At 48.8% G+C, this 144179-nt stretch overlaps 2 protein-coding genes across 4 annotated transcripts; one reads left to right on the forward strand and one right to left on the reverse strand.

Annotated features, from left to right (window-relative positions):
* Nucleotides 1–17787: 17787 nt before the first annotated feature.
* On the forward strand, nt 17788–61559 carry Daam2 (dishevelled associated activator of morphogenesis 2). 2 transcript variants are annotated; one of them, XM_051204210.1, is made up of 24 exons: nt 17788–18013; nt 19787–19876; nt 21690–21764; nt 22218–22312; nt 26233–26566; nt 27424–27534; nt 31029–31132; nt 32719–32785; nt 33840–33957; nt 36532–36670; nt 39493–39551; nt 39658–39842; nt 40502–40801; nt 43829–43936; nt 47249–47355; nt 48440–48524; nt 50582–50688; nt 50989–51077; nt 55439–55607; nt 55964–56071; nt 57654–57714; nt 59445–59576; nt 60850–61020; nt 61300–61559. In XM_051204210.1, the coding sequence occupies exons 1-24, from the start codon at nt 17846–17848 to the stop codon at nt 61519–61521; spliced, it is 3204 nt and encodes a 1067-aa protein (XP_051060167.1). In that variant the 5' UTR covers nt 17788–17845; the 3' UTR covers nt 61522–61559. The 2 variants fall into 2 exon arrangements, with proteins under 2 accessions (XP_051060167.1, XP_051060168.1); XM_051204211.1 differs by having other exon boundaries at nt 39658–39818.
* A 3071-nt stretch (nt 61560–64630) lies between these two features.
* On the reverse strand, nt 64631–88547 carry Mocs1 (molybdenum cofactor synthesis 1). Of its 2 annotated transcripts, none has more exons than XM_051204212.1 (11): nt 88383–88547; nt 83432–83558; nt 81347–81514; nt 74144–74308; nt 72152–72213; nt 71766–71877; nt 71450–71562; nt 70997–71107; nt 68041–68161; nt 67555–67602; nt 64631–65781 (listed from the first exon to the last, which is right to left on the reverse strand). In XM_051204212.1, the coding sequence occupies exons 1-11, from the start codon at nt 88503–88505 to the stop codon at nt 65021–65023; spliced, it is 1911 nt and encodes a 636-aa protein (XP_051060169.1). In that variant the 5' UTR covers nt 88506–88547; the 3' UTR covers nt 64631–65020. The 2 variants fall into 2 exon arrangements, with proteins under 2 accessions (XP_051060169.1, XP_051060170.1); XM_051204213.1 differs by having other exon boundaries at nt 65660–65781; nt 67540–67602.
* Between the last annotated feature and the right edge of the window lie 55632 nt (nt 88548–144179).

Here is a 144179-nt window from a genome sequence, read left to right on the forward strand (position 1 = left end):
TTGTGACCAGGTGAGCACAGGAACACTGAGTCGGGCTGGCCATCTGTTGAGGGGAGGGGAGCCTTGGGAGCAGCGGTGGGAAACCCTACCAAGAAGGGTCTAGAGGGTTAGGGTCTCCTTCCTTCTATTTCACTTCCTTCCCTCTAGCACTTAGAACTGGAGTCAGTTCTCAGATTCCTCGAGTCCCCAGGGCAGGGCTAGGAGTGGGGGCGCAGTTTAAACAAACGAGTCTGGACACAGGCATGGGGAGTGCAGCCCAGGAAGCAGGGGAGGAGGGGAAGAAAATTGCAGGGCTGGGGAGAAGGAAGCTCTGTTCTGAGTGACCGAATCTCCACTACTGTGCCAGACAGATGGCACAGACCCCTGCCATTCTTTCACAGCAGTCTTTCCTCCTCTGTGCTCCCCGCATTCAGCGTCTGTCCTGGCTCATGCCATCCCACGGCCGTAGGGCTTGATGCTCACTCACTGGGCTATTCTGTCTTTTGCTTACATTCAACCCATTCTCCAGTCTTCTCTCTTTAAAAAAACGCATCAGTGTATGCATGTTCATATTTGTTCATGTGTGTGAGGACACACATGTGGAGGCTGGAGGACAGCCTTGAATGTTGTCCCTTGGGCATTAAATGCTATTATTTTTGAGTCTCCAACAGGCCTGGAATTTACCAAGTAGGACAGAGTGGCTGGTCTGCCCCTCGCAGGGGTCCACCTATGTCCACCTTCCCAGCACTGGGGTCCCAATATGTGTCATCATGCTTCAAGGGGTCAAACTCAGATCCTGTAAGGCAAATGCTTTACCAACTTAACCATCCCCTTAGCTTTCCTCCAGTCTTCTCAAAGAAGACCTCTCCAAACAGCAATGACGCAAAGACTTACAGTGTATCTAGAGTCCTGCTATGGGCCAGGCACCAGCCTCCATGCTCCAGCTACCTTCATGCAAGTCACAGGAGCAGATGCCGTCATTGTCATGAGGATCTCTAGCTGACGCTGGATGAAACACAGTCCCAGACAGAATGAGTAAACCAAGAAAACAAGAATCTTCCAAAGCCTCTCTCTCTGCTAGAGTTTTGAAACTAAGGTCGGCTGCACCTGCCCTCAAGGAGCTTCTGCAGTGCAGTAGATCTCCCATCTACCTTGGATCTGAAGGAGTCTTACTTGTTGACTCATCCTCCCTGTCCTCCTGATTATGAGCTGCAGGTAAAGGGCAAGGTGTGCCAGTTTCCTGAGCAATCTCCTCCCTGGTGGAACACACGAGCACCCCCAACTCCTGGTAGAGGAACCTCCCTGGCTTCTTGCTTCCAAAAGAGGTTCTTCCCTGCTGCTCAGTACTGTGGTGCCTTGGGCACACCTAGGGAAACCTTCGGCTTTCTTCCCACAAGCCATGTGGGCATCTCTGAGGATGTGCCCTGACTCATGTGGAGTTGGTAAAGAAAGCCTGGCTACTCATTCTCTCCCCTCCCATCCCATCCTCGGAGAAGAGGCGAAGCATCTGACCCATGACTCTGGGAGGAGCTGTGAGCTGGTCCTGTCAACTCCCTTTCCCCCTTCTCTTGGATCTGCCACCCGGAGCGCTGGTGCATCTGGTTAGGTCTTGGTGAAGAGCTCAAGAACCTACTCCATCGGTGACTGGCCTTGCTCTTTAGGAAATTCAGAAATCGAAAGCCGTGGACTCGTGACTGCTTTCTCGGAATCGTGGCAGCTATTCCAACATCCATGCGTCTGCTTCTTGGATGCATTTCCCCACTGGCCCTGAACTGCAGCAAGAGGAAGACATTTTCTTGTATGGGCTTCAACCTTCCCACTCCCCACACACCATGCGCATTACAGAGAGCTAGTGTTGGACTTAATTAGCTGCCTTATTCAAGCTGGCTGCTTAGTGGTCAGTAAACACTGCTGCCTGGGATTGATAACCAAGCCCTTTCTGAGCTGCATTACCCCCTCCCAGGGGAAATGAACGCCCAGCCTCAGACCTTTCCCACCAGCTCAAGCTTGGCAGTTAGTTAACTTGTTCATTGCCACTGAGATTGTCACTAAACTTGAGGCCCTTCTGGTAGGGATTCAGGAGAGGTGTGTGAGAAGAACACAGGTCCCTGGTGGGGTGCACATGGTGCTGGATACGATATGGTGCTGCCCCTGATGAGCAGTGGGTCCTGGTTGATTCTCTTTCTGTATCCAACTTCATCAGGTGTCACTGAGAGATCACAGTGACAGTGGCCTTGCCTATATTGATTTGAATTGTGACTCCTGAAGCACCTAAGATGGCCCATGACTTATAGGAGGAACATGAGGAAATCAAAGATGCTTATTATTATTTCAGCTAGCTAGCTTTGCTTTTTCTGAGCACGCTCCTGGCTGGCACTACTGTAGGTCTGGGGACTCACTTTGAAATAATCAGATCTAAGTGACAACAAAAGGCTGTGACTTTAAAGGAAGTGGCTGAATGACTAGGATGTTTCTAGTGCTGGCCAATGTACCTCTGGATTAGACTGGCCCAGACAGATTTTTCTGTGCCCCAGCTTGGTGAGGTGGCCAGCTAGCTCAGCTCGCCTGGGTTGAGAAGATTCTTCATGAGTGAGACTTTCCAGTGTTTAAGTTTGGACAACCCTGACCACATTGGGATGAGCCCCTTGCCCTATTGGCTTCTACCCAGGCCCCAGGCCCATCTACAGCTCCTGATTTATTTAGTTTGGGGTGGGAGGATTCAGGCGTGGCTATTGACTACATGGTGTAGCTAGGGAGGGAGGGTTTCACTCAGTCACAGCCCTGAAAAGAAGAGGTGGATTGTGGGAAAGGCTGGTATAAATACTGCCACAGAGGATGGCATGGACAGCTGAACTCTTGTGCCCAGGCCACGCTGGGGACCTCGTAGAAATGCAGGTGCCTGGCTCCTGACCCCATGCCTGCCCATCTGGAACTCTGAGGGTATCTAGGTGACTTGGAATGCACTGCTGTTTGAGATCCAGCAGAAAAATGTAATGTGGGAGATGATGAGAGCTTGGGAACCTGGGCTCCTGTCCCAGCAGGTAGTTTGTGTGTGGTTTTGGCCTGAAGCCAAGAAGAGATGTATGAGGGCAAGCTCAGACATGCAAAGCTTCGCACAGTCCCCTGGGTGCTCTGGGACAACAGAGTCGTGCCCGGTACCTGACTGGAAGGGAAGGGTCCACATAGGTGAATGAAGAATTGACAAAGAACTCTTGTAGAGAGAACTGACTGGGTGTCAGCACTAGGTTATGTACTGTGAAACTGACCTAGTGGTTTGATTTCTCTCTGCCCTGTCCATCACATGTAAAACAGGGGTACCGGGACCTATGCTGAAGGATTTCTTGGGCTCTGGGCTCCCTATGGAGATGAGGTCTGAGATAGTCAACCTGTAGAGTAGTAACTCACCCAGCCTGCATGAGACCCTGTGTCAATCCACAGCATGCCGTAAAACTGGGTAGAAGAGCACACACCACTAATCTCAGAACCTGAGATGCATAGGCAGAAGGATCAGAAGTTCAAGGTCATCCTGGGCTACAAAGCAAGTTTGAGGACAGCCTGGGCTATGAGACCCCTGTCTGAGGAAAATCAAAGTTTCTTTACATGAGCAAGAAATAACACATAGGTCATGCCTGGTGTAGAGTGGTACTGGGAGCGAGGAACAATTAAAGCTCTTCTGTGGTCTTGAACCTTGAGCCTGTCAGGCCCTTTCCAGAGAGAAGCAGGGTGGTCCAAAGAGAGAGGAGAGGAGAGTCAGCTTGGGAAGAGGCCCACAGGAGTTCCCGGACTGTGTCTGACTGGAAATCTATAAAGGGGGAGGTCAGGGAAAGGAGGGTTCTTGAGGGACCATTGGATTTGTCTGAGATACGAAGCTGGAAGGGGTCTTCTACAGAGGCGGAGGAAAGCAGACATCCTGGCTCCAAAGCTTGGCTGTGTCCCAGCATGCCGACTAAGTGCCAGGCCCTGCACTGGGCACTATAGTTCCTGCTAAACTGTGGGGATGCTGCCCCTGAATGGGGACTGTCCTGGCACAGCGAGAGCAGCCATAATTCAGGAAGCAATAGATCTGCGTGGAGTTGGGTGATGCCAGGATGTGGGAGGGCCGCAGGGAAAGTTCTGGTAAAAGGCAAGACTTACCAGGTGATCGTCAACAGGACGGGAAGGGCAGCAGAGAGGGTCCTCCCTGTGGAGATGGACTGTGGGGGAAGGTTGACCTGTGGGAAGGCCCTCTATGTGGAAGTAAGACTTATCTTCTTGGGGTGTGGGGGTCCGCCTTGGGAGAGCAGTGTTTGGGCAGGGGTGAGTGAGTGCAGGGGTGAGTGCAGGGGAGGCACTGGGTCTGGGGAACAGAAACAGCTTCAGGAAGTAGGGAGCAGTGCAGGGACAGGGGGCAGACCTGAGAGGAAGGTCTCAGATGGGGTGACAGATGGGGTGACTGGGTGTAAGGAGGTGGTGTGTCTCTGTGAGGTTTCCAGGATGGGCGGAAACCATCACCCAGCACTGGGAAAGGGAGACCCTGTCTGTGGAGAGGCTGAGTGTGCAGAGCTTGCAGGAATGTCAGGGATGAAAGGAGAGATGGGTGGAAACGAGGTGTTCATCCAGACTTGGAGACCTTGGGTGGGGGCTGGGTTCTACAGGAAATCTTAGCCTCAGTGGCCTGTTCCTTGAGACTCTCAGAGAAAAATCTTACAATATCTGTGTGCAGGATGCTATGGGTTGAGGGGTAACAGGATTATGAAAAACAACAATAAGATGCATCTGTCATGCATTCACTCCGGAGGCTGAGGCAGGAAGATGTAGGACCAATTTTAAGCTACAGAGTGAGGTCTTGTCTCAAAACTAAAAAGGGTTAGATTGATGGCTCGGTGGTTAAGAGCATTGGTTGCTTTTACAGAGGACCCAGGAATTCAATTCTCAGCACCCACGAGGAGGCTTACAGCCCTAGATTAACTCCAACTCGAGGGGATCCGATGCCCTCTTCTGGCCGCTATGGGCACTGCATGCATATGGTGAGCATCATTCATGCAGGCAAAACATTCATCCACATAAAATAAAAATAAAGGAGGGCTGGAGGGCTTGGTGGTTAAGAGCACTGACTGCTCTTCCAGAGGACCTGGGTTCAGTTCTCAACATCCACATGACAGCTCACAACTGTAACTCCAAGATCTGACACCCTCACACAGACATACATGCAGGCAAAACACCAATGCACATAAAGTAAAAATAAATTAATTATAATAAATAAATAAATAAATAAGTATAAAGCTTTGAAATCGACAAATTAAGTAAAAAAGAAAAAAAGGCAGAAATAAAAAGTTCAGAAATCAAAATACCCTGAGTTTACCTGGGAATTCTAGGTATGATTTAACTGTGCAAAGGCCGTTCCTTTTTGAGTGACAGGCGACATCTCGTGACAATGCTTGGCTGAAGACTACATGCCTCTTAGGGGATGCTGGAGAGGAAAAGGCCCGGGATCCTTGGGTCTGCTCAATGATGAATTGCTGAGGCCTGAATCCCTCTCTCTTGTGTGCACACCTGGCTGTTTGAATTCATTCCCGGGGAGGGTGCTTTCCCAAGGAATGGCAGGGAGCCAGAGGTCATTCCCTTGCCATTGGAATCTAGATGGAGCAAAGCCCATTGTTATAAAATATAAACAAAGACAGAAGAATTAAAATAGGAGGAGAGTGTGTGTGTGGATTGGAGTGGCCAGAAAGGCCACTATTTGGCAAAAGTAGGGATAGACAGGGAAAAGAAGATGCAGAGGGGGTGAATGGGAGGTGGGGACAGATGGAGAGGGGGAAGGGAATATGGAGAGAGAAAGATGGAGAGGGGAAGATGGACGGGGTAGGTGGGCAGGGGAAGGTGGGCAGGGGATAGGTGGGCAGGGGTAGGTGGGCAGGGGAAGGTGGGCAGGGGATAGGTGGGCAGGGGAAGGTGGGCAGGGGAAGGTGGGCAGGGGAAGGTGGGCAGGGGTAGGTGGGAGGGGGTAGGTGGGCAGGGGAAGGTGGGCAGGGGGTAGGTGGGGAGGGGAAGGTGGGCAGGGGAAGGTGGGCAGGGGGAAGGTGGGCAGGGGAAGGTGGGCAGGGGTAGGTGGGCAGGGGAAGGTGGGCAGGGGAAGGTGGGCAGGGGAAGGTGGGCAGGGGGTAGGTGGGCAGGGGAAGGTGGGCAGGGGAAGGTGGGCAGGGGAAGGTGGGCAGGGGTAGGTGGGGAGGGGAAGGTGGGGAGGGGAGGTGGGAGGGGAAGGTGGGCAGGGGAAGGTGGGCAGGGGGTAGGTGGGGAGGGGGTAGGTGGGGAGGGGAAGGTGGGCAGGGGAGGTGGGCAGGGGAAGGTGGGGAGGGGAAGGTGGGGAGGGGAAGGTGGGGAGGGGAAGGTGGGCAGGGGAAGGTGGGCAGGGGGAAGGTGGGCAGGGGAAGGTGGGCAGGGGAAGGTGGGGAGGGGAAGGTGGGCAGGGGAAGGTGGGGAGGGGGAAGGTGGGCCGGGGGTAGGTGGGCAGGGGGAAGGTGGGGAGGGGAAGGTGGGCAGGGGAAGGTGGGCAGGGGGAAGGTGGGGAGGGGTAGGTGGGGAGGGGAAGGTGGGGAGGGGAAGTTGGGGAGGGGAAGGTGGGCAGGGGAAGGTGGGGAGGGGAAGGTGGGCAGGGGAAGGTGGGGAGGGGAAGGTGGGGAGGGGAGGTGGGGAGGGGAAGGTGGGGAGGGGGAAGGTGGGCAGGGGAAGGTGGGGAGGGGGGTGGGTGGGGGGAGGTGGGGAGGGGGAAGGTGGACGGAGGGAGGTGGGCAGGGGGAAGGTGGGGGAGGGGAAGGTGGGCAGGGGAAGGTGGGCAGGGGGTAGGTGGGGGAGGGGAAGGTGGGGAGGGGAAGGTGGGGAGGGGAAGGTGGGGAGGGGAAGGTGGGCAGGGGAAGGTGGGCAGGGGTAGGTGGGCAGGGGTAGGTGGGGAGGAGGTGGGAGGGGTGGGGGGGAGGGGAAGGTGGGCAGGGGAAGGTGGGGAGGGGAAGGTGGGCAGGGAAGGGGAAGGTGGGGAGGGGAAGGTGGGCAGGGGAAGGTGGGGAGGGGAAGGTGGGCAGGGGTAGGTGGGCAGGGGTAGGTGGGGAGGAGGTGGGCAGGGGAGATGGACAGGGGAAGGTGGGCAGGGGTAGGTGGGGAGGAGGTGGGCAGGGGAAGGTGGGCAGGGGAAGGTGGGGAGGAGGTGGGCAGGGGAGATGGATGGCAGAGAGTGAGGGGAAAGAGGTAGACGTGGGTATGTGAGAAGGGCACCAGGGAGACCCACAGGAGGAGGAGCAGAACAGTTCTCAACTGTTTCTAAGATAAGCTAGTCTCAAGCTTTTATTACTTATCTAATTATGTACTGATGAAGGACACATAATCTTTGTGCAGGCTTAATGTATCTCTACTTTAATACCACATCTTATCATGGTCAGAGTCAGGATTCTACTGAACACAGCAATTCATTAGCTCTTATGGAGTTCTTGCCTCAGGGGAGAGGGGAGTCTCAAAGCAGCCCTCTCATTCCTGGAGGAGTAAATGGGCCACTATGACAGGAACCCTGGTAGCTTGCAAGGGAGGAGTGAGGCCAGAGGGGGAGGAGAGATCAGGACGATGGGGCCAGTTGCTGAGCTGCAGATCAAGGCCCTTGGGGCAGGAAGCCACCCAGATTAAAGTGATGTATCTGCCTCCAGTGCCTCCAGTCCTGCCCATCCAGGGACTGTGGGTAACATTTTTGGAAACATACAGGGAGTGGCTGGCCTGAGCTGCACTTCCTGGGTAATCGTGTCCAAGCTGGCCACTGTAGAGACGGGAAGGACCAGCGTCGTGGTTTGCAGGACCCAGGGTAAGACAAAAATGTAGGGTTTCTTACTTAAAACTTATTAAAAATTTGAAGACAGTGTCAGGAAGGTGCAGATCTAGAGTGTGCCCATCTGGCACGCCCTGAGGACCAGATCACTTGGACCTCTCTGGGACCCTGTGTGGTGAGATGATGCGGCCGGATGGCTGCCTACGGCTGGGGCTCTGAGCCAGGCTGCTCTCTGGAAAAGCCAGGTTCTATTCTGAGAGCTGGGATGGGGAGACTGGTGAAGACACTACACTGACATGCGTACCTTAGCTAGTGCCATGGCCCTGGGCGCTTGTCTTTATGCTAATGTTGCCTTTATGCCTTCGCCCTCAGATCTCTGTTTACTCTAATGTTGCTACCTATGCCCTCCGGTCTCTGCACAGTGCAAAGGTTGCTTCTGACTTTTGGTATTAGTCAAATGGATGTTTGTGTGCTTTATGAACTTTCTTCTTTGAGACTTCATTTCCTTGTATATAAAAAGAAATGTTGCCCGGCCTGGTAGCACAGGCCTGTCATTCCAGCTACTATGGAGCTGAGGCAGATGGATCATTCATTTGAGTTATGCCCGAGCTACATAGTGAGTTCAAGGACAGTCTGGGACACTCACTTATCAAGGCCCTGTTTCAAAACTTACACTTTTTCAGCAGTGGCAAGGGGGTGTTGCAAGGCCCTGGGCTTAGTCCCCAATACCTAAAGTTAAAAATGGACATAAAATCATGTTTGCAAGATGTTGGGATAATTGAGTGCCACTATAATTATAAAAGCGAATTCCTAGGCTTGGTGGTGGAGGCCTCTAATGTCAGCTGCTTGAGAGGCCTAGGCAGGAGGGTATCGAGTTCAAGGCCTGACTGAGCTGCAGAGTGAGCTCACAACCAAGCTGGACAATGGAGGCCTGTTCCAAAATAAATGGTGGAAATAAGACAGAAAAGGATGCAGGGTCAGCGGTGGGGTGCTGGCTTAGTGTGCTCAAGGCTTCGGGTTCAATGTTCCAATCTCCAACATGACCAAACAGAGGAGGGAGAGGGGAAGGGGCCAGGGCCAGGAAAGGGGAAAGAGACAAGGGGCATGGCCCAGCCCAGCTCTCAGTGCATGCTAGTATCCTTCCTAGGGATGTGCTGGGCTTTTTGCTTTGTTTGAGGTATAGAGCTTTGGAATTGTTTGGGATGCGTGGTTGTCATCAATCTGTTTCTTCCATCTCAGGTTCTCAGAAGCAGCTAGAAGTTACCAGCTGATTTCCCATAGTAGAGGGAGGGTATGCCCAGTGTAATGCATACCCGGGAAGAGTCCAGGTACTTGTGCTGGACACACACATGCACATACACACATCACATACACACCAAACACATACCACACATACACATATACCACATGCACACACATACCACACATGCACACATGCATCACATACATGCCATACACACACACCCACACATACCACATACACACCGTACACACATGCCCCACATGTGTGTACATACCACACATGCTCACTACATACACATACATACCACACACAGCACATACACAGCACATGCACACCGTACACACATGCTCCCCACACATCACATACACACACTCCACAACCGTGTAGAAGTATAGCATCAGATGTCACATGACAGGAACAAGCCCTCACAAGCCCTCATCTGGGCATTGCTGCTGGTTTCAGCAGGCGTCCTGATGTCCCTTGGTTGCTGGGAGAGGAGATGGTGACTGTGAATTCAGGCTCTCGCCCCTGCCAGCACCCATTCACTGGTCTCTAATCCCAGACTCTTGTGTGTCTCATGGGAAGCTGAAGTAAAGAGGCCCTGTTCCTCACAGCACAGCTCCTAAACACCATGCCAGGCTGCTCTCCATGGATGCAAATGGCTCCTTGGCTCATGTGCTGGGTGCTAACTGGTCTTTTTTACACTTAGACTTAAATCTCAAAGCAGTCTCGGCGTGCTTCTTGAGGAGTGACACACCCAGCCATACATGGTAAGTGCATGCATGCACTTACCACCAACACACCACACATACCTCTAGAGCATATACACCATAACTCAGCGCTCACCATGCACGAATATGTACAACTCATACTAGCACCTAATACAAAGCTCAGTGATAATACAGTTATATACAAATGTAAATCACACATATATACTACTTATGCAAACATACTTGCACAGATAATAATGCACATATGCCATCTACATATACACACCACACACGTTGTATTACCTAAACAGGTATGCCACAATGCACATACCCTGTATACACATACTCCACCCATATACCACCTATACCCCACGAACACACATACCATCTTCACACATACAACACATATGTATATGCCATTCACACACCAAATATACAAGTCACCCCAACATAGACACCACACATGCACATATGCTACCTACATGCACATTCATACACACCTGTGTCTATACACATATCCCATACACCCATATAAACTATCTCTAACATATACCACAAACACACATGTCATTTACACATATATACAACTAAACACATATACCACACATGCACATATATCTGCACATCTACTCCAGGTGTGCACATATACCCTTCATACACCCCACATATCATAAACCATCTAAACACACAACCACACACATACCATCTTCAAGTATATACCATAAAAATGTATGCCATCTACACATTTGCACACCACACATATGCTATCAACACATACCACACATGTACATGTTATCTACACACACCACACATGCATATATACCATCTATACAATGAAACATATATACCACACACACACATACAATTTACACACATTACACATATACCATCTATACACATATACACACACCACAAAGCACACATACACCATCTACACATACACACACAGATGTACACCATAATGCACACATACTATATACATAAACTCTACATGCAAATATACAAACCACACTATGTACATGTGTCATTTACCCAGAGGACATAGACACATATAGAATTTAATGTACCACGTGCATACTATCTACATATATTATCTATATGCACTTAATACATGTACACAGACAATTTATATATACCTTAAACACACATTTACCATTCACACAGACCACACCCATATGCTATCTACATACACATTTGCTCTTTGCATATACCATACAAATCTTTGTTATAAAGAATAAATGAATTGACTGACACATGAAATTGTATGAACACGCTAAGGAGGAAGGGAAGGGTCCCATGCCCTCTCCCTAGCTCTGCCCAGGCTCACACTGCCAGTCAAAAGTCTGACGGTTCAGAGCTTGCCTGCATTCTTGAGAGCAGAGCACGTGAGGCCAAAAAAGACTGAGCCAAGCCGGTGGCAAATGTTTGTTCGTTTGTATCACGTAGGGAAGTGCGGGAAAAGACAGGAGAGAGCCATGTGAGCACAACAAGCTGAATCATTGGCCTCAAGAGCTAAAGGGAGCTCATGGCTCAGTTTGGGTTGGGGACAAGAACACCAACTTATGAGTCCTGGCTGGATCTCCAAGTAGCTAAGCATTGTTGACCAAACTACTGAACAGCTCTCGAAGCTTGGATACTTAATACCATAACCGAGTATCAAATTGTGGTGTAACTGAGGCATATAATGCTCCCGTGATATTTGTGTCGCTATTGCGCCAATGGGCACATCTTGCCAGGCCAGTTGTTATGTAGCAAGAGGGTTCTGTGCATCTGGGAAAGACCGACAGTTGCTTTTTCTCCTCTAGTAGCGTGGCTAGCCTTTCAGCCCTGTGAAAGCTAGCCAGGAAGGGTGCGTCTTCCAGGTCAGTACCAGCTGGATTTCTATGGCTCAAGGGTATAGCACCTTCAGCAATAGGGTCTTATGTCAAGTTCTAGAGAGTAACGAAGAGCACAGGCAACATCTGGCTATGTTTGGGGGGTCTGTGGGGACCTCGCCAGTCAACAACTCCAAAAGAGGTAACCTGTAACACTGGGCTATTTATTTGGCAGCCTGTGGTGTCTACTGGAATTATGATCCTTCTACAGGGTATCCCCACTTAATATCTCTGTCTATGTATGTGTGCCTGTGTACATATGTATGCACACATGTACACACATGCACACAGCTGCTACAATAGCTGCTTCCCACACCACTTTCCCAAAGGGCCGTCAGTGTCAGTCACCCCTCCCATGTTACTCCCTACCCACCCATCCTCCAGCCCACTCGACTTATTCCAAGGTCACCGTGAAGCTGGCCCAAGACATCAGAGTCCCCGGGACAAGCACAGGGAATAGAGAAGCCTGAGCTAAAACATTCTCAATCAGTAGAACATCTGAGAAAATCCTGAACTGATGGTGACTTAGGATGTTGGGCAGGGTCTCGGAGGCTTGGTGTTTCCAAGCAATTCTGGGTCAGAATCCTCCCTGCTATAAGGATTCAGGCATTGTGCTGGTCTGCCCCTGTCACCTGGCAGAATGCACTCAGCTAGTATCCTGGTCAGCCCAGGCTTCGCAGGTGCAAAGGACCCCTTTAAAAGAAAGACCCCGCCCACTTATGATCTCTTTCCCTCTCTCTTTCCTGCTGTTCCCCTGGGACAGACAGGACTGTTCCTGTCTCCCTCTTCTCTTCTGTCTCTCTGTCTCTTTACCTCTTTTCTCTTTCCTTTCCCTTCTAATAAAGCTTTTCACTTAAGCTCTGCCTGCCTGGCATGTTTGTCCCCTACCTTGATCACCCTTGCCTACCAAGGTTCCCCTGGCGCCTTCACCCTAACACCGGCACAGTCAACTAGCCCTAGGACCTTCTGCCATGCCCTGACTCTCTTGGGACCACGGTGTTGCTATTTGTTCCGTAATCACTTCTTTGGTGTGTGTGTTGGGGGGAGGGTATGGGTATGTGTGAAGATGTCCATGCACGTGTGTGTGTGTGTGTGTGTGTGTGTGTGTGTGTGTGTGTGTATAGAAGTCAGAGGTCAGCCTGGAACGGTGTTCCTTAAGCGCTCTCTGCTTTGTGGCTTCCTCACACTGGAGCTCACAAATCTGACTAGGCTGGAGCCAGTGAGCGCCAGGGGCCTACCTGTCTCCCTCCCCAGTATTGGGTTTATAAGTGCAGGTAACCACACAGGGCTTCTCACTTTGGTTCTGGGAACTGGAACTCAGGTCCTGATGCACGAACAGCAAGTGTTTTCCCAACTCAGCCCTCCCTAACCCCTCAATCTGCCACCGCCGATCTTAGGTCTTCCTGGGTATATAAAGTAGATCCATCCCAGTATCCTTCATGCTGTCAGATCGGAAACTATTCTATCTTCAATTAAGACCAAGAAATAAATACTGCAGATGGGGGCCTTTGAAGTTCTAGGATGCAAGCTGTGCAGTGTGGTGTGTTGAAGGGTCATGGCTGTGGGGTAAGGGTTAGAGAACACCAAATGGGAACAGATTCAAGAGATAGGAAGTCCTTCCTGCCTGGCTTAGGGTGGAATGCGGGGAGCTGGGAGGCTCAGCATAGTGGAGCCCTTGGGAAACCTTTGAGAAGAGATTGAGCCAGATGGGGAGAAAGGTTGGGGTGGTAGAATCCTTGGAGATCTGCAGTCGAAGGCATCTGTTACAGTCCAATAGGCTAGGTCTCAGAGAACACTGGAACATCATGGCCACTAACCCACAAGCCTAGTGACAGAGCTGGGACCAGCCGCAGTGGGGGTGAGGTCCGGAAGAGATTTTTCAAATGGGGGGGGGGGCTTGCAGTTCATGGAAGGTGTTGGCCCCGGCTTTGTCACGCTGGAGGCAGCTTCCCTCCCTCTGGCCTGAGCTCAGGTCCCTTAGCTGGCTGGGCTCCCCTCTGTTCTTGCTCCAGGCTGTCCCCTGTGGCTTCTCAGTTCCGCGCCTCTTCTTAAAGGGACCTTACCTTTAATGACACATTGCTCAGGCCACCTCACTTTCCCAACTCTGTCCACAGCCGGCCACTGGCTTCTGCATTGCTTTCTTTTTCTTTTTAAACTTTGATTGATTGATTTGGGTTGCAATGTTGGGAATTGAACCTAGAGTCCCATGCATGCTAGGGCAAGAAATCTACCCCTGAGCTTTATTCCTAGCTCTGTTTGTGTGAGGTGTGTGTGTGTGTGTGTGTGTGTGTGTGTGTGTGTGTGTGTTTATGTGCACATGTCACGTGCATACACACAGAAGACAACCTCAGGTATTGCTCATCTGCCTTCCTATCTCTTTTGGACATACAGTCTTTTACTGGCGTGGGACTTACTAAGTAGGATACGCTGACTAGCCAGCAAACTGGGAAGCCCTGTTAGTCCTCCCGCCTCCTTGTCCCCAGCTTTGGTATCACACAAACACCTATGTCTGGCATTTTTTTCACATGGATTCTGGAGACTGAAAACAGGTACTGATGCTGGCAAGGCCAAGACTTTACCAACTAAGACATTCCTGGTTTTGATCAATGCACAATCATTATGCATCCCTGTGGAGTACAAGGCAATGTGTCAATAGATGCCCATTCTATATAATGACCAAATCAGGATCACTAGCCTAGCTGTCACCTCAAACCCCATCATCCCTCCACTTACTGTTCTAACAAGGGTGAGTTTGGAAGGCAGGAGAAGACCCGTTCATCTGCCTGGGTGGCTTCTGAATTCCAGCAAGCAATTCTCGTAAGGCTGGGCCTCGGCATCCCATTCAAGGAAGTGTGCTTCTGGGCAGGGTCAGTCTCATCTGTGGTAGCCCTGAAACCAAGCCCAGCAGCCGTGTTGGTCTCCATCTCCTGAACGCCCAGGTGTTCCTGTCATTTTATGTCCATTGCCTTGTTCTCTCCTCATGGAACGAACACCCTGGGGAAGGCATGGCGAATATGTCAATATCTCAGATGCAGCACCTGAGCTCCTAGCTAGGGGATAGCCTTAAGGTCTCCACCAGTCACATAGAGAAAGCCAGGGGGTCAAAGTCCAGGCTGCCTGGCTTCCAGGCCTCTGCTCCTGGTTCTGCCAACAAGCGGCTGGAGCTAAGACAGCAGATGGGCAGAGGTGTAAGTAGCCACTGTGCCTAGCCCCTCCCACTGAGGAAACGTCACATGTGATAATGGGTATCACGAGGACACTGACCAACCAGAGCGACCATGGCTGTGAACAGCTGCTATTAACCTGTGCCAGCTTGGGTCATCCTGGCTCTTATCCCTGGTTTGGCAAGGTCTGGTAGGAGGGGAGGAGCAGAGAAGGCTGAAGAGGGCTCAGGGCACAGGAAGATGAGGGGACAAAGGCAAGGAGTGGGGGCAGGGCACGTATCTGACCCTAGGCATCAGTCGGACCTTCCTAGAGTTCCACCATGCTGCTAGCCTTGCCTCTTCACCTCAGCCTCTGGAAGCTTCTCCATGTACTCTGCACTCAACCCAGAGATATCCTGCTCACCAGTTCCTTGGGATCCACAAGGCTGATGAAATAAAGGGACTAGCTTCATTTCCTTCCTGACTCTACCCATCGGCCTTCAGTTTGGGGCCCGGCAAAGCCTGACCCTCAGACACTAGGGCCTTGTCTCACCCACTCTGTGGCTAACATCGAGAGAGGGCCACTCTCTCTGCTTGTCTGTGAGGGAGTCTCTAGGTTAGGCCGGTAGAGGTGGGGTCGCTGTAGCCCCGACTGCATAAAGAGAGGAAACCAGGCTGGCTCCCTTCTCCATCACTACTACAGATGTGGTGTAACCTCTGTCCTCCTCTGTCCACACCTTCCTACCAGGAGGGACTATGCGGGCAAACATCCCGAAGAGGCCCTGTCAGGGATTTGGTCCCAGCAATGGGAGTGAAAGACACCACCAGTCTCAGTTACCAGCTGCCATATCCCATGGAAAACCCCAGGTAGTCCTCCTGGAGCATCTGAGGTCTGCCACTGTGGCCCGGGATAGTGAGGCCGCATCCTGGTCCTAGAACGCTCCTCTTACTCCTTGGAAAGATTCCCGATTGCTTGTTAACTGCTAGCTTGGTGTTTCCTGGCTGCTTAATAAAGAGTCCTCCTTCCTCGATTCCTGAGAACAGGGGTGGTTCCTAAGTTGACAGACTTGTTTGAGCACCACGGAGTACAGGTCTTTTATTACCTTAGAAATGAAGGTCATCAGGAGGCAGGAGATGCAGCTGCTACCTTCAAGGTGCCTCGAATAAATTTGAGGGCCAGTGTTCAATCAAGAATAGAGCCAGCATCATACGGCTCTTTTAGACTATTTTATTGAAGGCTGGCCCGAACCTATTAAAAAGTATACCACAAGATTTATAAAGAAAGATAAAAATGGGACCACTAGAAAAGCTTTAGAATGGACATTAAAGTGGGTTGTAATTTAAATGAGGGTTGACATAAAGTTTCACAACTGTTAACTAAATTGTTAGGAGTTCAAGGGTAAGGTGCTCTTCTCTAGGAAGTTCCGGGGTTCACCAGTGCCACGTTTACTTTTTTAATTTCTCTGTAAGATTCTAGAGCTTTGTTCAAAGGGATGCTTCAGAGTCGGTACGGCAAGTTCACAGGGTTCAAGGGAAATCATCACTGTGTAGGAAGAGTCGCTTGGATGGACAGTGATGGGGATGAACTGCCACCTGGGCATAGAGCTCTCTGATAGACCATGCCCCCAGGTGTGGGTGATGAGTGCACAGGCATCGGAAGATGTGGCTGTTGGCTCCTTGGGATTTAAAAGTTTATATATTTCAGCATTTTCAGCAATGATTTCGTGACAGCTGTGGGTAGCCTTCACGTGCTAATAATCCAGAACAAGGAGAGACAGCAAAGTACCAAGACTCAAAAGTAACTCAGCAACCCACACCAAATTAAATAAAGATTGACAAGCTGGCTCACCAGGTAAAGATGATTGCCACCACACCTGGCCATCTGGGTTCCACCCTAGGAATTCACATGGTGGAAGGAGAGAAATGGCTCCCACAGGGTTTGCACTGACTTCTACATGAACATCACAGTACTCTCATGTGTGCAAGCACTCACGTGTCCCCCCCCCCACTGTGCAAACAAACAAACAAACAAATCCTCTGTTTGTATTCAGAAGATGGCGCTCTGTGGGATCTGGGCAAGCCTGAGTTTGTGAATCTTTTTAGTCTCCTTGTTAGATCCACTCGGGTCATCTGAAGTATGTTAGGGACCAGAGGTGGAAGATGGCTATGCCCTCAAGTGTTCTGTGTGCAGATGGCTTAACTTAAGCAATCCAGGGGCAGCCATGGCAACTGTGGTGAGGGCTCCTCCTCCAGCTGGTACCACTGAGTGTGGTTTCCCCAGTGGCAAGTCAATGAATTAACCCCTCCTTTCCCAACCCATCAATCAGCCCCCTTTCTGGTCAGAGAACTCTCCTCTGACCTTGGTGGCTGTGAAAAGCACATGGGACCAGATTTCCCTGAATATATTCAGTACCATCCCAAGGGCAGCCTCATCTGACTTGGGGTTTAGTCTCCAGCTCTCCTCATGTGGAGGGCACTGGTCTCCTTTACAGTGGAGGAGTGAGCCATTGCCTTATGGATATTTTGTGCTACTTGAAGCACGCCTGAGTACAAGAGAGTGAGCAAGAGCTGAGGAGGGGGGGTCTTTCCATCGTCTACTTCTCTGGATGGAGCTGTGGCCTATAATTAGCTCAGAGTTCTTCTAATAGCTGACTTCTGCTCTCCCTGACCCTGAAATGATCAGAGCGTTGTACTTTGGTATATGTTGACCTACCAGGGGCCAGTGAACTCCTAGGATATCCTCAACATCAGCTAAGCACCAGCTCTGACAGCCAGGAGGTCACATGTAACTATCATCCCCTTCACTTCTCTAGAGACAAAGAAAGGGACGGGGGAAATGTCCAGGTCACCAAACACCTGCGAGTCTGCTGAGGCCAGCTGAGTAACTTCAGGTGAAGGTTCTGGAAGAAGCAGAGAGTCTGTGGGAGAAGGGACAGGCCTTCGATACTGAGCTGATGGCCCCCAATAGGCTCTGTGACAAGAGTTCTGACGGCCTTTGTCCCGACCTGTCTGGCTCTTTCCCATGACCACCCGTTCTCTCTGTCCTGCTTCCTAGGTTGTGCCAATGAGGACCTAACACAGCTGCCTGCTGACCATCCCAGCCTGCAGTGACCATGGCTCTCAGCAAGAGAAGTCACCATGGCCTAGGTTTCCTTTGCTGCTTTGGAGGCAGTGACCTCCCCGAGATCGACCTGCGGGACAGCAACCCATTGCAGTATCTGGACTTCTCCGGTCCCATCCCGAATCCAGAGGAGCTCAACGTCCGCTTTGCAGAGCTGGTGGTCAGTGTGGGAAGGATTGAGAGGACTCTGATGATGGGGAAAGGGTGGACAGAGAGCAGAGAAGGGCAGAGGCCAGAAGCCTGTGTGCTGAGTTCTCCGCTCCAGGAAGCTCTTCTCAGGGGGGTTAGGTAGCACCTTCCAAAGCACCTTCCTTGCAGAGGAAACAGACCCTCACTGAGGCAGACTCATGACATGGACCATCCAATGGTCCCCAGGACAAAAGATCTACCTCCAGTTCCCTGTAGTTCTGGACCATCTGGTGCTACACCAGCCTGACTGCCATTAGAAGGGGTCAGATTGTGGAAAGAGACATTGAGAACTCCTGATATCTCTCTCAGTTGCTTTCTGGAATTTCTGTAGGAGCCTTTGATTTCAGAAGTAAGCAGAAAGTGGGGTTCTCCAGGGGACCCCGAGAGCCCTGGTACAGGGAGATGACTACCAGGAACACAGAGGCAGAGGTGGGTGGGTCTTGCCTCTACCTGGCTGGGCTGTGCAGAGAACAGGTTGATGAAAGAGTGTCTCCTTGTCACTAAATCTGCAGACTTGTTTAATTTCGAAAGCAGGCAAGCTGATAAGCATTATCTTAAAGTGTATGGTATATACTGCCCTGTCCTACAGCAGGAGCAGGAGTTCAAGGTCATCCATCCTAGCTGCATAGTGAATTCCAGACTAGCCTGAGATACAAGAGAACCTATCTCAAAAGGAAAAAAAAATAGAAATAGTGTGACATATATCACTGATATTTTTTTACATTTATTACACATTGAAATGGTCATATTTTAGGTATATTAGTTGAAATAAAATGTAACATTAAAATTAACTTCATCTATTTTTCCTCTTTAATTTTTTTTTTAGTGTGACTAGAACATTTTAAAATATGCTACTCCCACTATATTTCTACTTAACAGTTCTGACCTAGGGAAGGAGAAATCTTATATGTTCTCCCTAAAGTCCTAGGGCTGGAGAGATGGCTCAGTGGTTAAGAGCGTTTGCTGCTCTTACCGAGGCCCCCAGCTTGGTTCCCAGCACCACACTGAGTGATTTACAACTGCCTGTTAGTTCAGCTCCAGAGGATGTATAAAAATATCCAAGACAATGACCCCGAAATATGGCAACCTCAGAGGCTTGCCTCTCAGGCAGTACAACCCAGCCCGGTGGAGCCCTGAGCCTTTCACAGCCTCACCTAGAGCCCTAAGGTAGAAGGTATGCAAATCGATGTCAGCGCCTCCTTCAGGATGGTGTCCAGTTCCCCCTGCTCAGGCTCTGGTCCTCATCTCTCTGGCTCAGCTTTTCCGGCCAAGGTTAGCTTGAAGGAGCCAGGAAAATTCACAGGAGAGACTCAATAGGCAGGTAGAGGGATGGGAGGAGCTGAGAAAGAGGCAAGCCTATCTAATGGCATGGGACCTCTTCTGTCAGGCCTTAAGCTAGGGTGTTAGCAGACTATAAAGACAAGCATACACGGGATGCATCAGGTGAGGGAACAGCAAAGCAAAGACAAGAAAGGTGGGAACAGGGTGGCCTGGAGCAGAAAGGGGATTTACAAAGACAAGGAGTGTGGGCAGGAAGCAAAGGAGCACTGGGTAGAAGCTGGACTCGCTGAGGCGAGGGCTTGGGCCAGTGCTTCTCACAGAACAAGAAATGCCTTGGTGTGTGTGAGCTCTCAGGAAGGAGGAGCATAGGCTACGGAGTAGTTTGGGGGTGTTCGGAGGGGTTCGGGGGTGGGGGGGCCCTGTAGAGCCTCATACTCAGGCACGATTCTTCTCGTCTTCATAGGATGAGTTGGACCTCACAGACAAAAACCGAGAGGCTGTGTTTGCGCTACCACCAGAGAAGAAATGGCAGATCTACTGCAGCAAGAAGAAGGTGCCGCCCCCCCCCCTCCACCTTAGGGACCCCAGGGGGCAGGGGCAGTTCTTCATTCATTCGCTCTTTCTTTAATTCATGCAAAAGATAGTCTTAGGTGCACACTAAATGTGAGAGCAAACCGTCGAGAAAAACCAAGTGTGGTCTAGGAAGAGAGTTCAGTCAGGAAAGCACTTGCTATGCAAACTCGAGAACCTGAGTTCAAATTCCAACAACCACTTAAAAAAGCTAGATAATGGATGCATGCTTGTAATCCCACTGGAGGGAGAGATCCTGGGGCCTTGTGGGATAACGAGCTTGGCTGAGTTGTGGGGTTCCCAGGTCACATTGAGACCTTATCTCAAAAAATAGGGTGAATGGCTCCTGAGGAACAGTATGTGAGGTGTCCTCTGCCTTCCATATGTGCATGCATGCATACATACGCACACTCATATATTAGCACGCTACTCACATACACCTGCATACAAACCCACACCAATAAAACTCATTTTTTAAAAAAGGCAAGAAAAGCATCCCTATTCTCTTGGGCTTCCTCTCTGAGAACTAGGATTCTCTACTGCAGAAAGCCATGGGGCAGGCACCTGCCAGACTCCTGGGCTGCGTCAGGGTCAGTGAGACGCTAAGATGAGAAGGTCACTTTCCTTCTTAAGCCTGCTCCTGGCACACTGGCAAAGCTCCATGTCCTAAAAGTTCCATAACCTCCCTAACTGGGATCCAAGTGTCTGAATGCACACGCCTGGGGGGGGGCATTTTTTATTCAAACCACTATCTCCAATAATGAAACTTTTATTTAAAGCAAGCAGGATGGAGAGAGCTCACTGATAAAGCGCACACGCATGAGGAGCTGAGTGTGGTCCACAGTCTCCGTTTAATGAAATCCACGTGTGGTGGTCAGCACGTTTATTATCCCAGTGGTAGGGAGGCAGGTTGAGGTGGGTTCCCTTGGGGCTTGCTGTCTAGCCATCCTAAACTCCTTAAGGAACTCTGGACCAGCGAGAGTTCTGTCTCAAAATACAAGGTGGGGGGCTGGAGAGATGGCTCAGAGGTTAGGGGCATTGACTGCTCTTCCAGAGGTCTTGAGTTCAATTCCCAGCAACCACATGGTGGGTGGTTCACAACCATCTGTAATGAGATCTGGTGCCCTCTTCTGGCCTGCAGGCATACATGCAGACCAAATACTGTATACATAGTAAATAAATAAAATCATAAAAAAATAAAATAAAATACATGACGGACAGGGCCTGAGGGACAACACCAGGGTTACACCCAGGCCTTCACCTACATGTGTGCACACATGCATGTGCACCCATATGCACCTGTACCTGCACAAACACGAACATTCATACATACATACACACACAAATGGAAGACATAAAAATATTCATTTCTGTGAGGCTCAGTAATCATAAAATGGTATTTATTAACTGTAAGCAAAACAGAGGTAGCAGGAAAACATGCTTGTTTTGCACATGTGGTCCATTGAAAATGACCCCGCCCAGGTTCTGCCTTCCCTTGTCAGTCATACAAATCTGTATTCATTGTCAATATGTCACCAAGGAAGAAATAGCAACCTAGGAAGGATTTGCAGCTCCCACAGCCTGTCCCTGTGGGTAGGGCTGGGACTTGATCCCTCTACAGACTGCCAATGATGCTTCAGTCTTAGCCTATGGATCTGTCCCTCCAGAAGTACCCAACGCTTTGACATTGTGGCACAACACTGTCACTACTAATGTGTTGGGCCACATCTATAGCTACATGTGTCCCATGGGTCATGCATGGATGGACACACCTGAGTCTGACCTTCATGTTTTAGGAGCAGGAGGACCCCAACAAGCTGGCAACCAGCTGGCCCGACTACTACATTGAACGTATCAACTCCATGGCTGCGGTAAGTGTCTGTTCTATTCTTGCCTTGCCCCCACATAGGTGTAGGAAGGCAGTGATGCCCCCAACTCCAAACCACCTTTCCTGCCCTCCAGAGCCATGCTCCCTAAGGCTCAGCAGCTTTCCAGTAATTCTGAGATCTTCCACAATCCACCTCCTTGGTCATCAATGAGTTAACACATAGTAGCCCAGTTAGACATCACACATCTTGGGAAACAGCCTGGATCAGTAATTCCCTCTATTTCCTAGATATGGGAAATTAAGTCACAGGCCATAACCTGGTCCTCTCAGAGTCTGTTTATCGTAGTGGTGAAGCATCCTCTGAGCCCTTGCCCTTCCCAAAGCAAGGGTGCGCTCCCCAGGCAAGGCACCCTGGGAGTGCAGAAGCCTCCCGGGGGTGGGGGGGGGAGGCAAACAGCTCAGTTTGACTTCTACTCACTTTACCTGTGGGCCTCAGATGCAGAACCTATATGAATTTGATGAGGAGGAGACAGACACAAGGAACCAAGTTGTAGAAGACCTGAAGACAGCCCTTCGGACACAGCCCATGAGGTGACTTGGATTGTGCCCTCTCGATCACTTGCTTCTTTCTCTGCCCTTCCCAGTGGCTTTGTCATCTGAAGCCTTGCATGCTGCTCTGCTCCATGCTGGCCCTATGGGCCTGGGTTACACGCAGAGGTCCATAAGGTCCAATTCATCTTCTTTGCTTCCAGTTCCCATTTCTCTTGTGGGTTGCAGGGAGGGTGTGGCTAGGAGGGGAAATGCCGTGGGAAGCCTTGGGTCCCGAGACATTCTGAAAAGAAGAGGAATTGAGTGCAGGCGGTGTATGATAAAGGGCCTTCTGAGAAAGAGAGGGCACAATGACAGCTCAGAGAGGTAGGAGGAAGGCGTGGGTTGAGAAATCCTCCACACACTAGGGGGCAATGTGGAGTCTAAGGGTGTGCTCTAGCCATCTAGAGTAGGAGCCAAGCAGGAAAGAAAGTGCTTGGCCACGGAATACTTCTCCCCCCTCCTAGACCACAGTGGAGCTCCAGCAGCAGCCAAGAGCCACAAGAGTTTCTTGCTTTTGGCTTCTTCTCAGTAGTGTGCTTGAAGTGGCTTCTAACATCGGAGAAACCAACTATTAAATACTCAGCAATCTTGCGAATGAGTTATCAGACCTATTTGTGATTATATTTTAAATTATATCAACCACTGATTAAATAAGTGGTATTAAACATTATATTGGTATATACCACTAATTACCCAATTATTTTTCTACATTTTGCTGTAACATTTGGCCTTTCTATTAGGTATGTTCTTGAGCTTACTTTATGCCCATGATGCATAATGAAGATAGTATATAATCAAAAGTTCATTTTAATTCCCCTTAGTAAAATTCTGATTTTAAATATCACATGACATCATTGTAGAAATCATGTGCAATACGGAAAAGTATACAATCAGGGAAAAAAAATACATATTGCTAACTTCAATTGAGATCATACTCTGTTGATATTTACACAACATAAAATCCATAAGGACACATTTACATATTAATTATAAATAGTGGTTCTGAACTCAATTCATGGCCATTTTCTCAGATCCTTAATTATGCTACTAAATTAAAGTCTCTGCAATTTATTATTTTAATGCATTGCCATAGATGTGCCACAGACGCACAGATAAAAGCTAAAATCTTGCTTCCTGCAGTGATGGCTGTAAATAATGGCATAAAACACACAGAGTTGAAGAATAAACCAATTCAATTAAAGCAGCCTCACAAATATTAAAAAATGCGGGCGATAGCAATAAATGTGCCTTTGAATGCCAGAGTAGTGAGAGTTGGCAGTGGGAGTGTGGTTAGCATTGTAGCACTGAAGGACCAGCAGGTGAAAATGATATTCTTCAGGTGTCTGCAACAGCTCTAATTTGATGTGAAAGTAGCGCTGATTTATCTGTGGTGACAAAGTCTCGGATCCCGCTAGCAGTCCTGTGGTTGGTAGCCTAGTCGCCGTGAAGGGATGCTAGTTCTCTGTTAGAGGTTATCCAAGACGAAAGAAAGCGTGATTCTCTTTCCCCTGAGAGGTCTTGGGACTCTGAGGGAGTGCTTCCGGGAGGCTCTTTAGGGGAATACAGACTCCAGATTAAAGAGTGGCTGGGCCAAATGGCTGTGATGCTAAGCATGGAGGGAAGTGTTTTCTCAGGACCTCATGGAAAGAACTTTCCAGCCTTGGTCCCCTGACTCTGAGTCTAACGGCCTCCCCACGCTGAAGTGCGTTCTTGTCACCTGTCTATAAATGTCCCAAAGCCAGTCTGATTAGAGACCAGTCTTCAGGTTGACCCACTATAATGACTACCATCAAGGCTTCATCCATCCCTCCATCTTAGCTACGCAGATGACAGTCAGTGACAGGCAAATTTAGGGTGAGGCCAAGAACCAAGAAAAGCAACTGAAGGGAGGAAGGACTTTCAGAAGGTTCAGTCTATGGTCACTCGGCTTTGGCTCTGGCCTGTGCTAATGGAAACTCCATGGTTACAGGAGTGCATGCCCGAGGCTGGTCCCCTCACAGTGAGCAAGGAGGGAGAGAAAGAGTATGGGAGCAGGGCACTACATACCCTTGGAGTGACACGCTTCTTCCAGCTACCCCTGTAGGGTGTAAGGTTTTTCCTCCCGCTGCCTAGTCTTGTCCCGCCGCCGCGCCAGCCACAAATAACACACTGAGACTCTGTATTAGATATAATTCTGTTGGCCTGGTTACTTGTTTCTTATTGGCTAGCTCTGCCTTAATTATTAACCTATTTCTGATGATCTATATATTTCTCTTACTGGGGAGCCGGCCGGCACATTGCTTTCTCCTGACTCTCCATCTTGGCTCCTCCTTACTACTTCCTATTTCCTCCTTGTCTCCTAGTCCCTCCTATCTTCCTTTCCTATTGGCCAACAGTGCTTTATTATTAACCAGTATGAGAAACATATATACATAATGGCATCTCCCATCATACCCCCATCCCCTAAAGTTTCTAGAACCCCCAAAACTAGCTTGGCAGCTGGGGGGCTGAATTTCCAATACTTGGACCTTTCGGTGGGAATATTACCACAGTACACAGTATTTCAAATGAAAGTACAAGGGGAAACGACTCAGTGGGTGAAGTGCTTGCTGTACCAGCTCAAGGACCTGAGTTCAGATCACAGCACCCATTTCGAAGTCACACATCGGTAACCCCAGTGCTGAGAAGCAGAGGTAATTGATGCCTTGGAGCTTGCTGGCCAGCCAGTCTGAGAGGCCCTGTCTCAGAAAACAGGGCAGAGAACAACAGAGGAGGACACCTGTCATTAACATCTCACTCCACATGCAGAGCGTGCGTGCGCACGCGAGTGCACACACACACACACACCATAAAAATAAAATAAAACTAAAGTGCAGGTCCTTTGGGGGAGGCGGTCCCTGGAGGTCTAGACATACAGGGAGAGGGAAAAAAATCAACCTGGAGGAGGTGAGAAGGAAAAACTCAGTTCAGATGGACTTCGGTCAACCTAGATTAAAACTTCAAGAGACTCTGATGCCAAGAAGTTTATTCCCTACACATTTAAACAGAGTATAATTTGGGGGAGAAAAGTTTCCTAGTGTAAAACATCCTGATGCGTGAAGAATTGTAATTACATTGAAACTTAACTCAGGGCACATGTCATTTCCTCCAAGAAGATGGGTTCTGGAGATAGGCTACCTGTGCTTGTTTAGGGGCCTAGGGAACGGTCTGGCCTGGTCTCAGTTACACGGATCTTGTTGAGGTCATTTGGGCCACCAGTCACCTCTGGTGCTGGCTGTGGGAGCTTGGGGAGCTCCTGGCTGTGACGGTCATTTAGATGACTAGACACCTCTGGGCCTGGCTGTGAGAGTTTGATATGGAGTGACCCAACAGTTGAGAAGATCATCAGGCTGTCAGTCACCTCCAATCCCCCCCACACACACACAGCTTTCCAGAGGAAGGACATGTTTTACTTCCTTCCTTTAAGAGGGCAATCCTGTGTGCTTAACACTCCTGGTTTTCCTGGAGATCTGTGGGTACAAGGACCTTTGTGTTGTGTGCTCAACACTCTGGGACTGGAGAGATGCTCCGCAGTTAAGAGCACTTTCTGCTCTTCCAGAAGACCAAAGTTCTGTCCCCAGCACCCACATTGGATGGCTTACAACTGCCCTTAATTCCAAATCCAGGGATCCAGTGCCTCTTCTGGACTCTTTAGGCACCTACACACACACACACACACACACACACACACACACACAAACACAAGTAAAGATAAGTTTTTATTTAAAGAAATTTTGAACTGAGTCTTTTGAAAGGATGAAATTTTGGGCCTATGGAGAAACTCATAAATGAGCCAGGAGGCAGCTGTGGGTGGAGCATGGTGAACGGCACGTATTGAGTAGCTATTTGCAAAACGTGTGTGGAAGACAAAACTAGGAAGTTCCTTTTGGGCTTTGGATCAGGTTTGTGACCCGCTTCATCGAGCTGGAAGGCTTGACCTGTCTGCTGAATTTCCTCCGGAGCATGGATCACGCCACCTGTGAGAGCCGCATCCACACCTCTCTCATCGGCTGCATCAAGGCTCTGATGAACAACTCCCAGGGGCGGGCGCACGTCCTGGCACAGCCCGAGGCCATCAGTACCATTGCACAGAGCCTGCGCACAGAGAACAGCAAGACTAAGGTGGCAGTACTGGAAATCCTGGGCGCAGTGTGCCTTGTGCCTGGAGGCCACAAGAAGGTTCTCCAGGCCATGCTACACTACCAGGTGTATGCAGCTGAGCGCACTCGTTTCCAGGTGGGCAATGGGTTGGAGGGTTGGGCCATCAACTGGGGATGGGAGGGGTGACATGGGATAAGGTTGAGAGACTGAGAACCATGTAAAGGAACCTGAAGGGAAGGGACATCTTGTAGGCTGTGTCCACTCATGGAAGGAAGGAAGATCTAGGACCTAGAAGGCGTCTCTCAAAAGACATAAGAAATTGTGTGTTTGGAGCTGTGGTCTGGCTTTCAAAGTAGATTTGATTTGTCCTCTTACTAGACTGTGGGTCCCTGAGACTGAAATACAGGGTTACTTCATATTTTTGTGGCTCTAGCTATCTGAGATCAGCACCTGCCTCATGACAGGAGCCCAGGCAAGAATTGTCGAATTGAGTATAGTTGCTGGGGTGAAGATTTTAGGACTGGGTAAGTGCCAACCATGCAAGGACCAGCCTGGGAACTCAGGCCATGCTGGCTCCCTTCTTTTGTCTGATCTGAGCACAGTGCCTGGATTAAATCTCAGTCGTTGACCTGACATTGCAAATCCTATAGTTTATGAGCCAGGCTGTTGATCTGGCACCATATGTTTGCAGATGATCTATTATCCTGGGCAGAATGCTGCCCTTGGTCCTTTACAAAGGATGCTAAACGACTAAAAGTAGCATCCACGGAGTTGGAGGACTATGTAGGAATGGCCAGGGACCGACAATGGCTGGTGCAGAGTCAGAGAGCAGCAAGGGAACTCAAAGTCCTGAGGGCTGAGCAGGAAGCCTTGAGTGTGGAGAGCTGGGGTGGGCCCCATAAACTGGGGAGGCATGACCAGGCAGGGGAGTAGAACAGGGTTTTCTGATAGCATCCTGAATCTCCTTCCCAACTGTTCCTTTCTTCCATTAGACACTGCTGAATGAGCTGGATCGAAGTTTGGGTCGGTACCGGGATGAGGTAAACCTAAAGACAGCCATCATGTCCTTCATCAATGCTGTCCTCAACGCTGGGGCTGGAGAGGTGAGGCCCCCTCCTTTTACTCTTGGCCCTCAGGTTGTATGTGAGTTTGAGAGCTTTCTCGGCAAATGACCAGGAGTAGGATGGAGGCATCTGGTTGGTGTGACCACTGCTGCCATGGTCATCCTCAGATATCTTTAGAGTCTCTTGCTTTTCCCTCTTGGGGCCATGGGAGGACAGCTTGCGTGAGTCTACCTTCATTCCACCAAGGCCTCAGATGGTCTGGGACTCACAATCCATCTTATCAGTGGCGGTTCACTGTACTGTTGGAGACTGATCCTGACTTTGCTTCCCACACTATTCTTTGGAGTGTTGTCTAAGCCCCAGAAAGCTCTGGGTAGTTTCCTTTGGCAGTAGCATAGTGCATTGTGAGTCAGGCACAAATCCCCAATGAGGCTGGCAGGGGATGGCTCGATGGGTGGAACTTCTTCTTGAGAGAGAAACCTTTAGTCCTTCTTTCTAGAGAGACCCACTTTTGGAATGCTTTCCAGCTTAGCTAGTCATGTTCTAGGAGGGTTAGTAAAGGTGGCTGATGGTTCTCTTCTTTTGGGGACAGAATGGGATTCCCAGTCCCTTACGACAGGAATATTAGAAAAACCTGAAAACAGCTGAAGTCTTAGATTCTAAGGCAAGCAAATGTCCCAGCTGAGTTCAACCCAAAGGCTCAAAGGAGCCAAGAGAGCCATTAATGGTCTCTCTTCTTCCCTCCCTCTTGCCAGAATGCCTGTGTATACATGTGAGTGAGTGTGTGTGTGTGTGAGTGTGTGTGTGTATGTGCATGTGTGTGTATGTGAGTGTGTGTGTATGTCTGTGTGTGAGTATGTATGTGTATGTATGCGTGTGTGTGTGCATGTGTGTGTGTATGTGAGTGTGTGTGTGATTGTGTGTGTATGTGAGTGTGTGTATATGTGTATGTGTATGAGTGTGTGTATGTGAGTGTGTGTATGTGTGTGAGTGTGAGTGTATGTGAGTGTGTGTATGTCTGTGTAAGTGTGTATGTGTGTGCATGTATGCTTGTGTGCGCGTGTGTGTGCGTGTGTGTTCACGCACACACCGATGTCATTACCTGAATTATATCAGATACTCTAGGGAATAATCTAGTCCTAAAATGGTGACCATGTGACTTTTTGTCAGTACCTGCTTCTTAAGATTGTCATCTTCCCTGACCTATTGGTAGTTATACAGTGCCAAGAAAAATTTAATAACATGAATCGTCTCAGTTACTTCTGTTGCTGTGATGAGACACCATGACCAAGGAAAATTATAGAAGAAAAAGTTTATTGTGCTTACAGTTTCAGAAGGTTAGAGTCCGTGACCATCATGGTGGGCAGCTTGGCAACAGGCAGGCAGGCATGGCACAGGGACATTAGCTGAGAGCTTGCAAACTCATCAGCAAGTGGGAAGGAGAAAGAGACCTGACAGGGAATGTGTCTGAAGCCTCAAAGCCACTCCCAGTGACACACCCCAACAAGGCCACACCCCCCCGACCCTTCCCAAATAGTTTTACTAACCGGGAATAAACATCCAAATGTGTGAGCCTATAGAGGGCATTCTCTTTCAAAACAGCACATTCCATTCCTGGCCCCATAGGTTTATGGCCATATCATAGCAGAAAATGCATTTAGTGCAACTTCAAAAATCCCCATAGTCTTTCATTGTCTCAACATCGTTTAAAAGTCCAAAGTCTTTTCTGAGAATCAAGGGGTTCTCTTAATTTTTATCACCCCTGTAAAATCAAAAGGCAAACCACATTCTTCCATCATACAATGGCAAGAATACATGTTACCATTCCAAAACGGGGGAATGCGGCACGAGGAAATACTGAACCAAAGCAAGACCAAAAGCCAGCAGGGCAAACTCCAAACCCTGTAGTTCTATAGCAGATGTCAAAGGGACTAGATGGCTCTTCCCTGCAGCTTTACTGGCTGCGGCACACTTCTCCCTTTGGGCTGCAGCTGTCTTTGCAGACATCCCAAGACTCCGGCATGACCAACATCTCGGGGTCTTCAGTGCAATCTGAGCTTCTCTTTCACATTTCACGCAATGGCCTCTCTGGGTCTCCTTACAGGGACATTCCTCCCACACACCCAGCTTTAGTGGATTTCCTTAACTGGAGAGGAAGATTCCATAACCCCTTACGCTTCACATGGGGATGCTGCCAAGTTAGGCTGCCTGTTTGGAATGGAAGCTTTAGAAGTGCATTTGCATAAGGTTTGATTTGTCGGTGCATTTTAGGACCACAAACTGGTATGGTCGCACCCCGAAAAACACCACGTCTTTTATTCTATTTCTTTGTCTCTTTTTTTAGCACAAACCTTGGCCCCAACTTTAAATGTCCTGGTGCTCCTTTTTCCTCAAATTGTATATTTTGTATTTCCATTTGTTCCACTCTTTTTCATTGTAGACCTGCATAAGAGTGACCACTAATAACCACAAGAGAGTCAATTCTAAAACCTGTCTTAAAATCTCCTCTGCCAGTGGAATTGGTCCAAACTCTTCAATCCATCAGATCCCCCGGGCAAGGGGGAACAGTAGCCACATTCTTTGAGGAAAACATCACAAGGATGGTCTCTAAGCCAGTTGCTAATACTGTTCTTTTCTCCATGGTCCACACTGTTCACAGCACTATTGACTTCCAAGCGGCAACCAGCCTGGCCTGTTACAGAATCCAACCACTTTTCTAGAAAGTTCAAAGTCACACAGTCCGAAAACCATTATGGCCAGGCTTGTCAGAGCAATCGCCCACTCCCTGTCTTAGTTGCCCTTTTTATGCAATGATGAGATGCCTGACCAAGGAAACGGTTTGCTGGGGCTCACCCTGTCAGAGGGTAAGTCCGTGGCCATCGTGGTATGGAGCCCAGCATGAGGCAGGCAAGCATGGCCTTGGAGCAGAAGCCGAGAGCTCACTTATGTGTCACAACCACAAGGCAGAGCGTGCTAACTGGGAATGGTGCGGGATTTTGAAACCTCAAGTCCACCCCCAGTGACACACCTTCCCTAACAAGGCTACGCCCCCTACTTCTTCCCAAACAGTTCCACAACTGTGGACCGAGCGTCCAGGTATATGAGCCTATGGAGGTCGTTACACTCAAAGCACCGCACCCGTCCCACAGATAAATAATATTAAGTCAGCTTTACGAATGAGGAAGCAAAGGCATTTCCAAGGGCACACAACTAGAAAGCGGAACGTGGGAATAGCCAGTCCTCCTGCTCTGTTGTTTTACGGCACTACTCGTTGATACCGGAGGGCCAGCAAACACTGAGCGGGGAGGGGGGGTGTGAAAGGAAGAGAAGTGGGGGGTGTGGACAGGAGCTGGTCGGCAGGCTGGCTTTAGGGAGACAGCGAGGCTACAGGCAGTCTCTGGAAGTGGTTCTGGATGAATTTGCTGCACAACGTGACATGGGATTGTGGCTGACGTGGTGCGACAGAGTCTTTGGGTATTTCTCTTGGACATGAGATGAGCCACTGAGTCTGGTCTTCCCTTGGTGACCCTCAGGACAACCTAGAATTCCGCCTACATCTCCGGTATGAGTTCCTGATGCTGGGGATCCAGCCCGTGATAGATAAACTCCGACAACATGAGAACGCCATCCTGGACAAGTAAGGCATCAGCTACCCAGACCCACCATAAACCGTGGGGACGGCTCCTCTCGATGGGGGTGGCTAGGACCTTAGAGAAGGCTGTTCTTCCCCTGGGGACCAACTGCCACGGGAAGCCTAGGCTCAGCATCAGCGCTGTGTGGCAGGTGAACCCGTGCTGGCCTGCTTGTCCCCTCCCCGATGGTATAGACAGGTGAGTCCAGTGGCATCAGTCAAGGACAACCCTCTGGGAGACATTCATAATAGATAGGGGTACCCTTTGGTTTTCAACCTTGTCGCTGAGAGCACTGCTGATACTCTGAATTTTGGAGGAACAGGAATGCCAAATGTTCAGCTCTACAGAGAACTGCGCCACCCCAAATGCATGCTGTAAATACCCCGATGAGCAAAAGGCGTGGTCATGTCTTGTGTGTCACCAGTGAGCCGCACTGGCTCTATCTCACTTGTGTAAGCCACTTTATCGCACTGGGTGTTCTAGAAAAGAGCACACAGGGCAGGGAGGTAGCTCAGCAAGGATGAGCTCTTACTATGCTAGTGCAAGGAACTGAGTTGCATCACCCATGTAAAAGGCAGTTCTGGCTGCGTGGAGCCTGAAGCACCAGTACTGTGGGAGAGGAGACAGAAAGATGGCTGGGGCTTTGTAGCCACCAGCATCCTTGCTCCAGTTTCAGTGAGAGATGATCCTGGATCAAGGGAATAAGACGGAGAGAGACAGAAGGGACACCTGACCATTGGTCTCCAAAAGAACACATAATACATATGTGCATGTAGCACGTGCGTGCGCACACACACACACACACACACACACACACACACACACACACACACACACACACACACCCCAAGGTGAGGGAAAAGGAGGAGGGGAGAGAATTGATGGTTTAGATGTGGAAAGGGGCCAGTGTTTCTGTGGAAAATAAAGCAGAGATTTGCTTTGAGGACTAAATTGGAGATACTATGGTAACACTGGGAAGACGGATAGGAGACAGTGGTCCAGGAAAGTAGGCGATTTTATCCTCCAGGAGGTACCTAGCAATGCCTAGAGGTGCTTGGGGTTGGCAGCACTGGGAGCTAGCTTCTCTGTTTTTGAAACAGGGCTTCATGCTATAGTCCAGACTAGCCTGGAACTCAATGTATAGCTCAGATGGGTTTCAAATTTATGATCCTCCTGAGGGCTGGGATTGCATATCTGATCCATGATGGTTGGCTGGGGCGGAGAGGGGAGTCTACTGTCATCCTATGGGTAAAGGTCAGGGGTGAGACAAATAACCTGGAACATACAAAGCAGCTTCTTTCCATCACCAAGGACAACTGTACCTAACAAGTCAACAGTGTCCAAGCGGAGAAATGTGGATGTGTGGTGGCTGGACTGTGACACGACCACCCTGAAGAGAGACCATGACGTCTTATCAAGGAGATGGGGCTGGCTTATATTGTGCGGCCTCTTTGTGGTCTTGCCTTAGCCTCGCCTGAATAAAGTTTTCAGATAGTCAATGGGATATTGAAGGGTCTGGAACCCCGCACTGGGGATGTCCTGGCTTTATTAACACTTTCTCTGCATCCCTACCTACCCCCCACCTGTGTAGGCATTTAGACTTCTTTGAGATGGTCCGGAATGAGGATGACCTGGAGCTGGCCCGGAGGTTTGACATGGTGAGGAACCTGTATGGGGTCTCGGAAAGCCCCACGGCCATTCCAGATCCCGTGCTTGAAGTCAGCCCTGTGCTGGCTGTGTCCCCAGTGACCCTGTGACCAGATCCTGTTTCTGAAGGACCTCTGGCTGTGTGCTTCCTCTGGGGGCCCTAACTCATGAGCTAAACCTGGTCATCGGCCCCCAAGAGACCAAAAACACCAAAATAAGATAGCTAGCACGTGAACACACTTCTCATCAAATCTCGTGCCTTGCTGGCTTTTCCCTGCTGCTCCTAATTTCCAAAGTTGTGTCTTTCTGTCTCTGGGTCGATGGTGCTTAGTGAACCAAACCATTTCATCTGGGCCTCGGTGGCTCAAAATGCACACATCTCCATTGCTTACATGTTGTATCATACACTCCTACCTAAACAATAGCCTCGTTTGGGGCGGGGCTACGGGCAGTATACATCACTCACTGGCAGTATACATCACTCACTACACACCCACAAAGCCTGGGGTTGCAGAGAAGGGGTCAGAGAACAGAGAATTTAGCAAATTACTAGCCATCACATAACTAGAGTACATCCGTGGCTTGATCAGGCCACCTGCTACTTTGAAGCATCTGCTCCCCATTCCTTCCCTTAGTACGGCTCAGCTGTTGCTAGACAGGGTGGCTTCACTCCTGCCTCTCCATGAAGCATTGGTCAAGAGTAGATGTGTTTTGCATGTCACAGCTTGGGGAAGGAAGAGGGAGGAGACCATTGGGAGGAGACCATTGGCATCTAGGGGGCAATGGCTAGGGATAGCACTAAACATTCTTCAAGTCATGGGATGCCCCACCCCCGCACCAAAGGATTATCTGCCCCAAGATGCCTAGGGTGCTGAGACGGGGAAATGGGCTGTATGGTTCCTACCACCATCCCTGCTTTCATCCTTTGTTCCTGGATGATAGTCAGGAAAGGGGAACTCTCCCCGGAGATGGATGGAGCTTAGAGGACAGATGAAGTATCTTCCAACTCTTTCTTTCTCCCTCGACTGTCTGGCTCTGCCCTTCACTGTGGCCTAAACTCCCCAGGTCCACATCGACACAAAAAGTGCCTCCCAGATGTTTGAGCTGATCCACAAGAAACTGAAGCACACGGAGGCCTACCCCTGCCTACTGTCTGTACTGCATCACTGCCTGCAGATGCCATGTGAGTACCCTGCTCTTACCACTCTCCAGGTGGATGTGTGCTGGAGAGCATCCTGGACCTGCAGTCTGACACAATGCCCTCTGTGCTTGCCTTCAGGAGGCAGGCCCGGCGACTCAGGTTCCTCCCTCCTTGGGTTGCCTCATGTCACCCTTGGGTGGAGCTAAGTACAGGGTCAAAGCATCCCCAGCCTTGTAGTCCAACAAGCAGCATGGTGGGGACATTGAGTCTTCTTGTCATTTGCAAAAGGAATCATGCTTAGAGAAACAGACAGATCTGCAATGTTCAAGTTACTTTGCTTGCTTTGACTATAGTGTGTGATTGTGTATTGTGTGTGTATGCGTGTGTGAGTATATGGTTGTGCATGCATGTGTACACATGTGCATGTGTGTACGTGTGCATGTGTGCCAGAAGTCAATGTCAGGTGTCTCCTTCAGTCACTTCCCCCACCCCTTATGTTTTAGACAGGGTCTCTCACTGAAGCTGAAGACCACAGATTCAGCTAGTCGGGCTGGCCAAGTGAGCCCCGGGGCTCCTCCCACCTCTGCCTCCCCAGACCCTAGGGTTTCCTTTCTTTTATTATTTTAAATTTTTATTCATTTTACATGCCAACTACAGTTATCCCTCCCCTCCTCCCGCTCTCCTCCCCACCTTCCCCCCTACCCCATCCTTCATCCCCCATATACTCCTTAGAAAGGGAAAAGCCTCTCACTGGGAGTCCACAAAGCCTGGCACATCCAGTTGAGGCAGGGCCAAGCTCCTCCCCACTGCATCAAGGCTGCATGAGGCATCCCACCATAGGGACTGAGCTCCAAAAAGCCAGCTCATGAACCAAGGATAGCTCCTGGTCCCACTGCCAGGGGCCCCACGAACAGACCAAACCATAGCTGTTGGTGCAGAGTCCATGAGCTCCCATGATGGGGAAGAGACTTGGGTCCTAATGAATGTGGGGCCAGCACTTTACCAGTTTGGATCATCTCTCCAGCCTCATGTTCACTTTGCTTTTAAGTTTTATCATTCTTGCTTACTCTCACCCTCTTTATAGACAACAAATGGCATCTTGGGAGCAGGTGGCCGAGTTCTGAAAATCCATGTGTTTCTGGGTAATAGTATGAGAATAAATTATTCAAGATGAGTACATCATTGCCCCAGAATGTAATAGAAAATGAGCCTCAGCTGTACCCGGCTTTCCAAAAATAGATTATTTTGAAAATCTGTTTGGTCCTCTGTAACTCTCAACCTAATCAGGATCACCAAAGTCATGGAGGTGGTGACAGCTACAGCTTGGGGCATGGCTGGTAGGAGGTTCTCAGCACATTGTTCCCGAACCTCAGGATAACCTGTCTACTATCACTTTTGAGTGAGTTCTTCCCATAGAGGGTCGTTTCTCTTGGTTTGGAGTCAGGCTTTAGATGAAGCGTGTAGCTGTGAGCTGCTTTTACACTGCATTCCAACAGCAAACTGGCAAGCCAGCAGCATGGTGTGGGTAGAATGGTGAGGACATAGATAAAGACAATGAGCTGAACCAGGAAGCCCAGTGCTCCAGACTCCACCCAGGGGCTGAACAAATGCCTGCAATTAAAGACACTTGTTTCTTGAGTTCAGGTTTCCAGAACACGTGTTTGGTGTCTCACAAATCCTTTTAACTCCATCTCCAGGGGATCTGACAACTTCTTCTGGTCTTTGGGAACACACAGAGATATACATAATGCACACACACACACACACACACACACACACACACACACACACACACACACACAATTTTTTTTAATCCCAAATTTAGCCCAGATCTTTATGGAAGTTGATAGAATCTGATTTCCTCCGCTCCCAGAGGCTCCCTGTTTGGTGGTCCATAGCAATGTGAATAGGCCCCTCTCTTCTGTTTCTAAGTGCGGTTTTGTAGACACAAGTGTCTGGATTGGAGGCAGAATTTGATGTCGGGATTAAAGTAATTTTTCCTAGTGGCTGTTAAAGATGAAGTGTAAAAAGGAAGTGAACATCCAGGTGGATTGTCATCAACGGGGATGAGAAGACAGGACACCTTTCCTTCATAGTTCAAGGTCATCTCCACCAAGAAGCCTCCCTGGGCTCCATGCGGCCCTTCTTTAATTCACTCTGATGCCTGGATCAGCTTCTGTTCATCTTTTTCTGTAAAGTCAAACAAAGATAATCACAAAGTCTCCCTGGGGACTTCATTATTGAGCATGTAATATTTTCAAACAGGTACTTTTATAGACAGTAGAAAAAGCCATTCACATGCCCAGAGCACAGTACACCCAGGACCCCCAGGACACAGTATGCCCAGGGTCTCAACAGGAAAGAAGAAGCATTCTGCACTGTAGAAATATGTTAAGAGGGTTGACCAGGCCATGGAAGGTCATCCACAGATAATGAGGAGCTGACTGGGTTGCGAATCTCCATAATTGGTGGCAGCCCTGTCTCTTCCATCAGACCAAGAGCTTTCTGAGAGGGGGAAGGGCTTGCCTTGCTGGCCTGGGCCTAGGCAGTCACACCAGAACAAGGACTCCAGGGGTTCCCGTGCTCAGGACAGATACAATGTCTTCTGTCCCTCAGACAAGCGGAATGGTGGCTTCTTCCAGCAATGGCAGCTCCTGGACCGAATCCTTCAGCAGATTGTCCTCCAGGATGAGCAAGGCGTGGACCCTGACCTGGCACCACTGGAAAACTTCAATGTCAAGAACATTGTCAACATGTGAGTCACAGATGGCCTCTGCCAGTCCTACTTTTCTCCCTCTGAGCTTGCCTAGCAAAACTTTGCTACCTCTCTAGCCCACAGGAGATGCCGGAAAGTCTGTTCCATCGCATATGAAAGACCCTACCCAGTGCCACAGCTGGGTTGGTTACTTTTCTTGTTTGTATGCAAAATACTTGGACAATGAAGAGGAAGGAAGGGATGGAAGAAAGAAAGGAGGGAAAAAAAGGAAGGGAAGGAGGGAGGGAGAGAGGGGGAAGAAAGGGAGAAAGGAAGGAAGGAGGCAGGCTGGGTTTCTTTTGGCTCATAGCTGAGTGTATTATCATCACCTGGGTGCAGGATCTTGAGGCTGCTGAGATTAGGGTGCAGAGACAGCTGGCTTTCTCTTCTTCATGTGGGCATATATGGCCAGCACAATTGAGAGGCTGGATTCTTTATTTTGTCTCATTTCAATGTGAATAGCCACGTCATGAGCCTATTGATAACTGTGCTAGACAGTATGAATATGTGCTATGCTCTCAACTCTCTGTTCTCCATGGTCCATTGCAGGGCTTAGAGAGTGGCTAAGAGCATTTATGAAGAGCACCGGCCTGTAGACTAGAAGTCATGAGCCAGCTCAGGCCTCCAGTTAGAGCTGAGAATTTTTTTTCCCTTTATCTATTTATTTTTGTTTTGGAGAGTGTGGATATGTGTCATGCGCACATACATGTACATGCATGCACACGTAGGATATGCATGTGAACGCCATCCTCAGGTACATTGTCCATCTCCTTTGAGATGGGGTCTCTTGTTGGCGCTGACTCTTCACGGAAGGTTTGGAGGCCTCTGACATGGGGCATGGACCTTTGAACATAAACCTATTATATGAGGTTGTCAGAGCCCTAGGCCTTTTACAGAGTGTATAGGACACACAGAAACCACTTATGTTTACAGTAGTGAGCTAACAAGACCTACTTTAATACCCTGGTTTTTTACTTAAATTTTTATTTAACTTTGATATGAGTTTGAGTTCGTCTTCCTTCAGGGGACAAAATGCCTTCCTGATTTTGCATTCCAAAGCCAAATGCAAAGTGGATTTTAAATGATTCTCATTTTATTTGTTCAAATGATCAAGTGTTGATTTCATTCAACCCCTAAATGGCTTGTTGCTCAAGCACAGCTAGTAAAATAATCACAAGGTGATGCCTCAAGACCAGTGAAGCCTCTGTGTCTTCTTGGGCTGCAGTGGGCTTCTTTCAGACCACTTTAGGTTGCTGCAGATAGAAGGGTTGACCCCAAGTGTGAGCCAGTATATGAGACCTGATTTAGCCTCAAATGTCCCTCCTCTGAGGCCCCAGAGGTCAGACTAGGAATGGGGGTGGTGGCATTGATGCATAGATGGATATGTGGGTGTGCCTGTGCATGTGTGTGCATGACTGGCTTTTTCTCTTCTTGTCTCTGTTCCGGTTCTCTTTGGAGCCTTTCTGTGCCCCAGATCTACTAGCCAACACAGTTTCTGACACCCTTCATGTTGCATCTGGGGGCAGGAGGCAGGAGGAAGGAACGGGAAAGGTATTAATGGATGGGCTGTGTAGTAACAGGCCTCTGCTCTCTGGCTCTGCACATGAGTACAATGGAACCTTCTAGAATTCCTTGCTAAGAGCCTTTCCCAACTCATGGACCATGCAAGAGGTCCCCGACCCCATCTGGATGTCTGCGTTTGGCCCTCCTATCAACTATTGATTTTCCATCAGGCCAGCACATACTGGCCTCGAGTTTGATGTTTCCAGTTATCTCACAAATGGTCCTCTGGGATTCATAGACAGATGACATTAGCCCAGATCAACCACAAGGGCCCCAACTGGTATCTGCTTCGCTCACACAGGCTGTGTCAGCAGGTCGCAGCAGAGCCACTTTGTCTGGGTTGATTAACCCTTCTTTACCATCTCCATTTGCCTGGCCCCAAGTAGAACCCAGTCTACCCTGCACCCTTACCCAAGTCAGGGAACACAAGTGAGACTCTGTCCATGCCCAGGGAACACTCTTTGGGTGTTAAAGGATGTAGGACCTCAAAGGCATCTGTAGTTGCCCTCCAAAGAAATCTCACCATGGACCGGCAAGATTGTTCACCATGTGTAGGCGCTTGCTGCCAAGGCTGATGACCTGAGTCCAATCCCCGAAACCCACACGCTGAAGGAGAGAATAAACCCTCAAGGTTATCCTCCCTGATTCCATACCTGGTGGCATGGAGTAGATAAATAAACAGATGTAAAATGTAATAATTACTGGGCTGTCGTGATGGGGTTTAGTCTCTCATAAATTTAGGGTCTGAGGAAACGCTAATTTTAACACCTATTGGAAGTTTGCTGTGAATGATACTGTCCTGCGACTCAGATGCCCTCACGATCATATGCCCTCACTCCTCTGCTGTCAGTGGACGTCTTCCCACGCCCTTACATTAGGCTGATATGATATTTCTGGCTCTTAGATGCACTGTTCTACTCTTACAAAGGTAAAGGGGTGTGTGTGTGTGTGTGTGTGTGTGTGTGTGTGTGTGTGTGTACTGTAGATAGCCTGGGTTCAGTCCTCTATCTAGTACTACTTCTCAATCACACTGGGAGTTGGATTGGAAGAGAACCCGAGGTCCTTGCCATTCTCATGATCCATGAGGACGCCGCCGCAGAGTGAGAATGGACAGGGATGGAGACCTGGAGAGGCATGTGAGAAGCCTGTGTGTGCACAGAGCAGAGCTCAGGCTCTGTCTCTGGGGAATAGAGATGCCCGTCTTCCAGGAGGAGGTGAGCTTATGTCAAAGTCACGTGGCCCTTCCCACTTCTCCTCAGGCTCATCAATGAGAACGAAGTGACGCAGTGGCGGGAGCAGGCAGAGAAGTTCCGGAAGGGTGAGAGGGTCCTCCGCCTGAACCGCTCCCTACACCCTCTTCCCACCCTGCTGGGACCCATCCCCTTCCTCATACCTGCGCCCCCCTCTCCTCTCGCCCCCTTCAGAACACATGGAGCTCGTGAGCCGGCTGGAGAGAAAGGAGCGAGAATGCGAGACGAAGACGCTGGAGAAGGAAGAGATGATGAGGACCCTGAACAAGATGAAGGACAAGCTGGCCCGGGAGTCCCAGGAACTTCGCCAAGCGAGGGGACAAGTGGCGGAATTGGTAGCCCAACTCAATGAACTCTCAGTACGAGTACTCGGGCATCACCCGCTCCCACTAATGTAGTTCAGCCAGCACCCCGATTTCAGGTTGGAGTGGGCAGGGCAGGGGTGAGGAGAAGGCAGGAACCCCAAGGTGAGGGAGAAGAGAAGGAGGCCTTGAGTCCCTACCCAAGTAGCCCTTAGTGAACGGGTGAGCCCTTTATGTTAGCACATTAGAAAAAGATGACCCTTCTCTAGATGAGATGGCACTGTTCCCAGATTGTACCCTAAACAAGGGACTGCAGGTAAAATTCCTGCCCCTTCCTTTTGACTGGGCATCTGTGTGCAGTGAGTAGCTTGCACCACTGCAGGCATGCATCCAGATGTTTCATTTCGATTGTTGGGACTCTGGTTGTCTAGTGTCTGTGAGGACGTTTAACTTTCTGTGTGTGTGTGTTTGTGTGTTTTCACACGTGTGTGTATTTTTGTGTGTCTGTATCTATGTGTGAGCATGTGCACATATGTGTCTGTCTCTGTGTGTGTGTGTGTGTGTGTGTTGCTGTTTGAGATGCAGACAGAGAAAAACCGTGTCTAAATGATCGCGAAGGATTGAAGGAGGTTTGGTGAGGCAGAAATGGGGATGGATGGAGACGCGTTAGCGTGTGCGGATGGGCTCACCATCCTGCCTTTTTTGTCTTCCCACAGACCGGCCCGGTGTCTCCCCCGCCGCCCCCTGGAGGCCCACTCCCCTTGTCTGCCTCCACAACAACCAATGATCTGCCTCCACCCCCACCCCCCCTCCCCTTTGCTTCCTGCCCACCCCCACCGCCACCGCCCCTCCCTCCAGGAGGGCCCCCTACCCCCCCAGGTGCTCCACCCTGCTTCAGTTCAGGCCCGCCCCTGCCTCAGGACCCCTTCCCCAGCAACGATGCCCCACTCAGGAAAAAGCGCATCCCCCAGCCTTCACACCCACTGAAGTCCTTCAACTGGGTCAAGCTGAACGAGGTGAGTGGCTAAGGGCCATAACCTGCACCTTGCACTTTGCACAAGTCATCTTGAGACTGTGTTTGGTCAGGCATCAGGGTGGGCTCGGAGGGCACTGATGATGGAATTCCTGGAGTCAGGTGGCTCCTTGTCCCCTCTGAACACCAACACTGGGGGAAAAGCTTGGTGCAGACCTTGTGCTTACTGCCACAGCCGCTTGCCAACGAGCCCGTGTGTGCCAGAGAAGCAGGCATTGGAACTAGGACAGTGCTTCAGTGGGCAAGAATACTTTCTCTGCAAACACACGGGGCTGAGTTTGAACCCACCATCCACATAGAAAGCTAGTTGTGGCTGTATATGCCTTTCATGCCAGTGCTGGGAGACAGAGACAAGGAGCTTGTAAGACAGCTGGCCTAGCCGAAGTGACAAGCTTTCGGCTTAGTGAGAGGCGCTGTCTGAAGGAATGAGGCAGAGATGATGAAGGAAAACATGGCCTCGCCTCCCGAGAGCCTTGGGTCTGACTGATTAGGATATGTAAAGCATGAAGTACTTACAGGTCTGGAAGATGGGCTGAGAGATGGCTCAATCGTAACTGATCCCAGCGTGACTCTGTGCCACGGGCGCAAATCACTTTCCTGGTCTGTTACCGCAGTTTGATTGTCCATTGTGGTCTCTAAGATCCTTCTACTTCTGGTTTCCCAGTCTGGGTGGAAATGTGGAGTGTAAATCCAGCCCCCCCAACCTCCTGAGTCACTAAAGCATTCAAACCGCCCATGACAGCATTTCACAGCTAGGTCTGTAAAGCCCCAAGCTTCTCTAGGCAGCAGTTGTGACCTTTGCATGCTGCTTTGTGAGAAAGCCACAGGCAGGGTCATCAATAGCTTCTGATAGTGTCATGGTACTGACCTTTGGACTTGGGATTTTCCTCTGTGGTCCAGTATTAATAAAGGCTACACGATTCCCTAGGGACCCAGAGCCCGGTCGTGTATCCTTCCTAGATCCATGCAGTGGAAATACACTGCGTGATATTTGAGAGCCTGCTAGTCAATCCCAAGCTTTCAGTCCTGTGACAGGGCAGAGGATGGAATTATTTGGCCTTCAGCTTCCCATCTGTAAGCTGGGGAGAGGGTATCACCACAACGCCCTCCAAAGGATGGCTGTGAAGGCTGGCTGATAAACTATTGAGGAAGCACCCTGACACAGATAGTCTCCACAATGTGAGGTCAGTTATTATTCGTGGTGTCCTCTCCGTCTGCCACCATGACTCTCAGCTGTGCTTCCCTGAGACTCAGTTTCTTTCCCATTTGGGCTATGGAAATAATATCCTTCCATTTGCCCATGGGTCACATAATAGCAGGGCCAGAAATGTCAGCCAGTGGGTCTTTGGGGCCCCAAAGTTAGTGCTCTGTGGGGGAAACCTCATGAAGCAAGTCCTGGGACGTCTGTGGACAGATCCAGAGGCCAGAAGTCCCAGGAATCTAGGTTACAGATGGTGGATATGCCAGGGAGATGTGGTGGGGTTATCTTGTGATGGTTATGAGAGAGGGCCCTACCCCTCTCCGCTCCAGACCCCAGGACGAAGGCCTGAGAGCCCCGGGAGATGTGGGGAACAGGGTGTTTGAGAAGCTGTGAGTGTTGAGGTCACTGGTTTGTCATGTTGAATGCCGGCCCCCTCTGTCCTTGCTCTGAGTGCCACGAAGGACTGGAAGCTTTGCTGTCATGGGCCTGCCCTTCCCCATCCCTGAACGAAAGACACTGGGTTCCCAGATCCCCCATTGCATCACTCGGCTTGTCTCCCTGCCTTCCTGACTCAGTTCCCCATCCCATCCCCTCTCCCTTCCCCCACATCTTCTTTTCCAGGAGCCCAGTTTCTTTCTCTATCCTACATATGCTCTTAAACGCGTATGTGCCTGCACGTGTGTGCGCGCGCACACACACACACACACTGGTTGTTTCCACCATGAAAAGAATGTGTCTGTGTTGGCTTTGGCCAGTTGCCTGTATCGCTTGCTTCTGTGAGCTTCCCAGCCCAGCATTCCACATAAGGGTCCCTGGCCTTCGGAAGGCCGCAGGAATGTCTCCTCCCTCTTGACTCTGGCCTAGCCTCCCCTTTTCAGAGTTTAAGAAAATAAAAGTGAGGGAAAGGTATACTGTCTCTAATCTGAGGAGGAGATTTAGTAAGGGGTGTTAGGATGGTTGCCTGACCGGCCTCTAGACAGATGAAAGTAGACGACAGGGTGATCGCTGTCACAAAGTTGACTAATGCTGTAAATGAGACAAGGGTTCTTGGAGGAGGGGTTGATAATGAGGGATGCTCCCCTATTTCATGCTTGTCCTTCATGACCCTGCCCCCTGGACCATCAACACGATGTTGCAAGGTTGCTGGTGCAGTTTGGGCTCTATAGACTCCAGCACGAGGGTCCAAAACCATGGGACACTGCCTCAATCAGGGGAGCTGGGAAGTATAAGTCTATGGGTCCATTGCAATCCTAAAAGATGGGGCACTTTCCCTGGCTCTGAGCAACAGGAAGTTGAGGCAAGCTTTGCTGAACTGAGCCATCACTACAGGGGGCAGCAGGTCCCAGCTTTGGCATGGGTCCACTTGCTGGAAATCTGGGAAAGTAGGAACGAAAATCCTGGGAAAGAAAATGACCATCTGAGATCCAGGGCGTGCACTCTAGGCTCAGGCCCAGACAATCCCATATATGCCGAGTAGCAATGCTTCCAGAGAGAGCAGGCCTGCACGGTGCCCTCAGAGCACGGCCTTTGGTTGTGTCTTTCTGAAAGAAGCCTGGAGGCCACACTCCAGTGCTGGCAGTGGTTTCTGAGACACTTCCATGGCCCTCCCATGGAAGGAAGGCACAAAGAGGCGGTTGTCTTCTAGAATTGTTGAAGAAGTGGGGGGATGGAGAAGGGTGGGTATTACTGGACCCCTTTCTGGAAGTCTGAGAGCCTCTGGTCAGCCTTTGGGGACAGGTGGGGCGAGGGAAGTGTTGGCATCTCTGTCACGGAGGGGCCGGGTCACCCATGGGTTACCCTGAATTTTAGGAGCGTGTCTCTGGTACCGTGTGGAAGGAAATCGATGACATGCGGGTATTTCGGATTCTGGACCTGGAAGATTTTGAAAAGATGTTCTCGGCATATCAGAGGCACCAGGTGAGACCATACTCTCTGATCTCTTGGGTCTTGGCTTCCGGTCCACACGCCCGTGCATGCCCCTTGTATTCAAACCCTGCCCTTTCTCTCAACTTTCCTTTTTCCCTGTCTGTCTTCCTTCATTTTCCTTCCTCATGGGTATGCTGAATGACTTTATTGCTACTAAGTTTCCATGTTCCTGCCCAGGGCATAGAGATAAATAAGTTGCACAGTCTGGTGAGGAATCAACACAGCCTGTTCTAGGGATGGAATGGTACTTTTCACTCATTGGAAGTGGACTCCCAAACTTGGCCTCTGCTGAGCCCTGTTCTGTCTGGTTTGGGGATTATAGACTATGCTTAGCGGCTACTGTAGCTTTCAGCCCACTGTTACCCACATTCCCCTCTCTCTCTCTCCCTCTCTATCTCTCTCTCCCTCCCTCTCTCTCTCTCTCTCTCTCTCTGTGTCTCTATCTCTTCCTCCCTCCCTCCCTCCCTCTCTCTCTCTCTCTCTCTCTCTCTCTCTCTCTCTCTCTCACACACACACACACACACACACACACACACCCCTACAGAGAAGTTAAGGCTGTAGAGACGGTGATAGATTCTGCTCTATGCCACTTCCAAGGATGGAGACTGGGGCCGGAAGGCCTGCTCTGCTCTGCTCTGCTCTGCTCTGCTCTGCTCTGCTCTGCTCTGCTCTGCTCTGCTCTGCTCTGCTCCGTATGCATGGCCAGCCCTCTAGCCACAGAGACTGGAAGGGGGCTGGCTCGTGGCCAGATACAGGTATAAAATGATGAGCACTTGTAGGGACCAATTGCCGGGCCTTATCCTCCGAGCCTGAGTGGCTCTGAAGATAGGTGGGGCTCTGGGATCTGAGTGCAGCTGTCACTGTGAGGGCTTCTCCCAGGTCCACTCGGTGAAGAATGGCTGAGGGGCTCTATGGCCCTTGACTCCTCCATGTGTCTTCTAAGAGGTTTGCACGTTCATCCCTTCATTCATCTCTGCTTGGCCCAGGACTCCGGCCTTGAGGATTCTGGTATCCTCAGGAGCCCTGAGCCATGGTTGGTTGCTAGATACTGTGGCCTGCCTCTGGCAGTATTCAGAGGGTGCTCTACTTTGTCATTTGCCAAGTCTAGACTCTGGAGATGCTTCTTCATAGGGCAGTGAGGGTCGCAATCTCATGGCGAGCCAAAGGAGTGGTGTGGAGTTGACACTCTGGCCCGTCTTGGGGTTCCAGAGAAAACAAATGACTATTTATTTGATTGAAGTGTGGGTGTCTGTGACATCTGATCCTCTACTCTTTAATTCCAAGCAGTGTTTTAGCCATGCTGTGATTAAGCTGGCATGGTCAGGGCAGGGATCAAGACTGCAAGGAAGAGTTATATGAACACCTGTGCCCTGCATAGGATGGGGGTGGGCACATGGATGTATCAGACACAGCAAGCCCATGCCTCCCTTCATTTGTAATGGGATTCTAGACTGGCCTCTCCGGACTCCAAGGCCCTGAGCTGGGATGGGAGGCAGTCAGGAGAGAGTTCATATGGGGTTAAGGCCTCCCCACTTCTCCAGAAGGGTCACATCGAGACCGCCCATTCCATGCCTCTGGGCACACTCCCTCACAGCTCATCTGGGCCTCATTCACTTCAGCATCCAGGACTGAAGTCAAGCTGAGAGGCCGAAGTGACCTGGTTACCTACTGCCTCCCTGTGTCTTAGGTCCCCAAACCTTGAGCCGTGGGGCAGAGAAGGGCCCCAGTCCTCTCTGTGTCCTTGGTAGATTCTGGCTTTACCTCCACCCATGCCAGGAAGAAAGACACAGGACAAGCTCTGCTCCTCGGTCCCTTAGACATCAGAACGGCAAAGGGAAGGGACAAATTCAAGGCTGCCTGGTTTCCCTGCCCCATGACTTTCCACTAGCTTCTTGGTTCAGATTCATGTTCTGAAAAAGAGGAACTCCCCTAGGTGGAGGGGCACCCTCTTGTCCTTCTCAGCAGGTGCTCGGCAGGGGCAAAGAAAGAACTAGTGGTCAAAGCCTGGGGACTATTTGGCTCAACTGAGATCTTTCCTGGTCCCAAAGTGGTGGCCTGCTTGGTGTTTGCTTGCCCAGCTTCTCTGAGCGCATGCCTGCCTTGAGCTGCTGCCCAGGCCGGGACTGTCTCTGGGTTCCTGTCTCCTGTTCCTCGGGATGCAGTGGACAGACTAGGTACCAAGGATGCTCACGTTTATCTTGGTGTTCCTGAGTCCCCGGCCTCTTGACTAACAGTGTGCATGTTTACTTCTCTGATGGCTGAGGCTGCTGCCTGCCTAGGAGCTGATAACTAATATGATCTTCAGCAGGTATGTCGGTCTCGGTGCTCTGGACATTCTCTCTAACCCACTGTCCTGGGCTGCAGCCCGGCACTGGGTCCACGAATGAAGGCTTGCCTGAACTGCCTCCAGCCTTTATTACTCATCCATGTAGGGTGGCATGCAGGAGGGTCCCCAGAGAGAGAGAGGCAATGTGAGAAATCGGGGGACTGCAAGCAGACCTCTGCCAGCCGCGGAGGCGAATGTCCACAGAACGGAGAACGCTTCTAGCTCTATTGCCTCACCTACCAGTCCCAAGGCAAGGCTTTCCAGCATGACTACACATGTTGGGCACTGCACAACTCTAGAGGGAAAATCCACAATAATGGCGTGCCTGGCAGGCCCTGGAGTTGTGTGCCTTGGAACATGTGCTCTGCAAAAGTCCCTACAGCCATACCTGTGTGTTAAATAGGCTCCCGAGTCCCTGGTTGGGGAGGTTCACTAGCAGGATGCTTGGGAGCTTTGACTGTGCCTACTAGCATCCCAGAAGTGAATTCAGTAGTGATTCTGCCTCTGTTTTCCCATATGACTTTATAAAACCCTTTAGTCCTGGCATATTGAGATAGGCTGGAAGTCTCCAGGAGTTAGAAACTATAGCCTTATGGGTGCTAGGATCAGCTTCTCATTATGAGCTTAGGGAGGCTCTGGGCAGGTGTGAGTGTATGATAGGCAACACCATATTGCCTGAAGCCACAGAGATCAATTACAGCTTCTGTTTGCACAGCTCCTTTATCGGGCTTCCAAGAGAGGCTGAGTTATAAGAGGGGTGACCCTTTGCTACCCTCCACCCTTCCTAGCCCAGGCCAGTCCTAGATCCTCTCCTAAGAGTTGGTGGTTAAACACCCTACCTCTCCCGTCTGCTCTCTCTCTATTTCCACTGGGTCAGGGGCATCCCCACATTGAAAGAAGAGTGGGTGGGTCTGGGAGGTGGACAAGGAGATTGGGAGCAACTCCTCAGCACCCCCTGCTTAACTCATCGTTTGCAGAAGGAACTGGGCTCCACGGAGGACATCTACCTGGCCTCCCGCAAAGTCAAAGAGCTGTCAGTCATCGATGGCCGGAGGGCCCAGAACTGTATCATCCTTCTCTCCAAGTAGGTACTGGCCTGTAGCAGGGAACGGCACCCCAAGGAGAAGCCTGAAATGGGTGGTAAAGGCACTGAGATTGGGATAACTCCATGGTAGAGTGCTTGCCTGACTGCCCAGCATGCACCAGGCCCTGGGGTCACCCAGAGCACTGCAAATCAACAAACATGACGGTGGAGCTGCAGGCCCACAAACGGTGGCAGAGGAAAGGTGGTGGGTGAGGCTGGCCTTGCCTCTCTGGCTTCCCCAGAGGGGCGGGGAAGGATGCTGGTGTAGACCACTATCCTGCAAGCCCATGCTCTTCAGACAGGCGACTGTCTGGTCCCTGTCAGCCCATGGAGGGCCCACTCAGCTTAGGCCTGGGAGCTGTATGATGTCAGCCTGCAAGCATTTCCCTGGGCTTTGGAACAAACAAGCAGTATCTGTATTAACAGCGCAGCTTCTGTGTGGGGGCCTCCCCCAGGCAGGGTCAGGGGCACCGCCCCAAGCTCTATTCTTAGTGCTGCCCACGGCCTCCTCTGGGACATCTGCCCCCTCTGCCCTCCCACAAGCTCTGTGGCTGGAGTTTCTGCCACTGAGTGGTGGAGGAGTGCTGGTTCCCCAGGGTGCTCAGTGGGTGTGTGCGGGGAGGGGTGGGGAAGGGCTGCGTGGGTGGTGAGGAGGGGCTCTTGGAAGACTGATGGGAGCTGGATGGGAACTGGGCACCGTCAGAGACACGAGAGCCAGGCTGTTCTCCCAGAGTTCTGTGTCACCCTGCTCTGTCCTCCCATGGAGATGCTGGAGATGTGTGAGGCAGGCAGGGGGAGGGGTGGAGTGGGAGAAGGGAGAAGTCCTGTCAGAGCGCCTCTGCCTGTCCATCCTAATCCCACGTGACTCATCAGCTCTGGCAAAGCCCAAGCAAGGCATCAGGGACTCGGCCTTCAGTGAGAACTAAAACACCCATTACTGGAAATATGGAGTGCATCGGATTTCCTCTTTACTAAAATTAGGAGGGAGGGGGAAGGGGAGGGGGAGGGGGAGGGGGGAAGTTCACATTGGGGCTGATGAGAAGGTGATGGCCAGGCCAGGCTGCTCAGGGCAGGTTTGTTGCAGGTTGAAGCTTTCAAATGAGGAGATACGACAGGCCATCCTAAGGATGGATGAGCAAGAAGATCTTGCTAAAGACATGCTGGAGCAGGTGAGGACCCTCAGGGAGGGGAGGAGCCCAGCTTGGGGGAAGCCATACCACTTTCTCCCCAACCCCAGAAAGAGTAAAACCCTTAGGTCGAAGAGGCATGGAGCTGGAAGCACTGAGGTTTCCAGAAACTTCCCTGGACTAGGCTTTTCTTTAAAATAAGCTGCCAGAGAACTTGGTGGCCCCCACAAGGTCTCTAGGACGAGTCAGGTGTCAATGGTCATTTCCTCCTCTGTAAGAAGGATCTGGAAGTAGCAGACAGGCATGCCACCATTGGACACCATTAAAATGAAGAGTACAGTTGTCAAGCATGTATGCCATCCTGGGTTCCATCCCAAGACTGATGGGTGGCACACATCTGTAATCCCAGAAATGGGTTCAAGGCCAGCCTGGGCTTCATGAGACTGTCTCCAAAGAGGAATGGGTCTGCTGGAGAGATGGCTCAGCAGTTAAGGGCACTCTCTGCCCTTGCAGAGGACCCAGGTTAATTTTCTAGCCCCCATATTCTGGCTCAGAACCACGCATAACTCTAGTTTCAGGGGCTCTGTGGGCACCAGATACACATGTGGGATACAGGCATACATGCAGACAAAACATCCATGCACCTAAATTTCAAATAAAAAGAAAAAGCGTGAGCGTCAACCCGAAGACACGCATTTTTCCTCGGGTAATAACAGGACCAAAGTGCTGACTGGTTTTTAAGTGGACATACAAGGACATCGCACACATGGCATGCAGTTGTAGTAAGGAACCCTACCGATGAATGAGGAAATGGCAAAAGCCCCGGTTTTGGAACTGAGCCGAAGACCGGAATAGGTGTCTTGTGAAAGGTGCCTGGCAGCCTGTGAGCATATACAAGGCTCCAAATGTCACCAGAGAAATCCAGTAAACTGTAGCTACAGCTGAAGACTGACAGTCACATGTTGACAAGCGTGTGGCAGAACTGGGATTCCCATTCAGCTCACTTTACAGAGGTATTTGGAATACATATAAAGGCTAAACATGTCTGCCCTGGCGCCCAGGTAGCTCACCCTTAGGTACACACTAAAGAAAGGTCAATATACATATTAAAAGACATACACAGACTTAACTAGCAACTTGACTTATTAAACTTCCCGGTGGGTAAGCAACCCAACTGATCGTTGGTAGGAAAGTGGATAAACAGACTGTGGTACGTCCCTTCAGCGGAATACTACTCAGCAGTAAAGTAAGACAAACTAGTGATATACAGCATGGATGAATCTTGGACGTTATGCTGAGTGAAAGAAGCCAGATGCAAGTTAAACATAGTGACTTGGCTCACTTTCTGTGGCTATGACAAAATACCTGAGGCCAGCTAAGCTATAAATGAGAGTTTACTTGGCCGGTGGCTTTGGAGGCTGGCAAGTCCAAAAGCATGGTGCTGTGTCTGCCTGGCACCCGTTAAAGTCTTTCGCCGTACCAAAGCATGGTAGAGGGCATCATGGGAGGAGACAGAGAAGATGTGATAACTTGGATTTCTCTTTCTCGTATCAGACAACTAAGGGCTCTACCCTTTTGACCTCATCTAACCCTAATGTCTACTGCCAGATGTCGTTAACATTAATTGGGAAGTTTCCAAGTGTGAACCTCAGAGGCACACTTTCAAACCGTAGCCCAAGGGCTGGAGAGGTGACTCAGAGGTTAAGAACACTGGCTGCTCTTACAGAAGTCTGGGGTTTAGTTCCCAGCACCCACATGAAGGCTTACAACCCTCTGTGACTCTAGTTCCGGGAGATCTGATGCCCTCTTCTGGTCACTGCAGGCACTGCATCCACATGACACTTTCATAATCATGGAAAACCTGAGCTTGCTATGTAGCCAGGCTGACCTGAAAATTGATGTGTAGAACAGGTTGGCCTCAACTCTCTGTAGCTCAAGCTTGCATTGAAATTCATATGTAGCCCAGGCTGGACTTGAACTCTTAATTCTCCTGCCTCAGCAGGCCTGCTCCATATTGGTCAGAGGTGATGCGTGTGTTTCTCCACATCTCACGCTGTATGCACTGCTTCCCGTTTGACTTGTGCGTCTGCTCTTTGCAGCTCCTCAAGTTCATCCCCGAGAAGAGCGACATTGACCTCCTGGAAGAGCACAAGCATGAGATTGAGCGGATGGCACGCGCAGACCGCTTCCTCTATGAAATGAGCCGGTCAGATGGGCACCGGGCATAGCAGGAGGGTGGGGACTCAGGGCCCGGTTCTGCCAATGGGGCACCAGACATAGCAGGAGGGCGGGGACTCAGAGCCCGGTTCTGCCAATGGGGCACCGGGCATAGCAGGAGGGCGGGGACTCAGGGCCCGGTTCTGCCAGTGGGGCACTGGGCATAGCAGGGGGAAGAGTGATCAGGTTGCCACTCTGCTAAGGAAAGGGAGAGAAGGATGCTCAAGAGGAAGCTAGAGCTGCCTTGGGGCCATGGGTCCACCTGTGACGTAGCCTGTCCTGTTCATAGGATTGACCACTACCAGCAGCGGCTACAGGCCCTCTTCTTCAAGAAGAAGTTCCAGGAACGGCTGGCAGAGGCCAAGCCCAAAGTAGAAGGTAAGGCTGTGGCCTGTGGTGCACACCTGGAGAGGGGACACGGCTGTGGATTGACAGTGGGGGAGAGGAAAATTTCCCTCTTATCCCGACCCCAAGTCAAGGGCAGCAGTTAAAATTTTCAGCACGGTTTCATGTGGCCTAGACTAGCTTCCAGTTTACCGTGTAGCTGAGGCTAGCCTTGAACTCCTAATCTTCCCTGCCTCCACCTTCCAAGTGATGGGATTAGCGGAATGCCCCACCAACTTGAAGTGTGGTTACTATGGAGAAATGTTCTTATTTAGGCTGGCTTCTGTGCCAGCCATATGATGCTTTTCTCAGTCTCCACATTATCTCCTCGGGGTGGGGCATCCCTTGACGTCTGCCCCAACATGGGACAGAACAGAGCAGGAAAGGAATGTAGCCAGCACCCTTGTTGGAGCCTGGCGTGTAGAGTCATCCACCACTTCCTATTGAGGAGCCCCAAGTTCACAGAGTCTAGTGGGCATGTTTGCTTAAGTGAAAGCTCATCAGAAAGCCGGCAACCGCATAGACCCTAGAGATATCTGGCTTGATAGAGTCTAGGTGATACAGGCCTTCTCCAGATTGCCATCGCTGAGAGCCGTGAGGTGTATTGTGGCAATGTAGATGTCCTGCCAACTGGTCCATTACCCTTTGTCTCTCATCACTCACTGTGTCAGAGAGTAAATCCTTGGGGCTGCCTGTGGGGAGCAGGACTCAAAGAGTAGTGGGAAAGAATGGAGGGCAGGATGGTGGGCAGATATGTGAGCCCAGCAAGGCAGAAGGGGTCCACTTGGGGGTAAGGAGAAAACTTACAAAGCAGGAAAGAACAAGAAACCACCATCTTGGATGCTCAGGGTGCCAAGCCAGAGGCAGAGCAGAACTTGGGCGCCCCCTGCTGGATACTCTCTGAGATACAGAGTTCAGAGAGCAGATAGGGTCTTTTGTAGAGGCTCCTTAGGGATTTCCAGAGTAGGCGCTTATAGAGATAAAGGCATTGGTGTTCAGTGTGTACACACATGTGCATGCAACAAGGGACCTCAGACTGTAATAAAGAATAGATCATCCATCAGGGGTATGTCCTTGCCCTGATGACCGCCAGCAAGGCCTTTTCATCTCCGTTCTTTTCCTACTCCTATTTCGGGGACAGGAGGCACAGGCCTCCTATTTATGCCTCTTAGGTCAGTGGGGCAAAAGTGAGTGGCCATTTGGAACTGTGGAACCAGCGTAGCGTAGGCTCTGGGAAGGTTTCATCTCCAAGGAGACATGCCCAAGAGCTAAGGCTCAGCCAGGATCCTCTTTACTCTCAAGCTACACAGAAAAAGATGTGCTGGAGAGAGCATCTGTGAGGACATCACACCTCAATGGCTGGGATCCAGATTTGTAGGCATCCCTCCATTATAAATGGCTGCTGTCCTTGAAGGACTCAGAGCTCGGTTGGGGACAGTGACCTGAAGGCATATACACACACTCATCTCTGTGTTCTCAACGCTTCAAGAGTTGGGCTCCATATTTATTCCTCCTTCCTGCTCTTCCAGAAGTACTCGAGAGGTATCTAAGATCGAGCCTAGCTCAGCTGAGTGTGGAGCCATTGACACCCACACTCTCCTCCCCTAGACAGGGCTCCAGGTGAAGTTATTTTAGGGCATTTTACCAAGTTTAATGAATTTCCCAATGCTGTTTTGGATATTTTCTCCCTATGAATACATTCATTGCTGAGTATACTAAATTTACCAATTCTCATTATAAGTAGACTCACTAAATATAGCCTGGGTGAATGTGACTGTAAATGTAATATTCTTATGCATGTATTCATGAACATATTATTCTTGTGAATGCCTCTGAGATGTCAGCATCACAGACGGGAGTTTTCTCATCTGCTCTGATTTCCTTTCAGCGCTCATCATTTTCTGTTTTGCCAACATTTTTAACATTTTTAAAGAATATTCCTATGTAGATTTTTCAAACACCAATCTTAGAAAACTCTCCCTAGCCATATAAGTGGCTGAGGATTTTTGCAAGTAAGTTCTCTTTTTCTTCCTTTTCGGTTTTTTGTTTTTGTTTTTGTTTTTGTTTTTGAGACAGGATTTATCTGTGTAGCCTTGGCTGTCCTGGAACTCATTTTGTAGATCAGACTGACTTCAAACTCACAGAGATCCACCTGCTTCTGCCTCCCAAGAGCTAGGATTAAAGGCATGCACTACCACTGCACAGCTAAATACTGCGTTTTTGTTTTGTTTTGGAGACTGGGTTTCTCTGTGTAGCTCTGGCTGTCCTGGAACTCACTCAGCAGACCATGCTGGCCTTGAACCCAGAAATCCTCTTGCCTCTGCCTCCCTAGTGCTGGGATTAAAGGTGTGGGCAGCACTGGGCTCCAGCCCTTCTTTACACTCCCCTCCCAAACACTAGAAATGCCACCCTCCCAAGAAAGCATCCTCTCTCCTTTTGATATCTGGATAAGTTTTTCTATTTTGAACTTCCTACAAATGGAATAATGTGGTGAGTGATTTTATGATGGCTTCTTTTGCTTATGTCTTATGAATTTCCCCCCAGGATGGTGGGGGCTGTTGAGCTAGGCAATGTCTGCTCTCCCGCTATCTAAGGCCCCGGTGACAGACCAAAGTTAGAATCCACTGCAGTTGGGAAGCCATCGAGAGGTTACTGACAGGAGTGTGGGTGACCGCAAAGCAGTCACAGTGGAAGGTCTGTGGCCAGCATGGATGGCGGCTCCCCATGACTGCAGAGATGGAGCCCTTCCCCTAACAGTCCCAGTTTATACACTCTATTACCCCCACCCCTGGGCCCCAGGGCCATTGGCATTTGGGAGGAAATGGCATCAGCTGTCGGGGGTCCCTGCCTGCTACCTCCTATGTGAGGTGTCACCTGGAATGGCCATTTACAAGCAACTACAACTACCCCCCCCCCGAGGACGGTGGCCATGGGACTTGGACGATAGTGCTTTGTGGTTTTGAATTTTCATCTGAGATACATGTGGAGGGTAGAGATTCAGTTTTCAGTGCTGCATTTTATTCCATTATAAGGAAATTTAAAAAAAAAACTGGGCTAGACAGAGCTGGGGAAATGGCTAAATTCATAAAGTGCTTGCTGCATAAGCATGAGGACTTCAGTTCAGTCCTTCAGAGCCCAAATTTCAAAATCATGAGAGGCAGGCATGGCAGAATGCCTGGACCCCTGTGCTGTGGATGTGGACAGAAGGACCCCTGAGCCTCCCAGGTGAGCTAGCTAGAGAAAGGGTCAAGCCTCAGAGTCACGGGGGGACCTTGTCTCAAAACCTAAGGAGGGGCGTGCTTGGGAAGACACCTGAAGCCCAACTCTGGCCTCTCTGCAAACAGACACATGCAGGCATGCACTGGGAACAACCTAAATCTGCAACCATAACAGGGTGTGTTAGCCCATAGAGTGTGCATATGTGTGATCTAACGACTATGTGAACAACTCCAGCTTCTCATTTTTATAGTAGCTACTTCACTTTTTTAACAAACTGCAAATGTGTGCACACTTTCGGCCTGGTGTTTTCTTTTTTATGTGATATGTGTCTGTGTTTGTTGTATGTGTGACATGTACGCACATGTACAAGTACACACACATGTGCATGCATGCAGAGACCAGAGAGTCAGATGTCCATCTCCCTCCATCTTGGTTTTTGAGATAGTCTCTCTATACCTGAGGCTTGTTTGGGCTAGACTGGCAGGCTGGGAAACTCCCAGGATTCTCCTGTCTGCGGCTGCCATCTTCCTTCAGCATTGCAGTTACAACCCTACCCATGGTGCTGAGGATTTGAACTCGGGTCCTCTTAATTCCATAACAAGTGCTCCTACCCCTGAGGCATCATCTTCCAAACCCTGAGGGCTTTTGTTTCATTTTCATAACAAGATTCTTCTGCCTAGCCAGAGGCTACCAGGTGGTTTGGTCTTGCCACTATCTCAGAACCCGAGGCGTTGTCTGAGGATGGTACCTGAGGTTGACTTCTGACCTCCACATCCAATGTGCACACATCTGCAGCCACATGCACATATACAATACAGGGTTTCAGAATGTGTCGAATCATCCTATAAGTAAAAGCTCGAGGAAGCACATTTGTTAGGTCTAGAAAGATACAACTGCCATATTCAAGTATGCATTTATAAAAAGTGTAATACTCTCCATGTGCGTGATAAGATAGTCCAGATCATTCCAGGGGTGAGCCACCCTAAGGCAGGCTAGCTTTGGGGGTGGGTGAGAAATGGAGAGTCGTGAAGAAAACCCAGTGGCCCCTTCTTCCAGAATGCTCCTGAGAAGCCAGGAGCCGTGCTGTCCTGACCCAGTCTGTGCAGCAGCACTCTGAGCTGTCTCTCTTCCCCCAGCCATCCTGCTGGCCTCCCGGGAGCTGACCCTTAGCAAGCATCTGAAGCAGATGCTGGAGGTGGTCCTAGCCATCGGTAACTTCATGAACAAGGGACAGCGTGGGGGCGCCTACGGGTTCCGGGTAGCCAGTCTCAACAAGATTGCTGACACGAAGTCCAGCATTGACAGGTGGGGATTCACAGGCTCCCTCAGCCCTCTTACCCGGCCCTCTTCTGTCTCTCTGTGCTAGCTGTCTTGTCCACTTAAAAAACGTTGTAAAGGATTATTTTAGTGGTGTGTGTGTGTGTGTGCATGTGTGTGTGTGTGTCTGCGCTCGTGCAGTTGTCTGTGGGGCCAGCAGAGGGCACTAGAGTCACAGGCATTTGTGGATGCTCAGAACCCAACTCAGAACCTCTGGAAGAGCAGACAGCCTGGTAACTGCTGAGCCATCTCCCCAGCCCACTCTTTGCCTTTTCCTCTCGTCACATTCCATCTGGTTCATTGTCCCTCCTCCCCCCGCCTCCTGACACAGCTGTCACCCACAGGAACATCTCTCTGCTTCATTACCTGATCATGATCCTGGAGAAGCACTTCCCTGACATCCTCAACATGCCCTTGGAGCTGCGGCACCTATCAGAAGCTGCCAAAGTCAAGTAAGCAGCCTCTCCCTGCTTCCTTCCCTGTGATCTCACTAGCTGGCGCCCTCACCTGAGAGATAGGTAGTGTCTCAGGGAATGCTTTTAGAAGAATCAGACAGAGACAGCTTGCTCTCTGAGGTGCAAATCACCTTATTTCAGAGGTGATTCAGGGAAATACCTGAATGGAGCAGAGAGCCATGTATAGAAAGAATACCTGTAACACATGCATTATTGAGCCGGGTGCACTGTGGCAAATGGAACTTAAGCCTAAGGGGGAAACAGCATAAAATAGAACCCCCTCCATCTGTTTATCCTGTGGCGGGGGTGAGGGAGTGGGTTACTCATGCAGAACACTAGCCAAGTGTCCTGGGCTGTGAACATCACTCTAACGGGCAGATGGGGCTGATCCAGATAAAGAACACTTGGCTGGATGCTGGAGAGATGGCTGTATGGTTAATAGCATGCCTGCTCTTCCAGAGGACCCCATTCAAACCTCAGCACCCACGTGGTGCTTCACAACCATCTACGACTTCGTTTTCAGGGTATACAGTACCCTCTTCTGGCCTCAGACATTAGGCATGCATGTGGCATACAGACTTATATGTAGGCAAAACACTCACACACATAACATAAATTTAAAATTAAGCCATATTTTAAATCCCGGTCAGCTAGAAGAAGGGGACCTTGAACTGTAATGGGAAGGCCATCCACAGCATCTTCTAAGGCTGCCAGACTTCACCTGTGCTCTGGGGAAGCCAGAAATGCTAAAGCTAACAGGTATCCAGTGCCACTGTGTGTAATGTATTTATGTTATAACAAAACACCTGAGACTGCGTAACTAGAAAAATTAGAAGTGTATTTGACGCATGGCTCTGGAGGACTGGAAGTCCAAGAGGATGGTGCCACAATCTGCTTAACATCTGTTACACTACAGTGTAGCATCAGCTTCCCAGGCCAGGACAGACAGGCAATGAAGAGCCATCATGGAGGCTCGGCCCTCAGGACTGACCTCATCATATCAAAAGCATCTGTCCAAGCCCCACCTCTAAATACAACAACCTAGGGCTTTGGGGAGACACCCTGTTAAATGATGATGGCATTGCTCAATGGTAATGCAAAGAAATAAATCGAGCCAGATGCTAGTGTGAGAAAGCTTTTGATAGGCTTAGGAGGCGATGCAGCGTGTGCTATGAGGGTCTGAGTGCCATGCCCAGAACCCAAACAAACAAAAAGAGGTGGACCCCTCCTAAGACGGTGCCTGAAGTTGTCCACTGAGTTCCACATGTATGAGCGTGCACAAACATGCACCTGCACTTACACACACACACACGCGCGCACACACGCGCGCACACACACACACACACACACACACACACACACACACACACACGGGAACTATGTGATACATGCATCTGGAAGGATCCATGGAGCTGACACTCTACAGACACACAGGGCCGTGATCTGCTGGAGCCATGTATGGGGGCCTAAGAGGGGTGGGTCACAAGGCCACTATGCTCCCAGCTGTCCTTTTCCTGAACTGTGCTTGGTTCTTCACATCCAGAGCTCATGGGTGTCTTTTCTCCCCGTCTCCCCACAGCTTGGCAGAGCTGGAGAAGGAGGTGGGCATTCTCAGGAGGGGCCTCCGAGCAGTAGAGGCGGTAAGTGAGCCTGCTGGGCTTGAGTGGAGGCTTCCCAAGAAGAAGCCAGGCTTGATGCCATTTCTATGTCCATTGCGCCCTCCTCCCCCACATCTCAGATGGCAGAAGCCCCAAGTGATGAACTTGGATGACCCAGGGCTCCTGGATGGGGAGGTGGGGCAGCCGCAAGGTGGACAGAGCCTTAAGAAAAGGTGATCCACCTTATTGGGGTTCACATTTAGACCCTTACAGAAGGGCTGTCTCTCTGAGATGGGCTCTATGTCACTGAGCAGGGGGATGTCCTCATGGTGGACTGACCCGTAGGGCTGTTACACGCAGAGGCTGAGCTCATTACAGGTGACATACAGCGGTATGGCCGTGGGGGCTGCTGTCCCATGAGACCCTACCTTACTGCTCTTCCCTTCCCTAGTGGAGGCTGAAGGCTCATTCACTCATTGATGAGAACTCTGGTATCTTAGTCCCCTCAATGGGACTAAAACAAATCCATCAATGGGGTAGCTTTTAGAAACAAGACATTACCCCTTGTAATTTGGCAGGGTGGGCCATTCAAGACCAAAGTGCGGGCAGGTCCGATGTTCAGGGAGGCCTGGTCTTTATGGGTGGGACCTTCTCAATGTGTCCTCACCTGCTAGAAAGGACGAATTTCCCCGGGGCTCTTGTATAGGGCTGCTTTACAAAGACTCTGCCCTTAAGACCTAGTCCCTCGATAGGAGTGTCCAACCCATGACCCTTAGGCCACATGTGCCTCAAGAGAGCCGTGACTGGGGCCTGACACCAAACCACAAACTTACTTAAGACATTATCTTTTCATGACTTGGTTGTGTACTTCTCAAGTGTGCACTCTGTAGACGACAACGTTGTGTCATAGTGTCAAATGTTTGGACACACCTCCTTGCTTTGCTGTAGGGGTTAGGACTTCCATACAGGAATATTGAGAGCGTACAAACACTGGGCCCAAGCCCTGGGTCTCTGGTCTTGTTACCACCATTGCGGTTCTCACATCTTCATACCTGATGTACTCTCAGGACATCTGTAAGTCTTTGTCCCTCACTTGGGAACTAGAGTACTTTCCCAGAATCCCCATGAAGGAAGGGGAAGGTAGGAGGAGAACTGATTCAGGCTGAAGTTAAGAATTAGAGAACCTGCTCTTGCTACCGTGGGTGATGGTTTCCGTTTTTGATGGTCCTGAAAAGGGCTACTTAGCATATGGATCACAGCCCAGCAGCAAGACTTCCCAGATGATGCTGGTCACACTGTAGTTTTTATTGGCATTGTCAAGGCATGAGTCACAGGGTACAGCAAACCCATGTGTGAAAGATGGCGCTGTGGTGATCCGCTGAGAAAGAAAGTGGAGAGTGAGGGGCAGGCAGAGCTTGCTTAAAAGGGAATTTTTGCGCATGCGTACAGAGCTTTACATAGCCACACAACACGTGATGTAGCCACTCAGCACATGACATAGTGATGTATCGCACATCCTGCTGACTGACAGGGTGGGCCAGCATAATGCCTGGATCCTCACACACACATCATTCAAAAGCCAGAAGGGACAGTGGTGGTTAGGGAAGGACACGAATAGCTGTACAGACCCACAACTCTCAAAGACATCTTTAGAACTGTGAACCCAGGTGCCATCTTTTCCAAAGGCGTTTATGATGTCCTCTGACTGATAAGTAGCATATGGTGGTCCCTGGACTCCATCTGTCTAAATCGTGTTAACCCTCCTTTCCCAGGAGTTGGAATATCAAAGGCGCCAGGCACGGGACCCCAATGACAAGTTTGTCCCTGTCATGAGTGACTTCATCACAGTGTCCAGCTTCAGTTTCTCAGAGCTGGAGGACCAGCTCAATGAGGCCAGGGATAAGGTAAAGATGGCCCAGTGCCCCCACTGTGTCTCAGCTCCCTCTTTTCTAGGCATGGTGTGACAGGGACAGGGACAAAGCCAGTGCCTTGAGACATCCCATCTCCTCTCTCCTCCAAGGCAATCAGTGACTACCTTGTACCACAGGGATCAGGGCCCACTTTTTAGGTACCCAGGCACCATCAGCATTGTTTTAAATTTTATTTTTATGTATGTGTGTATACATTTGTGTGTGTGCGCTTTTGCACACATACCTGCGGAGACCAGAGATCAACCTCGGGTGTCATTACTCAGGAGCCAACCATCTTATATTTTACCACAGGGTCTCATTGGGACCTGGGGCTCAATGATTAGGGTAGTCTGGCTGGCCAGCCTCCGAGATCTTCCTGTAGCCTGCTCCCCACTGTTGAAATCATGTCCCCCATCACCTGCTTTACAGGTTTGCTGAAAGTTTATAGTCCCATTCACCAGATGAAGACACTGAGAATCAGAGGGTCTCAGTCACTTGGGCAAGCATCCTGAGTGCCCAGCTGAGCCTTGAACTTGCTGGCACTCTACCTACTTCTGTGAGGATGCAAATGGACCCATGTGGTGTTCATTTTAATGTGTGGCCTCTTATGCAGAAGACCCAGGGGGAGGGTGGCTGGAGAGCCAGCATTTCCAGCAGGCTTCCAGAAGGTACACAGGCTGCGGGTCCCAGGAGGACTACTTGGGTGGGGAATGTTTCCTAGATGGTATTGTGTGCATTGGGTAAGAGAACACAGTGCTCACACAAAGTCAGGGTGGTGCCTGCTTCATGTGCATAGAGCCTGCTGTTTCTGTCCATCACCCCATTTGATGCCCACAATAATACCATGAAGCTGATCCCCATTTTACAGGTGAAGGAGTCGAGTCACAGAGGGGCTAAGTAAGTCACCCACCAACTAAGTGACCCAATAATGACTCGATGGCATGTGTGGGCCCTTTCCATTCCAGCCAGGCAGTGGCTGACTATCGATAAGTCTTCCCAGGCCATCATCTCCTGATTCCACACCTTCAGTATAAAGGACCCAGACGTGGCATAAAATTAGACTGTCAGCTAGCCCCAACTCATCTCCCCAGAAGTCACCCCAACAGGAGTTATTCACTAGTGAATTTTGGATTGAGGCTTCCATGGGTGAACCCTGGGGTTTGAACCATCTCTCCGTGCCTACACCTGTGCCCCAGCTTGGACTGGGCTCAGCTGGGAGCTAACTGACTACAGGCTTGGGCTCACCGCACTTCTGTGTCTTTTACAGTTTGCCAAGGCGCTGACGCACTTCGGGGAGCAGGAGAGTAAGATGCAGCCAGACGAGTTCTTTGGTATCTTCGATACCTTCTTGCAGGCCTTCTTGGAGGCCCGGCAGGACCTGGAGGCCATGAGGAGGAGGAAGGAAGATGATGAGCGGAGGGCGCGCATGGAATCCATGGTAAGGGCTGGGGGTGGGGGTGGGGGTGGGCAGGGTGCAGCACAGGAGGGCATGAAGGGGAGGGTGCTTGGAGGATGCGAGATAAAATAGGAGCCCAGAAGGGAGAAACAGCTCCCAGCTTGGGGGGCGGGTGGGGCATCTTGAGAAGCAGCAGAGTGTCCCTGGCCGGTGACGCGTGTCCAGGATAGGGGTAGGCTCGGGCTGGGAGAGCGTTCAAGGACCAAGAGGGCTGCAGGCAGCTTGCCTTGTCCCTGACTCACTTCACCTTCCCACTCTCAGCTGAAGGAGCAGCGTGAAAAAGAAAGATGGCAGAGGCAGCGGAAGGTCCTGGTGGGTGGCACCCTGGAGGAGAGCGGCGAGTTTGATGACCTGGTGTCAGCCTTGCGCTCCGGAGAAGTCTTTGACAAGGACTTAAACAAGTTCAAGCGCAACCGCAAGCGAGCAGGGACTCAGGCCCCAGAGGTCACCCGAGAGCGGGCCATAAACAGGCTAAATTATTGACTTGGGGCCACACAGCAGCCGGCCTGAAGACAGACGTGTTAGGGGAGAGGAGTTGCGTAGAAGCAGCAATGACTTCGGTGACTTGGAGAGCTGGGTTGGGGAGCCCTGGGCTGGGTCCTGAGGGCTGTGTGGTTAGACCAGGTGTCTCCCACGCCGACAGAGGGGCTTCTCATCTCCCCTTCATCCATTGCCACCCTGTCACTGTCTGTGCCCCCCTTTCCTGGCCATCACTCTCTAAGACTAGCTTGGACATCCCTGGCAGGCCCTGGGCTTTGGTCAGGAAATCCCAGGTTGGAGGACACCATTCTCCAGACTTTGCATTGGCGCAGAGCTATTTAAAATCCCAGAGACACATTCCTTCTCTGGCCTCTTGTACAGGATATGGTGGTGGAATGGAACCTGAGAGTCAGCAGTGGGGACTCTAGGCTCTTATCTGAAGAGACAGCTCAATGGAACATGGATCTGGGGTGGAAACTAGAGGCCTTGTGTGTTGTAATGAGATAAGCTCTAGCAAGTTCCAGAAGAATACATGTGGAAAAGGGACCAGGAGCCAGCAAGTGAGTTATCTGCCTTTTGCCTAGAGCAAGTCCTGGGGCCTCTCCTCTCCCCTCGGCCACCTCCATCCTATCTACTAGTGTCCAGCTTCCAACTTCATCTCTGGATTCCAGAACTCCGGATCGCCATCAGCTTATGGTATGGCTCTGGAAAGGAGAATGTCCAAGGAAGACCTCCTCACCAGGCTCAGCATAGGAGCCCCAAAGCCCACCCCAGTGCAACCCGAACCTTGTGCTGGACGTGACATGAGTTCCCAGGAGTTCTTCACCAAGGACTACACTCACACGTGTCCCTTCCCTAGGAGTGCCCCTCTACCATTTCACCCAGATGTCCCCTTCTACGTCTCCATCTGAGGTCACGCGGAGCTCCATATACTTGGCTGCAGCTGGCCTTGGGGAATTGTTCCTGAGGGCTAGAGCAAGCAGAAAATGCTGAGGTGATCATGAAGGAGGGAGAGCTTGTGTAGGATGCTCTCTTCAGGGTTTGCCCCTGCATCTGTAGATATTCCGGTTGGTTCCTTGGCGTGACTTGTATGGGACCATTCTGGACCTCCTGTTCAATCATCTTCTGTTCCGTCCATCTTCAGTTGTTTTTGGTATAGAAAAGGCAGCACTACTATATCTACACGAGTGTTCTAAATGGAGCAGGGTAAGATCAACTCCATGAGGGTTCTTGCTGTCTGATGCACCTCTATTCCCTCTCATCCTGAGACCAGTCTTGCCTGATTACCATCCATGAGCTCCTGACTTCTCATCTAACTCCATGGCTTCCAGTGGCTGCGTGATGCTCACTCCTATCTTGTTTTCCTACATGAGATTCCCAGGGGGTGGGACCATAAGCTTTGGGGAGGAGAAACACAGGGTTAAGCTGGACATGTACACTGGTTTGAGAGGAGTCTCAGCAAGTACAGGCATAGAGAAGCCAGCCTGTGAGGGCAAAAGGCTTCAAAGAGTGGCTACTGCCTCCACCTGACACCTCCTCCCACAAGCTACCAAGAATGGAGAGGCTAGAGCTGGACATCTTCCCATCCTCTTCCAATTTGGCCAGGCTGTCAGCCTAACATGCTAGGGGCAGGGAACAGGCATGCCTGTGTTCTGGCCTTCCCAACCACCATGAAGACTGGACATGCACCAGGAAAGACAAGGAAGATGGACGTTCTTGAAGGAGCACACTGGAGCCTCAGAAAAGCCATTTGGCATCTCTCCAGAGCCCAGCCTTCTTACCCCAAAGGATTTTGCCTTCTCTATTTATTATTTTCCAAATTTGGCCAGCGGCTCTGGTGCTGTATGTCTTTGTAACCAGATTTCAACAGTGCCTTGAACCACACGGACCATTGTGGGTGGCTCAGCAGGAAGTGACCGGTGCCCAGTAGAGGCAGATAGGCTGGTCCTCAACATTAAATGACATCTACCCCCAGTACAGCTCCTATCTGTCCTGCCACCTGTGGGTCAACGGTTTCAGTTAACTGTGCACAATGTACGATTCATAGTCCAGTCAACATACCCCTTCTCGGCAATGGCAATTCCCTTCCCAGGATGGAAGCTGGTCCAGGGGGTGGAAGGACAAAACTGTCCCGGTGGGTGGAGATAGGCATGGGCTCTTCCCATCCACTCCTGCTACCAGCAACTGGGGAGCTGTGACCATCTCCCCAGGACATCTGCCAACCTTCATGCTAAGGCCACTCTTACCAGCTGCTGCAGAAGACAAATAAGTTTCATATGTACAGAACTCTACAGTGTCCTTTTTACCCGCACCCTTTTATAAGAATATATTGTAATACTAAAAAATATTAAACTCATCCCCACCCTGCCTAGAAACGTATCTTTTTCCCATGTAGACTTGAGTTGTGCTAGAGTGGACTGAGCCAATGGTGGGATGAAACTAGTTCCTACCAGTTCTACCCCATTCCATGAGTGCCAATGTACATTTTCTGGAATGTTCCAAGCCAAATGAGGTTATGTGGATGGCTTGAGTTGGGAACATTTGTGTCACAGGAACCCATTTGTTTTTCCAAAGATGAATTGTTAAACATTTGTCATCACCCCTCTGTACAAGGTAGAGGAACCCAAGAAGCCACCACCTTTGAGAAGCCAGCATGCCAGGCCATTGTTTGGGAAGCATGGACTAGGAGCCTCTAATTAACAGCCTGACCTCCGAGAGTTGGCGGTACAGCTGAGCCGGGACCCCCATCTGTCAATCTGCCTTAGGATGGATCCTGCATTTCTCACTGTCTCCTCTGGGGGAGTCCAGAGACTGTGCCCCTTGATTCTCTCTTCCCATCCCATCCCTTTCAGAGAGTCCCTTGGAACGGGACTGATGGGTAAAACTTAGCAGCTGTGCCCTTCTTACAGACAAGAGTCCTCACGCCTCATCTCCAAAGCTGGCTTTATTTGTGCACGGAGGGGTGAAGGTCACCTTCAACTCTCTTCTTTCCCTGATATGCGCCAGAGGAGAGGTGTGGGCAGACCGCAGTAGGCAGAAGCGGGCGTGGGTAAAGGTTGGCACGAGTCCTTAGTGATACCGTCCATAAATGTACGTCCCCTTGGAGAGGGCTGGAAGCCAGGCAGTGGGATCACTGTGACCCACTCTTTAGGAAGCTTGTGCTTTTCCCTCCTCAAAGTGGGCTCCTCTGCTCAGTGAGCCCTTATTATCTCCCCAGGAAGAGAGGAGAGGGCCCTAATGAGAAGGGCTGCTTAAAGCTATCCATCTGAAACAACTCAAGCACTCTGGCATGACTGGGGGGTGGGGATCCAGTATCAAACCTCCCAAGGCTGGAGTCCTGGAAGGTGTCAAGGACGGAGGTGTCTTAGGTTGAGAACATCTCACTATAAATATCATAGTGACCCTAGGTCACAGTGACTAGATTTAGAGGAATGTGACATCTTTTCCTTGGCCTAAATTGTATCCCTTGGGAGCCATGACCACAGTGAGTGAGTGAGGCTCCCTAAGCCCGATGGAAGTCCCCCCGCTGACCCCCAGTCTTGCTGATCAGCTTTACCTCTGCCACCACGATGTCCCTACTGACTGCCTTGCACATGTCATACACCGTAAGGGCAGCCATGGCAGCCGAAGTCAGCGCCTCCATCTCTACACCAGTGGGGCCCCGGGCCCGGCATGATGCCTGGATCAGCACGGCATGGCGTGTACTGTCCAGCTCCAGCTGTACCTGCACGTGGCTCAGGGCCACATGGTGGCACAGGGGGATCACCTGACTAGTTAGCTTGGCTGCCTGGACTCCAGCCAGCTGGGCCACTGTGAGAGCATCTCCCTTCTTCAGCTGGCTCTGCTGGACAAGCTTGAAGGCCACAGGTCCAAGAAGGACCACAGCAGAGGCCACAGCCACCCGCAGTGTGTCTGGCTTCCCGCCCACATCTACCATAGCTGCCCGTCCTTCTGAATCCACATGAGTTAGCTGAGTTGAGGTTGGCCCTGGTCCTGAGGGGACAGCAGGACCCTGTGAGTCTTTGCTAAGGCACTTAGAGTGAGTGTCAGAGTCTGGGTAGTGGCTGTAGTGTCTCTGAGGGGAGCCAGACCCCAGGCACTGCTGAAACAGAGGAAGGGCCATGGGAACACGGAGTTTTTCCCACAAAGTTGCCATCTTATCAGAGAGGTTCTCCCTGGCACTCGGACTCCGAACACGCAGGGGATCCCAGGAGAAAAGGCTCCAAGTAGCTGGTGGGGAATCTTGAAGCATCAAAAATGCCCCTGAAAGGCAAGAGGGAAGAGAAGAGACTGAGCCTGCAAATGAGTACCTCTCCTGACCCCTTACTGCCCCAACATGTTCTCATTCACACTGGGGAGAAGGAAAAACCAAAAGCAGACAGAGAGCTGGCTGCAGTGGTGGTGCAGGCCCGCATTCCCAGGACTCGGGAGGCAGAGGCGAGTGGGTCTCTGTGAGTCCAAGGCCAGCCTGGTCTACAGAGGGAGTTCGGGACAGTTAGGGCTACAGGCTAGAGGAATCTTGTCTTGGAAAACAAAATAAAACAAGCGAAACAAGCAGGCAGAGAAGAAACCAAAGAGAAGGTGCCTAGAAGGTTTGTGCTCATCAGGCAGGGTTGGTGCAAGGCCACTTGCTTGTTTCCAGTGCGTCTGAACTTGGTCCCCAGAGTTCTGCTATGACATGCCTTAGGCCTGAAGACCGATGCCTGGGACAGCCTTTTGATGTGCATTCGTTTTCCCAAGACTAGCTAGGTCTGAATTACCAATCACAGGTATTTTCACCTTGATACTTCCAATGGAGAATGCAAAGCAACCATGTCATTGGCAGGTAAGACATCAAGCAAACAGTTCATCTATGTAAGCAATGTCAAGCCCCTGTATGGGCATTAAGTGACAGATTGGTACCCATGTCCAGAAAACCTTGGGGCTTCTGCAGACTGCTGTTTCCCAGAGAATAGACAAAAGACCAGTGCCAGCACCCCGACAGCAGCAGCTGAGAACTCACACGACTGGATACCTGGTCCTACCAACTCAGGGTCGAGTGGGCAGGGTCCCTGAGAGCGTCAGAGAGGCCCTGACAGAGGAAACTCTTGTGTTATGAAGACCAGGCCAGACTAGTCACGCCACACAAGACAAGGGATTCTCCATCATACCCTGAGCCCCACCCTTGTCGGGCAGAGGGAGCAGCATCAAGGCATCCCCGTCCCTAGCTGTGAAGATGTATATCCGGGGGCTGGAGGATGACTACGCTACCTTCCCCAGTGGAATGCCTCTCCTGCTTTGGGTGGCCAGTGTGCTGAGGCGTCACTGGGCTATCTCTGGCCCAGGGGATCAGCTTTGCTCTGGGCCTGTAGGCTACTCTGCTCCAAGCTCTGGAGGAAGGAGCCGTTTCCTTCAGGGTCCTTAGTGCTTTTGCAGTTCCACTGTGCTAACTCGGGAGGCCTGAATCTGGGTGTGACACGTAGGGCGTCAAGGCGTCATCTGCTGCCACCTGGGCACCGAGCAGAGCAACAGGGACCAGCCGCGTTCCCCAGGAGAGGACACTACCTGGGGCTTTAAAAGTGGTGTTTTCACTTGAGGAAGCACCTTGTACTTGAGGTGTGCAGGAAATGGAAAGCTCAAATCCTGGGTGTTCAGAGGGCTGCCTTGCTGGGTCAACTGATGGGCCACGCATAGACACAGGTAGCCCCATGTGACAGAGAAGGGACACCTGTGTCCTGCTGGGAGATTTCACAGCGGTGGCGCAGCTCTACTCTCCTAGGAGAGCTAACTCAGTGAGCATCAGGTCTTTAGAAGACCCTGCCCTGATTTCGAGATAGGGCAAAGGACCACTTTACGTCCGGAGACAGACGGGTTGCTGTGGGCAGGGAAGACATGGTAGACATCGGGAGTTTAAGAAAAGATGAAGGAGATCCAAAAAATAAAAAGGAAGAATATCACGGAGCCGAGCAGGAGTTATCTCATTGAGGGGACCCCCACCACCCCACAGGACCCTCCAAGTGACAAGGGTAAGTAGTTACGTACTGATAGGTCACCCACCGATGAGGATCATGGGCCGGTTCTTCATCTGGGCAATGTTAAACATGCCTGGTGTGAGGGAAGGACGGACAGACAGGAAAGCGGGGGAGGACAGAGAAGGGAGAATCCACTGAAACACACAGGTGAATGAATGTGGCCCCAAAGTCCTATGCACAGCACAGGCATTGTGACAATATCCCTCTCTCACATTTGTTACTGCAAGGTGGAGCCCAGAGAGCAGCCTGGAGATGCCCAGGGACCTGGCGCTCCCTCCCTCTCTCCCAAGAGCCAGTGATATCTCAGTTCAAGAGAATTTGGGGTCTCCCTGTATAGCTCATGCTACGTTGATTTTCTCACCACACCCAAATCCAATAGGAGTGGCCACAAGGACACTTAGACCGGCACCCTTGGTCCAGGCTTGCTTTACCCCTGCACCCTCTCCTCCAAGCTTGTTTCACACTAACCCTGCCCACTCCCGCCAGCCCAGCCTTCCCGCCCAGCCCTTACCTGCATGCTGCCTCTTCTTCCTACCCACGGCTGCCCCAATGATTCTCAGAAGCTCCTCCTCAGATGCCCCCGCCCGCAGGTGGTCCCGCAGGGACACCTCAGCGTTCCCGAAGAGGCAGACCTGGTGCAGATGAGAGAACAAGTCTAAGCCGCCAGCCCTACCAGGGTGAGCATCAGTGCTCAAGCCTCCCTCCCGGCAGGCTCACCCAGGGCCATGGGGGACACAAGGGACTGGATGGACGGGGCCAGAAAAGCTAGGCAAGCAGCAGGCAAAATCAGACTTCTGTGTGGGGCTTAGCTCTACTCCTTTCACAGTGTACAGTACGCAATGAGAATTAAATAGATACGAAGAGCGAGCATACGGAGCCAGAACTGCTGTTATTTTCTGAGATAGCTGATGATGAAGCCTCTATCACGAGAGTGGACCCCAATCAATAGCTGGGTACCCTGGAGGTGGAACATGCATCCTGTTTCCCATCAGTCCTTCCTGGTTCCTTCCGGTGTGGACATTACCACCTGCCACCCATTTGCAGCAGAGGGCTGTTGGAAAGGACAGCCTTGGAGTTTTTGTTTCTAAACAAGAGTCTCATTTTTTTTAGCTCATACTATAGTGTCCAGGATGGCCAGGAACTGACAGGAACCCTCCTCCATCTGACTGTGCTGGGGTGACAAATGTGAGCATCCCACCTGGCTGGAGATGACTTCTGTAGTCATTTAGTCTTAAGTCAATGTTCCCTGGCTTCTGTGAGAAACTTGGTCCTAAGATGGGGATGGCTAAGGTCATGCAGAAAACCAACAAACCACCCTGCTACAACCTATGTGTCTGTCAGATGTGCTAGTCAGGCACAGAAGAATGTCTGGAAAGCCAGGGAGTGCCGAGCCCTGGAGCAGCCAGGGCTGTAAGACAGGAGGTCTGGTTCCCCATTCCCACAGCACGGAGCCCAGGCTCTGTTCCACCCTTCACTGACACTCGGGCTTCCCTGTGCTGGCTTCTGCCTGGAGATCAGGAGAGAGGAAGGGGAGGCCCTGCGGAATTCCCTCCACAGCTGAAGCACCACCCCTTCCCCTCAAGGCTGCAGCCGCACTGGCCCTCAGTGACATCACCCCTCGGTGACATCACCCCTCGGTGACATCACCCCTCGGTGACATCACCCCCTCGGTGACATCATCCCTCGGTGACATCACCCCTCGGTGACATCACCCCCTCGGTGACATCACCCCCTCGGTGACATCATCCCTCGGTGACATCACCCCCTCGGTTCTCGGCTTCCACTAAATAACCATCCCATTCTCTTCAAATGTCTTCCTTACACTTCCTATAGGACCTTGATGGACAGATGCCAACTGTATTCCCAGGCATTTCTGGAACAACTCAGTGTATACTTCTTTCTTTCTGTATTCAAATGGGCTGACCCCAGACCTGCAGCTCCAACCCCAATCCTAAAATTCCCGGCCCAGCAGTCACCCCACACATTCCCCTCCTCCTACACCACTAAGCTCTTTCATTATTCTGTCCCATACTTTTTTCTTATGCATATGTGTGTCTATGTTTCCTGTATATAGGTGTGTGTGTGTGTGTGTGTGTGTGTGTGTGTGTGTGCGCGCGCGCGCATGTTAGTATTCAGGCATCTGTACTGGCCTGTCCATGGGGTTCTGACAGGATGTAGCCTCAGCTGCAGCCACTAAGAGCATCATCTGTGCCCATTCACTGTTTCCCTTTTAAAAGGACCCTGCCCACCTCCCATCCTCTTCTCTTCCTTTCTCTCCCTCTCTCTGTCCATCCATCCCTCCCTCCCCCTCTTTCCTCTCTTTTGTTGCTCCTATCTCTGGTGGCCAGTCTCTCCACCCCCTTTCCCTAATAAAAACCCTCTGTTTGACCCTATCACATGGCATCTTTCTCTCAAGTGACACTTTTCTTAAATTAGCAACAGTGTGCATGCATGGAGGCCAAAGGTCAATATCAGGTGTCTTCCTCAACTGACCTCCACAGTAGTTTTTGAGACTGGGTCTCTCATTGACCTAGATTTCAGCAACTTGGCTAGACTAGCAGGCCGGTGAGCTCCAGAGTCTCTTCTCTCCACTTGCCCAGCACTGGGATTACAAGTGTGCAGCCATGCTTGGCTTTTTACATGGGAGCTGGAGATCGAAACTTGGGTCTCCGTGACTGCATAGCAAGTACCTTTCTGCTGAGTCATCTTCCTCACACTATCACCCCACACATTCAGCCATCTCCCCATGCAATCTCATAGCTTTACCCTCACATATGTATGTATCTTAGTCATTGCTCCATATCAACTTAACGAGTTTAAGTTCAAATCTGACAAAGATGAAGAGCATGTCTCCCTCTTGTTCAGAAACTTCACATCGCTCCCTAGTCAGAGGAACAAGTTGATCTGAAACACAGCTCTCAACAGTGTGGACTTCCCAGATCTGATTCAGGCAGAGCGAGTCCAGGTCTCAGCCCTTCTTCAAGGTCTCTGAGGTCCTGGAGCCCACCATCCTCACTGCCAGCACAGACATGCCTGGTACAGAGGGTCACTATGTTTCTGTCCACTACCTCTTTGAAGGTGCCAATGAGTTCCTATGGCCTTAAGGTAATGAGCCTTTCCCAGACTCAAGCTCAAGCATGAGTGACAATTACCCAAGTAATGGGCCTGTTTTCAGAGTGTGCCCCTGGCTGTGTGGAAAAGGTCAACCAGATGTCCCAGGGATAACAACCCTTTAGGTCCCCCTCTGGCAGCACTGAGTGCTGGAAAGGATCCCCGATGAACCAGAAGCTATTCTGAGGTCCCAAAGGATGAAGGATTGAGGGAAGAGGGTGACTGCAACACAAATCAGATGCACTCTGGTCACCCCCAAGTTCCCCTGCACTGAGCACTGATCTCCGCTCTAATCAGAAGCTCAGGTGGAATGTGAGGAGACCGGTAGCAAGGGCTCCCGGGGGTGGGATGCTCACCTTGAGGTTCCCGTCAGCTGTGATGCGCAGTCGGTTGCAGGTCCCACAGAAATGCTCGGACATGGAGGTAATGAAGCTGATCTGGCCCTGGAAGCCAGGGATCTTAAAGGCCTAGGGGAGAAGGGCGGTGGAAGGGACAGGGTGGGCTCTCCCTCACTCCCAAGATTCCCCCACACTCTGCAGCTCCCTCACAGTGTGGTGGGTGACCCATACGCCTCTGCCGTGGCCTGGCCTTGCTCTAGAGAGGAGTTGCTATGGATACAGGTGTCTGGGGATGCCAGGCCTCCAGAAGGTCATGTGGAGGACAGGGCCAGCGCTGCTGCTCCATTTGCCTGCATGACCTCTGAAGCCACTTGGTCTTACCCTTCCAAGTCTAGGCTGCTCTCCCAAGCTGCACTCCCCGCTGTGCTCTGGACTTACAGCCACATCCAGCAACCACCCACGCTCCCTAACCTTGGCTGTGCTGGAGTCCTCCTCGGGCAGCTTCTCCAGCCCTGGCCACCGCTGTCGAATGGTGTCCAGCATCTCCTTGTAGCTAACCATCTTCCTGAAGTTCCACTTGTTGCCTGCATTTGGTTGCGGGTGGCAGAGGGGTGGGGGGGCTTTTGGACCAGAGATGAAGGGGACCCTGCCCAAGGATCAGATCACACCCATGTGTGACCCCAGAGCACCACACACTGCCCTCCCACCACCCCAGGTCTTAGCAGTACCTGGTACCGCCCCGAGGCCCACACACCCCTTCTGTCCCCACCAAGCCCCTGTCACTCACCGTCAAATGGCATGTACTCGATGAAGCGCACATCCAGGGGAAGGGCTTCTGTCAAGGCCACAAAGTCTAGAAGCTCGTCTTCATTCAGGCCTCGCATCACCACACAGTTCACCTGACCAAGGACAAGGGCACTGAGAACTGTCTCCAACGTGCCTTCATGAGGATGACCTTTGGGGTGTGGCGGGGTGTGGCACTGCTCGGGACAATCTACGCCTCCCATTACTCTCAGGGCTGGGGCAGTCTCTGTTCCCAGTGAGGGAGAAGTGGGGGCCGGATGTGATTGGCAAGAGTATTGGGAGGTACACATCCACTGGTCAGGCTGAGGGCTGTCAAGGGGCCGGCAGGGTCAGGGAGGAAGGCGGAGTCAGCAGGTGACAGGTGCTCACCTTCACAGGCTTGTAACCCAGCTCAATGGCTTTGTGAACACCCTCCATGACTTTGTGGAAGCCTGTGGAGAGGGAGAAGCAAGGACTCAGGGACTGCCTTGTCCCGGAACAACCAGATCCACACTGGCTGAGAGGCCAGCGACTTTCCTCCCGCAGGCCCGACAAGGAACATTTCAGGTTACAAAAGCCAAGAGGCAGCACCCAGACTCTGTGTGGGCAGGTGACACAAAGCATGTTTTTACTAATTTCAAAGTACAGCAATATGACTTTTCTTTTTAAGGTACACTTCCTTTTTGGAGTTACGTATGTACGTGTGCATGCTGGTCTATTTGTAGGAGTGCATGCACAATTGGAGGCCAGAGCATCCTGGGGTGCATTCCTCAGAGCCTTCATCTGTTGCCACTTTGTATTTATTTCGTTTTATGTATATGTGTGCTTAGCCGCATGTATGTCTGTACGCCACAGGTGTCCCTGGTGCTGACGGAGGTCAGAAGAGGGCACTGGGTCCCTTGGTTTTTCGTAACGTGAGATGGGAATGACTATTTTCTCTGGGGCTCAATATTGTTTAATTGGGGTTCACAGGTCATGTTCTCAAGGATTAATGATTACAAATGTCATCGGTAAAACACATTTCTGGCTCCAAGGCTGTGAGCTGGATGCGACCCGTGGGCCACAGTTAGCCAAGCCTTTGCACAGTCTAGATGGGGAAACTGAGGCCCGCCTGCAGTCTTCACACCCATCTTGTATGATGCAGGCCCCTCTCACTGGTATGTTCTCAGCCCTTCCCTCCAGGGGCAGGTGAATACCACAGCATAATGGGGGGCGGGGAGGAATGTGTCCCTGGGGAAGGGGGCAAGGGAGGGACAGACACAGATGGGGCCCAGCCTGAAGCACCCTCCCACTTCCCCCTCCCGCCAGGCCTCCTGCTCTCTGTTCACAGGCTCCTCAGAGGAAGGAGCCTAGATCCAAATCCTCTGTGCCACTGGGCCAGCAGAACCATCTCTTCCTCAATCCAGCTCCCTCCTGCTCTGAGTTGCCCCCCTCCCCACGGCAGGTCAGCGGACACCGTGAGATCAGCAAAGGCTGTTCTATGTGATCGTATGCTTTGTTCCAGCAGTCTGCAGGGTCTGGGCAGCGTCCCATGCACAAGCATGAGAGTCTGAGTTCGATCCCCAGCACGTGTAAAAAGCTGGATGAGGGAGGCGTGCTTATAATCCCAACCCCAGGAGGAGGAGAGAGGTAAAGTCCCAGGGCTCACTGGCCAGCCTGACTAGTCTAAATGAGTGTATCCCAGATCCCAGCCAGAGAGGCTATCTCAGAAACGCATGATGGACAACTCATTATGAGGAGGAAGAGGAGGCTGCCCTATTGCCTCCACCCGCACACGCAACCACAGGACACGAACACACACACATCCCCCCAACAAAAACAAAGCATGAGTTTAAAAACACATTAAAACTGTGTTACTACACTTTAAATTTTGCCACAGTGAATGACTCAGCCAGAGCTCAGCCTCAGCCAGAGGGAGGAGCCTCAGCCAGAGCTTTCTGGAATGCTGCAAGCAGGACCTGCACACCGGGCAGGGAAGGAGGAGGACATCCAGGCCGGCACTGACACTGTGCCAGAAGAAGAGGGTGGCGAGCTGCGTTTCCTAGCACCCCTCTGACCTCCCAGAGCCCTCAGTGATGGACTACCCATATTTGGAGCAGGGTGTGAGGAAGAGAGGCTTAAAGACAAGGGCCTGACACTTCAGGGCGGCCACTTCTGCCCCAGCCATCCATGTGTCTCCAGGCAAACAACCTGGCCTTGGCATTAGTCCCTTACGGAGCCTTACCACGAGCACTTCCATGATCTAGACACCTGGAGGAAGTGAACACCCCGCCACACACACACACACACACACACACACACACACACACCAGCAGCAGCAGCAGCAGCAGCAGCAGCAAAGCCCCGGGGAGACCCACACTTCGGCCGGCCTGCTGTGATCACCTTTCCTGCGGACGATGAACTCAAACTTGGCCGGCACCAGAGTGTCCAGGCTGATGTTAACAGCGTTGAGCCCTGCCTGCTGGAGCTGGGGCAGCAGCCGGGCTAGGTTGATGCCGTTGGTAGTGACACCGATGGTTCTCAGCCCTTCCAGCCGATGAAGTTGTGCTGGAGAGACAGGAGGAGAGCGTCAGACTGTTTTCCCTGGGGAAGCGGCAGGGATGGAGCGCAAAGGGGCTTCTGCTGGGCCTGGTAACAATCGTGGAAATAAAAACCAGGGTGAGGGGATGGATGGACGTACCGATTGGCTGTTAAGACCACTCGTTTCTCTTGCACAAAAGCCGGTTCAGTTTCCAGCATGCAGGCGGCAACTTACAACCACCTGTAACTCTGTTTCCAGGGGCTGAAGCCTTCTTCTGACCTCACTGCCGGGCACATATGTGGCACACATACATGCATACAGGCAAAAACATTCATACAAGTAAGAACCAGAATGAAGACCAACAGATGGCGTACTGTGTGGTGGGTTGAAGGAAAGTGGTCCCCAAAGGGAGTGACACTATTAGAAGGCGTGGCTTTGTTGAGTGGGTGTTGCCTTGTTGGAGGAAGTGTGTCACTGTGGAGGTGGTCTTTGAGGTCTCATACACGCTCCAGATCCTGCCCAGTGTGACAGACCACTTCCTGTCGCCTGTGAGTCAAACAGAAGAGCTCTCAGCCCCTTCCTCTAGCACCATGTCTGCTTGCATGCTGCCTTGCTTCCCACCAGGACGATAATAGTAAACCTCTGAAACTGTAAGCCAGCCCCAATTAAATGCTTTCCTTTAAAAGAGTTGCCGTGGTCAAGGTGTCTCTTCACAGCCACAGAAATCCTCACCCTAGGCAGGGTGCTCACCATGGGATAGGTTCTCTCCCAGAGATGGATGGATGCCTTCCCTGGGATGGATGGGTGCTCTCCCTGGGATGGATGGGTGCTCTCCCAGGGATGGATGGGTGCTCTCCCTGGGATGGATAGGTGCTCACCCTGGGCTGGGTGCTCTCCCTGGGATGGATAGGTGCTCTCCCTGGGATGGGTGCTCTCCTTGGGCTGGGTGCTCACCCTTGGATGGGTGCTTACCCTGGGATGGGTGCTCTCCCTGGGATGGATGGGTGCTCTCCCTGGGATGGATGGATGCTCTCCCTGGGATGGATGGGTGCTCTCCCTGGGATGGATGGGTGCTCACCCTGGGCTGGATGCTCCCCCTGGGATGGATGGATGCTCTCCCTGGGATGGATGGGTGCTCTCCCTGGGATGGATGGGTGCTCTCCCTGGGATGGATGGATGCTCATCCTGGGATGAGTGCTCTCCTTGGGATGGGTGCTCTACTAAGAGCATCATACAGATTAGCTCACTGAAGCTGCAGAACAGAGATTGTTCCTCATTTGGTAGGCAAGGAAAGAGGCGTCAAGAAATTAAGAAAATTGCTTAAATTCAGCAAGTTAGTACCAGAAAGACATGTGAAGGCCAGAAACCTCAATCACTCTCCATGTGCATCTTTGAAACAGGGTCTCCCACTTAACCTGCAGCTGACTGGCTTGGCTGGACTGGCTGGTGAGCATCCTCACAGAGCCTCCTGTCCCTGCCCCCACCCAGTACTGACACTGCAGAGCATGCCTCACGCCTGCACAGTAGACACTTTACATGGGTCCTCACGCCTGCACAGTAGACACTTTACATGGGTCCTCACGCCTGCACAGTAGACACTTTACATGGGTCCTCACACCTGCACAGTAGACACTTTACATGGGTCATCACGCCTGCCACAGTAGACACTTTACATGGGTCATTACTTTACATGGGTCCTCACGCCTGCACAGTAGACACTTTACATGGGTCCTCACGCCTGCACAGTAGACACTTTACATGGGTCCTCACGCCTGCACAGTAGACACTTTACTGACTAAGCCATCTCCCAAGTCCCCAGAACAAAAGGAATCCTAGGGAACTCCACATAAAAGAACAGGGAAGGAAACAGTACTGGTCAGTCAGACCCAGCAGTGGTAGAAGATGTACTGTGAGCTACAGTCTGCCTGTCCAGTGTCCCTGAAGGTCCTGTGTGGTAAAGGGCTGGTCCTTAGAGTGCTCCTACTGGGAGGTAATGGGGCCTGTGGAGGAGGAGGGGGGGTGGCTACGGGAGGACTAGAGGCTCTGAGCATCCTCTGTTCCTGGCTCATGACTGTGATATATACTCCAGCATTCACCAGGTCAGCATGACGCCCACCTGACCAGAGTTCGAATCTCCAGAACTGCCATTCAAAGACACCTTTCTCTCAATAAAATGAGTTGCCTAGGTTTTTCACTGCAGTAACACAAAGTTAATAATACAATGTCAGAATGTTCATGGTAGTTACTTTTCATCAAAGACTAGATAAAAATTTTTAAAATAACTATTCTTTTTCTATAATGAACAAGTTTTCCTTTGCAATCGAAGGGTCTTGGTTAGGGTTACTGATGTGATGAAACACCATGGCCAAAAGCAAGTTGGAGGAAATGGTTTACTCACTGTTTATTCACTCAGTTCCATATAACAGTTCATCATCAAAAACAAAGGGCAGAAACTCAACAGGATAGCAACCTGGAGTCCGGAGCTGATGCAGAGGCCATGGAGGATGCTGCTCACTGGCTTGCTCCTCATGGCTTACCCAGCCTGCTTTCTTATAGAACCCAGAACCACCAGCCCAGGGACAGCACCACCCACAATGGGCTGGGCCCTGCCGCATGAATCCCTAACTAAGAAAATGCCTTACAGGTTTGCCTCTAGCCCAAACCTGCGGAGGCATTTTCTTAACTGAGATTCCCTGTTCTCAGATGACTTTAGCTTGTGCTAAAGTTAAAACAAGACTGTCCAGCATGGTGAGCAAACAGGCAGTACCCATGCCTTGACTCTCACTTGATTTCATTCTCTACCAACTGTGACAAGGACAAGATCCTCCTGGCCCTTGGACCAGGACCTTTCCTCAGCTTTATATGACAGTAGAGAGTAAGAGTCAAGTGCCGAACTCTAGCTGAACTAAAAAAAAACAACATGTTGCCAAATTAACTAGCTGGTTTATGAAAAACCAGTAAGCTATAGGTAGTTACCTCCAAAATGAAACATTTCCCACAGGAGGGAGAGGGGTCTCGTGAGCCTCAGGAGGCAAACAAAAGGTCCCAAGTCTGTGAGAAGTAGTAGGTGGCCCCTGAGGGTCCCTCCTCAGAGTAAAAGGGAGCACATTTCTGGGGAAGGAGACTGCACAGCCCAACTGTAGCGAGAGGCCTGGTGAGCCGCCTACAAGCTGTGCAGAAGGCTCCTGGGTCACAGCTCTCCTGATTTGTCACTCATGTTGGGGAGAGGGGCTTTTGATGACCAGGTGCCTTGTGCCACTGCTGCATCTGGAAGTAACCCCTCATTTCTACTCCTGTTAGTAACCCCCAAAACCTCACTGGTTTAACAAGACACATCCTGTTACTTTGGTCTCTTGGGGGGTAAATATGTACTGTGTATGTGTGTGTGCGCACACATGTGTATCTGTTGTGACTCCCCAAGGAAAGCCTGTCACACAATAGCATATTCAGGTGTAAGAATGAAATTCCTCAGGCTCTCTGAAGAGAAGCCATGCAGGAGGCTTTACAAAGGCCTTGACCTGGAATGTTACTTGTCAAAATGTAACCTAACGTTTACTGGAGCCACACATTTGCAAGGTACCCTGGAAACAATTCAGTTAGTCAAGAGTACAGAGTTGGCTGAACAAAGTTTCTCTAGAATGGCATAACCACAAACAACACTGAACGAACGAACGCTCTGGGTATAGGGAAAGGCGCGCTGTACCTTAAATGAATGTGAAATGCCCGCATGGTCATTTGATTCAACACTTGGTCTCCAGCTGGTGGTACCGTTTAGCAAAGGCATGAGACCTTTGGGACTTTGGGCCTGGCTGACAGACCATAGGACTGTAGAGGTAGGGCTAGAGGGTTATAGCTGCCTCAGTTTGTCCAGTCTCCGCTTCCTGACCCACAGTCATACAGCAAACTTCTGCCACCATGAACCAAGCCATCATCCTTCCCTGCCTGTTCTTGTCGGGCACTGGAAACAGGCACAAGAAAGTCAACAATGCCCTACACAAGGTGCAGAGGGGCACACACCCCATAGATCGCTCTCACAGAGGCCAACAGCAAAATTGTCTTTGCCTTTCCCCTCTGAAATGGGCATACATTCCTTTCACTAGCAGAAAGTAACAGTTGCTGTTTGGAAGAGAGAGAGGTTATGAGCTCCCTCTGCCAAATCAACAATAAAAAACAAAGGCAAGCCAACATAGACACTTGTAGGAAGGTGGGCGGTGGTTTTGAATGTAACATGGCCAGGATGAAGGTGACTGGCAGAGCTAAGGGACAGCAAGGCACTTGCCACGCTCTGAAAGGACCTGCCACTCTGCCTTGCTTGAGTTTTCACAGCTAGGTGGACTACAGGAAACTTCTACAAAGCCACACCATACAGAACATAGACCCAGGGCACCTCACCTGGGGCTAAATGAAGGGACCTTTCTATTTCCCTCCCTCATCCTCCTTCCTCTGTCCTCCCTTCCCATCCAAGCAAAAAGAATAAAAATAAAAAAGAAGGAAAAAGAGTTAAAAACCCTAATGCTCCATAAGAACAAGCTGCATGCGGCCATTAATACCTGTGACCTTAATGAGTATGAACCCAGCACCGTAGGGGACAGAGACAGGATAGTGGGACTTGCCGGCTGCCAGCCTAGGTCCAGGCTCAGCTAGAGACTGTCTCAAGGGAATCAGGTAGAGGGTGACACAGCAGGACAAAGGTGTCTTTCTCTGGCCTCCACCCACATGTGTATAGACCACGCAGATACACACCGCCATCCCCACCCCCCACAAATCTACTCCTCTAAAGTCCTAATTAAAAGAGAGAGAGAGAGAGGGAGAGAGAAAGCAAAAAACTGGCAGAATCAGCAAACACGAGACAAGTGTGGTTGTCCTACTAGGTTTTGTATTGCTGTGATAAAGACTTTGTCCAAAAGCAACTTGAGGAGGAAAGGGTTTATTTGGCCAATGCTTTCTGACCTTAGTCCATCACTAAGGGGAGCCAAGGCAGGAACTCAAGCAGGGCAGCAACCTGGGGGCAAGGGCTGATGCACAGGCCACGGAAGAATGCTGCATCCTCCACCTGCTTTCTTATAGAACCCAGGACCACCAGCCCACCTAGAATGGGCTGGGCCCTCCACCATCAATCACTAATAAAAAAGTATCCTATGGACTTGTCTATAGGCCAATCTGATAGAGGCAAATCCTCAGCTGATATTCCTTCCTCCCAGAAGACCCTGGCTTGTATCAAGGTAACAAACAAACAAACAAAAAAATGAATCAACACAACGATAAACATAATAGATAAAAATGATAAAAACATTATCATTCTGAAATAATGAAATCAAATTCTAAAAAGATAAAGAAGCTTCATTTCTCAAGCCTTCTTGTGACACTTAAAGTGGCGTTAAAGGGAAGAAATGCACAAACTTCAAAGTCAGTAAACAAAGAAGTGATTTTTCGGAGCACATTTCGCTTCCAAACGAAACGTATTTATTCTTTGTATAACATCACATAGCAATAAACTACCCCAGGTTTCCGCACACTCTAACGTAAACTGGCTGAGCGTTACTACAAAGGCTGCCTCTTTAATCTTTCAGAAGAAACCCTGAAAATGATTAAGGGTAAAGGCAATCTTGACATAAAGGGAACAGAAGATAACAAGTAACCAGGAGAAACCAGGGAGCCAGGAGAAAATCAGGCTGCTCTCCCAAAGGAAAAAAGAATAAGGAAATCTGAAATCAAACGACCACTTAAGTGGGTCATTTGCATGTACGTGAGAGATGAGGCAGAAGGATCAGAAGTTCAAGGCCATCCTTGGTTACACAGGAGGGTTAAGGCCTGCCTGGGTTAATGAGACCTTGTCTAAAAATAGAAAGTCACATACACATACAATTTTACAACATATATACGCACATATATGTATGTATAACACACATGTCTATGTATGTGTGTATGTATTTTAAAGTGACATTAGACTTCTCAAAAACAATGCTTACCTTAAGGAGATAACTATATGACATTCTTAAGATATATGTATTTATTAAATTGAAAAACATGGAAGTGAAGAGACATGGTAACACCCAGACAGTACACACACAAAGAGAAGAAAGTGCTGGAAAGAACAAAGTATTACACAGATCATAGGCAAAAGTTTGCCAAGCTTCTGAGAAATGTTTTACTATACAACGGAAACTACACTGAACGCCAGCCAGACACAAAGGAAGAGCCTGTTCACCGGTATATATAGACCTTCTTAAAATTCAAGGAAACCCACAAAAGGGAACACTAAGAACGTTCAGAGGAAAAGATCAATTACCTTAAAGAAGCAAGAACCAAACAAAGGGACATCAGACTCCTCAGTGTCAGTGCTGACAAGGCCACCATAGAGACAGCCGCATGACCTTAACATACTGACCCTCAATACCAAATGCTCCGGGGGACAGCTCAGTGGCTCAGAGCACACACTGCCCTTCCAGAGGACAAGAGTTCAGTTCCCAGTATGCACTATCAGGTGGCTCACCACTGACTGTAACTCCAGCTCCAGGGGATATGATGCCCATCTTCTGGCCACCTCGGGCACTGGCATTCTTGTGCATATACACACACATGCATGCACACCTAACTGTTTCACAGCATGCAGTGTGCCAGGGTCTGAGAGAAAGCATCTGGAAGGACACAGGATGTGCTGGAGACAGAGTGGTCCTGCTGAGTTGGACAAATCTGAGAACCCGACAGAGAGCAAATTATAAGCTCCTGGCAAAGGGAAGAGAAACACTAAGAAGCCAACTGTGTGGCCAGAGGAGGAGAGAAGGGGCAGAGTAGTGGGTAGCAGGAGATGGTCACAGGGGCCTCCTGGTGGGGACACTGAACTCAATGCCACAGCCATACACTGTGACTTGGCATCTAGTGGCTGAGACCTTGAGTAAGATGAACCCCTCATGGCCATCATTCCTCCTCACGCATCTCTTAGAGGGTGTTGCAGGACTCGGTGTCTACATGAGTGACAGCTGTCAAGTAAGCACCAGTTAGCACTGGGGTCCAGCTGAATGAGACAAGAGATGAAAGCAGCCAATGGCATTTATCCAACTCACCCACGATGTCTACCACATCTGGCCGGATGAGTGGCTCTCCACCCGTGAGTCGGATCTTATCCACACCTTCCTTCACAAAGAGCCGAGCAAGGGTCAGGATCTCCTCTGTGGTCAGTAGGTCAGCCTTGGGGGTGAGGGACACACCCTCCTCAGGCATGCAATACCGGCCTGAGAAAAGGAAAGGGATGAAGAGGTAGGGGGCAGGTGTGGCAGGCAGGTATCAACTATAGTCCCAAACCCCGTCTGAATACTGCAGACTCACTGGTCATTTCTCATCTCTCTGTCATCTGGCCTTACTACCCCTCCACCAGGGAGCTGAGTATGGGTGAAAGATGTGGCTCAGAGAAGGAGAAAGTCTGAGATGCTGGCTCCTTCAATCTGAAGGCAGCTGGGCAGATTAGCCTAGAAAGGCCTATGAAGCCAGTCTGTGGGCCTGTGTCCGTTAGCACAGTCCATTCGCATTCTGTCTCGCGGTGATAAAGCCAACTCTTCTGTGCATGACTGAGATGAAGAAAAGGGTCTGGTTCAGTGAAAGGCACCACGCTCTGTTACTACCATGTCCCCAGACCCATCAGGCCGGAAAACCCAGGGGCCCTTTGTGCAGAGGGAGGAGCAGAATGGGGTAACCATTTCCTACCATCACTTTCCACAGGCTGCCAGGCTAGGCCAGATCTGCTAGACTCATAGCTGTGTCCGTCCATTCCTATCGATGAGCCACGTGGGCCCAACACAAAATCACAAACTTATATCACTGTGAGATTTTGTTTTTGCAGGTGTGTGTAGGTGTGTGTTTGTATGTGCATGTGCGTGTGTGTGTGTATGTGCGAGTGCATGTGTGTGCATGTGCGAGTGCATGTGTGTGTATGTGCGAGTGTATGTGTACGTGTGTATGCACGAGTGCACATGTGCATGTAGAGGCCAAAGGTCAATGTGGAGTGTCCTTCTTAGTCATTCTCCATCTTCATTTTCTGAGACAGGGTCTCACTTTTATTGGGACTTTGCTGACTGAGCTAGGCTGGCCGGTGAAGGGATCCACCTAACCCTGTCTTCCAACATTGGGATTACGAGAGCACCTCCATGCCCTGCCTGCCAGGCCCTATCTTTTGTTTGTATGTTTGTTTGTTTTTAGACATTGAACTTAGGGTCTCATACTTTCATGGAAAGCACTTCCTGAGCGAGCCACCTCCTGGCCCCCTACAATTGTGTGTGTGTGTGTGTGTGTGTGTGTGTGTGTGTGTGTGTGTGCACGCGCGCATGTGAACGCGGTGTGTGTGGTTCTGTTTCTTTGGAACCCAGCTGCCAGGTTCTCAGTGTGATCTTTGTAGATATCAACGTCTTACAATACCAGAAAGTTATTTGGAAATGCCTTTTGGAGTCACAGACTCAAGCATGCACACTGAATGCACATCTGGGCAGTGAGAACAGAGCAGCCCACCTGTAGAATATTTTGTTTGGTTAAACATTGACCAAACACATATGCAATGACTTACTCAATACTTCTTACTGAGAAATATAGTCAGGGCGGGAGGAGAAGAGAGAAAAAGAAGGGAACAGGTAAGGGGGGCTAAGAGGGAGACGAACAGGGATGAAAGGAAAGAGAGGAGGAAGATCCTCACAGTGCACACAACCCCGGAGCAGCCAGGAATGCACAGAGGGGTCTGCGTGTTGTTGTCCAACCCAGGCCTGGGACGTCTCATAGCCATGGCCATCTTTACCACTCATCTGAAATGTCCCTATCACACACACAGACACACACACAGCCTAGGCTACGCCCTGGGACTTTGGGTACTGAAGAGAAACAGAAGGAATGTGCTCCAAAGAGGGAGAAGAGCCCCAGACCTACTCTTAATCCTAAAACTGACCACAACTGTTCCCAAATCTAACACTGAGGAGAACCTAGCTTCCATAATTCCAAAGCAAACTTCAACCCGGTGTAGCGGCGAACAGGCTGACCAGTTGCCGATGAGAGGTCAGGAGAGTGGGGAGGTGGGAAGGGGAGGGTGAAAATTTTCGAGTATGAAGGGATTGTGGGTGTCACTTTGGCAGAGGGGCAGTGTCCCCGAGGTGACCCGGGAGGTGACTCACATCGGAGGTTGCACTTCTCTGTGAGAGAGATCCGCAGGTAATTGTGCTGCCGGCCAAAGCTGTCCGTGAGGAAGGCAGAGAAGGGAGCTGCATGCTCTTGGAGGAACTGGACCCTCGTGGACAGCCCCTGCAAGGACAGGGACACGATGAAGCTACGGGCTCTGTGCCACAGCTCTGGCTCAGTTGTGGAGAGCTGAGGGAACCCAGAGATGAGCTCCCTCTCCCTTAACTTGCACAGCACCTCTAGCTCTCCCGTTATCCACAGTAACCTGGACTGCTCCTCTCCCTGACTGACTGAAGATGCACCCACCACTGAGTCTGTAGAGACATCTTCCCTGCAGGAGTGAGCCCAGACTGGTGCACTCAAGCTGAAGGCTGCTGGGCTGGGGAGGCTAAGGTCTTCTTCCCTGTACTTTACATTCCTTACCCAGTGCCAAAAGGAAGGATTAGCCAGCCATTGTGTGGGGCCTAGGGATTGCTGCAAGCTCCAGGAGATGAGAAACCTAGGAACCAGCTTTGGGTCTGAATGGCCAGGTTCTGCTCATCAACAACTATAGGGAATGCAGTCGTTAGCAAATGACTCCAGGTTCCAATTCGCTGTGGTTTAGATGTTCCTGTCTAACTTAACACATGGTTGTGCAAAGGCCAGGGAGGAGCCAAATAAATCCAGGAACTAGGAGGGAGAAGACCAAGAAACATGACTCAGCAGAAGCCTGAGAGCGAGCCTGGCCAAGGACCGATTAAGGGGCTGGCCACTGGCCCAGTCTGCCAACACACACCCTTCCCTCCCAGCTGGTCAAGCAAATTTATCGCTTGGACACAGCAAGCCCCATCCCAGGACTCTTCTCCTCCCACACCTCATTTCTCTCAGTCTCCCGGGGGTGGGGTGAGGGTGGAGACGACACTCTCCCACCCAAGGGGTCCAATGCTGACCACAGAATGTCAAACTGTTCTGTAACATATAGGCCTGCCTATATGTAATATATAGGAAAATGGTAGCTGCAAACCCCGCTACTTCTAGATAGGCACAAGGCTCTCAAGGCAGGCAGTCATGGCTTTCACCACAGAGCTTCCAGGACACTGAGGAATCCTGCCCCCAAGAGTCACTTCCTGTGGTCTGAACTCTCCACTATGCAGCCAGGGCTGAGGAAAGTTTTAATCTAGGAGCAGCAATCCTGGTTCTGAGCAGACTCTGGACCAGGTAAACCTGAATAACAACCTGGTTCTAGCTATGGTCCAAGCACCTGAATCCCCTTGAGTTCCAGGCATGCCAGTGCCTTTGAATGTTGCAACACAATGTTGTCATCTACAAAGTTTATATGCCGTAGAATGCTGCAACACAAGGCAGTCAGCTACAAAGTTTAAATGCTTTCGGATGTTGTAACACCATGCTGTCATAGATAAAGAACCACACAACTCTGTTAAAACAAGCAAACAAACAAAACCCAAGCATAATGTTTTAAGTTATGGCTTTGTGTTAGGCCACATCCCAAGCTATCTCGGGGCACAGGTGGCTTGTAGGGTTGTGTAATGGGAATGTCCACAGAGCTGAGAACATTCTAGAGAGATGCTGTGTCGCTCATTGTCTATCTGGACTGTTGAAACAAGGTACCCACAGGGAATTGGAATTCCCCCATGAGTCTCATGCTGGAAGAAAAGACGCCAGCCAGTGACGGACCATGTCTTCCTGTGGAGATTTCACACAATGGTGATAACCTGCCAGACCACTTCTCTGGAAGGCCAGAGGTTGAGACAATGATGAGGCATTGGTGGGCAGGATGCACAGCTCTTGCTTTCTATTTAAATCTAAGCCTCGTGTCAGGACCCCAAAGATGGACTTGTGGGGAGAGGAGTCCACTGAATCGCTTTATCACTCTTCCCAATATGTCCACATTAAATAGAACTATGTTGTTTCTGCTCTTCACTATTAATTTGACTCATTTTGGCACTGTGAGGGGGGTGGCCAAGCCTGGCTTGCTCCAGCTGGGCACGAGCTCTGACATGGCTGCTGCAGTAACAGTCATCGGGCATGCCTGCTCAGCCTCCTCTTCTGCAAAGAGAAGACAATCTCATCTAATTCAACTGATGGCTCCCTTAACACTATCACTAAGCCACTGCCATTTGTGCCTGGTTAACACTGTCAACTTGACAGGAGCTAGAACTGCCCAGGAGACAAACCCCTCTAGGCATATGGAGATTACCTAGATTACATTAATTGAGGTGAGAAGTGCCTGCTTTACAAGCATGACACCTGAGTTCAAACTCCAGAACCCATGTTTTAAAAGCTAGGGAGAGATTCCTAGTGCCTACTGGCTAGCCAGCCTAGCCAAATCGGTAAGCCCTGGCTCCCAGTAAAAGACCTTGTCTCAAAAGCAAGGTGGTTAGCCCCTGAGGAATGACATCCTAGATCGCCTTCTGGCTTCCAAACACTCAAGCACATGCACACAAACATACCCCTCCCCTACGCGCGCGCGCGCGCACACACACACACACACACACACACACACACACAAAATCTCAAACTATTAAATAGGAGGTGCCCCAAGCTTGATTGTATGGCCTTCTCCCCCATGCCCTAAGAGTGGGTGTTCTTTGCATCTCTGGCTCCTGACCAGCATAGTTCACTTCCCTAAGACATGGAATTCAAGGATCTGGGCAGGTTTGAAGCGAAGAGCAAAGACCCTCCCTGCTTTCTCCTATACCTCCTTCCTGTCTTCAACATTGTCTTGCCAGTTTCTGGTCTTCTCTAGAACTCTGAACATCTAGGTGACTGTGCCTTACCCAGGGTCACCCCATCTTTAACCCCACCAAGACAGCAGACTCAGGCTTCAGCCCAAACTCCTTTCTGCCTCTGGGGAGTCAGAATAGAGAACCAGAGAAAGAAAGGGTATACCTGAATCGAGCTCAATCCACTAGGGAAGATGTCTGGCCACCCCAGTCATCGATCTCCCTTGGAATCAGTGAAAGCTGTCCATCTGTCTTTAGACTGACCCAGGGCCAGCTCTTACAACCCACACCACAACACACAGGATACCCAGTGAGCGTCCACCACGGCTCTCTATCTCAGACCACCAGAGTCCTGTGGAGGGCAGGGCAGGGCAGGGCAGGGCAGGGCAGGCACAGGGTCCCTGCGGGAATGGAAAGCCGGATGGGGATCTGGGATGTCCCCACTTCTGCTCCTGCCCACTGGCAGTGGAGCTGAATACATAACTTCATCTCGCCTCTAAGATTCTCTTACAGATCCCCATGCCCTGTGCCCCTGAACAAGGTGAGCTGGTCCAAGCCTCTGGATTTACAGACAGAAAGCAAGGGAAAGCGGGAGCCCAGATTCAAAGCCATATAAGACCAGAGGCCAACAAAAGGTCACCAGTCTCCTATGTCTCAGTGTCCCAACTAACTCATTAAATGTGCTTCAAACATCCAAAAACATTTATTGACTTGGCTGGCTGCATGCATTGTGGGAACCTCTGTAGAAATACCTTGAAAGGCCAAGGGAGCCCTAGCATCCAGGGACTTTCAACAGTGGAACACAGTCCCCACTGAGGGACTCAGAGGCACTGTCCCTCTGCAGCCGACACAATGGTTGCTTGTCCAGGTAGGAGGGGCCTAACAGGACTTACTACAACATGTGCCACAGGCTAAAAGGACCAATAATCGCCACACATCAACGCAAGGCTGCCTGCGTTCACCAGGCCCTGAGTGCCGAGATTAACTCATATGGAATTGACGCCCTATGATGAAAACACGAACATCCCCATCCCACAGACCCAGGTCCCATTCTCTGAGAGAAGAGAGACACATGGCCGATAAGATGTGGGGCTCACTTAAATCCCAGGGTTCTGCTCTGGAGCCTGTGCCCTTCCTGCTGGATCACTCACGCCCTCCCCAAATAAAAGACCGGGCAGAGCATCTGAGGAAGGGTGCCGGCACAGGGGCTGGGGTTGTAAGTCCCTGCTCCCCTGACTTAGAGTGGCCTGAATCACGTGAGTCACACTGCACAGGCCTTCTCACAGAGTAAAACTTAATTATGAGGGAAAAGAAAGCTCCTTTTGCTAGTATCATTTTTAAAGCTCCCATGGTGGCCTTGGCTCTCCTGAGTTCTCACTCAATCAAGTACAAAGTTCAAGGGTTTGAAAATCCCTGCAACAGTGAGCCCGCTTTATCTGAGGATCGCGGAGAGGCAGGGGTGAGGAAGTGAACATCCTGGCAGCAAAGTCCGCCTGGGTCTTGAGCAACGCCAGAGAGTCAGACATTGTGGAACTCCAGGGTCCCAGGGCATCAAGGCCAGTCCTGGAAGGCACAAGAGAAGTGGATGGATCTATGGGAAAGGGGACCCCCCCACCCCCCGCAAATGTTTCCCGAACCTCGCAAACAAACTGAAACGGAAAGCAGTGACTCGCTGCGGGCCCGAAGGACCCTGCTCCACACTATGAAGGCAGGCAGGAGGAACTCCTAACCCGGAGCTTCGTCTTGCTCTGTTCCTGACTAAGACAAGGCAAAGCCCTCCCAAGAGAAACAAGATAGATCATGGAGCACTGCCACTACAAAGCGACAACCGGTGTGAGTGACACCTCAGCTCCTGTCACATTAAGAAGCAGGTGTCCTGGCGACACTTGACTATGAACTGGCACCCTCCACTCAGGAGGTGAGGGAACAATGTTTAAAAGGGAAGGCGAAAACACTGGAACCTAAGCCTCACCCCCCCCCCCCCCCGTGAACCCTATTTCCTGCAGCACGGAGACCTGTTAGAAGGTGGCACCACCAGGGTAGCGGAATCCAGGGGAAGGAAACTCTTGAAGAGTCCCTCCCGCTAGGTAGGAGTGAACTCAAGCAACCCTCAGTGAGTGTCCAGGTCGTCCCAGGCCAAGCCAGGGTCCTTTTTCTACGTCCAGGGTGGCATGCTTGGATCGCCTTCCAGGTAGGTGAGTGCAGGTGGGCTGGGTGGGCTCACCTCCCTGGCGGGTCTCGAGGGCTCCGCGGGGCGGGGCTGCGACACCGGAGCGCCTGAGCTGCAGCCCCGGGCGCTGGACTTCAGAAGCCGCCGCAGCATCCGGAAGGCAGACCGCGCCGCCATGAAGCCAGCAAAGGGAAGCACCAGGTCTAGAGCAGGCCTCCAGAACACTGTAGTAGCCTGGGACCGACCCGGCTCCGGGTCACTTCGGCGGGGAGGAGCGGAGGGCGGTGCTCAAGTAGCCAATCAGCGAGAGCACCGCTCCGCGTGGCCCTCTGGAAGTTGTAGTTCAGTGGCTCCTCCCCTTCAAGGCCGGAAGCATGTTCTTGTGCAGAAGTTCTTTTCCTTTGCCTGGTCTTGGATTTAAGCAGTCTTTAGATGCAGAATGTAAAGGGGAGGCATGAAAACTTTTAGGAAAGCTAAACTTACTTTTTAAATATTCTTAATACATCTTTTAAACTTTTTTCTTTTTGTTGCTGAAGGGTGTTGAGAACCTACACAGGATCTCTGTAGCCCTGGCTGGCCTAGAAATCACTTTGTGGACGCCTCAAATTCACAGATATCCTCCTGCATCTGCTTCCTGAGTGCTGAGATTACAGGTAGGTTTCATTATGACATATTCTTAAATCATGTGATATTTCAGTATGATATATTAAAATTGTGAAATATCAATATTCTACTTAAAAACATGAACTTCACTAGTTTCCTTCCCTGAATCCTGCTCTAAGACCCTGCTTGTAGGGAAAATAGTTGAGGGTTTCATACACACTTCTCAATTGTGTTCCCCAAAGATCAATAGTCTTGGCTTCTCCGTTCAAAAAAGGGTTTACGAGGGGAAGACACAAAGGAGTGGAGAGCACGTGAAGCTCCTCCCTACATGCAGGACTCTGCTAACCACCAATAACAAGAGCCTAGTGTGAAGGGCAAGTTCACTTTGCAATTAAGGGGAGAATCTCAGAGAGGCTAGGCGACTTCCCCAAAGCTATGTAGCTGACAAGTAGTTTCAAACCCAGTATAACTAAGATGCGCTGTGTGAGAAGCTTCGGGTCCAGTGAAGCCTGAGATCTTGGAGGTTCACTCACTCAGTAATGGCACATGTATAAGAACAGTAATATGCAGTCAGGCATGGTGGCATACACCTTCCATGCCAGCACACAGGGGGCTGAGTCAGCAGGATTATTGTGAGTCCTTGACTACCCACGATGGGCTACATAGTGAACCCCGCCTCCAAGGGAGAAAAGAGGAGGTGCTACTCTCAAACCTGATAATTTGATGTACTCAAAACCCTTCTGCTATGAAGCTGGAAGAAGCATTGGCCAGGATAGAGCATCAGTGAGCTGTGTGTGTGTCTGGAAGTGGGCACATGATGTATACTCTAGGACTATAGATAGGACAGGAAAGAGTAACTGAACATAATTAATTGACTTTTCCAAACACAGGTTGGCTATTGGAACAGCAGGGATGCTTTTAGCCTTATAGCTGGATATACCTTCTCTTGAGTGTTAAGTACCATCTTTGAGTAATACTGTGAAAAAAAAGTCAGCTTGAATTTCATTAGAGTTGGTGGAGTGTGCATGTTAAAAGACTCTCTGTCTGCAAAGGCTCTGGGGATCCACTGAGAATGGCTGGTGTGCTAAGGCTAGCTGTGCATGAGTTTTTTTTTTTTTTTTTTTTTTTTTTTTTTTTTGTTTTTTGTTTTGTTTGTTTTTTGTTTTTTTTTTTCAGGAGAACTTGGAATGGAAATAAAGAAAATAACTCATTTATTTGCAGGTATGAAGCCTGGAAAGGCTTCCAGAGAGCATCCAACCCAGAGAAAAGTCATTCACATGATGGACTTGATCCAGGAGCAAGTCCTTAGAAGTCAGAGGCAGAGACTGCTTTCTGGAAGGGCCACACCACGCCGTTAAAAGCAAGTCCTGTGGCCATATCATCTCACAGGGTGTACCCTCAGAGAGGGGAAGCTCATATTGGTACTCATAAAACTATCTGCCACTGGAACACTTTTCCATGCACTTCCATGAAGGACATGAGGCCACCCATTGTCCTTGGGGGAATTACATTTATTGTAGACACTCCCATCTCATGCTGACCTGGCCATGGAGGTCTTGGCTGTGTTCGCCAATCCTGGCGGTGTGAGAATTCCTTCCCTGGGGAGAAGTCTACCCTCTTCTCCAAAGATTTGTCCTCCTAAAGACAAACTGAAGCGGATTCTACCAAATCCAACCTGGCAGGCAAAGGGTTAATTGGGCTCACTTTGCTTCTGTAGTATGCTGAGAGTTCTTCATAGGAGCAAGGTGGAACTCAAGCAGCAAGGCTGGAAAGTCTTTATCTGGCATGAATGATGGCTTCCCTATGGCTGTGTAGAAGGAGCCTTTCCAAGGCCTGTATACTCTGGCACCTTCCCCAGACACCCTAGAGCCACAGGTGGTTAAGGAAGAATGGCATACAAACACCTGGGAGGAAATGCTGGGGGACGGGTAATTCCTGTAGATAGTCTCCAGGCCTGGTGGGGATGGACTTCAGCAAGCAAACACACCTGTTATAATGAAGATGGTGGCTGTTTTGCTCAGAGAACTGAGTTCTACAACTCCTGGTCCCAGGTCTGTGAAGAGTTAATGCCAGCAGTCTCTTGTTCCATGTGTTCACAATAATGGAAGATGAGTGCAGTGTACAGATTCCCACAAATAGTCACCACTGTTTCTTTAAAGACATTGCCCATTACATCACAAGGGGGACTTGGGGTGTTCTGTTCTGTTTGCCTCGCTCTTACTCGGTACTTATCCCACCCAAATTTGCCCTGCTCCCTCCCTAATGTCAATTCTGTGGCTCCTCCAGTTTGCTTTTGGGGTTCTGCCTGGATCCCATCGGTGGAAGGGACTCAGAGAGGCAGAGAACAGTGTGAGGGAGGGACCAATGGTTATCTGCAGCTCTCTGCTTTCTGACCACCAAGCCAGGGAAGGCAAGGGATGACAAATGTATAGGATAATTCTACAGCTGAAAGCCAAGTTGTGCTACCCAAAAGCAGCTGTTACTCGGTTCCACATCCATGTGGGCTCAGGAGACGGTCAAGTGTTTGCCGTGCAAGCATGAAGATCTGGATTTAGGTTCCCCAAATCCCAGGCATACTGGAGTGCACCTATAATCCCAGAAGAGACAGGAGGAATCCTGAGGCTTACTGGCCACGCATCAGGGTGTTCAGACTTCAGTGAGAGAACCTGTCTTTCGGGTTGGAGAGATGGTTCGATGGATAAAACACTTGCTGTGCAAATATAAGAACCAGAGTCTGGGTCCCCAGAGCCCAGCAGAGAGTGACCACCTGTCGCCCTAGCATTTTGAAGACAGAGGACCCCAAAGTGGACCACCTATTCAGCCTGCATGAAATTAGTGAGCTCTGGGCCCAGCAAGAGACCTTGCTTCAATAAATAAAGCTGTAAGCAATTGAAGAAGACAGCCAACATCAACTTTGGGATTTTACATGTGTTCACATATATGTGCATATGCATTGGTACATACACATGTACTCACATACATGAGAACATTCATCTATACTTAGGCAAGCATGCACAGTATACATATGAGTCATGCAAAAAGTTAAATTAAAACAGGATTAGTGAGATGGCTTGGTGGGTGTGGGTAAAGGTATTTACTGTATAAGCCCAGTGATCTGAGTTTAATCCCCCAGGTCCACAAAGTTGTTATCTGACCTCCAGCCCCCATTACAGGTACCGCGTGCACACATACATTATGCATACACACAATAATGAATTATTTTTAAAATGAATGAATAAGGAGAAAAGGGACAGAAGGCCTCCATACACATGCACAGAGAGAGAGAGAGGGAGAGAGAGAGAGAGAGGGAGAGAGAGAGAGAGAGGGAGGGAGGGAGGGAGGAAGAAAGGAAGGAAGGAAGGAAGCAAGGAAGGAAGGAAGCAAGGAAGGAAGGAAGGAAACATCCTTGGATTCCACAGACAACCAAATCCACTTCCTGGGGCCTGATGCCTTGCAGCAAGTTCATGTTTGCTGCCATTGGTTAAATGTGGTTGGAGAGATGGAGGCAAGATGCTGGCATTTCTGGGAATACTTCATCTCCATCAAGCTCTTGTTGCTCCTGTGGGGACTGGCAAGGCTGAGAACACTCTGTGCCAAGTTCCCCTCCTGGGGCAGGCAGGGAGGGGTGTGCCTGCCTGAAGGAGGCCCGAGAGGAACTGAGGAACCCTGACTCGGCACGAGGAGATCTGATTGCCAGCCCACACTTGCCACACATCCATCGTTGAGTCTAAGGCCAATTACTTAACTTGTGTGTCGAAGGGAAAGCCGCTTAGCTCTTTATCTTCATGATCTCACAGGGTGGAGCTATGATCCAAGAAAAAGAGAAAAGAAAATCTAAGATAGATCAAAAGCCGATAAAGAGCTGGTCAGTGGTCACAGAGATATCAGGGCATGGCAGAACCCAGGCCTAGAACACCATGTCCTGGCCCTGACCACACCCTTGCAAAGAGTTCCTTTCCTAAACTCTCTTCCAGGGTCCCTCAGCCTCTCCCCCCACTTTCCTGCAGCATCCAGCAAGCTTACAAAACAGTAAAAAGGATCTTGCGAAAAAAAATAAAAAGGGGTGTGTGTGTATGCAGTGTTGTGTGCATGTGTGTGTGTATGTGGGCAGTATGTGTGCGTGTGTGTGTGCAGTGTTGTGTGCATGTGTCTATGTGCTGTGTGCATGTGTGCAGTATGTGTGCATGTGTGTGTGCATTGTTGTGTGCATGTATATGTATATGTGTGCAGTATGTGTGTGTGTGTGTGTGTAATGTGTATGTGGGCATGGGCATGTGTATATGTGTAATGTGTGTGTGTGTATGTATGTTGTGTGCATGTGTGTGTGTATGTGTGTAGTATATTGCGTGTGTGTGTGTGTAATGTGTATGTGGGCATGTGCATGTGTATATGTGCAATGTGTGTGTGTATGTAGTGTTGTGTGCATGTGTGTGTATGTGTGCAGTATATTGCATATGTGTGTGTGTGTAATGTGTATGTGGGCATGTGCATGTGTATATGTGCAATGTGTGTGTGTGTGTATGTAGTGTTGTGTGCATGTGTGTGTATGTGTGCAGTATATTGCGTGTGTGTGTGTGTGTGTAATGTGTATGTGGGCATGTGCATGTGTATATGTGCAATGTGTGTGTGTATGTAGTGTTGTGTGCATGTGTGTGTGTATGTGTGTAGTATATTGCGTGTGTGTGTGTGTGTGTGTGTGCAAATGTCAACAGAAGCCAGAAGAAGATGTCAAATCTCCTGGAGCTAGACTTACAAGTGGTTGTGAGCTACCCTACATGAGTGCTGGGAACCAAACTCTAGAAGAACAGCAAGTACTCTTAACCACTGAACTATCTTTCCTGACCCATAATCGATATTTTAATCTACTTCACAAATCATTTCCTTAACTATGTGTGCCCTAGAGCATGTTGCAAACCTGAAGTATGGACAATACGCTGGACCCCAAAATACTTGCCTTGGCTAGTCTCAAAGTCTCTGCCCACTTGTAGGCCAATTCCCCCTTGCACATGATTAGCAATTGGGGAGGAAAATGCCGGTACATGTACATACAAGAAGAGCCAAGTAATTGTGCTGACTTTGAATTGGCTTACAGAGCTTAATCAATGGAAAGGAAAGGAGAAAGTATGAACTAGAAAGAGGCTCATCTTGTTCCATCCGAGCTTATGCAACTGCGAGTCAAAGGGCAGGGGCTGTAGTCACTTCCCCGGTTCTTCCGGTTCCCACTCTTGATCCAGGCTTACATTGCAGGAAGAGAAAGCAAAGCCAAGCAAAGTTCAGCCGCCCTTGCAGCCTTCCTAACCCGACAAGCCTCTCCCTGACTTTAGTTGGTTCAGACTCCATGGCTTGTTCATGCTCGCCTTAGGGAACTTTCACAGGGCCCTGACCTACCCCGACTTCAACTCTGATTTGCTGAAGGAGCAGAGCAGGCATGGGTGTGGTTGGCACGCCAGGCACCTGTACCTGGTGCCCTACCCACACTCTCCAGGTCTTCCAGAGTTCAAAGCAGCGAGCCGCCATTGACAGAACCTCAACAGAAGTGAACTGTGGCCTTCGTGTGTGTTGTTTGCCCCCAGAAGTTGATTGGCAAACGCTTGGCAGGGGACTTGTCTTCAGAGAATTCCACACCAAGGCATGGAGTTGGGAGATAGGTGGTTCACCGAGTTCCTTGGGGGGCCAGAAAAGCTTGGCCTTAGGAGTGTGCCACAGCCTTGCCCGTGAGCACCTGCCTTCCTTCCCATTCTGCCTGTCTCCCTGTGTCTTCACTGGCCGTTATAGCAACCCTGCCTGTCCCCAAAGCAGCAGTTCTCATGGGCTTGTCTGAGTCAGCTGCTGGAGAATACTAAAGACAGCGGCTGGAGAGGGAATATGTAACCCAGGCTTGCCTCTGATTCCCTTTTCCTCCTTGTTTCTGATCCTGTCCCTATGAACCATCCAATACTTCCCGTGAGTTTGTCCCATCACACCTCGGAACACACCTCTGCTTGGACCACAGTGGCTTCTGTGACAAACCTCTGTCACGAGCCTGTTCAAAGGGGGAGGGCGCCACCTTCACTCTGCCCCTTAAGGTTCCATGCCCAAAGCTCTCCACCTCACGTCTCTCAGAGTCTCATTTGGCCTTGCTGAAAGGTCTCACCAACTTCAGTGGCTTTGATGGCAGCTATTGCCAGGGCTCCCCGGGCCATCTCTTCCATGCAGGTGTCTGTTTTTAGCATTCTCCTCTCACGTTCGGCTATCAGCTAAGTCATCACGGCAGAACCTTGCAATGGAGACAAGGAGAAGGGGAGGGAGGCTGAGGACAGGTGTAGAGACCTGCATGGACCCCCGGGGCACCTTGAGCAAGCCTGAAGCTGTTGGCTGGAACATCTTGCCCTCCCCCCACCCCCGCCCGGCCCAGAGTGGTTATTGGTACTCTTCCTGTTTGCTAACACACATGTGCTGGGGAGGAGCCAAGCCTGAAAACCCTGTTGTTTTCCACTGTGCTGTGAGTCAGTATATAAGCCCACCCCAAATCCCAAATAAACGGCCTTCGGCGGCATTCCAATATTGCTGTTGAATGAATGACCTGCTGTCTTGTCTATTACTTCAATCTCTAGGCCTTCATCTGATTAGTGGAGCAGATGGTAGTGTGGGCACTACAGACAGACATCGGCTGATTTTCATATAGGTAAGTGTCCTAGTTAGGTGGTATTGTTAGCTTTCACAGCCAAGAGTCATCCGGAAAGAGGGTTTCTCAACTGAATTGCCTAAATTAGATTGATCTGTGGCCATGGCTTAAGTATTGGTTGGTGTGGGAGGGCTCAGCCCCCTATGGATGTTGCCACCCCTCGGTAGGTGGTCCTGGGTTTCAGAAGAAAGCTGTTAGAGCAAGCCATGGTGCGTAAGCCTCAGAACTCTCCAAAGAGCATCACACAGAAGGGAAGGCTGGAGAGATGGCTCCGGCACTGTTCTTCAGAGTACTGAGTTCAGCTTCCATCACCCACATGCAGTGGCTCACAGCCACCTTAATTCCAGCTCCAGGGGATCTGATGTCTGATGCCCTCTTCCAGCCTCCACAGGCACCTGTGTACATGCGTGTGCATGCACGCACACACACACACACACACACACACACACACACACACAAATAATTAACTTTAAGGGAAGGGGAACTTTCAGAAAGAAAAATCTAGACACTTTGGGAGAGGGAAGAATGGATGCCGGGAAATGAACCAAGAAATGTGTACCATATTTCGTGTGTGAGGAGCGAACTCTTCAGGCTTGTTAAGGGAACTGAAGTGAGCTCTGTGGTGTGTACGTGGAAGGGAAACATGGAATGGCTCCTCTGTAGTCCCAGCAGCCCGAGCAGGTTGGTGGCAGGGTGGAGAGAGTGAGAAGTTGGAGGCTTGCCAGATACTTATTCTGAAAGGGTATCAGGCAAGATTCAAGTGGAGGGTAACAGCATGCTTGGGGTGATGGATGGGAGATGATGTGAGCTTGGAAGGCAGTGATAGATTAGATAAAGTGAAGCGGGTTCAAAGACCAAGAGTTTAGATGAACTCAGAGAAGGGAAGCCTGGGTGCATGCACAAGCGACAACAAGCGAAGGCCGTGAGCTAGAGAAGACTGGTAAGATAGGAGAAGGGAAAGACACTGTCCTTTAAAACCCAGCGCCACACCAGTGATGCCAGGAGGCTGCTTGGGATCCATTACCTAAAGAGAGACACTGTGTCCCATGTGGGACCATTTATGATGGGCTTGCTAACCTAATACACAACATCTCACACCAGCATCAGAAATCCAAGGCATGGGCTGGAGAGATGGCCCATCAGAAATCCGAGGCATGGGCTGGAGAGATGGCCCAGTGGTTAGGAACACTTGTGCTCTTTCAGAGAACCCAAGTTCTGTTCGTTCCCAAGCACCCACACCAGACAGTTCAACATCCATCTAAAACTCCGGGTCCACAGGATTTTGATCTCCATGGCACCTACACACACACACACACACACACACACACACACACACACACACACACACACATGATTTTAAAATAGAACAACAAATCTAAAGTATTAATTATGTGTGTGCCTGTGGGTGTAGCTGACCATGAAATCTGGGGTCCTAGAGTTGCACTACATGTGGCTGTGAGCTCCCCGGCATCGTTGGTGGGAACTGAAGCCAGGTCCTCTGCAAGAGCTCAGGAAGTGTTCTCAGCTGCTGAGCCATCCCTCCAGCCCACCTGCATATTCAAAAGGGGAAGAAAGAAACCTGAGCCATGCCACAGGTGTGTGCCTTGCCTGTCACTCCCCACAAACGTCAGTCAGGCTGGCTTACTGTTTTTCAAAGCTGCTTGAACGTCCCTTGTTTGGATGCTGAGTACTAAAAAGTCTGTGGTCACTTTGAGGGTTGGTTTCCACCATCCAAGGACCCTGTAAAAATTGTTTGTTTGTCTTTTTCTTTCAGAGATGTGGTAGCCTACCTCGGTTCTCGGGACAGAAAGGAATGGGGAGATGTTAAGAATGTATGCGTTCTAACCACTAATTTTTTAATCAGACTTACGGGGAGCTCGAGAGACATGCTTGGTAGGGTTTTGTACATCAGGAAGGCAAAAGCAATGAAGCATGAAGGTACTACAGCGTTGTGTTCTACATGCTCATCAGAATATGCATTTCCTGATGACACCCTGAGAAATCCACACACACACACACACACACACACACACAGCTAATAAGTGCAACCCTTGCTCATCTCCTCAAGACCTACATTACAATAAAAGAATCATTTCTTATTTAGTTTTTAATAACTCTCTGTTAGACATTAATACCACAAGAAAAACAGTTAAGCCAGTTTTCCTCTTCGACCTCATGTGCAAGAGAGAGAGGTTTAAGTTTGGGGTAGGGTAATAGTCCCATTGGCAGATTTTTTAGGATGTGAAATGCTGGCTACTGCCATGGGCCATCTTTTATGGTCAAGCTACTGAAGCGTTGTCAGTTTATCTGCCATTTATGATTACCACACGGGCCTAGAGATGGTGAGATCACGTGCATCTGTGTTTCACTGGCCATCTGTGTCACGTGGCCATCTCTACCTACACAGAGGGCTTGGAAGTAGTCTTAGAAGCAAGTTTATTGAACACATGGGCACACTGCCACAGACAGAGACCCCTGGGCACAGACACTAAGCTCTACTTAGAATAACTTCTTCCAGATGACCACTGGGGCTGTCACTGTTGTGTTAACTTTTCCTAGGGAGACACAACTGAATGCCCATTCACTCCACATCCGCGTATGATCCCATGAAAGTCAGTTTCGGTGAAATCGGTTAGTTTACTGCACACTTGCTTATAGAAGATGGGTGAGGGGTGCACAGAAGTATAGGTGACCCCCAAACGTATGCATCACTGCAGAGTCCCAGCTTACTCTGGGTGACCGCCTCGTGGAAGCATGGAGTTCAGCTTTTCACCAGCCTTCACTTTCCATAAACTCTAGCATTTCCCATGACCACTTGCAACTGGGCAGAGGGCAGTAGCCAGAATCTTAGGTGAGGGCCCCAGATTTTCCTTCCCTCCATCTACTGTGGAGTGTTAATAGACCCATTATCATTGCCATAAGCCTGGATAGCGTGGTACTGCTCTGCTCTTGTTGCCATGGCTAACGGATCAATTCCACGGTGGTGTCCTATCATCATGGGAGGGGAAAATGGGTCATACAGCAGCAGCCATGTTCTCATGGCTTCCATCTTTGGGGCAGCAGTATCAGCCACCCAGTGTTCTCTCTTTCTACGGATGTTGTACCAAAAATGCCCTTGGGGGGGGTATAAGTAGCATTTCTGTCTGAAGCAGACAGCAGATAGATGTTCTGAATAATACTACTAGTAGTAATAATAGCATATATATATGTGCGTGTGTGTGTGTGTGTGTGTGTGTGTGTGTGTGTGTGTGTTTTGTGAGGTCAGCCATTTTCCTCATAACCCCTTCAAAAGATTCAGGGTTGAAGTTTGGGGTCTCCCAGGTTTAACACAAATCTGGGTGGAGTCTTCTAGTCTCTGAACACAGTTTAAGGTCCTCTATTAGGTCTTTGATTTTCTCCCAGCAATGTGTTACCATAAATTAAATATTTTTGTGTGCATGTGTGTTTTGTCTGCAGGTATGTTTACACACCGCTTGCTTGTCTGATGCCCATGGAGGCTACAAAACGGTGTCAGATGTGTGGGGACTGTGAAGGTTGTGAGTCACACTCACGACATGGGGACTGGTACTGGAACCTGGGTCGCCTGGAAGAGCAGCCAGTGCTCATAGCTCTTTAGCCATCTCTTCAGCCCAAAATGTTATCATTTTGAGAAGTAAGCTTCCATAGGCTCTGTTTGATCTCTCTCTCAATACTTCTTGGGCTTTGGGTGTTACTATACACAGTGCTTTCAAAATTTATAATTGTCTATTGCTGGAACCTGTCCAGTTTCCATCTGGGCTAGCCTTGCATTGCCCTTTGGCAGGACATTTTCATTTTGAGACAAGGTCTCTGCAGGCTGGTTGCCAACGTGAACTTTCTTGCCCAAGCAGTCTTCCTGCTCCAGCCTCTCCTGTGGGGGAAGGGCAGCAGGCAGCATTGCACCTGCCCCACAACTGAGGACTTTGTAGGAACTAATGCAGTCTTGCCTGTCATCCTACGAACAATATTGCGCTTTGTCTCTTGCCCCTGCATCCCTGTGTCTCCAAGGAAACTTTATCAGATGACCACGTTGCTTGTAAATAAAGTAAAACTCCAGTCCTATCCAGTTTGTAGAGTTTCCTATTTATATTTATCATGATCAAAAGCCACTAAATGTCACTGGCTTACCAACCATTTTTAGCCTTCGGGGATCTTAAACAGTAGACCTGGTTCGGTCTTAAAATGAAAACCCACGCTTTTAAAGGGAGTCAGTGATAACAGTGTAAACTACGGAGTCCCTGGGTATACATAACCTGATATTGGGACTGCCACACTGTATAACTCCAGGCCTAGTATTCACAGCACAGTCTAGGAAAAAGCAAGATTTCTTCTTTTCCTAACACTATCAGTTGTAAAATACACCATAATTTTGGGTGTCACTGAGAAAGAAAATGCTGCCTATTAAATTATGATAAAATGTTCTCTTTTATTCAGATTGTATTGTGTATTTACTGAAGAAGTTGTTTTAGGCTTACCATTTATCCATTTTGCTCACATATGAGGATAAAAGGCATACGAATTAGAAGAAAGAAATAACTATTCACAGGCATCATGATTGTTTACATGGAAGGGTCTGAAGAATAGAAAATAAAAAGCTATTGTGATTTCCCACCTGGTTGCAAGACACTGGGTGAATATACAAAAGTTCCTTTTATTTCCAGGAAATGGTAATGAACAATTATGCACTTAAAAAGAAATGACTCACATAATGCCACCACCAAAATCCTGCGTAATATTTAGAGATAAGTCAAATAGACTCTGTCAAAGTTTTGTGTTCAGTACTATCATACTGCTGGGAGGGATCAAAGACCTAAGTGAATGACAAGCTCCACTGGGCTTAGACAACTCCAGGTTGTGAAGGTGTCAATTCTTCCCAAACTGATCTATAAATTCACCATGATTCCCCCCAAACCCAAATCCAAGTAGCTTTTGTATTGAACCAGAAAAGTCAGTTATAAGACATATAAGAAAAAGCAAAGCCTCGAGGATAATTTGAAACAAAAAGTTGAAGACATATAGTACCTGCCTCCCTGGTTTGCTTTAAAGCCCCACACTCAGGACTGCAAGAGCTGACAAAGGCATAGAGACATGGATCAATGAAAGAACAGAAAATAAACCACACTCACACAATCCATTGATTTTCAATACATGTTGAACTCGGGAGAGAAAGGACAGTCATGTCAACAAATGGTAACGAAGCATTTGGACATTGGCACAATGCCTTGTGCCATGCACTAAAAATTAAATTGAGATAGACTACCAACCTACTTATAAATTTCTAAGTTTCATACAACTTCTTTAATAAAACAGAAGAAAAAATCTTGAGTTTGAGAATAGAGCTCATAGAAAGCATAAAAAAGTTTAAAGAAAAACACTGAAATATTGAATACACAAAATTTAAATGTTCTTTTCTTCCAAAGATGCTGTTAAGAAAAGTGAAATTAGAAACCACAAATTGAGGTACTTTACGCAAAACATGATAACCAGAATTCTTACAAGTCAATGAGAGAAACAACCCACTTGAAAAGGATTCAAGCAGACATTTTGCCAAAGAAGATACGTGAACAGCAAAGGAGCCCATGGAAAAATGTCCACGATCATTAGTAAACTTAAAACTGCAAATTAAAACTGTTAATGAGGGGTAGAGCAATGGATAGGTGGCTAAGAGCACTGGCTGCTCTCATGAGGACCAGGATTTAGTTCTCAGCACCCACATGGTGGCTCACAACATCCCGTGACCCCCAGTCTCATGGATCTGACACCCTCTTCCGGCCTCCACAGGTACTGCGTGTTCTTGGTGCACACACATACATGCAGCAACACTCATACACATAAAATATGAAATAAATAAAAATGACCTCAATAAAAGGTGAAGGGAGAGGCTATAGCATTTGTAAAGCAGGTGACAAAAGTAGCCAGTGCTATTGTCCCTTAGCGCAGCAGGGTGATTATAGATGATCATATCCTGTCAAACATTTTATGAACAACTAGAAGAGAGGAGCTTAAAGTGTCCAAACACACAATGGCGATAAGGAGATGGAGATAGTAACACCTTCATTTGATGTGTACACATTAATACATACTATGACCGATAAGTTTAAGTGTACACTTGACAGGATACAGAATCCTGTATGTTGGGTCGCTGGGCGTGTCTGGGAGGCATTTTCTTGAGTATGTCAAAGGAAGTGTTGAAGGCCTGCCCACTGTGGGCGACACCATTCCCTGGCTGAGACGCTGGACAGCAGAAAACTTGAAGGGCAGTTGAGAAGCAGCAACTTTCAAACAGTTCTTCTCTTGACTGTGGACCCCCTTTTGTCCAACCCACTGAAGAGGAAATCCAACAAAAACCACAACGTACACAGGGAATCGATTCATCACAAGTTTGAGTTGGCATTGCAGAGAGCAAGATTAATTTTTAAACAATTTAAGGCAGTTAAAATTTTGTTATAGTCTTTCATTGGTACCTATACTAATAAATGGTACTTGTTAAAATGCAAGAGAGGACTGTAATCTCAGTCCAAATCTCCATTTGGAATTTGGGATCGGAATAAGAGTGCCTGGGGTGGGATGGGATGGGGAAAATGTGCTGTGGTAACTTTCTGTGCTCATCTCGATTGCTAAAGAAACGCCGAGGGGACCACACCTGGGTATCTGGCAGGCACGTTTGCTGCAGTCTTTCTAATCTCTTGATGTTGCAATATGGTGATCTATAAAACTCATGGTAGGTCACTTTGCAGTTGAGTTACCAAAACAGACATGCAAAAAAAAAAAAAAAAAAAAAAAAACTACACAAAAAGAAACTCTAGTGTTGTAAATTCACAATTTTATGCTGGGCCATATTCATAACATCTTGGAGTACGCATGACCTGTGGGCTTTGAAGTGGACATAGCTGACACTTTTTTTCCTGAAAACTCAGTGAAAAGAAACATCACCTCTGGTTGGAAGGGAGGAAGGTAGTGGAATTTGTCTTCTCAATGCATTTGTGTTCCATATTGCCCACATTTCTCATGTGGGATGCCCTTGTGTATGCTGTGAATTTGTTTCTCTTATTGATTGATTAACAAAGCTGTTCTGGCCAACGGACAGGCCGGCTAATATATCACCGCACATTCCTCTCCAGGGGCTGCTGTAATGTGGGACCACTCGCCATTTAATGCCACCCAGGAGCCTGAACCCCATGTTCTAGTGTAGAGACACAGCTTGGGGGAGGCAGGCATGGCATGTGGGACCCAAGGGCCAGGTCTCCAGCCAGTGTGCTACAGAGACAGCGTGCCTACTCACCCAAGGCAGGGCTTTGCAGAGGGCAGGAGGGGTTGGGGGGAGAGCAGTTTGAAGAGCATCAGCAAAGTGCGTGGTGGGGAATGAGAAACAGAGACATCGCAGTTACGAGAGAAAGACTCCAGCGGATGGATTAACAGATCGAGGTGAAGACACATTTGAGAATTGGAAAAGACGGCCTTAAAGGCATTTCTCAGTGCTACATTCTGGGAGAGGAAACTGCAAAGTGAAGCATGCAAGAACTAAATTGTAAAATTGATACCCAGCGAGACGTTCAGAAGTGGGAGGCACTGAGCAGTGAGCACACTGAGAAAGGATGAGTTTTAAAGAGGCAGTTTTGAGGTTGTGTGTGTGTGTGTGTGTGTGTGTGTGTGTGTGTGTGTGTGTGTGTGTGTGTGGACCAGAGGCCAGCCTCTGGGTCATCCTCGGACACCTTCCGTCTTGGCTTTTGAGACAGGGTTTCTCAGTTTTACCTGGAGATCTCCAGTTTAGTCAGACAGGCTGGCCAGTGAGCCCCAGGAACCTCTCAGCCTCTTCTACACTGGGATTGCACACATATGTGTGCACCATCATGCCCAGCCTGTTTCACGGGTTCTGGAGATAAAACCCATATCCTCAGTCTTGGAATAAAAGTGTTCTACTGCCTGGGCATTTCCACAGCCTCTGGTGCAGAGAGAAGAACATTACAATTGATTTGGGCTTGTGTTTTAGCATTTTATTTATCAGTTATAAGTTGAAATTGTCCTTAAATCCCTAAATTCATCTTATAAATTATACTTAATATTTTAGCCCTGATATACTCTATATAAAATAATTATCTTCAGGAAAACTTTAATACAAAAAGACTGGTGGGTTAAGGGAATTTTATATTCATTAATGCTAAGTAAATTTGATTGAATGGACTAATTTCATTTAGATGCTTTAAACACATTTGAAAATTTAATATATTTGATTTTTCTTTGCAAAGGTAGAATAACTAAATGCAGTACACTTGCAGACCCAGGAAACTAGTCTTTCTTGTAGGATCAAGCAACTCCTCAATACAAATTCTGTTAACCATTTTAACACTGATTATAAATTAAGTACCTCTCTCTCATACCACTTACCATCAAATCAAACCAACATTTAATTTGAATTCGTAGGCCAATTTATCACTTACTTGAATATGCCAAATTCAATTATATTCTGCAAGCATTTGAAATACTGAACTTGTAGAGATTGCCCTAAATGAACACAAGCTAATTAATGGCATGGGTTTGGTGTGCCTCACAACTCCTGCCATTCTAGGCTTAAGAAATGCTTAGCCTACCAAGCTTTACAGTGGTTTTAAGTTTCTGACCCAGCTGTCACCCAGAGCAGAGCCCACTTCCTAGGTGGTGCTACTGTTAGTTTTCTATTGCTGTGTTCACACCATGACGAAGACAACTTGAGGAGGAGAGGCTTCACTTCAGCTTCCCGCCTACAATCCATCCTTGATGGGAGTCAGAACAGAAGCTCAAGGCAGAAACCTGGAGGCAGGACCTGAAATAGAAACCATGGAGGAGTACCACGGCTTGTTCCACATGGCTTGCCCAGCCTGCTTTCATACACCATCCAGGATGGAGGCCTAAGGGTGGCACCGTCCACAGGGGGCACAGCCCTCTCATATCAAACATTAATCAAAAATACCCGTACAGACTTGCCTACAGGCCAATCTGATGGGGACACTTTCTGAACCGAGGTTCCCTCATCCCGGAATGACCTTCTGGCTTCTGTTAAGTTGATCCAAATCTAACCAGGCCAGAGACAGAGACAGTTGGTATTGGGACCTCAGACCTGGAACCACCCATGTTGACAGGGGCTGGGTAGTCCCCGGATTGGCTGTCTGCACACTGAAGAGGCCGATAACCCAGTAGATGCCCAGTGCACAAGGCTGAGTGCCTCAGTATCCTCAGTCTGGCACTGAGGTCTGGAGGACTCCTGGAGGCCAATTGGAGGTGACAAATCAATCTGCAGAGCAACAGAGAAAATATTAATCAGACGAGTGTCAGATTGTCAAAGTAAATAATAAATATTGAGAAAACCTCAAATCAAAAGATTTATTCACACCACACACACACACACACACACACACACACACACACACACACACACAACCTGAGTGTCCATATATGTACCACATGTGTGCAGTATGCTAGAAGACCAGAAGAGGTCACTGTATCCTCTTGAGCTGTTGTTACAGGTGGCTGGGAAGTGCCTGATGTGGGTGCTGGGAACTGAACTTTGTCCCCTGTTCTTGACTGCTGAGCTATCTCTCTAGCCACAGACTTATTTAAAGCCCACACTTTTTACACAGACCTGACTGTCCTCAAATCATAGAGGTCCACCTGCCTCTGCCTCCTGAGTGGTGGGATTAATGTCATGGACGACTATACCCATTGTGTAGAAGACCTTTAAAATTTATTTAAATAAATCTATAAGAGAAAAGAAGAGGGATTGGAAAGAAATATTGAAGCATACCAATTAAATCTAAACAATATGTGGTTGTTTAAAAAATAAAACATGAATGGCTGGACAGATGGCTAGTAGTTATCAACATTTATTGCTCTTACAGAGAATTGGAGTCCACATCACCCACATCAGGCATCTGCCAATAACCTCTAACTCCTGGTCCATGGAACCCAAAACCCTGTTCTGACCTTCAATGGTATGTACACACACATGCACATGCCCACTGTCCGACTACCTTTCAATACACACACACACACACACACACACAGAGAGAGAGTAATAAACTAAATACAATCTTTAAAATAAAAAGTCAAAATGCACACTGACAAATACATAACAGATACAAATGACAAGTGAATGGTCTCAGTGATGAGCTGGAGATTATAGCAGACTCCGTTTTTGCCTTCTCCCTACACCCACTCAAGGTCAGTTGCAGCTATGATAGGCAGCTGTCACTGTGTGGACAGCGTCTCTCAGACATGGCTCTTCTATGCCCCCACGTTCTCTTCCTGCACCATGAAAACTTGAGCATGTGCAGCCTGGAAGTTTGGATGCATTAACACTGGGGCATCTTGCAAGCCCCGAGGCAGTGAGGATCAGAGTATTTCATATCCCTTCTTGCTTACTCAGAGAATGAGTCAACAGACCCGGGCTCCTCATTGCTCTTTGTGGCTTTTGTCTCTCCTTGGCCTCGCACTTTCTCATGACTTCTCTCCTGTTTCTTGCTGTCTCCTCAAAACTGCCTGTACCCACCCCCTTGTTTTAGGATGACTTTCTGAAGACCGCAAAGGAGACACTAATTAACTTTAAATTTTTAATGTAGGCATGCCTGCTACCATTTAACAGTCATTACCACGGTGACACAGATAGAATGTGTAGTTTCCAAACACATATAGAATGAAAAAAAGTAAAAAAAAAAATCCATAAAAAATATGAGAAAGGAGTTGAATATAACAAATAACCATAAATGGAGAATAAGTATTTCACATACATTGTCTGTAGAATATGCCTGATTTTTTTATGCAACCCATAATGAAAAAAGCTGGTAATTACATGAATTATAGAAGGATTCTAATTTCAAAGGTATGAAAATATATGTCTTATGATTGATGAAATTTAATGGCACAAAGAAAGATTATAGAAATAAATATAAATATTCAATAATCCTAATTAATAACATCAAAGAGCTAAATAATTTAGGAGATCAGATTGCCTAACTGGAGTATACTTAGCAGGTTCATTCTGTGATGTTCAGAACAGATTACTTCCAAATATGGATGGCAGGAAAGTCACATAGAAAGAAAGGGAAACTAGATGAAACTGAGCAAATGAAGCAAAGCTACCATTGCTGTCAGCAATGCCCAAAAGACTCTGCTCCAGTGACTCTCCTGCAGTGACTCTCCTGCAGTGACTCTCTCCTCCAGTGACTCTCCTCCAGTGACTCTCCTCCAGTGACTCTCCTCCAGTGACTCTCTCCTGCAGTGACTCTCTCCTGCAGTGACTCTCTCCTGCAGTGACTCTCTCCTCCAGTGACTCTCCTCCAGTGACTCTCCTCCAGTGACTCTCCTCCAGTGACTCCCTCCTCCAGTGACTCTCTCCTCCAGTGACTCCCTCCTCCAGTGACTCTCTCCTCCAGTGACTCTCTCCTGCAGTGACTCTCTCCTCCAGTGACTCTTTTCTCCAGTGACTCCCTCCTCCAGTGACTCTCCTCCAGTGACTCTCTCCTGCAGTGACTCTCCTGCAGTGACTCTCTCCTCCAGTGACTCTCCTCCAGTGACTCTCTCCTCCAGTGACTCTCCTCCAGTGACTCCCTCCTACAGTGACTCCCTCCTCCAGTGACTCTCCTCCAGTGACTCTCTCCTCCAGTGACTCTCCTCCAGTGACTCCCTCCTCCAGGGACTCTCTCCTCCAGTGACTCTCTCCTCCAGTGACTCCTCCAGTGACTCTCCTCCAGTGACTCTCTCCTCCAGTGACTCTCTCCTCCAGTGACTCTCTCCTCCAGTGACTCTCTCCTCCAGGGACTCTCTCCTGCAGTGACTCTCTCCTCCAGTGACTCTCTCCTCCAGTGACTCCTCCAGTGACTCTCCTCCAGTGACTCTCTCCTCCAGTGACTCTCCTCCAGTGACTCCCTCCTCCAGTGACTCTCTCCTCCAGTGACTCTCTCCTCCAATGACTCTCTCCTCCAGTGACTCTCTCCTGCAGTGACTCTCTCCTCCAGTGACTCTTTTCTCCAGTGACTCCCTCCTCCAGTGACTCTCCTGCAGTGACTCTCTCCTGCAGTGACTCTCCTGCAGTGACTCTCTCCTCCAGTGACTCTCCTCCAGTGACTCTCTCCTCCAGTGACTCTCCTCCAGTGACTCTCTCCTCCAGTGACTCTCCTCCAGTGACTCTCTCCTGCAGTGACTCTCTCCTCCAGTGACTCTCCTCCAGTGACTCCCTCCTACAGTGACTCCCTCCTCCAGTGACTCTCCTCCAGTGACTCTCTCCTCCAGTGACTCTCCTCCAGTGACTCCCTCCTCCAGGGACTCTCTCCTCCAGTGACTCTCTCCTCCAGTGACTCCTCCAGTGACTCTCCTCCAGTGACTCTCTCCTCCAGTGACTCTCTCCTCCAGTGACTCTCTCCTCCAGTGACTCTCTCCTCCAGTGACTCTCTCCTCCAGTGACTCTCTCCTCCAGGGACTCTCTCCTGCAGTGACTCTCTCCTCCAGTGACTCCTCCAGTGACTCCTCCAGTGACTCTCCTCCAGTGACTCTCTCCTCCAGTGACTCTCTCCTCCAGTGACTCTCTCCTCCAGTGACTCTCTCCTCCAGTGACTCTCTCCTCCAGGGACTCTCTCCTGCAGTGACTCTCTCCTCCAGTGACTCTCTCCTCCAGTGACTCCTCCAGTGACTCTCCTCCAGTGACTCTCTCCTCCAGTGACTCTCCTCCAGTGACTCCCTCCTCCAGTGACTCTCTCCTCCAGTGACTCTCTCCTCCAATGACTCTCTCCTCCAGGGACTCTCTCCTGCAGTGACTCCCTCCTCCAGTGACTCTCCTCCAGTGACTCTCTCCTCCAGTGACTCTCTCCTCCAGTGACTCCCTCCTCCAGTGACTCTCTCTTCCAATGACTCTCTCCTGCAGTGACTCTCTCCTCCAGGGACTCTCTCCTCCAGTGACTCTCCTCTAGTGACTCTCCTGCAGTGACTCTCCTCCAATGACTCTCTCCTCCAGTGACTCTCTTCCAGTGAATGTGTTTTGCATAAGAAGAGGACTCCTTAATGGTAAAATTTCAATTCATGAGAATCCTATGATATTATGTTTCCTAAAGATTATATAGAAGTAAAATAGCTTCAAAATATACAAAGGAGAACTGGATGAAATGTTGCATGCCTTTAATCCCAGCACTTGGGAGGCAGAGGTAGACTGAGCTCTGTGAGTTCAAGGCCAGTCTGCTCTACATAGTGAGTTGTAGGACAGCCAGGGCTACTACACACAAACACATGAAGAAAAGAGTTAAATACAAGAACAATCTCAAATTTGCAACACATGGGGTTTTTTTAATCTTAATTTTTATAGATCAAGTAAATAAAAATCCATAAGTCTTTGGAGAACATTATTGTAAAACCATAATATACTGAACACATATTGGACCTTCTACTCCCAAAATTAAAATATAGGCTTTCTTCAGCCACACACACTTGTAGAAATTGGGCATATGTTAAGCTGGGGAATAAAATCCATAAATGCTATTTAAAAAGAAGCAGTCAATACTGTTCAGAGTCTCCGACTACTGCCAATTGAGTTAGAAAGCATAGCCAACAGAGAACATAAACACGTTTGGAAATTTTAAAACAACATTCCTGAGTAGTTTGGGGTGGGGTAAGTCAAAGATGATATTGTAAGGGATGCTAGGGAACATAAATAAAATAAATTGACGTGGCAAAACTCAACAAGTGCAGAGGAAGCAGAAACTTTAAACATATTTATAACTTGTGTTCTCAAGGAAGCCTGAAAATTCTTGTTTGTTTGAAATCATATTTAGGGTTTTACTACCAGCACAAGATGAAAATACCCCCCCCCCATCCCAGTGTGCCTGTGCATAGTCCAGCGCTCTTACAGGACACAGGAAGCACACACACCCTTCAGGAACAGACTAAGCAGCAGCAGATACTTAATCGTAAATGTTGGTGCCAGTTACTCTAGGGACTTCATCATGCTGATGTTCAGCCCAGGTGACATCACTACCCAGAGCACCTGCCATCTCTGTCTGAGTCTGGAACATCGACACCCAGGTTTAGAGGGATGTCAATCATTTTTGTAAGAATAACAAGCAGGGTCTTGTTTTGTGTTTCAGCAAGTTAAGGGCATGGTCTTCTGTGTTCTCAAAATAAGATAGTTTTAAAGATGGAGTCTCTGAGGGACCTTTTAAACAAACATGAAATAAACAAACAAAATTAACCACACAAAGAACACCAACAGCTCTGGGAAGTAGTAAAACCAACCCCACCCCACCCACCCACTTTCCAAGAGTTCTTAGCTTTCAGACTTAACTCTAGTGGCAGGATATATAGTCTTTTTTAAAGCCTGTGTGTGTATGTGTGATGTCTGCATGTATGTTCACATGTATATGTCTATCTGTGTGCATGTGCAGGTCTGGAGCTGACTTGGGGTGTCTTCTAGCATACCTGGGGGGTCTCCTCTCCCTCCCTTTTTGAGCACTAGTATTTCAGGAGGCCCCATGTCTCCCTGGCTCTTACATGGGCTCTGGGTATGTGACCTCTGTTTTTCACACCTGCATGTTAGAGGCTTTGCCTTCAGAGCCATCCCCTAGCCTTCTGCCACATTGGAGAAAAAATGCCTTCCTATCTGCTCACATTAGACATACTTGGAATGAAGGAGGTAGTCACAACCTATGCCTCTCTCAAGCTCCCTTCCTCCTGTCTTGTTTATTTGGTCTTTCATTCTGCTGAGCCGTCTCTCACTTTTGTTTGGTACACACACTAAAATTGCTCCTTATGTTTCAGTAGATTGTGATTCTCGAACAGAAATCTAATTGATATATTGGTATGATCTTGATTTCTTAGTTTTCATTCATAGTCAAACCCCACACGACAAGGTTGACCCCTCTCGCCTTCAATAAGTGCAGTGAACCCTTGAGGCCAGAAGAGGGAGGCAGATCCCCCGGCTGGAGTTACAAGCAGGGTGTGAGCTACCCAAAGTGGGTGCTGGGAACTGAACTCTGGTTCTCTGCAAGAAAAGTATGTGAGTCATCTCTACATCTTTTAATGGCAAAAGCTGCCACACATTCCTGTCTGTCCAAGCCTTGAGACACATGAGCTTTCTTTCATACCAGTTAGTTTCCTTTGCTGGTTCCAGGCTGTGCTAAGATGCTCTGCTTTCTCAGGGGCCCACCCTATCCTGTGGGAGGTGGGGGATGTGTCCCTTACATCCCCACCTGCAATGCTGTTGACCCTTTGCCTCTGCAATGCATCTGTGAATTCATGGCGAGGCTCTTCCTCCACAGGGTGAGTAGAGAAACTGGGATTCCGCCTGGGCCTGAGACCACCCTGCAAACCTTTTTGTAAATATTCTCAAAGTGCCCAGCAGTCCATTCTCCCATATGGCTTGTCTGCCTTTCTTCATCCTTCACAGGGACTCAGGTGGTCACCACCCCAGACACTGGTCCTGGCCCAGACAGCATGACTCCTGCGTTTGCACCGATTAGTTTCTCATAATACAATCCCACTTCGAATGTTCACACAAACTCTAGACTTGTACAGTACCTTGATGTTTGTTTTTTCCGCCTTGAGCTGATATTTTGTACCTAGATTTCCACCCCAGCCACTTCGCTTAGATTTCTGAGGGTTCACTCCTGGCATTTAGCCTTGGGAATTGCTGATGAGGTCTTCTGTCCTTTTTATTCTTAGTCCTTTGTAGAAAAAGAACACATTTTTCATCTCTGGAAGCTTTTGAAATTTTTTTCTTTATCCTAGAGATACAGAAATGTCACTGGTATGTATCTGAATGTGTGTCATTTTAGAAATTCTCTCTGCTTAATATTTTATGGGTGCTTTAAACCTAAAGACTGATTCTTGGCTATTATTGCTCAATGATTTTTCTCCCCTCTTGAACCAACATGCCTATCCATTCTGTTCTTCCAAGGGTTCTAGAAAAACCTACCCCCATTTGGTCTTCTGAGACTATTTTGGAAAATGGATTTAGTGACTCTTGCTGTGATCCTGATGGTAGGAATAGAAGATGCTCAGAGCAGCCTGGAGAAAGTGGATAGGAGCCCATGGTGGGGAGGGAAGAGCCTTGAGACAGAGGATCCTATACCAGGTGTGTGGCTGGTATATCAGAAGACGAGGCTGTGTGCTCAGATAACTTTCTGTGTTGTGGCTATTTTGATTGAGTGCAAATTGCCTTTATTTTCTAAATTTATACTCTGATAACATACAATTGACTACTAAAGAAAACCTGCCTGTGTTTTAAAGCCATAATTCTGGTTTCTCCCAGCAGCCAGCTAGCCTGAAGTTAGAAGTACAGGCTGCCTGTTAGGGCACAGGGTAAGCGCCAGGGAAGAAACAGGTAAAATCCTTCACAGAGATATTATGATGTGGGGGCATGCTTATTTTTGGCATTATGGTTACACCTGCTAGTTATTTTTCTCATTACAGTGACCAAACACTGGACAAGTAGCAACTTAAAATAGAAAGGGGCTGTTTTGCTTTAAAATAGACGCAGTTGTGGCTAGAGAGATGGCTTAATGGTTAAAAGCATTGGATGATTTTCCAGAGGACCAAGGTTTGATTTCTAGAAGGCACATTGTGGCCCACAACCATTTGTAACTCCAGATTCAGGGGATTCTGGCTCCCAAAGGCAATGCAGGTACATGGTGTGCAGACACACATACAGGTAAAACATCCATACATAAAAGATAAAAATAAAAAACCAAAAAACAAAAAAGCAGAAGTAAGGGAGGAGGAGAGATGGTGTCCTTCATAAGAAACTCATGTTACCAGAAGACGGAGGCAGTTGGGTCCCTTCTGTCAGCACCCAGGAAGCAGAGAGCAGACAAGAAGGGGCTGTACCTAAAACCTCAAAGCCAGGAGAAATGGCTGAGTGGATAAGTGTGCCTCCTGCTCAGGGCTGAAGAGCCCACCGAGGGTGAGGGCAGAGTGACTGCTTTATCCACTCAGAATTCTGACTCTGGCATCTGGGAGACCCAGGTACTGAGACATGAGTTGGATATTCTGAAGAAGGGAATTAGGAGTAAACAGAATTGCTGTGATTCCTCCGTGGCTGCACTGTCCTCAGACTCACACCAGCTCGAAATGCCCCAATAGGAGGTCTTCCTTTCCAATTTCTGCTGTTTCTCTTCACGGCCCAAACTGCTCATTCCGTCACTACTTACAGAATGTGGCATGATGTATCTAGATTAATACCTCCTGTTTTTATTCATCACGGGCACTGTGGTGAGTTGTAGGTTTCTTGCCTCCAGCAAGCAGTTGACATCTTATAATAGCCTGGTAGATGAGGGGCTAGAGAGATTGCCCAGTGGTTAGGGGTGCTTGCTTCTCCTGCACCCCTAGCTCGTTCTCAGCACCCACATCAGACAGCTCACAACTGCCAGCAACTTCAGCTCTGGGAATCGTATGCCGTCTTCTGGCCGCCACAGGTACCTGCACACATGTGAGTGTGCACACAGAGTCACACAGAGCTTTATACATAGAACTGAACAATGTCCAACACAGGGCAACACAGAAAGAGAGCAAGAACCAGGCCCCTGCTGCATGGAGCCAGACCTTCGCCTTCTTTTCGGCTACCTAACGTCTTGCTATGTAGGCACTCCCCATCTTCATGACGCTTCCCAGAAGGAGGGCAGAGAAGAAAGGCCCAAATCCCAGGAAAGTCAGGGTTCACTCAACAGTAAAGAATCATAGTCACCAGGACTTATCCTTACAATAGTGACTGTTGAAAACCCAGGCTCAACAACAGACACAGAAGAAGAGCTCCTCTCCACTCGGCTTCACTCATTATCTCAGAAGAATGAGACCGAGCCACCAAATCATTCAATTTCAGCAACGTCCATTCTGCAGTGCATGAAGTGGGTATGGAGTCATGTTGAGGGGCCATCAAATAGGGCCAGAGAGGCAGCTCAGCAGTTAAACTTGCTTGATGCTCTTGCAGAGGGCTTCAGTTAAGTTCCCTCCCCCCATGCCAGGTAGCTCACAACTGCTTGTAATTCTAGTCCCAAGGGATCTGGTGCCCTCTTTTGGCCTCCACAGACACTGCACTCAGGTGAGCCTGCCCACGCATAGACATGCATGGACATACTGTTAGAACGAAAGAGCTCCTCAAATGACCGGAACTGTGGGTACTTTCTATTGATTTTAATGGAACCTCGAGCCTGCCTTTCCTGCTCTCTGTCTATCTTCTGTCCGTTCGTTTCTCTGCTCCCACCCTCCTGGAGCACATCCAGAGTGGATGTAATACATCACAAGAATATGACAGCTCAAGTGTGTCCTTAAATGAGCCCATCTGGGAGGATGCCTGGAATCTAGATGCAAGAATTCATCATCTTCTTTTTCTGATCAGGACAAGAAACAGATTAGTAAGGGGTGGAGGGCTCTCTAGTTTTCCCGCCAGGTTTTAGTTCTGGCCACACTTCACATTGAAGTACTGAGGGAGACAAGAATCGCAGTTGGCTTTGTAGGGTGGTGTCCAGCTGTCCTTACAGAGGCCTTCTGATTCCAGGCTTGAGGAAAGAGGCAGTGACTAGAAGTTGCAGTTCAGAGATAAAATGAGTTGACTTTGAGTAGAGGTGAGCTTCCCCATGAAATAGTTTTCTAGCCTTGAGTGCAGAGCAGAAACCTTGATCCTCTTGTATCCTCACAGGGTATAGAGCATGCAAGCACTGACCATAGATAGCACCGATGTTTGAGATATGACAGCTGCCACTGGTAAGGTATGCTTGGCACCTTCCGAATGGTAACTTTTTAACAAGTAGCTCGGATATCAAAGGCTATCTAGTTGTGGTTCCTTCAGGCATGGGTAACAGCGTCCTAGTACCTGGGGGATTTTGCTGGCTCATCAAACAGGGCCGGGGAGATGGTGTGATCTTCCTGAAGAACGCACAAGAGGGCACACGGCACAGCACAGCACAAAATCAATAGTAGACATCACAGTCTGGACTGGAGTTGTCACCTAGCATGAGTGACAACTCCCAAAACTGCCAGGTAAGAACATGAGGAAAGTAGACAGTACGAGATCCAGAAAAATGATAGGTTGGGGGACAGTGTTTACATGCTGCCTTTATCTCAAGCAGGAGAATGGAGGTCAGGAATCACGTATGTCATCTATGGTTTTTGATGAGGAGTAGGGAGCCCCATTTCCACATAGGGAATGGTGTTCGTGTGCACAGAAGCACGAATACCGGACACAAAGAGCCTGGGTATAAAAGGATTTCCGGAGTCTCAGGGTTGGTCGGGTATGGAAGCTGGGGGTGGAGGGGTGGGGTGATTTCCAAAGCTTCCCGCTAGGTGGCAGTGTTGGTTAGTCCACAAGTCAGCAAAGTGTTTCAGATGCTCTGAGGTTTGCCAAATGACAAGCCTTACTCCATTCTCCTCAGCTTCACCCCTTTAAGGACAACACAGTGAGCATAGAACATGTTTCTAGAATCTTCGAAGCCATTCGTAGCATCTAATTTCTTCTAGCTACCACCTGAAAACGACAGAAACCAGCCTGAGGCAGATCAGTGGGGTCTAGGATAGCAGCCTCTGCAGTGTTTCACAGCATAGGAGATCCGGTTCAAATTCATAAGCTTGGTTTTGGAAGGGTCACTCCTGCTGTAGATTACCCATGCCACACAGCTTAAACTAACCTTAATTCTGCCATGGCGGTTTGTGTTGTTGTTGTTAGTGGTGGTGGTGGTGGTTTGCTTGTAATTCTGAGCCAGGCAAGGCTTCTTTGGGATGTACCCCCTGACCCATTTAGGGAGATTTGATCATTATTGACTTCCTGCCATTGCTTCACCTAATCCAAACAGTCAGGGATTTGGATCGAGGGTGCCATGGTAGCCAGGAACTCAGAACTGCACACGACTTCTCCCTAATCCCCTAGCAGAGCAATCAGGACTCTCTTGCTTGTGACAGAAATCCAATTAAGTATATCCTAGACAAAAAAGGACATGCTACTGGCTTCAGGATGGTTTCAGGTACAGCTGGGGGTTTTGGATAAGCAGATCACGGGATATTTCTGGAACATTCTTGCAGTTCTCTCTATTGCTTTGAGTCCTCTGTCTCTTATCAGAAGATTGTGTTCCTCTCTGACAAGGGGCATGAGTCTTGGGTGCTTTGTGTGCATCTCTTTATTTAATTTTTAAAATCGTTTTCAGAATTTCATACATAGGTACAATGTGTTTTCATCGTATCTCCTCCAGCTCCAACTTCTCCCATGTACTCCCAAACCCCATCTCAAACGCATTCTCTCTCCTGTAACACACACACACACACACACACACACACACACACGCGCGCGCGCGCACACACACACACACGCGCACACACACGCGCACGCACACGCGCACACACACGCGCACACACACACGCACACACACACGCATGCACACACGCACACACGCACGCACGCACGCACGCACACGCACACACGCACGCACGCACGCACGCACACACACACACGCGCACACACACACACACACGCGCGCACACACACACACACGCGCACACACACACACACACACACACGCACGCACACACACACGCACACACGCACGCACGCACGCACGCACACACGCACACGATCAGTGTTGCCCATCTATACCTACAATAGAGCAGCCAGTTGACTATGGAAACCTATCAGGGGCTTGTACATGAAGAAAACGCATTCTCCTTCCCTCAGCAGCTGTCAATTGCCTGTAGCACTTCAACTAGGGGTGGGGCCTTGTGTGCCCCGCCCCCACGTTGGGATGCTGGCTGGTGTGGTCTTCAGCAAATCTTGTGCACAGAGCCACATTGCTCAGATTTATGGGTGCAACACTCCACCATATCTAGAAGACACTGTCTGGCAGCAACCATCTTGGCCCTCAGTTCTTACAGTCACTCTGCTCCTCTGTCCCTAAGGTCCCTGGCTCTCGAGTCTTGTATTGTCGATGTCTCATTGGGGACTGGCACTTCAGTCACATCATCTTTGCATTTTGACCAGTTGTGCTTCTCTGTAACAGCCTCCATCTGCTCCAAAAAGCTATTTTGATGAGGGGTGAGGGCGGTGTTTATCAGTGGGCGTAAGCACTGGTATTTAGAAGGCAGCTGGAGAGTGTAACAATTTATAAACTTATCTCTGAAAAGCTCTCTCCATCAAGAGCCAGTTAAACAAGAAGAAGGGACACTTGCAGAAGGAAGACATGTGGCCCGTAAAGGGCTGCTCATTACCGCTACTCTGATTGATCTGGTCCCAGTTATGTGCCCACCCCATAGACTGTGATTGACAGTATCTCACTTAAGCTATGATATTGAAGTCCACTAAGAGAAGTTTTTCAAGAGCAAAGTTCTCTTACTCAGAGACAATCATAGTTGGGCTGTGGGAAAGATACGGGACAGCCAGTACTTACTAGACATAGTTATAAAAAAATGAAGGCAGAATGAAATCAAAGTGTCGTTCTCACCAGATAGCTCAGTGGCAGGCAACTCCTAATCCAAGGCTCTAGTTAAGCCAAGGCTTAGGTGGGAGATCCAGAAAGGGCTTGCCCCGCTAAACTCAAAGGTCACAAGCTAGGAACCAGCATGTGGAAAAGGGGAGGGGAGAATTGCAACCGTAGGGGGGAGGGACTTGGTGAAGTTACCCATCTCAAACAATGTGAAGTTCCTTGAGCCCCAGTGACAGGCCCTGTGCAATGTTGCATGCGTCCCTAAGGGGCTCGGCACTGCCACAGTGAAGGAGGTCCGCTCAGCTCAGCACTCAGAGCATCCCAGCAAGACCACAGGTGAGGAAGGGGAGCACTCAGTGGTACACGTTTGCACACCACATCTGCCCAAGCACATGTTGTTAGCCAAGAGCTCAGGTTCATGGTCAAACAGGAAGGCAAGGCTGGTCAGTGGAGAGACTTGAGGACCTTAAGCGAAAGCCCCAGGCTGTCTGCTGGCACTTACCACTGAGTTTTACAAATTTGTCAGTGGGCAGTTCTGCTGCTGACCTTGGGAACTAAGATGCCCACGTACAGTCACCTACCGACTCCACACTTTGTTTGCAACTGAAATCACCTTTACCCATGCAAGAACACACCTGGCTGTCTGTAACAGCAGAGCACAGCCACTGGCCCGAGAAGGATGCACGGGAGAGCAGGGTCTTCCTTGGAGATACTCTTCCAATGATTCTTTAAGGTCTACTCTCTCCCCTTTCTCTGCTAATGGGGAGAAATGTAAAAGTCTCTCTTCTCTTGGGGATTCTGCTTCCTGGTGGAAATTCAAAGTCAGGAATAACAGTAATTTCCTCACTTACCCTTCCTGATTAGAGTCTCAGTGTGGTGAGTGTGCTCATTCCCGGAGTCCCACCCTGGGGTCCCCACACTTCATACCCCTTGCTGCCCAGGAGGCTGGTGCTTGAGAACTGTATCACTGAAATTAACTTGTTGGCTTGCTTGGCCTGGGTTCAGCCAATGAGAGCTGGAGGCAGCAGCAGACTCTAATGCAGATGAGATGGTAACCCAGGGAAATAAGGTACACAGAAAGAAGAGAAGAAGGAATCTGGACATGTTTCATTGCAATGCCAGCAATGACTGTTAATATGGCTGCCAACTGAATATTCCTTTGTAGTTGGACGGGATCATAAAACCAATTCAGCTAATGTGTTATGAGTGGAAATGACTAGACATGATATGTTTCTATTTGGAGTGAGCACTTAATTCTGATATAGACTTTTCCAGAATGTTCTTTCTGCCAAGTTCCAAATAGTAACTGTTTCACCAGCCCATTCCCCAGAGTGAGTGCAATGAGATTACCCTAGTCAGCTCACTGTGGGCATGAAACACGAGCAACAAATAAGATACTGGACCACCAAGGTTCAGAGGTTGTCATTGGTATAACTTAGCCTATCATGGCTGATAAAATATTTTAATGCAGTAGATGCCCAATGAAATCATTGAATTGCACGTGTGCTTTTCCCTGAGCCTCTTAGAAGTTCCATGGGAACTATAGACCCTGTCTTTGATGGTGTGGACTATTTAGGATTCATACCATATTCCCGATATGCATGTGCACAAATACATATAGTTCTTAGCATCCTTGAAGATCTAGAGTCCAATAACTGCTCTAACCGAGTCTTTAAGCTCCCCGGATCCTTAATGACTTTACTGTCCATCGTCAGCCCTACAGTCTGTTTCCTCTCTGTTTTCTAATGGTGTCAGAACTGTGATTCCGATGGGGAAGCAAAAGACCCCAGGGTGGTGGATGAGAAAGAATTTTTTTAATGAAGGAGTTGTGACAGCCAAAACCATTCCACAAGAGATCAAAGATTGAAATTTTTGTTACATTGACCCAGCTGAGAGCCCTGCCCTTAAGGACTCATTATAGGTGCAGTCTCTTTCACAATCTAATATTAAAGAGTGAGCACCCCTTGATTTAATGAAAGACAGCTCTATGCAAGCTGAGAAATGATCCAAACTCATCTCATCTTAAGGCTCTAGGCTGGCCTACACCGAGACCTCAACCTTGAAAGGCAGTGTGTGAATCCTCAAATGTCTGAATGTACTCACTTGATCCACCATGATTAGAGTCTAATAGTAGATGGCATCTCCAAAGGACTCTAGCATGTCACTCATCCCCTCCATTCACAGAGTTCCTTGGTAAACCCATACATCTCCTCCCAGTACTCACTCTTGGCAAAAGTTCTGTAGGTGCTCCAGAGGTGTGGCTGCCATCTTCCAAGATGGCTCCCAGCGATGCTATCATACTCCTGTGTTCTCCCTTCCTACTGTGAACTGTGGGACCAATAGCTTGAGGCAAACATGATGAGCTGTCACTTTACAAAGATTTTATCTTATTTATGTATATGCGTGTGGTCTGCACATGTGTGTAAGAACAGGGTGCTAAGTCTCCTGTGCCTGGAGTTAGAGGCAGTTGTGAGCCACTAGTGTGGGTACTGGGAACTTAACCTGCAAGAGAAGTAAACCATCTTAACAGCTGAGCTGTCTCTTCATCACCATTTATGAAATTATGTTGTACAAGATATTCAAGTTACCTCACATTGATTACTTACCCTGGGGAGAGAAGCCAGCTACTACATGTTTACAACCATAAGGGAATAAGCCAATCCTACATTCTTTCCACAGCCTGGGAAGAGGCAAAGCCTGCCAGCAACCATGTGGATACCTTGATGTTCATCCTATGGCCCTGAATGTTTGACAGCTCACCTGTAACCTCCTGGAACCACCAAATGAACTACTCCCGAATCCCAGAATTTAGAAACTATTCATGTGCCTAAATAGCCAGTCAGGAGAAACTGCGTGAGATAATGCCTGTGGTCTTAAGTGGCTCAGTTTTGCAGCATTCTGGCTGCTGTGGTTTGAATATGGCTTATCCTAGCCAAGACTCATGTTGAAATCTAATCCCCAGTATGAGGTATTAGGAGGTGGGGATCTTGTAGAGGTGATTGCTGCCCTGCTTTCATGCATGGATTAATCCACTCATGCAATTAACGAATTAATGGGTTAGCTGGAGATTAGGGCTATGGTAAAAGCCAGTTTGTCTGCATCCCTGGCACATTCTTTGTCTCTTGATCCATGACATTCTGTGCCACCTTAGGACTGTGTCAGTGGGAAAACCATTGAGCCAGCACTGCGAACCAAAGCAAATCTTTTTTCTTTATATTTACCCTATGTGTGGTCATTAGCAACTGAAAATATACTAAGACAATGCATTTAGGAAAAGTCAATGCCTCTCTGAGAAGGTCCCAGGATTCAAACTTCTGGTTAAACTTGCCTTGGAGTGTGACACAGTATGCAGCCCTACCTGTATAATTTAGCACCGGGAGCCGTGGCTCAAATCCCTAGTCAAGATGACCCACTTATCAAGTCTATGTTTTTAGGTACAGGGAGTAAGAGGGAGGCAGAAATGGGTAAATGAGCATGTCTGATCAGAAGAGTGAGGTAGGATTTTCATTTTCACAGGGAGGCTGGAGGAAAGATGATTCAGTGGTTAAGAGTGAAAATTGCTCTGGCAGAAAACCTGAGTTCAGTTCCTATTATCCAAGCTGGAGGGCTCACACCTGCTTACAACTCCAGTGCCTGGGGATCTAGCGCTCTCTTGTGGACTCTGTAGACACTGCACTCAATTGCACAAACCTTCCATATACACATAATTAAAACACATTTTTAAAAATATTTATAAAATTACTTTTGTTTATGTATGTGTCCAAGATTGTATAGGTCCTTGGAGACCACAGAAGAAGAGGAAGGAGAGAATGGGCAGAAGACTGTAGGATGGAGAGCCCAGACAACTCTTAAATCTTAGCAGGAGCAGATGAAGGACATAGTCAGCCCTTCCTGTAGCATTTATGGTTGATCTGATAGATGTGTTCTCTCACTGGCAAAATAAAGGATGCAGAAACAAGAGCAGTTTTAGGGCAGACTCTCATCAGGAAGAACTGTACACTTAAGAAATGCCATGCTCTGCTGGCATAGGGATTAATATACACAGTTCCCCTTAAGGAAGTCCCCTATGCATGGAGTCAAACCTATAGTATGGAAAACAATGACGACTATTGTTTTCAATATTGTACACTTTACTGGCACATTTTCAGTGCAAAGAGAAGAGTGAGAATGTGTAACACAGAAAGATAGCCCAGGAGTGGGCTCTATGGGAAGCCTATACGTTTCTTCTTCTTCTTTTTTTTTTTAAAAAGGGATTTTTATTATGGTATTTGTGTATAGGTATGTGCCCATCAGCCCAGTTGCCCACATTGGTCAGAAGAGGGCATCTGATCCACTGTAGCTGCAGCTATAGACAGTTGCCAGCCACCCCATGCAGGTGCTGGGATCCAAACAGGGGTCCTCTTCAAGATAGGTGCAACTGTTGGACCATGGTTCCAGTTCCTGCTTTTCCTCTTAAATATTTTTCCTCTTCATATTAAAAAATGAAGTAAAAAAAAAATCTGCCACCAACAATGAAGACCTAATCCTAGTTCCTTGAGACATTTGAGTAGATGGGGGCTTCTCTCTACCTGTTCTTACCCAAGACTTTTTAAATATATGTGTAATTAATATATGTGTACTGGTAAATGTCTTAGTTTGGTTTCTGTTGCTGTGATAAGCCAATTTATTTCAACTTACAGTTTATGTAGTCCATCTTGAAGGCAGACAAGAAATTCAAGGCAGGGACTTGGAGGCACAATAGGCATATTAAACAGATGTACACATAAGAGATTAACTGATAATCACATAGAGTTTTTAATTTTAGTTATGGACATACAGCATGCATCTGAGTCTGTACATTTGAGTGCAGTGCTCATGGAGGCCAAAAGAGAAAGTGGGATCCCCTGGAAATGAGGAGTTACAACTATTGTGAGATGCTTCATCTGGATGCTGGGAATAGAACTCGGGTCCTTTGCAAGAGTAGTATGTGCTGAGCCATCTCTTCAGCCCTAATATTTATTTTAAATCCCCAAATACCTATGTGGAGGTAGCAGACACTCCTATGGCCCTTCCCATCTCTTATACCTCTTTCCATTTCAAAGTGTGGGAGTCTAACTTTCATCCCCCAAGCCCTACCACTTTGCCTGAGAACTTCTGCTTTTCCGAGCATCACTATGATGTCATAAACATGGACCACCAATGACTCATGGGAGATGATACTCCTAGCCTTACATCTTGGATGAGGCACATTGGTTGCAGTTCTCAGAATCCTACAGTAGGATTAAGCTTCAGGGACCCATAGCAGCCAGAAATACTCTTTACTGCCTGGTACTACCTCTTCTCACTGCTGCATTCCCTGTCCATTGTTTCCTGGGATCACATCCAAAATAAACCACAGGCACTTACATCTTAGTTTGGGTTCCTTGCAAACAGATGCTGAGACAAAGACACAGGGATTGTTGGCTTCTTGTAACTAATCCCTGTGCTTATAGCTCAGCTACTTTTGCATATGTAAATTCAATGTTATTGGATAGAGAGTGGCCTTATCTTTGGTGACAGAGGCTCTGACACTCAGATATCTGAACTAAACACTGCTAATTGCCAATAACTCTCAGAGGCGCTCTTGAACTTTAGACTTATGTAAAGACGAGTAGTTTTACGAACTGCAAATATCTTACAATATGTCACGGCATTTATATTTGGAACAAGTAGGCATGAATAATGTGGCTTCGAGGAGGTTCTATTAAGTTTGGTTTGCAAACATGTTTCAGAATACAGACACACAGGAGGGCCTGGTGTTGTCAATCCTTCATTTCAGGAAATCCTTGTATTGTGTTCAGAAAAAATTCCTTCCCTGGGAAGTGGAAATGTCATCCCCTCCTTAGGTCCCAAAGACAAAGTCAGGTTCCACTGAAGGTCACCCTGGGGAACCAGTGAGTTTATTGGGGTCACTTCCAAGCTTGGGTGAGGGGTCCAGAAAGCATGGGTGATCCCAAAGCAGCTGCACTGGAAGGTCTTCATCGTGGGTCATGTGATTTCCCCATAGCTGCACAGATGGATGGACATCTCTCCTCAGCCTGGATATTGTAACATCTTCCCCAGACACCAGACGCCACTTGCAATTAGAGCAGAACTGCCCACAAGTGAATAGGAGGAGCCTCTACACTTTAAGGGTGGCCCATGGGTCCCCCAAGCCCTCCTTCCTTCTTTAAGGGAATAGCAACAGCCAGCAAGCCCACTCCCGATGGCCTCTTGCAGGAGCTGACGGAAGTGCTGGCTGCTTTGCTTGCTCCAAGAACTGTACTCTACAGCATGGTTCTCTTCCCTTTCTACAGCCTGCACTATCAGCCGATTTGTTTTCTGCCCCACAACAGGGCTTCATTGTCTGAGTTTTAGTTTCCATCTATATTTTATTTCATAGATGAAAACTAAACAAACAAACAAACAAACAAAAAAACAATTGGCTGGAACATAGAATGATGATTTCTAGAAATCATACTATGGAAGTTGTGGTAGGGAAGGTAGAGCAAAAAGGGCAGTTAGAGTTGGTTGGTACCTGCTGTGGGCAGGTACGGAAACAGCATGACAAACCTCATTACTCTGCATGCTATGAATACAAACAAGGATTGGCCATAGTCACTCACTCTCAGAACTCAAAGCTGGGATAGGGTGCAGAGTCACATTTTAAACCAACCACTGAAGGCTGAGGAGCCAATCATTTTCCTACCCAATTACACAAAGTTGATTAGCAGGACAGGTCATGCCATTTTGTGGTTTTTTAAAAAAAAATCTAAGGTACATTGTTATGAGAAGCTTTTCCTGGCAGCCTGGTCCCACTGCCACGTCAGTCCCAAATAACAAACAGAGACGCTGTATTAGATATAAAGCTATTGGCCTGTTACTAGTGTTCCTTATTGGCTAGCTCTGTCTTAAATATTAACCCATTTCTATTACTCTGTTTCCATGCAGTCTTAACATACTGGAGAGGGTCCGGACCTCTTCTCTCAAGTCCCTACATCTTGACTCCCCTCTGCTACATTTCCCAGAATCCTCCTTGACTCCTAGTCCCACCTATCTTGTTTTCCTATAGGCCAACAGGGCTTTATTCATTAACCAATAAGAAACATTTACAGAATGACATCTCCCAACAGGACATAGGATTGAATCATGAATTAGCTATAATCTTGGTTCAGAATTATCAGTCTGTAAATAAACTGTCATTTGGTTAATTTTAATGTCAGTGCTAATACTCTTTGTTCGATTAGCATGAAGATTTTAACAAACTTCAGGGCTGTTTTGATCCATCTCAGAACTCCATTTTGCCTCAAGCGACTACCACCTTGAAGCCTGTATCATATGGCATTTTAAGATTTATTTTTAGTTGTGCGTGTGTTTATGTAACTGCTACTTGTGAAGGGCTTTTCAGAATCCAGAGGAGGGCAAGTTTGAGCCAAGTGTGATGTAGGAGCCAAGCACATCTGCACCAGCAGTGCGTGCTCTTACCCAAGATGCTACCTCTCCAGCCTCACCTACACTCTTACGACCAGCTGTATTTGATTTTAATTTCATACAAACACATAGAAGGATCGGCAGGGAAGCGTGCCAAGCCTCACAACCTTTGTCTTCTCCCCATGCCCCATGTGATAGGAAAAAAATGACTCCTGAAATTGTCCTCTGACACACATGCATTATGGCATGCACATGGCATTGAAATAAATAATTTAGTAATATAACTATTTCACATAATTTTTTGGATTTGCTTTTTCAATATATTTACACTAAATTCACTTATACTGGCTAAGTTTCTCACATCTTTTTATGTCACTCACTTGATTCAGGGCTAAGTAACACCTCCACTATGTAAATTCGTGTTTACCCTCCTTCCATCCTTCAGAGAGTACTGTAAACACTGGTACTATAGTCATGTGTACATGTCTTATGTGTGCACGTCAGTATAGGTTATGATATGTTGTAGTAACGAATAATCCTCAAAATTACAGCAGCCCGAGACAATAAAGGTTCATTTCTCACTCATCTGTGTTCTCTACACTTAAAAGACAAGACTATGCTTGTCCTTCTTGTCACTCATGGACAAAGTAGTACCTCAAATATGCTGTCAGTGGTTGGAGAACCTGGGGTCTACTTCTCAGGCTCAGGTGTCGTTGGCTCACGCATAATTGTTCCAGTGTCACTGTGGCCTCTACTGAACTGCAGGTGCCGAGACAAACATTTGGCCAGAACAGATTAGTTCTATTTGGGAAAGAGTTTGAAAAGTCAGCTTATTAATCAAAACTTTTAATTTTATTCCAGCAATCTCCCACCTACAATGTGTTCATATTGTGGCATTTTAGAAGAAGATAATTTCACATGTAGGCAGGTGTCATGTCTGATGTTTGTGTACCACATACATGCATCACACGAGGGGATCAAAGACAGCATTGTAACCCTGGGGATAAGAGTTAGAGGTAGGTGTTGGAACCATAGCTAGGGCACCCAGGAACAGTTGGCATTAGCTGCTGAGCCCTGCCTCTAGCCCTGACATTGAAAAGATAGCACTAATAAATGTCACAAAGTGGTTGCACCAATTTAAATTTCTGCCCATAAATATTTCCAATTCACCTTTTCCAATAATGGGTGAAATTAAGAATAATTCCCAACTTAAAAGGCCTAAAATAATCTCATTGTGACTGCTTGGCATTTTTATAATCACTCCTGATAATTTCCTTACATTATATTGGTTACATCTATTGCCTATTTACTATTTATTAGAATTTTCAGTATTCTAAGCAGTAATCTACAAGAGAACCTGTAGCAGAAATCAGGGTTTCTATGTAGCTTTGTAGGCTGTCCTAGAACTCTAGAACTCGCTCAGTAGACCAAGCTGGCCTTGAACGCACAGAGATCCACCTGCCTCTGCCTCCCCCATGCTGGGCTCAAAGGTGTGCGCCGCCGCCGCCACCACCAGGCCTCAGAAGTCAGTTTTTAATAGCTGCCTATGAATGAACAAAAGTTCTCAACAATAAAGTTCAGGAATGTTCCATAAAACTACTTCTTGTGTAGCAGTACAGTTTTCATGCTGTATTCAGTATTACACTGAATAATTAGAGAGCTTGTTTTAGATTTATGTGTATAAATGTGTGCGCATGTGTATATGTGTGCCGCAAGTGTAGAATGCCCACAGAGGCCAGAAGAGGTTGTTGGGGCCCCTGGAACGGGAGTTACAGGCAGCCATGAGCTGCCCTGTGGGTGCTGGGTCATCGTGAAAGCAGCCAGTGCTCTCAAGTGCCGAGCCAACCCTCCAGGATCCTGGTATAAATTAATATAGAGATTCCGACCCTGAAATGATGTCTCTTGTACTGTCATTTTATTGGAGAACATACTCTGGCACTTGGTATTCCCACATAAAATTTACACTCATCTTTCTGAGTTCTATAAAACTCCCAGCTGTAAGCTTTCAGTCGATAAACATGCTATAATTTCCCATTTATTAAGATCTTTAAAAAAATTCCTTAAGACTTATTTTCCCTATAGAGGGCTTACACGCTTGTAGGGCTTATTCTCAAATCCTTCTACTCTATGATGGTGTTGTAAGCAGTGTCATTTTAATTACACTTTCTTGTTGGCTGCTAGCCTACAGATAAACAACCAGTTCCAAGGCACTATTGGATAAACTATTCTTGTATCTAGTCACCTTAATACATATCAGATCTTGAGTATATGTTGCACAAATAACAGTTTTACTTCCTCCTGTCTGATCTTTATGTCTGTATTCTTATTTTATTGCCCTAGCCGGGATCTTCAATAAAAATGGAATGAATTAGTTACATTGGAAACTCTAGTTTCTGTGGCTGGAAAGATGGATCTAGAATAGCTTGTTGCTGTTCTAGAGGACACAAGTTCAATTCACAGAACTCACATGAAACTACTCACAACCACCTGTAGCTCCCGTTCCATGATATCCAACCTCTCTTCTGGCCTCCTTGAGTACCCTCATATATGTGGCATACACACACACACACACACACACACACACACACATATATATATATATTCTTTAAAAAAACAAGATGGTTTTGTTTCCTATTTTAAGGTCAATTCCTTAGTACCCTCTCAGAGTTTATTACACACAATCGTAAGATGTTATCTACATTTTGTACATTGAGATCCATGAGGGGCTGCGATTTTAACCTAACTTGAAGCAAGTTGGTTTGTCAATTTTTTATAGATGGAAGAAGATAGAGATAACCCTGCCATGTTACATCAAGCTGCAGTGAGATTAGACACCTCCTCTTCTATTAAGGCTGGATGAGGCAATCCAGTAGGAGAAATGTCTCCAAAATAGGCGTCAGAGTCAGAGACAGCCTCTGCTCACTGTTGAGTCCCACAGGAAGGCCATGTTACACAGCTCTTACATATATGCAGAGGGTCTATGTCAGTTCCACACAGCCTCCCTGGTTGTTCGTCCAGATTCTGTGAGTCCCTGTGAGCCCAGGTTAGTTGATTCTGTGGGGTTTCTTGTGGTGCCCTTGACTGCTCTTGTCCCATAATCCTTCCTCCCCCCTTTCCACAGGGTTCTCCTAATGTTGGACTGTGGGTCTCTGCACCTATCAGTTGCTGGGTGAAGCCTCTCTGATGACAGTTGGGCTAGGCACCGATCTATGAGTGGTGCCAACAGCAGAATATCATTAGGAATCATTTACTCCCCGTGCCCGCCCGTCTCCCCGTGCCTGCCCGTCTCTCGTCTAACTTTTTATCACCAATCCTGTTTTGGTTTATCATAGGTGTCTGGGATATCCTGCCTCTGGGTCCTGGCCCTCAGGGGTGAGCTCCCTCTCAGGCATGTGTCTCCAGCTGAGCCAGTCAAGAGTCTGTCACTCCCACATTTCTGTGACATCTCTAACCCAGCACATCTTGTAGGTAGGGCAGATTGCAGGTTGAAAGGTTTGTGACTGGGTTGATATCCCAATCCCTCTACTGGAAATCTTACCTCATTACAGGAGATGGCCAGTTCAGACTCCATATCCCACATTGCTAGGCGTCTTAGGTAGGGGCCGCCTTCATAGATGCCTGGGAGTTTCTGTTAGGTCCCTAGCTCATCCCAGAGATGCCCCTGATTCCAGTTGTCTCTCCTGGTGCTCTCCCTCACCCTCTCCACCTGATCCCTCCTGTTCCCACCCTACCCCTTTTCAGACCCCTCCCCCATCCACTGGCAATGCTCACTTTATTTCACCTTCACAGTGAGATTCTTGCAGGCCCCTCCCCTGCCTGAGCCCTGCTTGTTACTTCGCTTCTCTGGGCCTGTGGGCTGTAGCACGTTTCCCCTCCACTTTATGGCCAATATCCACTTATGAGTGTCTTTCTGGGTGATGATCATTCAGGATGTTTGTTTCATCCATTTGACAGGAGTTTCTAATGTCATTGTTTTTAACAGCTGAGTAATACTCCATTGTTTAAATGTTTTCTTTATCTAGGTTTTAGTTGAGGGGCATCTAGCTGGTTTCTAGTTTCTGAATATTATAAAGCTTCAATAAACATGGCTTAAAAAGTGTTCTTGTAGTAGGATGGGGAGACTCCTTTGGGTATACACCCAAAAGTGGAATCGCTGAATCTTGAGGTAGATCAGTTGCCAGTTTTCTGAGAAACTGCTATATTGATTTCTAAAGAAGGTTGCTGTACAAGTTTATACTCCACCAGCAGTGGAGAAATGCTCCCCTTGCTCCATATCCTCTCCAGCATGAGCTGTTATTGATCTTAGCCATTCTGACAGGTGTAAGATGCAATCTGTCATTTTGATTTGTATTTCCCTAGTGGCTAAAGATGTTGAACATTTATTTTTCATTGCCATTTGAGATTCCTCTGTTGAGAATTCTGTTTAGATCTGTAACCCATTTTTTTAAATTGGATTATTCAGTTTGTTGATGTTTAGTGTCTTGAGTTCTTTTATGTATTTTGGAAGTTAGCTCTCTGTCAGATGTGGGTTTGGTGAAGGTTTTTCCCCTTTATGTGGGGGTGCATTTTGTCCTATTGATGGTGTTCTTTGCCTTGCAAAAGATTTTTAGCTTCATGAGGTCCCATTTGTTAATTGTAGGTCTTAATGTCCGTGTTCCTGATTTTCTATTCAGGAAGTTGTATCCTATGCCAACATATTCAAGGCTATACCACACTTTTTCTGTCAGGTTCAGTGTATCTGGATTTATGGTGAGGGTTTTGGTCCCTTTGGACTTGAGTTTTGTGCAGGGTGATAGATATGGCTATTTTTATATTCTTCTACATACCAACATCCTGTTAGATCAGCACCATTTGTTGAAGACGCGTTTCCATTGTGAAATTCTTTAAGTTTCCCTCCATTTAATTTGATATTGGCCATGGGCTTTCTATATGTTGCCTTTATTACATTTATGTATGCCTATTTTCTTATCTTTCCAATATTTTTGTCATGAAGGGTGCTGGATTTTGTTAGATGCTTTTTCAGCATCTAGTGAGATGTGCGCATGTACTTTCTTTCACTTTGTTTACATGGTGGATTACATTGACAGGTCTTTGTATGTTGAGCCATCCCTGCATCTCTGGGATAAAGCTCATTTGACCATGGTGGATGACTTTTGATGTGTTGTTGGACTTGGTTTGCAAATATTCTATTGAATATATTTATGTCTATGCTCATGTTCTGTGCACTTAGTGTTTTGATTATGTGATTCAAGAACTTTTTTGATCCAATCTATTTGATGTTCTGAAAGCTTCTTGTTCCTTTAGACACATATTAAGTTAGGGAAATTTTCTTCTATGATTTTGTTATATATACTTTCTGAGGTTTAATAATGAGGTTCTTCTATGCTTAGGTTTGTGGTGGTTTGAAAGAAAGTGCCACTCCCTTTTGGGGACATTATTAAGAGTTGAGGTCTTGTTAGAGAAATGCCACTGTGTGGAAGGGCTTTGAGGTCTCTTGCTCAATCTTCCCTCGGTGGGACATATAGTCACTTCCTGTTGCCTTCTGATCAAGATGTAGCCAGCACCATGTCTGCCTGCACATCACCGTACTCTTGCCATGATAATGGGCTGGGGCTGAACCTCTGAACTTAAGTGGACCACTCCTACCAAATGCTTTCTTTCATAAGAGTTTCCATGGTCATGGTGTCTCTTCACAGCAATAGAAACCATGACTAAGACAGATTTTGTCTTTTCATGGTGTCCCAGATTTCCTGGATGTTTTGTATTAGGAGATTTTTAGATTGAACATTTTCTTTGATGTGTCTGTTTCTTCTATTGCCTTTCTATGCCTGAGCTTCTCTTCCATCTCTTGTATTCTCTTGGTGATTCTTGTGTCTGTCATTTCCTGAATTCCCTCGGATTGTGTATTCTTATTTCTATTTCAATTTTCATGCCATAGTTTCCTTCACCCATTTGTTCTGGAATAGTTAAGTCTAGCTTAACTATTAACAAGGTAGCTGGGCTCTGGTCGTGCGATATTGCTATGGTTGTTGCTTGTATTCTTTCCCTGGCATTTAGGCATCTTGGTTTGGGATGATTAGTTCTAGTCCATGATGTCTGAGTTTGCCTTATTGTGGTTAAATAAGGATCAGGATAAACAATTAGGCCGAATAGATGTTTATTCAGGGAGAAATAACTTACAACCTAGACAGATGAACACCAGCAAGTTCCACTGGATGCTCTCCTCTCCGGGACCCACCAGCAAGAGAGTGCTCCCGGGCTCCTCCCCAGACCTCCTTCCACAGGTCACTTCCGCCCCTGGCTCCACCCACCAATGGGCGTTGTCAGTGTCACAGAAGGAGACAAAGTGAATATCCCACTACATTGCCTTTGTTAGATTTGTGTTTTGTTCCTTGGTTTCCATTTCCTCTGTTGCTTTTCTGGTCTTTGTGACCTGGCTTTCTGGTGGCTGATGTGGCCTCTGGTGTAGGTGAGTGTCCAAGTAGGCCTCCTCTCCTGGCAGTTAGCTTGGCCTTTGATGCAGCAGATCTCAGTTTTCCTGATGGGTGTGGCCTGCACCTGAGTGGTAGGAGTTCTTTATGGTTAGGGGCAGGGCCTAGCAGGAGAGCTTGCAAGGAGTGGGATAGGGGGACCTTGGTAACTGTCCAGGGGAACAGACTATAAAAAACAGAACAACAACAACAAAAAAAAAAAAAAAAACAAAACAAACTTTCTTTTGGTACCCGGGATGGGAACGGCGTATCTTTGTAAACTTGGTACTGGGTGCAGGAGGTCACGTGTTCATTCTATTGATAGTTTCACTGAGTTTGGCCTCAGGTTTCCTTTTAGAATGAGTTAATAAGCTTTCCCATTGTCTACACACAACAAAACTGAATGGTCTTTCCCTTCTTCCAGAGCTGGGTCTTTGAAAAATTTTAAACAATTTCCTAGTAGTTAGAAGGGTGTTATGTCAAACAAAATGGGCATTCGGTATCTAGTAAGGGGGCTAAAGTAGGTCAAGCTAATGTGACTCAGACTACAGAGTCCCAGTTCCCCACCATCACAAACATTGTGCCATCTTCAACACAAGTGTTCTCTCTCTGGGAACTTCCGTTCACAGGACCTTACTCATATTTATAGTGTATAAAAGCTATATCAATGAATTATGAGCTCTATTGTCTCCTGGCTTATAATTTATAAACTCCTTATAAACTATTATAGCAGCTCATATAATAGTTACCAATATATTTATTTATCAAATAGTTACAAATGTACATCATGATACTTAACTATACTTACACAATGCATGTATTTAATTTCTTTTGAAACTAGACAGGGTGGATCATGAGGGACTAAAAGGCCACTTGGCCCACGAGACACCTCCCATTGTGGCATCACCCATCGAGGGACCCACATTCCCATTTCATGGTGAGCAGCTGCAGGGGCATCTGGCCTGGATGCCACGCTGCTGCCCCAGCCCCTCCCTTAATCCAGCATGTGCACAGCCAGGGTCTGGCCTCGCCCCTAGGCAGCCGTGAGCACAGCCCCTTACAGCACACTTACCCACAGCCCAGGTGATGAATTGGATGGGCTGCCATGTGTACGTAAGGGAGAGAGACCATCTCTGCTCTGACTCAGTCATGGCCTGTGTGGATTCTGAGCCCCAAGGCCTCATCAGTGGGGGGAGGCCCAGCCTCTCCAACAGTGCCAGCATCCTTGTTAAATATTTAAACTTCATTTGCCAGAGCAGTGGGGAAGAGGACAAGGACGGCAATGCCTGGTGTACTGGGGACATTGTTCTTGTCCTTCCACAGAGCCATGTCTTTCTGGAGGCTTAGTATCCTCTTGGAGATGCTGTTAGGTCTGCGGGACTCAAGCACAGCTGGACACAGTACCTGCGTGGAGCAATTAAGACCAAACCAGAGTGAGGACATGGTCCAGCTACAACAGTGCTTGCCTAGCATGATGCACGAAGCCCTAGTTTGATCCCCAGTACACAGAAAATCGTGTGGTATTCATACCTGTACTCCCAGCATTCAGAAGGTGGAGGGGGGGGATCAGAAATTCAAGGTGATCCTCAGCTACATAGTAAGTTTGAGGCCAGCCTGGGCTACAAGAGACCTTGTCTTTAAACAAAGAACCTGAGTAGGCAACAGTTGATCAAAGAGGGAGGAGGAGAAAGGCGGAAGGGTGCAGAGGAGACAGTCTTCCAGGGGCTGAGGCAGGAGGGGAAAGTAGGGGGAGGAGTGGGAGGTCAGATACTAGAGGGGTGGGGAGGGGAGAGGGGACTAATGGCGAGGGCAAGGGGAGAGGTGGGGGCGTATACTCAATGTTTCACTCTGTTCCCTTGGTGAACAATCCCAGTGTGCCCTCAGAAAGACAAGTATTGGCCACGCAAGCCTGGATTCCTGTCCTTGGCTCTGGATTTCCCACAACAGCTTCAAGGCTGTTGCTGTGTTTCCCAAGCACAGACCACATTTAACTCTTCCTTCCCCACCAATTCACATCTGTGAGGGCAGGGGCAGATTGCTGCCGATGCTTTGCTAATGACCATTCGTCTTAGGGTTTTATTGCTGTGAAAAGACACGGCAGCTCACAGTTTCAGAGGCTTGGTCCATTATCGTTGGGGGGGGGAGCACGGTGGGGAGTAGGCAGACTCGGTGCTGGAGCTGAGAGTTCTTGAATCTTGACCCCGCCCCCCCCCAGGCAATAGGAAGTCCACTGTCACACCAAGGGAAGTTTGAGCAAAGGGCCTCAAAGCCCACCCTCAGTGACACCTCCTCCAACAAGGCAACATCTAACAGTGCAGCTCCCTGTGGGGGCCGTTTCCTTTCAAAGCACTGCACCAGCACACATGACAAAGTCAGCTGCTTAAAATGGAAGTTCATGGTCTTAAAGTATCAAGGCCAGAAGTCTGAAAGTAGTGTTTCAGGTCCTGCTCCTGCACGCACACGCACGCATGCACACACATTATAAAAGGGATTTATTAGATAACCTTACAAGATATAATCTGGGTAATCCAACATGACCGGCTGCACACTGAGGCTCAGCAGATCCCATCTAACGCTGAAGGGCTAGAGGATTCCTGGGGGATTGTTGGTCTGCAATCTGAAGTCACTGTCGACTTGTGATCTGGGCTGCTTCTGGAAGGGTCTGTCCACTCTAAGGGAGGGCCTTCTCTTCCCCAGTTGGTCCCTCTTGGAAGTGCCTTCTCAGAGCACACAGGACTGTGCGTCTTGTTTCCGAATCGAATCACATTGATAGTTAGGAGCAACCAGCACAGACCCAGGCTATTGTGCTCACCTGTCCAGGTCAAGATGACGAAGTAGAAAAAACCAAAATCCCTAACTTCATTTTCCAAACACTCATGTCCACAGCTACTGGGGGGCTCAGCCATCTTAGCATGCTTTACTGGACAAAATAGACAGGCAAACAAATGCTTTGAAACTGAGAATTTCAGGGTTTGAAAATCAGGAACACAGCTGAAGAGGGAAGAGGGTGCGTCAAGAAAGTTCTAAGAGAGAAAAGGCAGGCGGAAGTGGTACAGACACACCCCAAACCCAAGGTTCTGAAGATGCTGGGTGTGCGCAGTCCCTCACGTGGAGCCCATGATTCCAGGGTGGAAGGGAGGGGGTGGGGATAAAAGTCTGGGCAGTGCAGTCCTCACAGGAGTCTTCCCTAACCAGTCGAGCTCTTCCAGACTGAGCTGCAGCTGCACAGCAATTATATGCGAGCATCGGACTTGTAGACTTCGAGAGAGAAGTCCACAGTAGCCCGAACTCCCAGGACTGTCCAAGCGCTGCCAATACGGGGGTTTCCATCATCATAGATGTCCCAGATGTAATTAAAATGCAGAGACAACCAGGTATTTTAAGCTACACATACACCATCATCTACTTTATGAACTTAGAAAAGCACAAGTGTTTCTGTAATTAGGCAGACACACACACAAAAAAAATACAAAACCACCATTACATTTTAATGTTTGCAAAACTGGATTGCATTCTGCTTTTAATCCACCATCCTTTATGGTTTTCCAAGTCAAAGTACGTTTCATCATTGGGCTATATAGAGTTTCTGTAATTTAATCACTGCTGAGTTTTTAAATTGTATTTCTATTTTTTTCCTGTCCTAAGTACTGCAATAGATGTTTTCTTATATTCGTGCTTAATGGCATAACACGTATTTCCACAGTGGAATTAAGTGAAATAGTATATACACATTTTCCTCTTCAAGACTAATACTCTTTATTAGGGGAAGTATAGAGAAGGTAATGCCCAGATCGTAAGTGTGTGCCCAATGAGTTGACAGAATGTGTTCCATCATTATGTTACTTTGCTGTTGCTGTGACAAAATACTATGATCCAAAGAAGCTTACAGGGGGGAAAAAAAGTTTATTTTTGGTTCTGGTTTCAGAGGGAGAGACTGTCATGGCTGGGAAGGCATAGCTTGGTGGCAAAGTCAGGAAGTGACTGGTCACATTTCCACTCACAGAACGAAGAGCACAGGAAATGAGGTCAAGCTACAGTCTCAAGCCCACTCCCTGTGTGATGCACTTCCGTCAGCAAGGCTGCACCTCCTAAAGGCTCTGTAAGCTCCCCAAACAGCATCAACTCCTTGACCTTGAACTTCAAGCCTCCAGACTTCTGACCTTCCAACATTCATTGCTAAAGCCACCACCCTAAACACAACAGTCTCTTGTGATGTTGCCCTCAAAAATAAGTTGGAGAAGGTACCACCGTCAGGAGATGCCACCCAGCTTTATAGAGCCTTAGAGTTCCTGGGGACACTGAGTCAGAGATGGCTCATTTACATATCCTTCAGAGAGGGCTGGAGAGAAATGGTTGAGCTTCCAGATAATAGAACCCCCAACCCTAGCCTGGTAATTTAACAACTCCAATACTCCAGGGGGCAGTAACTCTAGAGGAGCTTGGTTAAACTACTGCCAGCCTGCAGAATTGTATTTCCCCAAGACTGTTTTCTAGGCTGCATTTCAAACCAATTAAAAGTCTAGTCCAATGGGACTCTTTCCCAGCAATTAACATCGTAGACTTTGATGAACGGATGCTTTTAATAGATTGGTATTTTGGTGGGCTTGATCACAGTTGTATGTTATTCCACTCTTCCTCGATGTGGTCAACAACAGACTCAAGGCACAGTGCGGCAGGACAGTAAGCAAAGGAGGGCTGGGAGCCTGACTATTTAAAACACTCACCGTGGGCTTTGTCACAGCTGCGTTCATCAGCTCTGCTGTAAGATTCCATTCTGTCATGTGGGTCCCCATGTGCTGGACACAGGGTTTATAAAGGTAACTGGCTGAGATTACCCTCCAGGGGCTAGGAGCCCAGAGCAGAATGGAGCTCACAGTGTGTGCCTTCTTCCCTTCAGAAGAAACCTGTTCCCATCCCAGACCACACCTCATTTCTCACCCTATACTGCCTCCATGAACTCCATAGTCTTCTGGCTAATAAGTAACCTCACCAAGGACCATTTCTACTTTATATATTTCTAAGATTGGTCCCTAACACTCCCATGGGGCAGCTCGTAACAGCCTCTAGCTACAGCTCTAGGGAACTCTGATTCAACCCGATTCAAGCTGGAATTGAGACAAATCGATGACGCAAGCATGGGCATGCCATGGTATTTAAGGCATTGACTAGTGTAGTGAGTGGGCTGGAACAGATGGCTCAAAGGTGAAGAGCACAGACTGCTCTTGCAGAGGACCCGAGTTCAATTCCCAGAACCCTTGTTAGGTAAGTTCACAACTTCCTGTAACTCCAGCTCAGGCGATTTGATGTCCTCTTCTGGCCTCTGGGTACCTTACTTGTGCACGCGCCTACATGGACACAATGCTCTACATGGACACAATGCTCTACATGGACACAATGCTCTACATGGACACAATGCTCTACATGGACACAATGCTCTACATGGACACAATGCTCTACATGGACACAATGCTCTACATGGACACAATGCTCTACATGGACACAATGCTCTACATGGACACAATGCTCTACATGGACACAATGCTCTACATGGACACAATGCTCTACATGGACACAATGCTCTACATGGACACAATGCTCTACATGGACACAATGCTCTACATGGACACAATGCTCTACATGGACACAATGCTCTACATGGACACAATGCTCTACATGGACACAATGCCTACATGGACACAATGCTCTACATGGACACAATGCTCTACATGGACACAATGCTCTACATGGACACAATGCTCTACATGGACACAATGCCTCTACATGGACACAATGCTCTACATGGACACAATGCTCTACATGGACACAATGCTCTACATGGACACAATGCTCTACATGGACACAATGCTCTACATGGACACAATGCTCTACATGGACACAATGCTCTACATGGACACAATGCTCTACATGGACACAATGCTCTACATGGACACAATGCTCTACATGGACACAATGCTCTACATGGACACAATGCTCTACATGGACACAATGCTCTACATGGACACAATGCTCTACATGGACACAATGCTCTACATGGACACAATGCTCTACATGGACACAATGCTCTACATGGACACAATGCTCTACATGGACACAATGCTCTACATGGACACAATGCTCTACATGGACACAATGCTCTACATGGACACAATGCTCTACATGGACACAATGCTCTACATGGACACAATGCTCTACATGGACACAATGCTCTACATGGACACAATGCTCTACATGGACACAATGCTCTACATGGACACAATGCTCACATGGACACAATGCTCTACATGGACACAATGCTCTACATGGACACAATGCTCTACATGGACACAATGCTCTACATGGACACAATGCTCTACATGGACACAATGCTCTACATGGACACAATGCTCTACATGGACACAATGCTCTACATGGACACAATGCTCTACATGGACACAATGCTCTACATGGACACAATGCTCTACATGGACACAATGCTCTACATGGACACAATGCTCTACATGGACACAATGCTCTACATGGACACAATGCTCTACATGGACACAATGCTCTACATGGACACAATGCCTCTACATGGACACAATGCTCTACATGGACACAATGCTCTACATGGGCACAATAGCTCTACATGGACACAATGCTCTACATGGACACAATGCTCTACATGGACACAATGCTCTACATGGACACAATGCTCTACATGGACACAATGCTCTACATGGACACAATGCTCTACATGGACACAATGCTCCTACACAATTGAAACTACAAGTTTTTCTTTTAAAAGGTGGATTGGCTGGGCTTCGCATTCAGTAGTGTGATTTGTCTCTGGTCGATAGCAAGGACAATTTGAGATTGCAAAGTGCTACAGTGGTTCGATCTTTCAGGATCCATCATGGTTTTGGCCCATGTTTCCCAAAAGCAAATAAGCGAATGCTACAAGCGTTAGTGGTATGAATGTTTCCCTGGCAACGACTGTAGTGGGCCACAGAGCAGAGTGGTTATGGAATACCATCTCTTTTGGAGGTTGGTTCTATAAACTGGGTATGTGTTTTTATTCATTTCAGAGGGAGCCTACCTGGCCAGTTATTTCAGGGTTTCCTTCAGGACAAAGACATCAGGAGCTTCTACTGGGAGGACCAGGATGGAAAGGTTCATGGCCTTTCAGATGTCAGACTTATGTCAAAACTGATACTGGACTTGGATTTAGTGGTAGCGAACATCTCAAAATGCTATAGCTTCAGCCCATTCATTTCTGTTGGAAAACTGGTTTGGGAGCAACTCTACACCCACCCCCACCACCCACACAGCCTCGCCTCAAGGACATACATCTCCTTCACAGCGTTCACATCCCCTGAGCCTGAGGGCATTTATCATTTAAGTCACCACAATATCATTTAAGTCACCACAAATGGTGCTACCCACATGCTCAGTGGTCTTCACTGCTCAGTTAAACCTTTTCAGAAAAACAAAAATACCCAGAGGTGTTTCCATGGCGACTCCCATCCCAGTGGGCATGGCGACTCCCATCCCAGTGGGCATGGCGACTCCCATCCCAGTGGGCATGGCGACTCCCATCCCAGTGGGCATGGCGACCAAAACCGAGGGGGGTGGGACCCCATCCCAGTGGGCATGGCGACTCCCATCCCAGTGGGCATGGCGACTCCCATCCCAGTGGGCATGGCGACTCCCATCCCAGTGGGCATGGCGACTCATAACCCAATGGACAATCAAGATTAACTGTGACAGGTTGTACTTGGTATAGGACACCTTTAATCCCAGTACTCAAGAGGCAGAGGCAGAGTCTCCATCAGTTTAGGGACAGTCTGGCCTACATAATTCCATGTCAGTCATCAGTCAAGGATTCACAGTGAGATCTTATTGCAAAACAAAACAAAAGGAAAAAGAAAAAAAGATTAACCATGACAACATTCTTAAAAGAGGCACAGAAAAAAAACTTGCCAGTTGTTAATAGAGAAGCTAGTGCTGAGTGTCCCAGTCTTCAGTTTAGGCTTTCCATTTTTATTGCAATTCATTAAAGGTTAAGATTAAAATAAAAAAGGATGAAGCATTTAAGTGCCCTTCATCCCAAGCCACCATGATGGGCACAGCTTCCTTCAATGTGAAGTTCAGCTGTGTGGGAAAGACCTGTGTTTTTTATGTTAGACTGAGTTTGGCCCACTCCCACTGTGTGGTAGGTATGGACAGATGAGAAGCAAAGGAAGCAGTGTAAGACATGCCTATGGCTGGGGTGTTGGTAGGGGAAGAAGCAGACACAGGGAAATTAAAGAGCCTCCTCTCAAAGCCAAGCTACCCACTCCATTGGGAGTGCCTGAGATAATTCCCTGGGCCAGGCACTTGCAGGAGCTCTGCCTCATGTTTCAAATGTCAGACCTGTGATTACTTCTCCCTCCAAGGACCCTGGCATTTACAAGGACCAGCTTTCCAGGCTTGGGCTGGCCTTCAGAATCTCAGATGATGCCTGGGAACTTTCCTCTTTCCAACATGTTTTTTTTTTTTTTTCTAAACAAACACGTGTCACATTTATCAGAACATCTCGTCACCAGGGACTGAAGATGGATGAGACAGACCCGCTTTCCTTGAGGCAGCTCATGTCATATGGAGAAAGCTTACCATCAGGACCATTTTTCTGTCCTCTCACCCTGGGTAAGTTCTGTGCAGCTTCACTTCCTCCTTCTCCTGCGGGCTCTATGAGGGTCTGGATGCTGAAGACTTGCCTTGAGATCACAGACTCGTCTATAAATCCTCCTAGGGACACAATTGTAGCACATCCATGAAAGGTGGAGAGCTGAGTAAAGACATACACCATCACAATCATAGGACAATACAGGCAGGCCAGGTGCTACCTGAGTGACAAAGCTCATCCTAGGCTCTGCTTGAAATGCACTCACCTTCATCTAGAAGAAACCAAGACCTTGCTACAGACTGAGCTCCCCTTCTGTTGAGACAGCGATTGATGAATCCACCGAGTTGGAAGCGGGTAGTTTAGTCACCTACCTGTGGGTGGTGATAAGATTCAACACTTCGAGAATGAGGGAGACTCAGAATTGGGTACATTCAGGAAGTATACAGTAGACATGTGTATTGATAAGTTATTCTGCCTCAGTGTCCCTCAACCCTCTCCAATAGACAGTTCCTGCCCACGAGAACTCATTAAGGATGGACCTAATCTTGCTAATTACCCCTCTAACTACCCACGGGTAGAGAGAACTTTTTAGAAACCAGGCAGTTGTCTTAAGAGCAGTGAAGACCATAAATGAACCACACAAGGCACAGTGGCTCTAGATTTACATTAAGCTTCTGGAATGATCCCTCTACCTTCCTAGAACTGACATTGAGTTTCTCAAGAAAAAGGAGACAAAGAAAAAGAATTCCTAACCACCGTCTATGCCCTGGGTCTATAGAAGTAGCTGGAAAAGGGCTTCCTACCAGTCACTTTAAACATAGCATGAATCCCATCCTTTTATTAGGAATTTTCTAACATGAGGCATCCTCTAGTGTGAGTTCTTTTCTGGTGCATTTAATGGGATTTAATTTGCAAAGGTTCAAGAACAGGTCTAGTATGTCACAGTCATGCCTATCGTCTCAATTTATAATACATTTGATGGATATATTTGGGTTTCTTCCCCTTTAAACAAGTTGAAACGTTTCTTGCACGTTATTACCTACCTCACTTCTAGTGCAAATCTATGAGCAGGCTGTGAGAGGTTGAAAAGATAAAGGCAAAACTGTGGCACCTGGGAGGTCTGAAGAAATGAGATTAGCTGGCATCATTTTAAACCTAGGGGGCTACAACATGAGGCACCACCCTACCCCGACTAGGCTGGCAGTGTTGAAGTCGGACACCTCATTCCTTCCTCCCACTGTCTCAGATCATAACACATTTTACACCACGTCTATCAGTGATGGCTTCCGGAGAAGCTGACCTATGGTAGCAGGGGACAGGGGACAAAATCTACACTTCATCCTTCTATGTTTGTGTGAGGGAGAAAAAAAATGGACAAGTACAGAATAGTCGAGGAATAGGCACTTAGCTCTATTCCAGTGTTCTCCACTGCCTGAACTCTGCTGTAAGGGAAGGAGTGAAGGGATCCATGTATCATCCATCCAACGGGGCCCTGGACATTTGGGAACATCTGTAAGGACACGGGGAGCTACAATAAGGTATGCTTGCCCATCACATACCCCGCATGGTACAGGAGGATCTGACAGCTTCATGTCATCACTGTGGCTCCAGTAGCCTGTGTGCATGGCGGTCTTGGGTGAGACTCTTCTGCACCCATGAGAACTGTCAAGGAGAGCTCTACATTGATGCTAAATGATGCAGCACTAAGTGAGGTGATTAAACAGTTCAATGGCAGGAGCATCCTCTCCACAGAGGAGATGAGCAACAGGAGGCTTCCAGAACATGCCTGAGTGAAATCGCAGCCAGGGTCTAGGAAGGAAGCTGGCTGGCGGCTTGGGGAGTGGCTGAGCACACCTCTCCCAAGAGAATAGTGGCTCGGTCTGCTTGGGGAGACGACAGTCCCTACACCAAATAGGATGTGCTTAGAGGGTATCTGGGAGCCCTGTGTACCTCAGATCAGGATGGGGGTCTTTGAACTGATGCCACTTAGCTGTATATGTACTATCCCTATGTCTCCTCTGGCCTGTTTGCGTAATTATACACCTTCAGTTTTTCTCAGCATGACTAACACCTGCATGTGTCAAGTTTCATTGTCATGGGGAGAGGCTGGCAGGGGTTTAGGAAGCTGGATGAGAGACCAACACCAGTAAAAAGCAGACAGTGTGGTGTGGCATGAAGGGACCAGACCCTTACCCAGCCCCTGCTTTGGCAGCCATGACAGTCTGCACAAAGGATCCAGTAAGACAAAGGCCCCTGACTCAGCAACATGTGCTGAGCTCCCCAACATTAGCAGGCAGGCGTGGGGATGCAGAGCATAGCAACCTCCCTGAAAGGTTCTCTAGGCACAGCAGCTGCAATCTGGCCAACACAAGACAGGTCACCCAAGCCAGGAGGTACACCAGTCCTGAGACTGTTGCTATGCAACCATCTGACCTCCAGAGCCCCTCCCTTGCTTTACCTCACTGCTACTGGAGGACCCAGTCTGCTTCACTTGCTGTGTTGGATAGATGGGGTGGGGGGGGGACACACCCAGTTAACACGTAAAATTAAAGACTCCTTTTGCATCGGATCAAGTCTCTTGGTGATTTGGGGGTTCAGAGTTTGGGCACAACAGGGCAGAGCTGTATGTTTGACTCCCAGCGTCAGCCAGCCCATTAGTGTATGGAGCCAAAAGACAGGTCCCTAGCCCCCTGCCATTTCTGTAACTAAGCACAGAATGCCTTGGGTAGCTGTGGCATCAGGGCCATTCTTGGGTTCTATGTCCCTAAGTGTGGTTCTAATGATCTGTGGGGTAGATCTACCAAGTATGGGGAGCCCCCAGAATTCTTGACCAGGAAGCTCAGGGGAAGGCTGTTCCTGTGGGAACCAATGACATGTAGGGACAAATCCTTAACTCTCAGGACTAAGACAGCCCTGCCTAAGAGGCCCTGCAGCCATCCCTGGGCATCCTCCAAGGGTGATCTGGGGATTCCAGGCCTGTGCATGGAAGGAAGGACCAGATAATTGGATAGACACGGCTCATTACTCAGAGTTAACTGTAGCAGAATGCATCTCCTAGTGACTTGTTTTTTATTTTTGCCCTTTCTGATCCTATCAATGGTAGCCGAATGGTTCCTTTCCAAGGGAGGAGGCACGGGTTACTCTGCTGCTACGTCCATCCTTAGGGCTTCTAGGGCTTCTAGGGCATCGCCCTCACCCACCACACAGCCCCCATGGGTGTCAAGATCTGGAGAGCCGTGCTCACAGCCATTTGGTTCAGAAGCTGGGGGTTGATCACTGAGCTCAGGAAAGGCTTGCCATCTCAGGATTCTTAGTCATTCCCCCCCCCCCCACTCACCTGCAAGCACTGACTCCACCCATGCTGTGGTTAAAAAAGCCCCAGGGCTTCTTCAGCCCCTCACGCAGCCTCAGTTTGGGCTGCCCAGCCTCCTTGTCTGTTCACCTCCACACACCTCTAGTTGGACAGGCAGCTGGAAGTGTGCGTGGTGACCAGGACTCCAAGATGTCCCTCAGACTGAGTAAGACCCATTCCAGACTGTCTCAGGGTCCCGCTAGGCTGCTTGCAGATTCCAGGGCTTCCTGTCTGGAGATTGTGGGGACCTCGAAGCGTGCCTTATCGTATGCTAACTCTCCCAGTCTGACACTCTGTGGTTCCTACGTATAAAAACATTCTGTTCAGGATGGAGCCATTGGCACTGCTGGCTGAAATGAAATGGCTTCATAGGGAGCAGCACTATTAGGAGGTGTGGCCTTGTTGGAGGACTTGTGCCTGGCTTTGAGGTTTCAGATGCTCAAAGCCAGGCAGGCCCAGTGTGGCTCTCTTCCTGCTGCAGATCAAGATGTAGACCTCTCAGCTCCTTCTCCATCACCATGTCTGCCAGCATACCATCTTGCTTCCCTCCTGCTTCCCTCCATGATAATGAGCTAAGCCTCTAAACTGTAAACAAGCCCACTCCTTTGTCAGAGTGACCATGCGCATGGTGTCCTCACAGCAGTGGAACACTGAGACAGGTCACAGGAGCTGACTTAGGCTGGTCCTCCTCCCCACACAAGTACCTGGCAGCAGAGAGTGTCCCCCAGACTCGATGAGGGGACCACACTCGGCCAGGGACTTTGGCGAAGACCAGCAGAACTCAGCATCTTGCCCGGGTTATGGGCGAGTGGGGCACTCAACATGGGGTACAAACCCCCTACCCTGAGATGAAGAGTTCCATGTTCTACCGTCTGGGGGGAGGAGTGGGGGAGAGCGCAGTGAGGGGGGAGAGCTCATGACGGAGGGGGGTGGGGGGAGAGAGAACACGATTGACGGTGGGGTGGGGTGGGAGAGAAGGCATGATTGACGGGGGTGGGGTGGGGTGGGAGAGAACGCATGATTGACGGGGGTGGGGTGGGGTGGGGGGGAGAGGGTGACGGGGTGGGGTAGGGTTTCTTTAGCATTGGTTTCAGGGTCAGGGTGCATTTCTTTGGCTCTGGTTGCAGGGCCAAAATGTGTTTCTTTGGCTCTGCCCAGGGTGTGTCTCTTTGGCTGGCCCTTTTCCCTACATGCTCCCCATTTTTTATTAGGGAAACAACTGGGGGCTTGGAAAGGGG

Source organism: Phodopus roborovskii, unplaced genomic scaffold, assembly GCF_943737965.1.
Source record: "Phodopus roborovskii unplaced genomic scaffold, PHOROB, whole genome shotgun sequence".
Classification (NCBI taxonomy): domain Eukaryota; kingdom Metazoa; phylum Chordata; class Mammalia; order Rodentia; family Cricetidae; genus Phodopus; species Phodopus roborovskii.

Excerpts from the sequence above, each read along its gene's own strand:
- Daam2 (XM_051204210.1), top strand. The coding sequence starts at position 17,846 with ATGGCTCTCAGCAAGAGAAGTCACCATGGCCTAGGTTTCCTTTGCTGC. Across the intron at positions 19,877-21,689 it reads TCTACTGCAGCAAGAAGAAG|GAGCAGGAGGACCCCAACAA; the intron begins GTGCCGCCCCCC and ends TTCATGTTTTAG. Across the intron at positions 61,021-61,299 it reads GGGCGCGCATGGAATCCATG|CTGAAGGAGCAGCGTGAAAA; the intron begins GTAAGGGCTGGG and ends TCCCACTCTCAG.
- Mocs1 (XM_051204212.1), bottom strand. The coding sequence starts at position 88,505 with ATGGCGGCGCGGTCTGCCTTCCGGATGCTGCGGCGGCTTCTGAAGTCC. Across the intron at positions 81,515-83,431 it reads AGAGAAGTGCAACCTCCGAT|GCCGGTATTGCATGCCTGAG; the intron begins GTGAGTCACCTC and ends TCCTTTTCTCAG. Across the intron at positions 71,563-71,765 it reads CGAGTACATGCCATTTGACG|GCAACAAGTGGAACTTCAGG; the intron begins GTGAGTGACAGG and ends AACCAAATGCAG.